Raw genomic sequence first — 144,179 nt, forward strand, 5'->3', positions numbered from 1 at the left:
TCTACTGTTTCAAGTGTGCTAGTCTGGAGGAAACATTTCAGAGTATACTCTAACTGTCCAGTACTCAACTACAACTGGACCGGGTGATGACCAACTGAGATCTTGTTTCCTAATCAGTGCTTGAGTAGGCATTGAACATTTGGGTTCATCAGTGTAGCATTTACTGACAGATGTTTGGACAGATTGCGTTTCTTCAGGTTTTATATAGTTAGGAGAACCTTTCTGTTTGTGTTTTGTAAAGAGGTGAAATTACTTTCACAATGACGTGCTTTTGATATCCATGAAATAGGGTAATCCTAGTGAGTTTACCTGTTGTAATTTCTTGCCCAGGCAGCTTTCTCTATTTTCTTGAATTACTGCAAACCATACGATACTGTTGGTTTATTTTTTACTTGGATTGCTGGATTATTTTGAATGTTCGTTTTTGGTCTGTTTCATTCCCATCAAACTTTTTTGCATAGGTGACCAACCTTTTGGCTTGCCTGGGCCATGCTGAGTGCAGTGTGACTGTCCTGGACTGCATACAAAATGTATTTTATAGGGTTTTCTTGCACTGCTATTCTTTGTCTTTTGTATGATTGAAAAATGGACTTGCAAAAACAAATGAGAAGAGAAATTCTTTTCCTTGAAAAATACGATAGTTAAATCGCTGCTGCAGTTCACCTACATGCCTGCATTTTTGGATGCTTTTGAAAATGTAAACAAATATAAAACTGGTCGTCAGTATTTCTTTAATCAAAGTAGTGTTAATTTTTATGTGACTGTAGCTTGAGCGTGAACAAAGATGCTGAGAGTCAGTTCAGTGGCAACAAGTTCTGATACAGATTTCTCCCCTAGGCTTTCTGGCCATGAAATATTTTTTCATAACACACAGTTCAGTTCTGTAGATCCTGACTTGTAAGGTCAAATTCTCATTCCACGTTGCTTCTCTTGTTTCCAGACTGGAGAAGAGTTATACCCCTATATTCTGCCATATTATGTCCTTACTGGAGTAAGAGTGGTGTCTTCTACCTAACTTTCAAATGGCAAAGTAAGCCTGACTATCAAATTACGCAGCTCTTGCATAGGTCTCTGCCCCAACAGCGTCATCAGTGTCTGCTGCATTTTATATTAGTGAATGAGAACTCTGATTTCCCTCTCATCAGCGCATGCTTGACACTGCCATCTTCTTTCTCACCTCTTCATTCAAATACAACATAGAATAAGCTGACCGTCTCTCAAATTTGGCTTTCCTTCCTAAGTGCAGATAAAAGCATTTGTCATGAAGTTTTGTTTAATGTTTTCATAGGCAGTTTTACACTTTGAGGTCCTTTGTCCTTATGTCCTGACCTTCTGTTTTCTTCCACCTGTGGTTTGGTTATCTGTCTAGACTGACCTTTTTCAGGGCTAGAGTTGACCTCTTTCAGGACTTGAGAACAGTGCATTGCTGATGACTCTTAGGTAGGTGATAGGTGAGCGTTTCCACATTTTAAACAAGTGTCATAGCTGGAGGCATAATAAATACACAAAGTGAAAGCCGTGGCACAGTCTTAAACAGTGGGCTGTACTTAGCATATTTCTTCTTTGCCTTTCCCAGAGTTTTGTCTGCTTTGTTCCACGTTCAGCACAAGTTCAACCAGCTGCTCATCTTGACCCCCATCTTGTTCTTCTGTATAGTTCAAGTTAGTTTTAGAACCCATCAATACGTGCCTGTTGAGCAGGATTGTTTCTCCCGTTGTGTAACCTTGCTCTTGCCTGCAGTGAGATTTACATTCCACACGCTGCTTTGAATGACTGTTTGATTGCTTGTCATTAAATCACCAAATAAGCTTTGAAGCCAAGAAAAATCTACAGGGTAAGTGCAGGATAGGAAGCATGTTGAATTTCTTGTGGTACGATTTCTTTGTTTTGATTGTTCTTTTCCCTATCAAATGTAAAATGTCATCGTTGCAAATATTTTCTTCCAGCTTTGGTGGGTGAAAATGTAGCAGCAGCTGTAACAGTGGGTTTTTCTTGTTGGGTTTTTGCTCCTTTCCATGAAAGGAGAACCGAATACTCTGGGGACTTTTCTTTGTAATAGGACAGCTTTAAGTAGACCTGCTAATACCTGAGCTTCCCTGGGGCTCGATTTGCGCTGTGGCAGAAGAAAAGTCCAGCTATAAACAAGAAGCGCGTATGTGGGTGAGCACGTGCGTCTGCATCCGTGCGGGCCAGCCGGCGCGGCGCCCGCACGATGGCGCTGAGGCCCTTCTGATCCCGAGTCAGCAGCCCTCCGTCTGCCAGCGGCGGGGAGCAGAAGTGCTTTGCTGCTTTCAAACGCACCCGCATCTCGGCACGCTTAGCCGAGCTTCGTAGAGCTGTGCAGAAGGAGAGTGGAGCTCCTTCAGCTCCTGCCTTTCCGCGTCACCTGTGGTGAGCATCTGTACTGCAGCGCACTCGGTGCCTCTCCCCTCTGTCCCTTCTGGAGTTACCCTTCACACCCCCGCCCCCCCCCCCCCCCTTACGAGATGTACAGCCTATGTGTCGTTTCAGAACGGTGCCCAGCACTTCTTGGACTTCTGCGCCATTTCCTGTGCTTGGAAAGGATTGAAAAGGACATAGCAAGCTCAGCTGAACCACGTGGGGTCAAAGGTTGGGCTGCCCTCTGCATGCTGGCACCCAGTGCCTGCATTGCTTGGAGTTTTTCCGGTTTTCTTGCATGGGTTCAGAAAATACAGCTGTTTGAGCAGACGTGCTCTAGTGAATATTGTTCGCTTTGCAAAGGCTACTTGTGCTTGTAAAGCTGGGTGTGCAAGCTGGAAAGCAGTCCAGAAGCAAAATTGTTGAACCTCTCACAAACATCTAGTGTTGTTCCTTAAGACATCCTCTTGAAAGCTCTCTGAACTGTGGAATTATTACCAAAAAAATGTATATTTACAGAAGTGGCATCAGTTTCGCCATTATGTTCTGTGAAGTTTATACAAATGTCCTTCACACAAAGAAAAGCCACATGCCCTGTTTGTCAGAAGCTCTCGGGAGGTGTTCTCATGGGCACATGAGCTAGGCCTTCGCCCTTTAGCCTTGTTTCAGCTGTGTAGTCTCACACACACACACCTTGCAAACAAAAACTACAGCAAAAGACTGCCAGAACACCAACTGCAAGGCGAGCCCTTCAGTTCCTTACTCATATCGAGCCTTAGCAGAGCGTTTGACTGGAGAACAAGGTATATTTTGTCTTTCCCATTGTTTTTATGTCAATTTTATCAACAGAATGCATAATTTATTGTGAACTCATTATACTTACAGATTATTCAGAAATTAAAGCTTCTTATCAGGACTGTGATGAAACAGTTCATACGTACCGATGCCAACTACAACTTGTTTGTCCGTTGCTGCTGTTTGACATCTCAGAGGAGCTTATGGGCCTTTATCTTACGTACTGGGGAAATTCCTGCTGACAAAATAATTAGGCAGAAATAGAGATCCTCTGAAGTTTAGGAGCAAGTGTGGGAGATCGCCTTTTCTAAGGAAGAGTTTGTTTTTGAAGTTGCTAAATTTAACATTCATAGATCCTCCTGTTATCTTCTTCCCAATTTTTCCCAGAAGCACTGATTCAAAACAAAAATGTGATTCTACTCTGGGGGCTTACAATGCATTTCTAGTAAGTGCTGTAATCTCTTATTATTTCTGAGTGATCTACAGTATTAAGATTTCTTCTTTTGAGAACCAAACCTTGGATGTTTTACGGTACAAAAATTCCAAATTGCACCTTTTCTGCTGGGTGCTGAAGACTTGTTGCACTCTGAGATTTATTGTTGAAGGAAGGTGCCGTTGTTTCAGGTGGGACGGAATTGTGTTGCTTCACAATGTCTAGGACCATACTATGTTTTGGCTCTATGAGAAAAACAATGCTGATAACACATTGATGTTTCTAATTGTTGCTGTGCTGCACTGAGCTGCGGACCCCTCAGTCTGTCCCACTGTGCTACTGATGAGGAGCAAGAGAAGGAGCTGAGAGGCACAGGTTGCCCAGGCAGCTGGCCAAGGCAATATTCCTTGCAGGACAGTTTTCAAAGGAGTGGGAGTTAATCTCTGGCTCTCTCTTCAACTGCTTGGAGACTTGCTGGGCACCAATTGGTGGGTGGTGAGCGATTGATTGCTTGTGCATCACGTGTTACATACTCATATATGTATGTCATAATTATTTTCCTGTTCTTTTTCTCAATCTTTGTAAATAGTTTTATTTTGACCCGTGAGTCCTACTTAGTTATTTTATTCTCTCCCCCATGCGACTGGGGATGGGTGAAGTGAATGACCAAATGCCGGTGTAGTGCTGAGCTACCTACTGGGTTAAGCTGCAATAGATGACTGCTTTGCGAGCAGCCATCGCTGCAAGTAGGTGAGGCGGCGGTTATGTGACGTACGGCCCCTTTGGCGGCGTCGGCGGTTTGTGGTTGCCTAGCGACCGGCGGGAGCGACCCTGCTCGGCGCGGGTCCGTTTCTTTCCCGTAGGACGGCGTTTGCTGAAGCTCGGGCGATATTCCAGAGCAGGCTTTCCCCTGCTTTCGGGGCAGCTGCCCGTCGTGCTCGACAGCCGTAGGCTAGAGAGAAGGGAACGCCTCGCCGCTTACCTTCCGCGTGGCTTTCGGCGATGTCTGCCTAGCCTTGTCCGACTCGGTCCCTGCGTTTTGCAGGTCGGGTAGGAAGGCTGAGCTGTGTGTTGACACGTCCCGGCTTCTTGTGCTGCTGGCGGAGAAGGGAACTTGACTGCGTGAGAGGCAGTGCTGTCAGCGAGCGAAGGGGCTGTGACCCAGCGCTGGTCCCGTCGGCGGCTTTAACCGCTGAAGTTTAACAAGCGTTTTCTATTGCTTATTGGCGCTGACGGACGCTGTGTGCGCACTGCTGGGGCTTGGCGTCAGGTGTAGCGTTGTAAGGCAGCCGAGCCGCTGTCCGAGCTGTAGGAAGCCGGGCAGCTCCGAAGCGTTAGAGTGCTTTTTGCCGTGCTGGATGAGTGGTATCCTGACAAGCTGTTTCAGAGTGCAAATGTAAACTGCAAAGATGGCACCTGTAGTGTCTCGGGGAGAAGCAGCAGGAGAATGAAGTGCGGACAAAATACGCAGGTATTCTTAAGTCAGACGTGCTTCCTAACGGCTAGTTTGGTGTCCCGCCTGTCCACTATTTGTAACGCTGAATCAATTCCACTTCCCTTTCTGTAGCAGACCTCTGCTGAGATGAGATACACTGAAGGAGTTAAATTGCGGATTTAAAAACCAACAGTTGTACTCTGGCATGAGGTTTTCTGATTTTTAGTGTCCTCTAAACAGCTGAAGCTACCTATTAGACTTCACAGTGCCTCCGAGTTCTGTGTAGTGTTAAGCTGCATCGGGTTGTCCTTTATAATACCCACGATTTAGTAGGTGCTACAGGGATGAGCCATTGCACTGCTTTATTTTGATAAGCTTTTATTCCAGATGGAGACTCTAGCTGCAAAATGAGATGATGGGAAAGGTTACGTGGAGCGGGACTGCTTTTATTCAATGATACCTGTGACTATTTCCATCAGCCATCGTGGCTCTGGCAAGGCTGTGCTACACGCAAAAGGCTTTTTCCTGATGGGCAGTTGTGGTGCAGTGAACCTGACAGGCAGCTCGGCACCACACGGTTTGCTCCTTGTAGTGAGATGGAGGGGAGAATAGGAAAAAGGTCGCACTTGTGGGTTTGAGATAAAGAAAGTTGAGTAGAACAGAAAAGGAAGAGGAAGCAAGAGTCAGTCCATGCACGCAAAGCAAACTGCAGATATCACTTAGTCTCGTAGTACCTGTGTGAGGTTAGGAACTCTACATCGTGTGTTGAAAGAGTGAAGAATTATTTCTTTTTGTATTATCTTGCAGGATGGAACCGAATTCAGACGAAGATAAACTTTTCAGACCATCCTATGTAGCTAGCGTGGAGCTACCTGAAAGAACAGGACTAGTAAACGTGGAAGATATTAAAACAAATCTCTCTGATGAGTTTAGTTCAGCTTCTTCAAGCTCAGACATGAGCCGGGTAAGAAAGCTTTAATATTAAAACTAATTGGATCTTTTCCAATAAACTTCATCAAATGAGTCTGTTACAACAGGCTGATGAAAAGAATGCTGTCTTAATGTGCTAATCATCAAACAGAGGATCTGGTCAGATTTCTAACTTCCAGCTCTTTCAATTTTAGCGGTCTAGTTTGGAGCCTAGGGCACACATACAAGTGTGCCTGCGTATTAAGCCCTTTACAGCGCTGGAAAGAGCAAATGGATCACAGGTATGGCGTTTACTTAATCTTAGAGAAAAAACAAACAAACAAACAACCATACAACAACTAAAAAAACCCTACCCTTAACGTATACTTGTTTTCTTTTCCCCATAAGATGGCCTTTTAAAACCCTCTTGATGCCTGCATTACTTGTGCTTCCTTTTAATAGGGGTGTGTTTCACTTGAGGACTCAACAAGCGTTATACTGAAACCCCCTAAGAGCTCCTTGAGTCGACTGCTTGAAAAAACTGCAGGACAGACGATACAGAAGTTCACCTTTTCACGAGTAAATGAATTATCTTTAAATGCTTTTAAGTTGTTTGTGGAAGAAGTTGCTTGTCTTCTGTTACTCAATATGAAACAAACAAGTTTCTCTTAAGAATTCTCTTTATAATTATAAACGTGTATCTGACTCCTACAAGTATGCAGGGATTGCTTTAACAAACTGAAGAGATTAACCAGCTTCTTGGTAACGTTCAGGTGTTTGGACCCGAAGCAACTCAAGAAGAATTCTTTGAAGGTACTATGAAGCAACCAGTGCAAGACTTCCTAGAAGGATGTAATCGTCTTGTTTTTACGTATGGCATTACAAATGCTGGGAAAACCTACACATTCCAAGGTAAGAGTAGAAATGTTTTTTCCTTGAATTAGTTTCTTAAAGTGGGATTTACTTCTAGAAGAGAGAGATGTTGTGACTTCTTACCCAGTGACTCAACAGGTGTTGTATGTTGCCTTCTTTTGAATATTAGTAGCCTTAAAAGTTTCCTTCCATGACATATATTATTAAAGTGACAACTGTAGTCACTACCCAAATCTGTGTATGCGTGCAGTGATAGTCCTCTGTAAGCCAGCAGGATTTTCAGAGAGATGTGTATGACTTCCTTGTCCAAGTACTCCAAATCTCAGGGGTGAGAGAAAGTTGTGGAAATAAACGGTCTGTAGATCAGTATGTGAGAAGGGTGTCAGTCAGTCCACACTAGAGTAACTTTGGTTTTGGTTCCTGCAATAACAGTATGCATCTTAAATACTGTTTTTTATTTGAAGAAAGTATGTCTGAGTTTGTTTGATTTATTGTAGGCAGAGATTAAACATTTTGAAACATTTGATCAGGCTATTTCCATTTTTTTTCAAATTTCTGGCCTTAGTAATAACAATATCATAGAAGATTGTCTTTTTTGAGCTCTAAGTAAAGGCAGCGGGGAAAGAAGTTGAGTTCCTTGAGCAATAGTTACAAGGCTCGTAGCTATTTGTTAGGAAGGTTTGTGGGATGAATACAGCATTGTAGCAGAGACATCTCTCTGGTTGTACGTCAGGATTGTTTCAGAGAGGAGAGGAAGCCTGGAAAACACCGTTCAAAATTTGCAGATTTGTTAAATGTGGGTTTTTGTTGCAGTTTTTTTTCCCCCTTCTCTTAAGGCTAAGCTTATGCAGAGTATCCCGGCTGTTTTCAAGTGATGCCCTGTAATGTCTAAGGAATGTGTTGTATTTCAGAAGCAGTCTAGTAACACTGCAAACATTGCTTCAGACTGTAACTGGCCTCTAAATTCTTTGTGTGTGCCTTGAGATTGGAATCAGTTATCTTTGTCTTCATTTATGTTTGTACTTTGCTCACGATAGTAACCGGGGCCTTTCTTTCGTGTATTGCTTACAGGGACAGACGATGATGTTGGTATTTTGCCAAGGACGATGGAGATGTTGTTTAAAACTATTGGAGGAAGGTTATATGCAAAAATGGATCTGAAACCTATTCGGTGGCGAGATCACATAAAACTGACTAAAGACCAAGTGAGAGAAGAAACTGCTCTGAAAAATTCATTGCTTCGTCTGACGAGAGGGGTAGGAGGCTACTTCATTAAGCAACGATGAGTGCATGCATCTTGAGAGAGCTCGATGTGATCCTGCCCGTTGTGTAATGAAAGAGGCTCGTGTGTTCACACCTAGTTGTTTATTCATCTTTCTGTTCCTGTCAGAAAAGAATGAAGCATCGTCTTAGTGGCATGCCACACCATACTGGGGTATTTTAGTTGTGGAGTTAGCTTGATCTTATCAATGAGGTAGTTAAGTTTGAGTCAAAGGCAGGTGGCAGTCAAATTATTTCTGAATAACTTTGAGAGCGCAGGCATGTGTTAAATCTGGCTCCAGTGATCTTTAAGTATGCCCGGGGAAGAACAACACCTGTCTTCTACGTGTGCATGAACCAAAGGTGTGTAAAACTGTTCTAGGTTTAGTGAGGATGTGGAAAGAAAATGCAGTGAACAGCTGTATGCCGATCTTAGCTCTCTAAGGGAGTAGGATGAGATGTGACCAGTGATAGAGGTGCCTCCTCTAGTTTTGAGAGCCATGTTCATAGGTAAAATACTTGAGCTTATAAACTGAGTAGCTGCAAGCTTTGCTGCCTTTAAAAGCCAGATCTGGGTGGGTGTTGTGTAGATGACAATGTCTCGGTTAAAACTTTTTCTTCTTAAGCATACTGTGTCTGGTAGGTGAGACTCCTCTTCTTCTCTTTGGTAGATGGGAACTTCTTTCTTCTGGGGTGCTTTTTAAAGAAACAACACTCAGAGTCTGAAGCCTGGGAACTGATTATACGTGTGTGAACGTCATAAGTTCTGGATGCTGGGAACTGTCTTATATTATTAAGAAGTTTGGACAAAGAAAATAGCTTAGACTGAATTTCAGTTGTGTAACACTTTGACAGCCTGTGTGAAGAAACAATAAGCTGCTTACCTATGTTAAGTGATCAAGTGTTCTACCTTAACTTTAGTTTCCGAGAGTTGACCTGGTAAGCCATAAGATATGGAAGTCCTGAATTATGAAAATGCCAATAAGAAAAATATTTCATGAGTCCTAGTTTCATGAAATCAAGGGTAATATGCAGACTACAACTGGGCTATTGAAAATCATTCTGTTAAGTAACTCTTTCCAGTTTGGGGTTCTCCTCCAATTTTTCTTCTTTCCCCCTGAATCAGCAAGCTGAAATATGTGATAGTAAAGGAATTGTCAGGAGTGAGTAGTAAGGTTAAAAACAGGACTTAAAGCAGGAGTGTATGAGTGCACTGAACCAGTCATAATGCATAGCCAGGATTTTGGTGTTGGCATATTGGACCTATGCTGTATTGCTTTCTGCGAGGGCATATGGCTGTATTTAAAAAAAAAAAAAAAAAAAAAAAAAAAAAAAAAAAAAAGAAGCAACTGGTGGTGTATCGGTGCTGTGCTTCAATAATAAATCCTAAAGTCTCTCTTTTCTTTTGTAGGTAGACCATCGCAATAGCACTAACGGCAAAGCACCGGCTGATTCTAAGGGTATGTTTTGTATTAAACAATACAGAAGCTTTTCTAACTGCTAAGGTCAAGGACTGACTTTTGGCTAATGTTAATAATAAAAGGATTATTTGGCTTTTATTTGTGATGGATTGGAATAACGGGCAGGACGTCTGGGCAGAAAACAGAAGGGATGAAATGGTTAGGAGACCACTTGGACATCTAGCATAAGCTGGTGTTTTGCATGAGGTGTAAGTAAAACAAAGGGAAAGGGTATGGCTTGTGATAAGATCCCTAGTGATATTCTGAGAGGCTTTTAGGGCATTTAAGAACTACCTAAACACTAAGTTTCCCTAAAAAGTCAGAACGAGGCGACCTTACCAGTTCAATTCTCTGCACTGTAAAGCCTTTGAAGGGTTCACAATATTTCTAACCCAACTAGACATGTTAGATGAGGTTTTGGGAGTGAAAAAGCAAGCTCTAAAGTGGATGTGTCTTTGCAAAGGTGTAGGGCAAGCATATGACTTCCAGATGCTCTCTGTGTGGGGGACGTCCGTGGTTCTTGTCCGGGAAAAGTTTTCTTTAATTAACAAGGCTGCTGTAATCTTAGTCGTTACTTATTTTTAAATGCAATTAGTTTTGCTGTCTCTAGGTTGACTTGTAATATTTTCTACTTTGCAGATGTAGGAAATAGCTCAAAAGGATCAGAACAAGCTAGCGGGTTATCTCTAGATGATTTCTCAAAGTTCTCTGTTTGGGTTTCATTTTTTGAGATTTACAATGAATGTTTTTATGACTTACTGGCTCCTATGTCAGATGACAAGAAAAAAAAGACGCTTCGCCTTGCTCAAGACATCAAGGGATATTCTTACGTAAAAGGTAACTGGAAAGCTTTGCAAACTGCCCAGCTTGCAAGTCATGGAAAAGTCTTATTTCTGTAATAATGTTTCTTCCGAGATAGAAAACTCTTAGATGTGTTCAGTTTAGCTCTGGAAATGTCTGCTTGAATGCAAAGGCGTACTATACCTTGCCCTTTTCCGTGGGAGGAAGAATCTTAGTCTTATCTCTCATCAGCGTATCGTGTGTCTGAAGCAGACTTAATCAAATCTTTTATTGTGTTGACTAAATGTATTATTGTTTGTTTGTATACATCATTTTCTTGTTCACTTTTCCTTTTGCTAATCAAGCTCACAAAACCGCTTTTCCTTCTTCTGAAAGGTCTGCAGTGGGTTCAGGTCTCTGATTCTAAAGAAGCTTTTAGACTTTTTAAACTGGGACAGAAACACCGGAGTTTTGCAAGCACAAAGCTGAATACTTGCTCCAGCCGAAGGTGGGAAGCTTTGACTGACGTTGGGTGGAAGATAGTGTGGGGAAGAGGGATAAATTAAAATATTGCCTATGGCTTTTGTGGGAGAAAAGGCTTTAAAAAGGCTTGGTATCGAGTGTTCAATTTGATATCCTGTGACAGAATGTGATTCTAGTACTTTAAACTAGAAGGATTAGTCTTTCAAGCAGATAAGCGTGTACAAAAGCCAATTGTTTTATCAAAAACTCTCAGCAGAATAACTAAGCCTTCTTCCACCTAACTATTGGTGGTCTGGGGATGGAACAAAGCAAAATAAGCCGAATAGAAATGTCTCTGTAAAAGGCTTAATGCATCTAGTAGAATTATGAAGTTAATTGAATCTCAAATAGATCCAGCAGCGTTTTGAAGAGATGTTGCAGATTTTAAAAAATATATGTATTTCAGTCTATTGATCTTGCTTCGTTTCTCCTCAGTGATTTTTAAATTTCTCCTTTTAGCCACAGTATATTTACCATTAAGTTACTAAAAATTGAAGACCTTGAAATGCCACGAGTGACACGAGTCAACGAGTAAGTTCAGAGCAGAGTTCCCTCCTTCTTCTGGGGTGAAATTGTCAGTTGTTTCCAGTGTTGGTGTATTGGTATTAGGCTACGTACACAACGTTCCCTGATAGAGCCTCCTGTTTGAGTGGTGGGTCCCCATTTCCTATCGTCATGCAGTACTAAACCATCAAGTTGCAGTGCTGTCCTGTATCTTGTGCCCTCTGTTCAGCACAATGTTCCTCTGTCCTGCTCCACTGAACTTCTGAACTAATGTAAGTCCTCTGAGAGAAGCGTGTGGCAGAAAAACGGAAGCTTTGTTGAAGAAGCGTTAGGCAGGAAGTAGTGTGCAACTTCACTAGGAAAGCAACATTAAAAAGCACGGGAGGGTTCAAGAAATTCTTCCTTTGGGAAGAGTGGTTGTATTAGAAATGAAAATAATCGGTGCACGTTCCAAGGCAGGGAAACTTAATTTTCCTTATGTGTCTTCAGATTATCCCTGTGTGATCTTGCTGGCTCAGAGAGGTATACCAAGACGCGCAATGAAGGTGATAGACTGAAAGAGAGTGGAAATATCAATATGTCTCTCCTGACTCTAAGCAAGTGTATCAGTGCACTCAAGATCAGTCAGCAGTCAAAGTAAGTCCTTGTCCAAACTGTAAACCAGTTACAGATTTCAGGTATTAAATGTGTGCAACGTTTAAGCTATTGTTAAAAATGCGGAGTACAAAACTAAGGCATGAGTGAAAACTATATGTAGACTTCTGCAGTTGTGGGAAGCCCTGTTGATCTAACAAAGAGGTCTATAAACTTGCCTGCTTTGTTTATTTTTGATTTTTGATTTTTTTTTTAAGTAAACCTTTCAAGTTCTAAATCTTTGAACGTGTTATTGTAGACTTAAGCAACTTAACATTGTTTCTTCTGGCCTTGCTTTCACAAAGAAATCCTGGGATAACTTATACAATTTCTCTTCACTATTTTCACTGTAAATGAGTGAAATTTTAGATCTTTGTGTCCTTTGTGAAGTAATTGTCTTTATAATTTAGTTCTGCAGTAACAGTTTTCCTCGGGGATATAGCTGTGCTTTGTCCTAGCCAATATAAAGTGGTTGGATTTTTTTTTTTTTTTTGGTCCAAATCTTGATGTGACTTCATCGTTCTTTCTGATCTGGCTAACAAAATGCAGACAGAAGAAAAGCCTACCTGCTACTTTTGCCTGCGGTTGGGCTCTAAATGAGTGCAGACAGAACTTTCTGTGTTTTAGACAGATGTAGTATTTATTTACAGTCACGGCTGGATGTTACTGCTCAGGAGCAGCTTTCTCTATAGGTTCTCATTTGACGATGTCTTTCTATCCCAAAGATTAAGTGTGCTCTGTGCTTGGGAAATGCCATCGCGTGCTTTAACAAATTCACTTGTTTCATAACACTGTGCCTGGTAGCCTACTCAAATTCTGTAGTGCTTAAAAGAAGATGAGAATAGGCCTAGCTAGCGGTTTAGTCTCTTATCTGTGTGTCCTTTCAAGGTAAGAAGGTTTAAAATTAGCTGCTTCTTGAAGAGCTTTGATGCATTCAGAACTGTTTTATTTTCTGGTCCTGCTCACTTGAAATTTTAACAGTACAGAAGAAATGTACTGAAGCTTCATCGCTTATAATATTGATAGATGGCTTTGATAGTCACTTTCTTAAAACGGCTCTTGTCTAGCAGTCCTGCAGTAGAGCTGCTTATGGGTCGTGTGTGTTGTGGCCGGAGTGTAACTGTGTGAAGCTTTCTCGCACTATTTGCAGAATTCAGTAGCTGTCAAGAGTCCAGCATGCAACCTCACCAGAGAGGTGAGGTTTTCTTACAAGTAGATACTGTTCTGTTTTCTTAGAAGGAGATAGGTCATTGTCACAAATGCGGTAAGGGAAAGAGAAAGGTAGAGAGAATGTTGAACGTACTTTTTGTTTTAAATATTCTCGTGGGTTGTCCAAGAAGATAATGGCTGCGCAGTAGCTGGAACAACTGTACAACCTTTCTGCATACTAGCAAAAACAGTGTGTGTGTGTATATATGTGTGTATGTGTATATATCTGTGTACGTGTATATATAAACGATTTGAAGACTACTGCAGTTCTTAATATGTTGTCTTCCACTTGGATAGCTCTTATTCTGTATTGAAGTCGTTATCTTCTGGTAATGGGATTTGTTGTGGTTTCTGTCTCCACAGGGTGCAGCAGCACATACCGTTTCGGGAGAGTAAGTTGACGCACTTTCTTCAGGGATTCTTCAGTGGAAAAGGGAAGATACACATGTTAGTAAACATCAGCCAGTGTGCTTCAGCCTGTGATGAAACATTCAACGTGCTCAGGTTCTCAGCTATTGCACAGAAAGTGAGTGTGTTGTAGTCTCCCTTGGGGTCATTGTGTTTCTTTGGGGTGTGAGGGCAGAAGCATCTTCTGAGGATCTCATTCCTAAAAGGTATTCAGCCCAACAAGAAGCAACTTGTTATACCAGGAGGAAATTCTCCACTATTTACTTGATTTTTGTCTCTTCTCAAAATACGATCTCACCTAGGAAAGCAAATCCAGCTACCCCATACGAATTGTAATTTTGAATCTTGTTCAGGTCAGGCGTTGACAATGTAACTGGAGCAGCAGGGAGTTTGAAAGGCTGTGTTACGGCCATAAGAGGCTTCAGTGGGAAGGTGGAGGTTAATCAGAATGGGTAGGAATGAGCGCCATGATATAACGCGGAAGAAGTTAAATTGTCAGATCAGTGCTACAGTCTTGATGGAAGTGTTTGAAGTGTTGGGGAATTTGTGTCTGAAGCGTGATTGGTGGATGTGTGCCCTTGGGTTGTGGCCGTATCTAAGGAGGTTAAGTGTGAAAGTAGAGGGACTACTTTCCCAGCAGGGTGATGTGGTTGTGCAAAAGAAAGAACTGAAAAGATGGCGTTCAATTGCATTGAATGCAACTGGAAACTGAAAGCAAAAGCAGAAACCTGTGGCTACATGAAGTGGAGTGGCAGTTCTTGTACGTTGTTGGGCTAGTGAAAGTCTTGAGATTAAGAGGAGGATTGGAGTCTGCAGTAACTCCTTTCTACATTCTTGAGAACTGGTTTAAGCAGTGACCAAACAAAGCGTAGGCCAAGGGAGTAGTAAGCTCCGTAGGGGAAATGACAGCAGGTCCCTCTTGGAAGTGCTAGTCAAGGTTGAAGGAATACTGATGGCTTTGTTCTTTTATTTCCTGGGTAGGTTATAGTTACGGATGCATCCGTTCCTCCTCGTGATGAGTCATTTGGCCAGAACTCAGCAAGCGTGTCATCAGTGTCTTGTTGCTCTAAGATGACCATCCCAAGGAGAAGCACTGGTTTTCTGTGGGACCGAACCCTAGAAGATGTAGTGGAAGATGATGACTATGAGATGGAGCAAGAACATAATAAGTCAGGAGAAGAAACAGTCCTGAAATATGCAGAAGATAAAGTCCTGATAGGAAAAGAAGAATATTCAGTAAGTGCCCGGACTGCTTTAAGAATTAGTGCATCCCTGAGGCTTACAACAACGTCCTTCTTTTCGTCCATCTCCCTCCTCTTCCCTCTGTGCACCCTTTCCGTCCGTAAATTCAATGTTAAGATCTATGTGGAATCACAGAATGGCCAGGGTTGGAAGGGACCTCAAGGATCATGAATCTCCAACCCCCCTGCCACGTGCAGAGCCACCAACCTCCACATTCAATACTAGACCAGGTTGCCCAGGGCCCCATCCAATCTGGCCTCGAACACCTCTAGGGACGGGGTACCCACAATCTCTCTGGGCAGCTTGTTCCAGCACCTCACCACTTTCTCTGTAAAGAACTTCCTCCTGACATCCAACTTAAATCTTCCCTCCCTCAACTTGAAACCATTTGCTCTTGTCCTGCTGTTATCTATCCTTTCCAAGAGTTAATTCCCCTCCTGTCTGTGGACGAATTTGGAATGGCTCTGACTTATAGTCTCGTGTGGGAAAGCTGTGTGAAATGTGTCCAAATTGAAATTGAGCAATGAGACATGTTGACTTGTCTTTATGTACTTCTGGTAAGCTGTGGTTAGTACATAGCAAGGATACAGATATTTTATTCTATTTTAGGACCTTGCTTCTTTTAAAAGTTACTTCTAGATAGGGCAAAGAGGCAGGAACAGAAGGCTAGAGAATATTTTGGTAGCATTTGATTAGTATTCTCTCTCCCACCACCCTCAAAAAAAAAAAAAGGGCATCTGCAAAGTGACAGCTGAATCCTATATAAACTACCTGCTTTAGATTTCTTGGCAAACGACTTCTGTGAGCAAGCTTGTAAGTTGTTGAGCTAGAATCAGACGAAGACTTCAATCTAATTGTGAAGGCTCCTGTTTATGAATAAGTTAATAAAAGAAGTGGGAGGTCACTTCAAATAGAGAGAAGGGAAAAAACTCAGTTGTAGGGAAACCACTGCTTTATGAGAAACTGAACAGCGCTGTTATCCTAGGCACTGCTGAATCTTGTAGAAGACTTGAAGAACAAACTTATTGCTGAGAAGAAGGACAAGTTACTGCTGGAACTGAAAATTCGTGATGAAGTGGCCCAAGAATTTACCCGATATTTTGCTGAGCAGGAAATGGAGTTCAAGTAAGTTAGCTTTAAATGTTGTTAAAGTTATTGGTTGAAAAAGAAAGGTGAGGGTATATTCCCGTGTTGCGGAGAGTTGGATTGGAGGAAAGAATAGTCTACTACTGTACTGGACTTGCTCTTTTACTCTGACTTGGTCTCTGTGAAGAAAGCAGTTTCTTCTTGGACTGTGAATTTTAGGAGGAATACAGTGGAGGCTGAGGAGAGGTGGGTATCTTTAGTTACTGCTCTCTTAGTGGCAAACAGAATTATTCTGGCTTGAGGAGCTCGGAAGGAAGTCTTCTAGTAAATGTTTGCATCTGTTGTCATCTGCTGCTGCTCTCCCCAACCTCCAGCAGATCTTGGGGAGTGGGGAGATACGTTTCGATGTCAGTGTAGCAGTGTAGCTATGTCTGTGTATTATTCTGTGGTGCCAAAACGGAGACACATCTTTGTTTACAGAAAGAAACTGTGCTAATAACGGTTAACTGTGCTAAAGAAGTGGTTGAGGTGGGTTGGCTTTTAGCTGACGTATCTTTTCTCGTTTGTTCTACAGAGAATGCCTTTCCCATGAGCGAGAACGGCTTGAAGAAAATTCTGAAAAGCGCCTTGAAATCTTCAAGGAACTTGTCAGTGGTTATGCTAACAGCCCAGACGACGGGCAGTTAAACAATCTGCCTTGCAGCGAACGAGCTGGACCCCTGGTATTTTCTGTTTTTGCTTTTTCTTAAATATTTTCCTTTTTACTATTTAAGTGGTATGGGCACGTCTTATGGAGATAAAAGGCTTGTTTCAAGGAAATGCAGGCTGTGTTGCTGTGTGATGAGCCAGATGCATCTATTCTTCATCTAGTAGGAATGGTTGATGAGCCTTTCAGAAAGCTTTGGCAATTTGACGGCTTTTCTGTATGTTTCTGCAACACAAAATGAAAAATTACCCTGTGTCCAAAAAAAAAAAGGGGAATCCTAGCTTATACGTTAAATTTGCAGGAGATGTATCTGCGGTAATATAAAAAAGGAGTGTGATAGTGGGTCGTCAAATTCTATAAGCTATAATAGCTGTTGCTAGATTGCCAGTTCATATCTTCCACCCCCCCTCCCCCCCCATACAAGTGTCTATTGAGTTGTATGTGAACTTGCAAGGTGGGCTTTGAAGCTGGAATTAAAAACTTTTTATGTGGTTGACTTCACAGTGGCTGTCCAAACTATCTGTAGAAGTAACAGCTGTTGCGTAGTGTAGCTGTTCACCAACTTTAACTGACAATAAATTACGTTTCAGGGTGGAGAACATAGCGTTTTGCCTGACACCTGTGTTGATCTTGAGGGCATTCTTGATTCTCTGCAGAATGATGTCATGGATATTAAAAAGCAAGCTGAGGCAGCACACAGTTTCATTGCATCCCTAGAGAACCCGCAGGAAGCTATCGGTCGGCTTGAGAAGCAGCTGGAAAAAACTAGCTTTGAACTAATGAAGACCAAAGAAGAGCTGACAGAGAAAAACGCCAAACTACTTAAAACCGAGGAAGAGCTGAGACAGAAGAACAAAGGTGAGTTGTGTGATGTGACAGGTAGAAGAAAGAAACAGCTCACTAATCTGGAGTAGAAATAACCAATTTGAGCCGGAAGTAGAGGAGACGTTCTGTGTTTGGAACCTTCGCCTGTATATTATATAAAGCCTGTATGTAGTATAAAATGATTGTTCTGTGCGTGTATTCAGGTTGAACAATTGCATAGTTCCTGGTTATTTCATTTTATTTTTTTTTTTTCCCCTTTCAACTGCAACTAGCAGGTTGAAGCTTTCAGAAGTGTGGGGTTAAGTGTCTCTATGTTGATTTTGCTGTTACACCGCAGTCCTGGCTGCTCTTTACATCTTGCTGATGCGACCTTTTCATTCCAACAAATACAGAGTGTTTCAAAAGTTGTCTGTATAAGTGCAGGCCACATGCAAATGAATTAATTTCTTCAAATCTACTCCAACATCAGGATATCTGGGAAAATGGGTTACTTAATAAACGACCTATTGGCTACTTATTAATGCAAGTTTTTCTGTGTGTTACAGACTTTGAAATGCAGGTGATTAAATTGGATGAATCTGTTGAGCAACTTAAAGAAGCAACCGAGGTAACTTTATCAAGAAAATCCTGTGTAAGATTATTTGTTTTAATACCAAGTTGTGGTAGCTCAGAATGCAATTCCAGTAGGCTCCAGTAGTAGCTTTCTTACCAAGCTTATCTGAGCTGAACTTGCTTTTCAAATGCATTGTGTAACTCAGCTACTTAACCCTACCTTAGAAGCTGATGACTGAATATTTTTTTTATTTCCCAGAGAATGAATGTGCAAAACGAAAGGATTCAAGTGCTAACAGACATTGTGGTGCAGAAAGATGCTGTTATTACAAAGCTACAAGACTTAAGATCTCATTTAGAAGAAAAAGTAAAAGACTATGTGAGTTTGACACATCTCAGTACCTTTACACTGACGGGAAAAAAACCCATCCCTAACCCTATGCTTGTAATCAATTCACTTGTGTAAAACTGTGAAACTGATTTTTTTGTATGTAGTTGGTACTTGTTTACAGTTTCAAACAATTCAAATTAATCTGAAGATAGTTGTTGTTAAGTCAAGCAACAAAAATATCGGTGTGTTCCACCAACTGCTACCTCACACTCCTACGTCAAAGGAAGAGCAGCAGTATGAGTATATTGAGCGGAGATTGAAGTATTGGTGGATGGCCAGGGTACCTCTACATTCTATGCGGTTGATAAAACTCTCCTGACTAACGTACTGCCAGCTCCTGAATATTGAAGACTAGCTTGACTAAGCGTGTGTGCATACCACCTCTGGTGACTTTTCTTCTTATTTTCTACCTTGATGTGTGGTAGCCTGAAGTAGCTCTGAAAACATTTATAATTAATTCTGTCACTCTGGTAAACTCCTCTTGATTGTGCACAAGTCTTGTATTTTGTAACTGCTAGGCTCTTGCTCTCCCTTGTGTACTGGACCGAGCATTGTGCTTGTCTTTATCTGAAGGTGTACCTGTTCCTGCCGTTACTGAGATTTGTAACTGATATCTTTAGGGTCACTGGATAAACGTTGTAGCTGTATAGTTTTGTGAAAATATTTGCCTACAGAAGTTTTCTGTGACTTAGGTGGTCCTTTTGTTAAGCTTCAATGTAACTGATCTTATATCAATACAGGAAAAGACTGTAACTACCGTTAAAACAAAACTGGCAGAAGAGAACTCTAATAAAGTAATTGAAAGCGGCCAATTCAAGGAGCGTGAGGAAAGTGAGTTGGAAGTGGGCAGAAAGCGCTGTTTTGAAGATAAGCCTACTGTGGAAGAGCCACCTCCAAAGAAAGGTACAGTTTCTTCCATCGCTGAACAAGGTGTCTTCCAAAAAACCAAATTGATTCCTATTCCGGAATGGAAGCAAAAGGTTGTGAAGCGCATACCTTATGGTATGAGGAGAAAATCCCGTGTTAAACTGTAAATAGAAGTAACTGTTATGTAAATATCCCTTTTGCAGAAGGTCCTACGCTGTTCATTTTTGAATGCTTAAAATAAAAGCTTTTTGCACTATTTATTTCCTTTTTGCTGCTCTTTCCTCATCTGCTGATGCACTTGTAGATTAGGTAATAGTTTTAAAGCAGTTTCTTTTGGATCGTTTCTGCTGCTGCTGCTGCTCTTCTGGATAGTAGCATCAGCTGTTCAAGTGCTTGGTTTAGTTTGTTTTTTTTTTTTTAATTTTTTCTGAAGCAAGCATCAAAACTGGTGATGATCTGCTAATTGCTCACTCTTGTGAAACAGTGCTTCTTTGTACATGTACTGGTGCTGTGAACCACCCGTGCTGGTCAAGGTGACACTGCTGGCAAAGAAAGAAAGTTTTCCATTTGAATAGGAATAGCCCATTTTAAATCCGTAGACAACATATTCTGCACAATTCTCGTCTTTACACTTCCAGTCCTCTTGCAGTGTTTCTTCTGAATTTCACTAGGGATGAAAAGGTACTGTTTCTTTTGTCAATTTCATTAAAGTACTAATCAAAAATATTGAGCTGTGTGGGCACGATTTGTGCAAAATGGTATTGATAAGCTCTGATGAATTTAACTGTGCTGCATTACTTTTCTTGTTTCGTGTATATATATATATATATATATATATATATATATATATATATATATATATATATATATATATATATATTTTATTTTCAGTTACTGTGAAGGGGAGAAAGAAAGAGAGCACTCTAGAGCAAAAGAGAATTGAATACATGAAACAGAAGTGCTCGGCGTACCATATGGAAATACTAGCACTGAGGGAAAGAACTGAAGCCTTGGAAAGTCACTTAGCTGTGCTTGAAGAACATTGCAGAAGAGAAAAAAATAAAAAAGAAAGTTTCAGTAAGCAGGTAACAAGTCTGCGTATTAAGCTCTCTTTTTCTGAAGAAACAGCTGCTGAGCTCTGTGAACAAATTCAGCAGTGTCAAGCTGAGTACCGGGAAATTGCTTCTGAACTTGATGAACAGAGATCCGTAAATATGGGGCTAGAAGAAAAAAACGTTCAACTGAATAACATCATAGAAGTTGCCAAACAAGACATAATTGATAAAGTGTCACAAGTAAAAGCAGTGCAGACCAAATTAGGTGAGTTATACAAACGCCACTTAGAGTCCTATGCTATCGACACTGACTTAGTCAATGTAAAGGATTCCTCAGGCTCTGAGGAAGATGAACAGGAGAGATCTCAAATTAGTTCTGCATGCATTCAGTCACAGACTGCTTCTATATCAGATCTCGCACAGGACCGCTCCTTTTACTACAGTCTCGAAAGGATTTGGGAAGTATGCGAAAGTCTTATTGATGTTTCCTCCCAAAAAAGTCAGCAGATCGAAGCACTGCTTCAAGATGTTGAAAGCCTAAAGAAGGGACTGAAAGATGCTGAAAATTATAATAATCGACTTGAAATGAAGCTGAGTGAGGTTGCAAATCCAGGGAGTCAGAAAGAAGATCTGATGAATCAGTTGCAAGAGCAAATAGAAAAGAAAACTCGGGACTTTGAAAAAAAGGCTGCAGAAGATCACAGAGTAATTGCACAATTTGAGGAGGAAGTTGCCAACTGTGAGGTAAAAATAAGAGAGCTTGAATGTCTCCTGGAGGCTTTCAGAACGAAGGAAGACAGTGTGACAAAACTCAAAGAGTTACTTAAGGAAAAGGAATCTATTATTGTAAATCTAGAAACAGTCACGGCAGCACTGCAAGAGAAGTCTGCTAATGCGGACAGAAAGGTTGAAGAGTTAAGTAACGAAGAAGCAAATCTGATGGAAGAAGTTACGCAGCTGAAAAACAGCTTGGAGCGGATGAAACACTCTCTTTGGGAAAAGGAAAAGAGTGAAAAGGAGAAAATGCAAACTGTTGAATCGTAAGTAACCCCTGAGATAACTTACAGCCCTTTGAGAATGAGCTAGAGTTAAAACTAGTTCTTGTGAACATCCCGTTGACGTAATGCTTGTGCACGTTTATCAGTAGCCAAGCTACTGCGTTAGGATGCTTTGCTACGCTACTTGAGTTCAAAGGAAAAACAGGAGCGTGCAAGGAAGCAAAGAATAATTTGGGGATTTCTGGTGGTTCTGTTGTATATCCCTCAGAATACAATCTGAAGTAGTTGTTGCTTCAGAATCCGATTATGAGAAGCAAGCTGAAATCTGAAAGTAATTGTTTAAGTCTTGTCACCGGTCTAGATAGATCTAAGATTCTGTTTACAAATAGAAACCAACAGGCAGGGCCTGGATTAAGCCATAAATGCTGTTTCCGTGTGATGCGTACAGTAATGTTCTTTGTCTCTTTACTTTTAACATAAGGCTAAAAAAGGTCCTTGCTGAGAGCTCTGTCCTTGTATGGAATTTGAAAAAAGATTTGCAGAGGAAAGAAGAGGAGTATGCAGACTTAAAAGACAAACTTTCTGATGCCAAGAAACAAATTCTGCAAGTACAAAGCGAGGTTTGTAGTCAAGTGAGATATTTCTTCTAGAAGAGTATACTTGGCTTTCCATCATTAGAACTTGTTTGCTCAGACCTTAACTGTGAAGCTTAAAAATGGAGGAGACCAGAAGTCAAAACATGGTTTCATATAGATAACAAACAGTGGAAAGTAAACTTTGTTGGTAGTCTTGAATAACGTTTGTGAAAAGAATGGCTAATCCGCTTCTGGAGGGGGACTTGTTATGATCTCTGTAGTAACAGTAGCCTTGCTTTTGGTATTTGTGCTAATTCCAAAACCTCAAGCCTAAGTCTTGTGAAAAGTGCTGTTAAGTGGGAAGAAAAATGGTATTTACCTGAAGAGAAATAGACTGATTTCCAGAGGCTCTTTAATATAAGACATATATTTTTTTTCTTTATTTTCATCTTCAGTGATGTTAATAATTAAAATTTAGTTATTAAGCAGGAAAATATCTTACAACCTATTCTACTGGAACTTTTTTTTTTTTTTCTTTTTTTTTTTTTTTTCTTTTAATGAATGATGCAAGTTTTCCAAGCAACAGGAAAAAGCTTACAGAAATTGGGGTAAAATGAAAGTAGCCAACTGAAATTAGTGGTAGACCATGAAAGGTGTTCAAATCATTTGTCACTGCAGAGCACTGGCAGATTGCTTTGAATACAATAATCTGCGTAGTAAATACATGTTTAATACCTGCATATAACCTGATTCTGTTGAGTGACATCTCAATTAAGTTAATTGAAATGTCTTAACTGTGTATGCTTTTCTTTCAACATGAAATATAGGAGCTGTTGAATAATGCAAGGTTGGAAGAAGTCTCCAGACAATATGAGAAAATACATGATGGTAAGCCATTATTTTTCTGTGTGTGTGTGTGTGTGGTATCCATGTCAATGTTGTCACACTGCTAATGACTTCGGTGAGTCTTATGCATTTATATTTTAAAACATGACTTGAGAAACTCCAAACTGGATGTTACAAAGTCAAGCACTGCTATTGATGTTATTGTATGACTCTTATCAAGTAAACTTGAAAGTAAAGCAACAGATTTGGAAGAAGTTTCCCAGAAAGTGTAGGTTTAGTGTGCTTTTAAAAAAGTCTGCTGCTTATGTGCTGTTTTAGTTGACCTTTTGAAGAAAACTCAACCACTGAAATGTCAAGTTCTACAATAACAGATTCTGTAGGTTGGATGAACTTAGAGCAGTTGAACTACATTATTTTCTCATGTAATAAACTCCATATTCTGATTGTCCCTAGCCCTAGAATTCTCACTTAAAGCAAGTTGGCAAGACTCACTTAAGAACTCTGTATGTATTTGTATGCAAATATTTCAATAGAGATGCTCTATTTCTTTCAAGAGAGCTTTTGGTTATGGGGGAAGCTTGATTTGGAAACTCTTTGGGGGAGAATACGGGAACTAAGAGGGAGTTCATCTGTAAATTTTCAAACCTTCAGATCTGTTTGCAAGAGAAAAAATAATTGAAGTTTTGCGGATGACATTAGAAGAACAAGAAGAGACTCAACATGAACAAGCCCAAGCGCTAGAAGCTCAATTAGAAGAGAATGAAAGATTAGTTTCAGGTAATTTTTCAGTGGAAAGGGGGTAGTGATGCATTAGATGGTGCTTTAGATGTACTGTGATAGCCACTTCCGTTTTCATTTGACTTAGGCATTAATGTTCCATAGTAAACAACAAATTTCTACTTGTTAAAGGCTTCTGTTATTTCTTTGTGTCTATAGCAGGTAAAACATAAGTGGCTTTAGTAAAAAGTCATTAATGTGGTATTTCAGATATACACTTGATACGATATGATGTCTAACCTCTTTTTGCATACTGAGTAGAACTGGAGACATGGAAACAGAGATACAGAGTACTGCAGAACCAGAGCAATATTGACCGTCAGCAAAAGGATAGGGAAAGGGAAAAGGCAAACATGAATGGAAACAATACAGAATTAATAAAGCTGCAAAAAGAGCTGAAGGTAACTTAACTTTAAGGTTGTAACTTCAACTTAGTAGACTACTTCTATCATGATAAAGTAAACTGTTATATTGATGAAGAAACTTCCTGTAAAACCTGCAGTGCAGTGTGCAGTAAGGACCAGGTACAGCTAGGAATACTAACTCAAAGCAGATTATAACTTAAGATATATTTGTCAAACCTTTTTTTCTAGTAGTTGCTTGGACAAGTCTTATAGCTATCAAAATATCAAAACCACCTAACTATATCGCCGGGAAGCCTTTTTTGTTGTGCTGAGGGTCTGATTTTAGTTTTCCTTGCTTAAAAGAATTTTTTTTCTTCCAAGCAGTTTCTCAGGTGCTCTATGCTATACATGAGTATGTCTGACAATAGGTTTGATTGCGATAGAAAAGGACACAAAGTTTTTGTGGATTGGAGTGACGTCCTTGAGTACACATTGAGTAAATTGTGTTAGGTTTCTTTGTCCTTCAACCCTAAAGGAGGTGCAAGTTTTCTATGTCTCCTGCAAGGCAGCATAAAATCTTAGACACTTTTAAGTTAAAATGCTTTTTCTTTCTGTGACTTTTGGTGTAAGTTCTATAACGCTTGTGAGAACATTTATAAAGAAAAAAAAATGTTCTATGGAGTCCCTCCGGTCTGAATGAGAAAGACTGAAAATTATTATTTTTAAATGGAAAAGAACTGAGGAGTACCCAGTACGTGCACTTGGGAATATTCTGTAGTAAGGACTGCTAATGTTTCTGTGATCTTGTAGAAACAAGTCTATTTAACGATGACCTGGCTTTTAAGACTTTCATTCCTTGATGACTTGGTATTTCATTTCTGGTTTCTTTGAAATAGGAAAGTGAGGCCAAGTATCAAACCGATAGAAAAAAGTGGCTGGAGGAAAAAGAAGGACTCCTAAATCAGGTAAAAGAAGCTGAGAATCTTCGCAACAGAGAAATGAAGAAATTTGCTGAGGACCGACAACGTCATGGAAAGCAACAAGCAGAAATTGTAAGTGACAAGGTCCTGGCAGAGTCATCCGGTGTCTGTGGCTGGGAGACAACTTCAAGCCCAGTACTAACAGTATGGGCACATAAGAGTAGCTTGTCCAAGTCCCCTTGCCTTCTTACGTGACGAAGCCCATATGAGAACTGCTTGTTTTGGAAAAGGAAGGAGTAGGAGGGTCACAAAAAGACGAAGCTTTCCTAAGTACATCATGAAATGTAACGTATGTGGGACTTAAATAAGAAAGCTGCAGTTGAAAAATGAATTACTGCTTAATTAGTCTAAGAAAACATTTTGAACAATAGGATTTGTTTGTTTTCTGCAAGCAGCAGAGAGGGATGTGAGGAGCTTAGTATTTTTGTCACTTTGCCTGCGACTTTATTTTCCTCAAGCTCGTTAGTAATCACTAATTGAGCAAACCGAAGAGGAGGTCCTCAAATAATACTAATAATAATCTTTCTCAAGGAGAGAAATAGAGATTGTCTAATAGAAGCATGGTTTTGCTTCTGTAGTTTGTAGTGCAATAGTTCTGGAGCTCCTGTGGATCTTGAAGAGATCATGCATTTACTAAGACTGTAAAACAGTGCTACCTACCAAACTGTTAGAACAGTTTGGTGTGTAGTAGTGCTGTTCATCGTTAATCTTTTCTTCGTTTAGGAAAGACTTGTTGCCCAGCTGGAGGAAAAGGACCGCAGTCTTCAGAAGTGGCGCGAAGAGAGAGATCAGTTAGTAGAAGCTTTGGAAGTGCAGCTCAAAACTTTGGCTGCTAATGCCATACAAAAAGAGAGAGAAATAGCAGAACTGAAACGATCTGCCTTAAAGGATTCAAGCAAGGTCAGCTCTCTCTTCTTCCTGCCTGATTTGCTACCCATAAATTCTGCAAAACGCTATGCCTGCTCTTTGTATGTTGGGTGTAGTCCTGTTCTTAAGCACTGTCGTATTGACATCGTGTGCCGCTAACCAGAACAGCACCAGATTTTACTTTTGTTCTTCAGAAACAGAATTTCTGTTAGTGACTAGAGTTTCAAAATTTTTAGTAGTTCAAATAAACAGACGTCAGTTTGATGCTTTTGATCCTAAGGTTAGACTGGACACCCGTAACTTTTTCCTATAATTCACAGCATTTCTTGATCCCAAGCTAGGCTCAATACTTGGTCGCATAGGAGTTGTGTCTCAGGTTTCTCACTTTCTTTGCCTTCTCTGAGCTAGTATCTATAATGGCATGAAAAGACAGAAGGGGATGTGAGGAGAGATGCAGGGAAGCATCAAAGGCAGAGGGGGGATGATCTCTGGAAGTTGCATTTTTATTTCACTGCCCAGCTTTAAATCAGGATAGCCAATCTAAGCAATAGCATGGAACTTCAGAAGCTAAACGGAAGACCAAATGAGTTGTGCTTTTTGAGAATGTTTGGATTCTCCTTCTCTGGGAAGAGAGCTGTGCTGGTAGCAAAACCTCCCCTACAACTGCTGACATTCTCACATTTCGGGGGTCTTCATGAACAAAGAAAAGCTCGGGTTCTTGTATCCTAAGAGGAAGGCTGAATCACAGGAGTAGAATAAAAGAGAAGAATCAATATATATTGTTTTACATTTTCCCAGGCAATTTTGTGACTACTGCACTTGTAACAGTGACCATACAAAACACTGAAATGTCATTGTTCTTGATTAGTTTACTGTCTTAGCCTGCAATTCTAAAACGGTTGCCACTACGTAATTGCAATGCTGCTTGTGTATGTTAATTCCTTTTGCCAATCCTGCAACTCAGCAATTTTTACTGTGTTTACTAGGATAATGAAAGTGTGATAGAAGAGTTAAGAAAAGAACTGGCTGACAAAGATGACTTTATAAAGGAATTAAAACAGTGCATTAACCGCGATAGCCCCCAGTCTTTGCCAGAAGTACCTTTACTTGAAGAAAGACACGGTAGAATGGATCATTCTGTAAATGAAAAGGTATGATTATATTTATAGAAAATATGTACTTAAAGTCTTGTTAACCCCTTTTGGTTCTGCTGTTTTCTTAGGAGAGACTGGAAATCTCCCAAGAGTTAGACTCATTTTTCTTAGCATAGACTCCTTTAACTACATATTCAGTGACGAGTACCTGTTGGTTCTTTCTGTCTTCCACTCAGGCATGTGCTCTCATGCTCTCAAAAATATTTTATTCACTAGAACACCATCTCTCTACATACAGGAGAACTGTATGGAACTTTCCCCTTCAATTTTCCGTGTATTCATATGTGTGGACACTGAAGATTAGGCAGAGGTTTAGCCTCTGGCATTCTAACATAGCAGCTGTGAGCGTGCAGAGAGTATGGGGGAAATAGATGACAAGATGACCAGCATTACAGATTTTGTCCCTAAATAACATCTGACTTGGTCTCTTTTGGAGGCAGAGTAGTGAATGAGACTGTTGGTGAGAGTCAGTAGGGTGAACCTGAAGATCACACGGTGAATGGATGTTACTGCCTTCACAGACTTGTGCTGTGCTTCAACTTACATGTTCACGTGGTGTCTGAGCTTGAGGTTTTACACTGTACCTTAAGAAAACTCAAAATATTTTGGAGGTCTGCTGCACAGCCTAATCTTTACTCATTTTAAACACTTACAGCCTATGAAAAAAGAAAGCAAGACTAAAAATGGAGATGAAGAAAGTATTCCAGTCGGACATGAAGCTAAAGGCAATTATTCATCATCTCGACGTCCTAGCAGTGTCACTTCATTAAATGAATGTGAGGTTAGTATGCAACTTCAAATCTGAAAATGTTGTAGTTGTTCTGATCGTGATCGGGAGTGGGTAGGAAAAGGTCTTGAGTTCTCTTAACAATTCTCAAGCTTTGTTTATCCTTTTCAAGGTGATCAGATCACCTGTTTTTATAGCCTTTGGTAGGAATAAGAGCTGTTGAAACAATTGTGTGATGAATTCCTTTTTTGCTGTTGAAAACTTTCCTCTTGGTGATGCTTATGATGTGGCTTAAATGATTAAATGAGTCACCTGGAAAACAGTGGATAGAGCCACTGAAATGGGCACAGCAAATTGAACTTGTTTTCTTCCCCTGCGGGATTTCTAACTTTGCTAACTTTTGTAAAGTAGCAGTTCTGTTCAACATCTGAACTCGCTTTCGATATGCTAGCTACTAGCTGAATTCCTGCCATAGAGAAGGAGGAGTCCAGGTGATCACAGCTCTGACTTTGTTGTTCCTGCCGAGAAAAACAGGGTTGGGTGGATCTCTGCAACTCTAGTGTAAAAGAGGAAGCGCAAACTGCCTAAAAGTAAGCTGGATGATAATAAAACACTTGAGTCAAAAGCTCCTGTTCCTGCCCAGTGCTGAAGCAGCAGAGTTGAGATGAAGAAAATCATGTCAGTTAATTGTATGACGAGAATGGTTGTCTGTGCCCTTGAGAAAAATGACTTGTAAAGCATCAGGCTCAATTTATCATGGACAGCTTTTTCTGTGACCGTAGATTGGAAACAATAATTTTAAATGTAACAGGTTCTAGGAATGAAGGGCTAAACTCTGCTGTAACTGAAATAGGCTGCTGCTTCTGTTAGAAGTTCTGTAAGCTAACAACTGGAAAATTGCATGTTTGCATATCCTTTTCCAGATGCATTACAGTTTTTTACTCTCGTGGCTACCTTAGCACTTGCACTTAAAATTTCTCTGTGCTCTCAGGAGCATTTGGAAACTGACCTCGACTCTTCTGAAGCGTCCACAGAAAATGGAAGATCTAGTCGGTTCCCAAAACCACAGGTGGAAATCCAACTGACACCTCTGCAACCTGATAAGATGGAGATAAAGCAGCACGGCAGCATGTCACCTGCCAGGGTGAAAATGCCTGAGACAAGAAAGAAGAGAAAAAGTGATGACATGGATGAGGTATGACCTAGACCAAACAGAAAACAGAATATCTGATGCCTCTCTACCATTTCTCATTTAAGCTTTAAAAAATGCTATTTCTATCTCAGGAAAGTAGTTGAAGCATTTAGTCGATAAACCTTGGTGTGGGGAGTCCAAGCTTTAATGAAACAAAACTAATAGCCAAGCTGGGTCATAATGATTTAAGAGAAGGGAAAGAATTTGTCTGAACTCCATTGTGTATTTTCTTTGAAAATCTCTAGACATAAGTCAGCTTTTTAGACTTCTTATACGTTCGCTTTCCATTTTGTCTGAAATATCTAAGTATTTCCTGTGAATTGTCAACACGCAGTTTTGCTTCATATGAGTCCTGGGGAGAAAAAAGTCCACTCTGTATGGAGATGGCATGGCATCACGGGATGTCTAATACTGATATCTTAATAATGCTACCAACCCGTTTGTGTAACTGAATGCTTATTTAGTATTTGATTCACACTGGAATAGTTACCACTAGCAAATACCTCCCTATTACTCAACGCATTGAAAGCGTTGAAAGAGTTTGCTTTTGTGATATAACTAATGGTTGTTCTTTCCAAAAGATTTGTGGCTAAAACTTGTCTTATTTTCCCAGGATTTTGTGAAAAGTGAGAACTCAAAAAATACAAAGTCTGCCGCGGCTTTTAATTCACCTTCTACAAGTGACAAGAAAATGGTTGGTTTTTGTTCTAGTCTGGAAGCTAGTTTGGGACTTTCTCTAATTGTGTGGCCATGGGAAAGGAGTAAACATTCTTATGCAGCAGTATTTTATCCTTGTCTGTATACCTGAATGGGAATCTTAAACTCTTATGACCTCTTCCTATTAAATTCCGTAGGCAAGTCAGTCTGTCCCAAGAGTGTATAATGGCTGGGCTGTACTGCTTCATTAGCAAACTTTAAGAAACTTCAAATAGCTGAGATTTTGACAACTCCCTAAAGGGTATAAAACTGTCTGTGTTACTTGCTGTTGTAGTATCATTAGCATAATAAACAGAGGTGTCAGTAGCAAAGCTCAAAATGTCAGCTTAAGATAACACTGAACTAAAATAATGCTGAAACATGCTCTTACTTCTTGTTCACGTGTCTATTAAACAGAAATCCAGAAAAAAGTACTTCCTAAGAAAGCGAGTACGTACTTCAGGTAGAAGATTGACTAGAACGAATGATGGAGCACTACAAAAAGTTGGAGATTTTCTTCAAAGCACTCCTCCTATTATTCACTCTAAAGGTTGGTGTCGAATAAGTAAGATTTATTCCTTGTTTTGTAGGCACTGTAGAATGGCTTGTTTCTGCTGTAGGCTATTAATGTATATGTTCTTAGAGAACTTGTCTGCCATGTTAAGTTGTTCTTCAATTTATGAAATAAATGATGCATTTATTCATCTCTTCTGAGATTGCTTACTACTTGAATAAAAATCTGCAAGTATACAGAGGAAGTTGACTCTACCTTGTGCTTCTGAGAGCACAGAAGTTAGGCCCGCTGTTCAACTCCTGCCAAAGTTCCTAACTTCCAGTGACTTCTGAGTCACATTTGTTTTTCATACTCAATTTGAATGTTTGCCTTAAGCATCCGTACCTGAAGCTATACACGGTTTCAGCTATAGAAGCAACAGAAAACCTTGATGGATAAATACAGTGTCTGAATATTTTAGTTTACATTTTATGTATCATTTATAAACCAAGTATATTATGAAATGGAATTTAATTATTCTGTCAGCAGCTATGGTGCTAAGAGTGTTCTTACTCTGTTGGGACTGCATCCGTTAATTCTTTTAGAGTCCTTTTCCTGTTCTGTTTAGTGATCATTTGCCCACACCATAATATACCACTGAATTTTCTGTTGATTTGATGGACGAGGGGGATAGAATCCCCTTTTTTGTTAGGGGATGTTTTTGGTTTTTGTTAGAGGATGAAGGAAATGAGATGATTTATTCTCTCATTGTAGTTCTGAGGACATGGATCTGAACAGAGATGTGAATTTCTGGGCAAGTCAAAGCTACAGGGGCTTAGGCTAAAAATGTTTTCTGAACACCTCATGTTTCACAAAATGTGCATTAGAATGCTCATTCGAAAATAAGTATTTTGAAGTGAAAGCTGCCCTCAGGTTTTCTTTGGATGTGGACATTTTTAGAAATAAACAGGATTTTGTACATTCTCCTTATTTGTTCCTTCTGATTAAGCTGCATTAAAACAGTCTCTGTATCCTATAGAATTCTGATTAAAAGATAATAAGCAAATGCCATTCTGAAATCCATTTGGGGAAAAAATATGTTTGCGTGGGTCAAGAAGAGCTTGTCAGTCTTGTGTAAAAAGACGAGTAACTTTTGAAATGTTTTCTTCAGGTTTTTGTGGAACAAAACAAGAAGGAAAGCGATCATCTAATCATCAAGCGACGACTACGATCAAAAACAGCTAAATAACCTCGAAGCATGTTTGTTCCCCATAGTCAGGACTTATTTCTATTATATTGTTATAACTGGTTGTTAATAAACGGTAACAGTTGCTTTGTTATGCTCTTAAGTTTGTATATAGGTGTATAGTGTTTTTCTGACGTTCCAAACTGACTCCTTTGAAGTTTAAATAAATACAAGCTTTCTTGAATTATGTGTTTGGATTTTATTTTGGTTTGGGTTTTTTTTATTTTGTTTGTTTGTTTGTTTTGCCTCCCTGTATAGGAATGATGTCTTTAGAAGTGTTTGTTATTATTTACCCATTGTGCAGTAATAACTATACTTGTTCAGGATGGCCTGAATTGCTTTTTTCATGTGACTGGTGTTCTTAGCAGAACTTTGCAGGAGAGGAATGGGATGAGTGCATGATAATGCTTATTTTTTGATTCTTTTTAAAGAATTTTCTTTGGAGAGAAGATAGTGCCAATTCCTCAGTGTGGAAGAAAGATGCTTTCCCTCACTTGTGTGACTTCAGCTTTAAGTTACTGAAAATTTAGAAACATAATCCTAATACATTTTGGAGGAATTCTAATGTCCATGAACGTTAATCTACTGTTTCAAGTGTGCTAGTCTGGAGGAAACATTTCAGAGTATACTCTAACTGTCCAGTACTCAACTACAACTGGACCGGGTGACGACCAACTGAGATCTTGTTTCCTAATCAGTGCTTGAGTAGGCATTGAACATTTGGGTTCATCAGTGTAGCATTTACTGACAGATGTTTGGACAGATTGCGTTTCTTCAGGTTTTATATAGTTAGGAGAACCTTTCTGTTTGTGTTTTGTAAAGAGGTGAAATTACTTTCACAATGACGTGCTTTTGATATCCATGAAATAGGGTAATCCTAGTGAGTTTACCTGTTGTAATTTCTTGCCCAGGCAGCTTTCTCTATTTTCTTGAATTACTGCAAACCATACGATACTGTTGGTTTATTTTTTACTTGGATTACTGGATTATTTTGAATGTTCGTTTTTGGTCTGTTTCATTCCCATCAAACTTTTTTGCATAGGTGACCAACCTTTTGGCTTGCCTGGGCCATGCTGAGTGCAGTGTGACTGTCCTGGACTGCATACAAAATGTATTTTATAGGGTTTTCTTGCACTGCTATTCTTTGTCTTTTGTATGATTGAAAAATCGACTTGCAAAAACAAATGAGAAATTCTTTTTTTTCCTTGAAAAATACGATAGTTAAATCGCTGCTGCAGTTCACCTACATGCCTGCATTTTTGGATGCTTTTGAAAATGTAAACAAATATAAAACTGGTCGTCAGTATTTCTTTAATCAAAGTTGTCACGGAATTAACTGGATCAGTTTATGCCTGTGACAGGGGGCAGTAGGCCCCTGCCCTCCCCACCCCCCACCTGGGCCCACAAAATGGGAAGGAAGGGGGAAAAGGAAAGAAACAGCGGCAACAATCTATGGAGGTAAACTTATTTTACTAACTATGATATCGGAATACAAAATAATACAATATAATACAATCTAATTGAAATTGAGACTAATGAATCAAATAAGATATGAGAGAGAGTTCCCGAGACCGAGTCAAACCTGAAAAAGCTTGGAACGGCTAGGAAAGCACCCTCCAGCACCCACTGCCAGGCAGTAAGAGACCGCCCCCCCCGGAAGGGTCAGATCCCGTGACTTCCGCAATGTATAGGGATAGGTACGTAGAGTTAGAGCATTAACACTTCCAGTACATGATGTTTTGATGTTGAATACTGAAAATCAAATAAGCAAAAACCAAAACCATGACAAAAGTAGTGTTAATTTTTATGTGACTGTAGCTTGAGCGTGAACAAAGATGCTGAGAGTCAGTTCAGTGGCAACAAGTTCTGATACAGATTTCTCCCCTAGGCTTTCTGGCCATGAAATATTTTTTCATAACACACAGTTCAGTTCTGTAGATCCTGACTTGTAAGGTCAAATTCTCATTCCACGTTGCTTCTCTTGTTTCCAGACTGGAGAAGAGTTATACCCCTATATTCTGCCATATTATGTCCTTACTGGAGTAAGAGTGGTGTCTTCTACCTAACTTTCAAATGGCAAAGTAAGCCTGACTATCAAATTACGCAGCTCTTGCATAGGTCTCTGCCCCAGCAGCGTCATCAGTGTCTGCTGCATTTTATATTAGTGAATGAGAACTCTGATTTCCGTCTCATCAGCTCGTGCTTGACACTGCCATCTTCTTTCTCGCCTCTTCATTCAAGTACAACAGAATAAGCTGACCGTCTCTCAAATTTGGCTTTCCTTCCTAAGTGCAGATAAAAGCATTTGTCATGAAGTTTTGTTTAATGTTTTCATAGGCAGTTTTACACTTTGAGGTCCTTTGTCCTTATGTCCTGACCTTCTGTTTTCTTCCACCTGTGGTTTGGTTATCTGTCTAGACTGACCTTTTTCAGGGCTAGAGTTGACCTCTTTCAGGACTTGAGAAGAGTGCATCGCTGATGACTCTTAGGTAGGTGATAGGTGAGCGTTTCCACATTTTAAACAAGTGTCATAGCTGGAGGCATAATAAATACACAAAGTGAAAGCCGTGGCACAGTCTTAAACAGTGGGCCGTACTTAGCATATTTCTTCTTTGCCTTTCCCAGAGTTTTGTCTGCTTTGTTCCACGTTCAGCACAAGTTCAACCAGCTGCTCATCTTGACCCCCATCTTGTTCTTCTGTATAGTTCAAGTTAGTTTTAGAACCCATCAATACGTGCCTGTTGAGCAGGATTGTTTCTCCCGTTGTGTAACCTTGCTCTTGCCTGCAGTGAGATTTACATTCCACACGCTGCTTTGAATGACTGTTTGATTGCTTGTCATTAAATCACCAAATAAGCTTTGAAACCAAGAAAAATCTACAGGGTAAGTGCAGGATAGGAAGCATGTTGAATTTCTTGTGGTACGATTTCTTTGTTTTGATTGTTCTTTTCCCTATCAAATGTAAAATGTCATCGTTGCAAATATTTTCTTCCAGCTTTGGTGGGTGAAAATGTAGCAGCAGCTGTAACAGTGGGTTTTCTTGTTGGGTTTTTGCTCCTTTCCATGAAAGGAGAACCGAATACTCTGGGGACTTTTCTTTGTAATAGGACAGCTTTAAGTAGACCTGCTAATACCTGAGCTTCCCTGGGGCTCGATTTGCGCTGTGGCAGAAGAAAAGTCCAGCTATAAACAAGAAGCGCGTATGTGGGTGAGCACGTGCGTCTGCATCCGTGCGGGCCAGCCGGCGCGGCGCCCGCACGATGGCGCTGAGGCCCTTCTGATCCCGAGTCAGCAGCCCTCCGTCTGCCAGCGGCGGGGAGCAGAAGTGCTTTGCTGCTTTCAAACGCACCCGCATCTCGGCACGCTTAGCCGAGCTTCGTAGAGCTGTGCTGAAGGAGAGTGGAGCTCCTTCAGCTCCTGCCTTTCCGCGTCACCTGTGGTGAGCATCTGTACTGCAGCGCACTCGGTGCCTCTCCCCTCTGTCCCTTCTGGAGTTACCCTTCACACACCCACCCCCCCCCCTTACGAGATGTACAGCCTATGTGTCGTTTCAGAACGGTGCCCAGCACTTCTTGGACTTCTGCGCCATTTCCTGTGCTTGGAAAGGATTGAAAAGGACATAGCAAGCTCAGCTGAACCACGTGGGGTCAAAGGTTGGGCTGACCTCTGCATGCTGGCACCCAGTGCCTGCATTGCTTGGAGTTTTTCCGGTTTTCTTGCATGGGTTCAGAAAATACAGCTGTTTGAGCAGACGTGCTCTAGTGAATACTGTACGCTTTGCAAAGGCTACTTGTGCTTGTAAAGCTGGGTGTGCAAGCTGGAAAGCAGTCCAGAAGCAAAATTGTTGAACCTCTCACAAACATCTAGTGTTGTTCCTTAAGACATCCTCTTGAAAGCTCTCTGAAGTGTGGAATTATTACCAAAAAATGTATATTTACAGAAGTGGCATCAGTTTCACCATTATGTTCTATGAAGTTTATACAAATGTCCTTCACACAAAGAAAAGCCACATGCCCTGTTTGTCAGAAGCTCTCGGGAGGTGTTCTCATGGGCACATAAGCTAGGCCTTCGCCCTTTAGCCTTGTTTCAGCTGTGTAGTCTCACACACACACACCTTGCAAACAAAAACTACAGCAAAAGACTGCCAGAACACCAACTGCAAGGCGAGCCCTTCAGTTCCTTACTCATATCGAGCCTTAGCAGAGCGTTTGACTGGAGAACAAGGTATATTTTGTCTTTCCCATTGTTTTTATGTCAATTTTATCAACAGAATGCATAATTTATTGTGAACTCATTATACTTACAGATTATTCAGAAATTAAAGCTTCTTATCAGGACTGTGATGAAACAGTTCATACGTACCGATGCCAACTACAACTTGTTTGTCCGTTGCTGCTGTTTGACATCTCAGAGGAGCTTATGGGCCTTTATCTTACGTACTGGGGAAATTCCTGCTGACAAAATAATTAGGCAGAAATAGAGATCCTCTGAAGTTTAGGAGCAAGTGTGGGAGATCGCCTTTTCTAAGGAAGAGTTTGTTTTTGAAGTTGCTAAATTTAACATTCATAGATCCTCCTGTTATCTTCTTCCCAATTTTTCCCAGAAGCACTGATTCAAAACAAAAATGTGATTCTACTCTGGGGGCTTACAATGCATTTCTAGTAAGTGCTGTAATCTCTTATTATTTCTGAGTGATCTACAGTATTAAGATTTCTTCTTTTGAGAACCAAACCTTGGATGTTTTACGGTACAAAAATTCCAAATTGCACCTTTTCTGCTGGGTGCTGAAGACTTGTTGCACTCTGAGATTTATTGTTGAAGGAAGGTGCCGTTGTTTCAGGTGGGACGGAATTGTGTTGCTTCACAATGTCTAGGACCATACTATGTTTTGGCTCTATGAGAAAAACAATGCTGATAACACATTGATGTTTCTAATTGTTGCTGTGCTGCACTGAGCTGCGGACCCCTCAGTCTGTCCCACTGTGCTACTGATGAGGAGCAAGAGAAGGAGCTGAGAGGCACAGGTTGCCCAGGCAGCTGGCCAAGGCAATATTCCTTGCAGGACAGTTTTCAAAGGAGTGGGAGTTAATCTCTGGCTCTCTCTTCAACTGCTTGGAGACTTGCTGGGCACCAATTGGTGGGTGGTGAGCGATTGATTGCTTGTGCATCACGTGTTACATACTCATATATGTATGTCATAATTATTTTCCTGTTCTTTTTCTCAATCTTTGTAAATAGTTTTATTTTGACCCGTGAGTCCTACTTAGTTATTTTATTCTCTCCCCCATGCGACTGGGGATGGGTGAAGTGAATGACCAAATGCCGGTGTAGTGCTGAGCTACCTACTGGGTTAAGCTGCAATAGATGACTGCTTTGCGAGCAGCCATCGCTGCAAGTAGGTGAGGCGGCGGTTATGTGACGTACGGCCCCTTTGGCGGCGTCGGCGGTTTGTGGTTGCCTAGCGACCGGCGGGAGCGACCCTGCTCGGCGCGGGTCCGTTTCTTTCCCGTAGGACGGCGTTTGCTGAAGCTCGGGCGATATTCCAGAGCAGGCTTTCCCCTGCTTTCGGGGCAGCTGCCCGTCGTGCTCGACAGCCGTAGGCTAGAGAGAAGGGAACGCCTCGCCGCTTACCTTCCGCGTGGCTTTCGGCGATGTCTGCCTAGCCTTGTCCGACTCGGTCCCTGCGTTTTGCAGGTCGGGTAGGAAGGCTGAGCTGTGTGTTGACACGTCCCGGCTTCTTGTGCTGCTGGCGGAGAAGGGAACTTGACTGCGTGAGAGGCAGTGCTGTCAGCGAGCGAAGGGGCTGTGACCCAGCGCTGGTCCCGTCGGCGGCTTTAACCGCTGAAGTTTAACAAGCGTTTTCTATTGCTTATTGGCGCTGACGGACGCTGTGTGCGCACTGCTGGGGCTTGGCGTCAGGTGTAGCGTTGTAAGGCAGCCGAGCCGCTGTCCGAGCTGTAGGAAGCCGGGCAGCTCCGAAGCGTTAGAGTGCTTTTTGCCGTGCTGGATGAGTGGTATCCTGACAAGCTGTTTCAGAGTGCAAATGTAAACTGCAAAGATGGCACCTGTAGTGTCTCGGGGAGAAGCAGCAGGAGAATGAAGTGCGGACAAAATACGCAGGTATTCTTAAGTCAGACGTGCTTCCTAACGGCTAGTTTGGTGTCCCGCCTGTCCACTATTTGTAACGCTGAATCAATTCCACTTCCCTTTCTGTAGCAGACCTCTGCTGAGATGAGATACACTGAAGGAGTTAAATTGCGGATTTAAAAACCAACAGTTGTACTCTGGCATGAGGTTTTCTGATTTTTAGTGTCCTCTAAACAGCTGAAGCTACCTATTAGACTTCACAGTGCCTCCGAGTTCTGTGTAGTGTTAAGCTGCATCGGGTTGTCCTTTATAATACCCACGATTTAGTAGGTGCTACAGGGATGAGCCATTGCACTGCTTTATTTTGATAAGCTTTTATTCCAAATGGAGACTCTAGCTGCAAAATGAGATGATGGGAAAGGTTACGTGGAGCGGGACTGCTTTTATTCAATGATACCTGTGACTATTTCCATCAGCCATCGTGGCTCTGGCAAGGCTGTGCTACACGCAAAAGGCTTTTTCCTGATGGGCAGTTGTGGTGCAGTGAACCTGACAGGCAGCTCGGCACCACACGGTTTGCTCCTTGTAGTGAGATGGAGGGGAGAATAGGAAAAAGGTCGCACTTGTGGGTTTGAGATAAAGAAAGTTGAGTAGAACAGAAAAGGAAGAGGAAGCAAGAGTCAGTCCATGCACGCAAAGCAAACTGCAGATATCACTTAGTCTCGTAGTACCTGTGTGAGGTTAGGAACTCTACATCGTGTGTTGAAAGAGTGAAGAATTATTTCTTTTTGTATTATCTTGCAGGATGGAACCGAATTCAGACGAAGATAAACTTTTCAGACCATCCTATGTAGCTAGCGTGGAGCTACCTGAAAGAACAGGACTAGTAAACGTGGAAGATATTAAAACAAATCTCTCTGATGAGTTTAGTTCAGCTTCTTCAAGCTCAGACATGAGCCGGGTAAGAAAGCTTTAATATTAAAACTAATTGGATCTTTTCCAATAAACTTCATCAAATGAGTCTGTTACAACAGGCTGATGAAAAGAATGCTGTCTTAATGTGCTAATCATCAAACAGAGGATCTGGTCAGATTTCTAACTTCCAGCTCTTTCAATTTTAGCGGTCTAGTTTGGAGCCTAGGGCACACATACAAGTGTGCCTGCGTATTAAGCCCTTTACAGCGCTGGAAAGAGCAAATGGATCACAGGTATGGCGTTTACTTAATCTTAGAGAAAAAACAAACAAACAAACAACCATACAACAACTAAAAAAACCCTACCCTTAACGTATACTTGTTTTCTTTTCCCCATAAGATGGCCTTTTAAAACCCTCTTGATGCCTGCATTACTTGTGCTTCCTTTTAATAGGGGTGTGTTTCACTTGAGGACTCAACAAGCGTTATACTGAAACCCCCTAAGAGCTCCTTGAGTCGACTGCTTGAAAAAACTGCAGGACAGACGATACAGAAGTTCACCTTTTCACGAGTAAATGAATTATCTTTAAATGCTTTTAAGTTGTTTGTGGAAGAAGTTGCTTGTCTTCTGTTACTCAATATGAAACAAACAAGTTTCTCTTAAGAATTCTCTTTATAATTATAAACGTGTATCTGACTCCTACAAGTATGCAGGGATTGCTTTAACAAACTGAAGAGATTAACCAGCTTCTTGGTAACGTTCAGGTGTTTGGACCCGAAGCAACTCAAGAAGAATTCTTTGAAGGTACTATGAAGCAACCAGTGCAAGACTTCCTAGAAGGATGTAATCGTCTTGTTTTTACGTATGGCATTACAAATGCTGGGAAAACCTACACATTCCAAGGTAAGAGTAGAAATGTTTTTTCCTTGAATTAGTTTCTTAAAGTGGGATTTACTTCTAGAAGAGAGAGATGTTGTGACTTCTTACCCAGTGACTCAACAGGTGTTGTATGTTGCCTTCTTTTGAATATTAGTAGCCTTAAAAGTTTCCTTCCATGACATATATTATTAAAGTGACAACTGTAGTCACTACCCAAATCTGTGTATGCGTGCAGTGATAGTCCTCTGTAAGCCAGCAGGATTTTCAGAGAGATGTGTATGACTTCCTTGTCCAAGTACTCCAAATCTCAGGGGTGAGAGAAAGTTGTGGAAATAAACGGTCTGTAGATCAGTATGTGAGAAGGGTGTCAGTCAGTCCACACTAGAGTAACTTTGGTTTTGGTTCCTGCAATAACAGTATGCATCTTAAATACTGTTTTTTATTTGAAGAAAGTATGTCTGAGTTTGTTTGATTTATTGTAGGCAGAGATTAAACATTTTGAAACATTTGATCAGGTTATTTCCATTTTTTTTCAAATTTCTGGCCTTAGTAATAACAATATCATAGAAGATTGTCTTTTTTGAGCTCTAAGTAAAGGCAGCGGGGAAAGAAGTTGAGTTCCTTGAGCAATAGTTACAAGGCTCGTAGCTATTTGTTAGGAAGGTTTGTGGGATGAATACAGCATTGTAGCAGAGACATCTCTCTGGTTGTACGTCAGGATTGTTTCAGAGAGGAGAGGAAGCCTGGAAAACACCGTTCAAAATTTGCAGATTTGTTAAATGTGGGTTTTTGTTGCAGTTTTTTTTCCCCCTTCTCTTAAGGCTAAGCTTATGCAGAGTATCCCGGCTGTTTTCAAGTGATGCCCTGTAATGTCTAAGGAATGTGTTGTATTTCAGAAGCAGTCTAGTAACACTGCAAACATTGCTTCAGACTGTAACTGGCCTCTAAATTCTTTGTGTGTGCCTTGAGATTGGAATCAGTTATCTTTGTCTTCATTTATGTTTGTACGTTGCTCACGATAGTAACCGGGGCCTTTCTTTCGTGTATTGCTTACAGGGACAGACGATGATGTTGGTATTTTGCCAAGGACGATGGAGATGTTGTTTAAAACTATTGGAGGAAGGTTATATGCAAAAATGGATCTGAAACCTATTCGGTGGCGAGATCACATAAAACTGACTAAAGACCAAGTGAGAGAAGAAACTGCTCTGAAAAATTCATTGCTTCGTCTGACGAGAGGGGTAGGAGGCTACTTCATTAAGCAACGATGAGTGCATGCATCTTGAGAGAGCTCGATGTGATCCTGCCCGTTGTGTAATGAAAGAGGCTCGTGTGTTCACACCTAGTTGTTTATTCATCTTTCTGTTCCTGTCAGAAAAGAATGAAGCATCGTCTTAGTGGCATGCCACACCATACTGGGGTATTTTAGTTGTGGAGTTAGCTTGATCTTATCAATGAGGTAGTTAAGTTTGAGTCAAAGGCAGGTGGCAGTCAAATTATTTCTGAATAACTTTGAGAGCGCAGGCATGTGTTAAATCTGGCTCCAGTGATCTTTAAGTATGCCCGGGGAAGAACAACACCTGTCTTCTACGTGTGCATGAACCAAAGGTGTGTAAAACTGTTCTAGGTTTAGTGAGGATGTGGAAAGAAAATGCAGTGAACAGCTGTATGCCGATCTTAGCTCTCTAAGGGAGTAGGATGAGATGTGACCAGTGATAGAGGTGCCTCCTCTAGTTTTGAGAGCCATGTTCATAGGTAAAATACTTGAGCTTATAAACTGAGTAGCTGCAAGCTTTGCTGCCTTTAAAAGCCAGATCTGGGTGGGTGTTGTGTAGATGACAATGTCTCGGTTAAAACTTTTTCTTCTTAAGCATACTGTGTCTGGTAGGTGAGACTCCTCTTCTTCTCTTTGGTAGATGGGAACTTCTTTCTTCTGGGGTGCTTTTTAAAGAAACAACACTCAGAGTCTGAAGCCTGGGAACTGATTATACGTGTGTGAACGTCATAAGTTCTGGATGCTGGGAACTGTCTTATATTATTAAGAAGTTTGGACAAAGAAAATAGCTTAGACTGAATTTCAGTTGTGTAACACTTTGACAGCCTGTGTGAAGAAACAATAAGCTGCTTACCTATGTTAAGTGATCAAGTGTTCTACCTTAACTTTAGTTTCCGAGAGTTGACCTGGTAAGCCATAAGATATGGAAGTCCTGAATTATGAAAATGCCAATAAGAAAAATATTTCATGAGTCCTAGTTTCATGAAATCAAGGGTAATATGCAGACTACAACTGGGCTATTGAAAATCATTCTGTTAAGTAACTCTTTCCAGTTTGGGGTTCTCCTCCAATTTTTCTTCTTTCCCCCTGAATCAGCAAGCTGAAATATGTGATAGTAAAGGAATTGTCAGGAGTGAGTAGTAAGGTTAAAAACAGGACTTAAAGCAGGAGTGTATGAGTGCACTGAACCAGTCATAATGCATAGCCAGGATTTTGGTGTTGGCATATTGGACCTATGCTGTATTGCTTTCTGCGAGGGCATATGGCTGTATTTAAAAAAAAAAAAAAAAAAAAAAAAAAAAAAAAAAAAAAGAAGCAACTGGTGGTGTATCGGTGCTGTGCTTCAATAATAAATCCTAAAGTCTCTCTTTTCTTTTGTAGGTAGACCATCGCAATAGCACTAACGGCAAAGCACCGGCTGATTCTAAGGGTATGTTTTGTATTAAACAATACAGAAGCTTTTCTAACTGCTAAGGTCAAGGACTGACTTTTGGCTAATGTTAATAATAAAAGGATTATTTGGCTTTTATTTGTGATGGATTGGAATAACGGGCAGGACGTCTGGGCAGAAAACAGAAGGGATGAAATGGTTAGGAGACCACTTGGACATCTAGCATAAGCTGGTGTTTTGCATGAGGTGTAAGTAAAACAAAGGGAAAGGGTATGGCTTGTGATAAGATCCCTAGTGATATTCTGAGAGGCTTTTAGGGCATTTAAGAACTACCTAAACACTAAGTTTCCCTAAAAAGTCAGAACGAGGCGACCTTACCAGTTCAATTCTCTGCACTGTAAAGCCTTTGAAGGGTTCACAATATTTCTAACCCAACTAGACATGTTAGATGAGGTTTTGGGAGTGAAAAAGCAAGCTCTAAAGTGGATGTGTCTTTGCAAAGGTGTAGGGCAAGCATATGACTTCCAGATGCTCTCTGTGTGGGGGACGTCCGTGGTTCTTGTCCGGGAAAAGTTTTCTTTAATTAACAAGGCTGCTGTAATCTTAGTCGTTACTTATTTTTAAATGCAATTAGTTTTGCTGTCTCTAGGTTGACTTGTAATATTTTCTACTTTGCAGATGTAGGAAATAGCTCAAAAGGATCAGAACAAGCTAGCGGGTTATCTCTAGATGATTTCTCAAAGTTCTCTGTTTGGGTTTCATTTTTTGAGATTTACAATGAATGTTTTTATGACTTACTGGCTCCTATGTCAGATGACAAGAAAAAAAAGACGCTTCGCCTTGCTCAAGACATCAAGGGATATTCTTACGTAAAAGGTAACTGGAAAGCTTTGCAAACTGCCCAGCTTGCAAGTCATGGAAAAGTCTTATTTCTGTAATAATGTTTCTTCCGAGATAGAAAACTCTTAGATGTGTTCAGTTTAGCTCTGGAAATGTCTGCTTGAATGCAAAGGCGTACTATACCTTGCCCTTTTCCGTGGGAGGAAGAATCTTAGTCTTATCTCTCATCAGCGTATCGTGTGTCTGAAGCAGACTTAATCAAATCTTTTATTGTGTTGACTAAATGTATTATTGTTTGTTTGTATACATCATTTTCTTGTTCACTTTTCCTTTTGCTAATCAAGCTCACAAAACCGCTTTTCCTTCTTCTGAAAGGTCTGCAGTGGGTTCAGGTCTCTGATTCTAAAGAAGCTTTTAGACTTTTTAAACTGGGACAGAAACACCGGAGTTTTGCAAGCACAAAGCTGAATACTTGCTCCAGCCGAAGGTGGGAAGCTTTGACTGACGTTGGGTGGAAGATAGTGTGGGGAAGAGGGATAAATTAAAATATTGCCTATGGCTTTTGTGGGAGAAAAGGCTTTAAAAAGGCTTGGTATCGAGTGTTCAATTTGATATCCTGTGACAGAATGTGATTCTAGTACTTTAAACTAGAAGGATTAGTCTTTCAAGCAGATAAGCGTGTACAAAAGCCAATTGTTTTATCAAAAACTCTCAGCAGAATAACTAAGCCTTCTTCCACCTAACTATTGGTGGTCTGGGGATGGAACAAAGCAAAATAAGCCGAATAGAAATGTCTCTGTAAAAGGCTTAATGCATCTAGTAGAATTATGAAGTTAATTGAATCTCAAATAGATCCAGCAGCGTTTTGAAGAGATGTTGCAGATTTTAAAAAATATATGTATTTCAGTCTATTGATCTTGCTTCGTTTCTCCTCAGTGATTTTTAAATTTCTCCTTTTAGCCACAGTATATTTACCATTAAGTTACTAAAAATTGAAGACCTTGAAATGCCACGAGTGACACGAGTCAACGAGTAAGTTCAGAGCAGAGTTCCCTCCTTCTTCTGGGGTGAAATTGTCAGTTGTTTCCAGTGTTGGTGTATTGGTATTAGGCTACGTACACAACGTTCCCTGATAGAGCCTCCTGTTTGAGTGGTGGGTCCCCATTTCCTATCGTCATGCAGTACTAAACCATCAAGTTGCAGTGCTGTCCTGTATCTTGTGCCCTCTGTTCAGCACAATGTTCCTCTGTCCTGCTCCACTGAACTTCTGAACTAATGTAAGTCCTCTGAGAGAAGCGTGTGGCAGAAAAACGGAAGCTTTGTTGAAGAAGCGTTAGGCAGGAAGTAGTGTGCAACTTCACTAGGAAAGCAACATTAAAAAGCACGGGAGGGTTCAAGAAATTCTTCCTTTGGGAAGAGTGGTTGTATTAGAAATGAAAATAATCGGTGCACGTTCCAAGGCAGGGAAACTTAATTTTCCTTATGTGTCTTCAGATTATCCCTGTGTGATCTTGCTGGCTCAGAGAGGTATACCAAGACGCGCAATGAAGGTGATAGACTGAAAGAGAGTGGAAATATCAATATGTCTCTCCTGACTCTAAGCAAGTGTATCAGTGCACTCAAGATCAGTCAGCAGTCAAAGTAAGTCCTTGTCCAAACTGTAAACCAGTTACAGATTTCAGGTATTAAATGTGTGCAACGTTTAAGCTATTGTTAAAAATGCGGAGTACAAAACTAAGGCATGAGTGAAAACTATATGTAGACTTCTGCAGTTGTGGGAAGCCCTGTTGATCTAACAAAGAGGTCTATAAACTTGCCTGCTTTGTTTATTTTTGATTTTTGATTTTTTTTTTAAGTAAACCTTTCAAGTTCTAAATCTTTGAACGTGTTATTGTAGACTTAAGCAACTTAACATTGTTTCTTCTGGCCTTGCTTTCACAAAGAAATCCTGGGATAACTTATACAATTTCTCTTCACTATTTTCACTGTAAATGAGTGAAATTTTAGATCTTTGTGTCCTTTGTGAAGTAATTGTCTTTATAATTTAGTTCTGCAGTAACAGTTTTCCTCGGGGATATAGCTGTGCTTTGTCCTAGCCAATATAAAGTGGTTGGATTTTTTTTTTTTTTTTGGTCCAAATCTTGATGTGACTTCATCGTTCTTTCTGATCTGGCTAACAAAATGCAGACAGAAGAAAAGCCTACCTGCTACTTTTGCCTGCGGTTGGGCTCTAAATGAGTGCAGACAGAACTTTCTGTGTTTTAGACAGATGTAGTATTTATTTACAGTCACGGCTGGATGTTACTGCTCAGGAGCAGCTTTCTCTATAGGTTCTCATTTGACGATGTCTTTCTATCCCAAAGATTAAGTGTGCTCTGTGCTTGGGAAATGCCATCGCGTGCTTTAACAAATTCACTTGTTTCATAACACTGTGCCTGGTAGCCTACTCAAATTCTGTAGTGCTTAAAAGAAGATGAGAATAGGCCTAGCTAGCGGTTTAGTCTCTTATCTGTGTGTCCTTTCAAGGTAAGAAGGTTTAAAATTAGCTGCTTCTTGAAGAGCTTTGATGCATTCAGAACTGTTTTATTTTCTGGTCCTGCTCACTTGAAATTTTAACAGTACAGAAGAAATGTACTGAAGCTTCATCGCTTATAATATTGATAGATGGCTTTGATAGTCACTTTCTTAAAACGGCTCTTGTCTAGCAGTCCTGCAGTAGAGCTGCTTATGGGTCGTGTGTGTTGTGGCCGGAGTGTAACTGTGTGAAGCTTTCTCGCACTATTTGCAGAATTCAGTAGCTGTCAAGAGTCCAGCATGCAACCTCACCAGAGAGGTGAGGTTTTCTTACAAGTAGATACTGTTCTGTTTTCTTAGAAGGAGATAGGTCATTGTCACAAATGCGGTAAGGGAAAGAGAAAGGTAGAGAGAATGTTGAACGTACTTTTTGTTTTAAATATTCTCGTGGGTTGTCCAAGAAGATAATGGCTGCGCAGTAGCTGGAACAACTGTACAACCTTTCTGCATACTAGCAAAAACAGTGTGTGTGTGTATATATGTGTGTATGTGTATATATCTGTGTACGTGTATATATAAACGATTTGAAGACTACTGCAGTTCTTAATATGTTGTCTTCCACTTGGATAGCTCTTATTCTGTATTGAAGTCGTTATCTTCTGGTAATGGGATTTGTTGTGGTTTCTGTCTCCACAGGGTGCAGCAGCACATACCGTTTCGGGAGAGTAAGTTGACGCACTTTCTTCAGGGATTCTTCAGTGGAAAAGGGAAGATACACATGTTAGTAAACATCAGCCAGTGTGCTTCAGCCTGTGATGAAACATTCAACGTGCTCAGGTTCTCAGCTATTGCACAGAAAGTGAGTGTGTTGTAGTCTCCCTTGGGGTCATTGTGTTTCTTTGGGGTGTGAGGGCAGAAGCATCTTCTGAGGATCTCATTCCTAAAAGGTATTCAGCCCAACAAGAAGCAACTTGTTATACCAGGAGGAAATTCTCCACTATTTACTTGATTTTTGTCTCTTCTCAAAATACGATCTCACCTAGGAAAGCAAATCCAGCTACCCCATACGAATTGTAATTTTGAATCTTGTTCAGGTCAGGCGTTGACAATGTAACTGGAGCAGCAGGGAGTTTGAAAGGCTGTGTTACGGCCATAAGAGGCTTCAGTGGGAAGGTGGAGGTTAATCAGAATGGGTAGGAATGAGCGCCATGATATAACGCGGAAGAAGTTAAATTGTCAGATCAGTGCTACAGTCTTGATGGAAGTGTTTGAAGTGTTGGGGAATTTGTGTCTGAAGCGTGATTGGTGGATGTGTGCCCTTGGGTTGTGGCCGTATCTAAGGAGGTTAAGTGTGAAAGTAGAGGGACTACTTTCCCAGCAGGGTGATGTGGTTGTGCAAAAGAAAGAACTGAAAAGATGGCGTTCAATTGCATTGAATGCAACTGGAAACTGAAAGCAAAAGCAGAAACCTGTGGCTACATGAAGTGGAGTGGCAGTTCTTGTACGTTGTTGGGCTAGTGAAAGTCTTGAGATTAAGAGGAGGATTGGAGTCTGCAGTAACTCCTTTCTACATTCTTGAGAACTGGTTTAAGCAGTGACCAAACAAAGCGTAGGCCAAGGGAGTAGTAAGCTCCGTAGGGGAAATGACAGCAGGTCCCTCTTGGAAGTGCTAGTCAAGGTTGAAGGAATACTGATGGCTTTGTTCTTTTATTTCCTGGGTAGGTTATAGTTACGGATGCATCCGTTCCTCCTCGTGATGAGTCATTTGGCCAGAACTCAGCAAGCGTGTCATCAGTGTCTTGTTGCTCTAAGATGACCATCCCAAGGAGAAGCACTGGTTTTCTGTGGGACCGAACCCTAGAAGATGTAGTGGAAGATGATGACTATGAGATGGAGCAAGAACATAATAAGTCAGGAGAAGAAACAGTCCTGAAATATGCAGAAGATAAAGTCCTGATAGGAAAAGAAGAATATTCAGTAAGTGCCCGGACTGCTTTAAGAATTAGTGCATCCCTGAGGCTTACAACAACGTCCTTCTTTTCGTCCATCTCCCTCCTCTTCCCTCTGTGCACCCTTTCCGTCCGTAAATTCAATGTTAAGATCTATGTGGAATCACAGAATGGCCAGGGTTGGAAGGGACCTCAAGGATCATGAATCTCCAACCCCCCTGCCACGTGCAGAGCCACCAACCTCCACATTCAATACTAGACCAGGTTGCCCAGGGCCCCATCCAATCTGGCCTCGAACACCTCTAGGGACGGGGTACCCACAATCTCTCTGGGCAGCTTGTTCCAGCACCTCACCACTTTCTCTGTAAAGAACTTCCTCCTGACATCCAACTTAAATCTTCCCTCCCTCAACTTGAAACCATTTGCTCTTGTCCTGCTGTTATCTATCCTTTCCAAGAGTTAATTCCCCTCCTGTCTGTGGACGAATTTGGAATGGCTCTGACTTATAGTCTCGTGTGGGAAAGCTGTGTGAAATGTGTCCAAATTGAAATTGAGCAATGAGACATGTTGACTTGTCTTTATGTACTTCTGGTAAGCTGTGGTTAGTACATAGCAAGGATACAGATATTTTATTCTATTTTAGGACCTTGCTTCTTTTAAAAGTTACTTCTAGATAGGGCAAAGAGGCAGGAACAGAAGGCTAGAGAATATTTTGGTAGCATTTGATTAGTATTCTCTCTCCCACCACCCTCAAAAAAAAAAAAAGGGCATCTGCAAAGTGACAGCTGAATCCTATATAAACTACCTGCTTTAGATTTCTTGGCAAACGACTTCTGTGAGCAAGCTTGTAAGTTGTTGAGCTAGAATCAGACGAAGACTTCAATCTAATTGTGAAGGCTCCTGTTTATGAATAAGTTAATAAAAGAAGTGGGAGGTCACTTCAAATAGAGAGAAGGGAAAAAACTCAGTTGTAGGGAAACCACTGCTTTATGAGAAACTGAACAGCGCTGTTATCCTAGGCACTGCTGAATCTTGTAGAAGACTTGAAGAACAAACTTATTGCTGAGAAGAAGGACAAGTTACTGCTGGAACTGAAAATTCGTGATGAAGTGGCCCAAGAATTTACCCGATATTTTGCTGAGCAGGAAATGGAGTTCAAGTAAGTTAGCTTTAAATGTTGTTAAAGTTATTGGTTGAAAAAGAAAGGTGAGGGTATATTCCCGTGTTGCGGAGAGTTGGATTGGAGGAAAGAATAGTCTACTACTGTACTGGACTTGCTCTTTTACTCTGACTTGGTCTCTGTGAAGAAAGCAGTTTCTTCTTGGACTGTGAATTTTAGGAGGAATACAGTGGAGGCTGAGGAGAGGTGGGTATCTTTAGTTACTGCTCTCTTAGTGGCAAACAGAATTATTCTGGCTTGAGGAGCTCGGAAGGAAGTCTTCTAGTAAATGTTTGCATCTGTTGTCATCTGCTGCTGCTCTCCCCAACCTCCAGCAGATCTTGGGGAGTGGGGAGATACGTTTCGATGTCAGTGTAGCAGTGTAGCTATGTCTGTGTATTATTCTGTGGTGCCAAAACGGAGACACATCTTTGTTTACAGAAAGAAACTGTGCTAATAACGGTTAACTGTGCTAAAGAAGTGGTTGAGGTGGGTTGGCTTTTAGCTGACGTATCTTTTCTCGTTTGTTCTACAGAGAATGCCTTTCCCATGAGCGAGAACGGCTTGAAGAAAATTCTGAAAAGCGCCTTGAAATCTTCAAGGAACTTGTCAGTGGTTATGCTAACAGCCCAGACGACGGGCAGTTAAACAGTCTGCCTTGCAGCGAACGAGCTGGACCCCTGGTATTTTCTGTTTTTGCTTTTTCTTAAATATTTTCCTTTTTACTATTTAAGTGGTATGGGCACGTCTTATGGAGATAAAAGGCTTGTTTCAAGGAAATGCAGGCTGTGTTGCTGTGTGATGAGCCAGATGCATCTATTCTTCATCTAGTAGGAATGGTTGATGAGCCTTTCAGAAAGCTTTGGCAATTTGACGGCTTTTCTGTATGTTTCTGCAACACAAAATGAAAAATTACCCTGTGTCCAAAAAAAAAAAGGGGAATCCTAGCTTATACGTTAAATTTGCAGGAGATGTATCTGCGGTAATATAAAAAAGGAGTGTGATAGTGGGTCGTCAAATTCTATAAGCTATAATAGCTGTTGCTAGATTGCCAGTTCATATCTTCCACCCCCCCTCCCCCCCCATACAAGTGTCTATTGAGTTGTATGTGAACTTGCAAGGTGGGCTTTGAAGCTGGAATTAAAAACTTTTTATGTGGTTGACTTCACAGTGGCTGTCCAAACTATCTGTAGAAGTAACAGCTGTTGCGTAGTGTAGCTGTTCACCAACTTTAACTGACAATAAATTACGTTTCAGGGTGGAGAACATAGCGTTTTGCCTGACACCTGTGTTGATCTTGAGGGCATTCTTGATTCTCTGCAGAATGATGTCATGGATATTAAAAAGCAAGCTGAGGCAGCACACAGTTTCATTGCATCCCTAGAGAACCCGCAGGAAGCTATCGGTCGGCTTGAGAAGCAGCTGGAAAAAACTAGCTTTGAACTAATGAAGACCAAAGAAGAGCTGACAGAGAAAAACGCCAAACTACTTAAAACCGAGGAAGAGCTGAGACAGAAGAACAAAGGTGAGTTGTGTGATGTGACAGGTAGAAGAAAGAAACAGCTCACTAATCTGGAGTAGAAATAACCAATTTGAGCCGGAAGTAGAGGAGACGTTCTGTGTTTGGAACCTTCGCCTGTATATTATATAAAGCCTGTATGTAGTATAAAATGATTGTTCTGTGCGTGTATTCAGGTTGAACAATTGCATAGTTCCTGGTTATTTCATTTTATTTTTTTTTTTTCCCCTTTCAACTGCAACTAGCAGGTTGAAGCTTTCAGAAGTGTGGGGTTAAGTGTCTCTATGTTGATTTTGCTGTTACACCGCAGTCCTGGCTGCTCTTTACATCTTGCTGATGCGACCTTTTCATTCCAACAAATACAGAGTGTTTCAAAAGTTGTCTGTATAAGTGCAGGCCACATGCAAATGAATTAATTTCTTCAAATCTACTCCAACATCAGGATATCTGGGAAAATGGGTTACTTAATAAACGACCTATTGGCTACTTATTAATGCAAGTTTTTCTGTGTGTTACAGACTTTGAAATGCAGGTGATTAAATTGGATGAATCTGTTGAGCAACTTAAAGAAGCAACCGAGGTAACTTTATCAAGAAAATCCTGTGTAAGATTATTTGTTTTAATACCAAGTTGTGGTAGCTCAGAATGCAATTCCAGTAGGCTCCAGTAGTAGCTTTCTTACCAAGCTTATCTGAGCTGAACTTGCTTTTCAAATGCATTGTGTAACTCAGCTACTTAACCCTACCTTAGAAGCTGATGACTGAATATTTTTTTTATTTCCCAGAGAATGAATGTGCAAAACGAAAGGATTCAAGTGCTAACAGACATTGTGGTGCAGAAAGATGCTGTTATTACAAAGCTACAAGACTTAAGATCTCATTTAGAAGAAAAAGTAAAAGACTATGTGAGTTTGACACATCTCAGTACCTTTACACTGACGGGAAAAAAACCCATCCCTAACCCTATGCTTGTAATCAATTCACTTGTGTAAAACTGTGAAACTGATTTTTTTGTATGTAGTTGGTACTTGTTTACAGTTTCAAACAATTCAAATTAATCTGAAGATAGTTGTTGTTAAGTCAAGCAACAAAAATATCGGTGTGTTCCACCAACTGCTACCTCACACTCCTACGTCAAAGGAAGAGCAGCAGTATGAGTATATTGAGCGGAGATTGAAGTATTGGTGGATGGCCAGGGTACCTCTACATTCTATGCGGTTGATAAAACTCTCCTGACTAACGTACTGCCAGCTCCTGAATATTGAAGACTAGCTTGACTAAGCGTGTGTGCATACCACCTCTGGTGACTTTTCTTCTTATTTTCTACCTTGATGTGTGGTAGCCTGAAGTAGCTCTGAAAACATTTATAATTAATTCTGTCACTCTGGTGAACTCCTCTTGATTGTGCACAAGTCTTGTATTTTGTAACTGCTAGGCTCTTGCTCTCCCTTGTGTACTGGACCGAGCATTGTGCTTGTCTTTATCTGAAGGTGTACCTGTTCCTGCCGTTACTGAGATTTGTAACTGATATCTTTAGGGTCACTGGATAAACGTTGTAGCTGTATAGTTTTGTGAAAATATTTGCCTACAGAAGTTTTCTGTGACTTAGGTGGTCCTTTTGTTAAGCTTCAATGTAACTGATCTTATATCAATACAGGAAAAGACTGTAACTACCGTTAAAACAAAACTGGCAGAAGAGAACTCTAATAAAGTAATTGAAAGCGGCCAATTCAAGGAGCGTGAGGAAAGTGAGTTGGAAGTGGGCAGAAAGCGCTGTTTTGAAGATAAGCCTACTGTGGAAGAGCCACCTCCAAAGAAAGGTACAGTTTCTTCCATCGCTGAACAAGGTGTCTTCCAAAAAACCAAATTGATTCCTATTCCGGAATGGAAGCAAAAGTTTGTGAAGCGCATACCTTATGGTATGAGGAGAAAATCCCGTGTTAAACTGTAAATAGAAGTAACTGTTATGTAAATATCCCTTTTGCAGAAGGTCCTACGCTGTTCATTTTTGAATGCTTAAAATAAAAGCTTTTTGCACTATTTATTTCCTTTTTGCTGCTCTTTCCTCATCTGCTGATGCACTTGTAGATTAGGTAATAGTTTTAAAGCAGTTTCTTTTGGATCGTTTCTGCTGCTGCTGCTGCTCTTCTGGATAGTAGCATCAGCTGTTCAAGTGCTTGGTTTAGTTTGTTTGTTTTTTTTTTAATTTTTTCTGAAGCAAGCATCAAAACTGGTGATGATCTGCTAATTGCTCACTCCTGTGAAACACTGCTTCTTTGTACATGTACTGGTGCTGTGAACCACCCGTGCTGGTCAAGGTGACACTGCTGGCAAAGAAAGAAAGTTTTCCATTTGAATAGGAATAGCCCTTTTTAAATCCGTAGACAACATATTCTGCACAATTCTTGTCTTTACACTTCCAGTCCTCTTGCAGTGTTTCTTCTGAATTTCACTAGGGATGAAAAGGTACTGTTTCTTTTGTCAATTTCATTAAAGTACTAATCAAAAATATTGAGCTGTGTGGGCACGATTTGTGCAAAATGGTATTGATAAGCTCTGATGAATTTAACTGTGCTGCATTACTTTTCTTGTTTCGTGTATATATATATATATATATATATATATATATATATATATATATATATATATATATATATATATATTTTATTTTCAGTTACTGTGAAGGGGAGAAAGAAAGAGAGCACTCTAGAGCAAAAGAGAATTGAATACATGAAACAGAAGTGCTCGGCGTACCATATGGAAGTACTAGCACTGAGGGAAAGAACTGAAGCCTTGGAAAGTCACTTAGCTGTGCTTGAAGAACATTGCAGAAGAGAAAAAAATAAAAAAGAAAGTTTCAGTAAGCAGGTAACAAGTCTGCGTATTAAGCTCTCTTTTTCCGAAGAAACAGCTGCTGAGCTCTGTGAACAAATTCAGCAGTGTCAAGCTGAGTACCGGGAAATTGCTTCTGAACTTGATGAACAGAGATCCGTAAATATGGGGCTAGAAGAAAAAAACGTTCAACTGAATAACATTATAGAAGTTGCCAAACAAGACATAATTGATAAAGTGTCACAAGTAAAAGCAGTGCAGACCAAATTAGGTGAGTTATACAAACGCCACTTAGAGTCCTATGCTATCGACACTGACTTAGTCAATGTAAAGGATTCCTCAGGCTCTGAGGAAGATGAACAGGAGAGATCTCAAATTAGTTCTGCATGCATTCAGTCACAGACTGCTTCTATATCAGATCTCGCACAGGACCGCTCCTTTTACTACAGTCTCGAAAGGATTTGGGAAGTATGCGAAAGTCTTATTGATGTTTCCTCCCAAAAAAGTCAGCAGATCGAAGCACTGCTTCAAGATGTTGAAAGCCTAAAGAAGGGACTGAAAGATGCTGAAAATTATAATAATCGACTTGAAATGAAGCTGAGTGAGGTTGCAAATCCAGGGAGTCAGAAAGAAGATCTGATGAATCAGTTGCAAGAGCAAATAGAAAAGAAAACTCGGGACTTTGAAAAAAAGGCTGCAGAAGATCACAGAGTAATTGCACAATTTGAGGAGGAAGTTGCCAACTGTGAGGTAAAAATAAGAGAGCTTGAATGTCTCCTGGAGGCTTTCAGAACAAAGGAAGACAGCGTGACAAAACTCAAAGAGTTACTTAAGGAAAAGGAATCTATTATTGTAAATCTAGAAACAGTCACGGCAGCACTGCAAGAGAAGTCTGCTAACGCGGACAGAAAGGTTGAAGAGTTAAGTAACGAAGAAGCAAATCTGATGGAAGAAGTTACGCAGCTGAAAAACAGCTTGGAGCGGATGAAACACTCTCTTTGGGAAAAGGAAAAGAGTGAAAAGGAGAAAATGCAAACTGTTGAATCGTAAGTAACCCCTGAGATAACTTACAGCCCTTTGAGAATGAGCTAGAGTTAAAACTAGTTCTTGTGAACATCCCGTTGACGTAATGCTTGTGCACGTTTATCAGTAGCCAAGCTACTGCGTTAGGATGCTTTGCTACGCTACTTGAGTTCAAAGGAAAAACAGGAGCGTGCAAGGAAGCAAAGAATAATTTGGGGATTTCTGGTGGTTCTGTTGTATATCCCTCAGAATACAATCTGAAGTAGTTGTTGCTTCAGAATCCGATTATGAGAAGCAAGCTGAAATCTGAAAGTAATTGTTTAAGTCTTGTCACCGGTCTAGATAGATCTAAGATTCTGTTTACAAATAGAAACCAACAGGCAGGGCCTGGATTAAGCCATAAATGCTGTTTCCGTGTGATGCGTACAGTAATGTTCTTTGTCTCTTTACTTTTAACATAAGGCTAAAAAAGGTCCTTGCTGAGAGCTCTGTCCTTGTATGGAATTTGAAAAAAGATTTGCAGAGGAAAGAAGAGGAGTATGCAGACTTAAAAGACAAACTTCCGGATGCCAAGAAACAAATTCTGCAAGTACAAAGCGAGGTTTGTAGTCAAGTGAGATATTTCTTCTATAAGAGTATACTTGGCTTTCCATCATTAGAACTTGTTTGCTCAGACCTTAACTGTGAAGCTTAAAAATGGAGGAGACCAGAAGTCAAAACATGGTTTCATATAGATAACAAACAGTGGAAAGTAAACTTTGTTGGTAGTCTTGAATAACGTTTGTGAAAAGAATGGCTAATCCGCTTCTGGAGGGGGACTTGTTATGATCTCTGTAGTAACAGTAGCCTTGCTTTTGGTATTTGTGCTAATTCCAAAACCTCAAGCCTAAGTCTTGTGAAAAGTGCTGTTAAGTGGGAAGAAAAATGGTATTTACCTGAAGAGAAATAGACTGATTTCCAGAGGCTCTTTAATATAAGACATATATATTTTTTTCTTTATTTTCATCTTCAGTGATGTTAATAATTAAAATTTAGTTATTAAGCAGGAAAATATCTTACAACCTATTCTACTGGAACTTTTTTTTTTTTTCTTTTTTTTTTTTTTTTCTTTTAATGAATGATGCAAGTTTTCCAAGCAACAGGAAAAAGCTTACAGAAATTGGGGTAAAATGAAAGTAGCCAACTGAAATTAGTGGTAGACCATGAAAGGTGTTCAAATCATTTGTCACTGCAGAGCACTGGCAGATTGCTTTGAATACAATAATCTGCGTAGTAAATACATGTTTAATACCTGCATATAACCTGATTCTGTTGAGTGACATCTCAATTAAGTTAATTGAAATGTCTTAACTGTGTATGCTTTTCTTTCAACATGAAATATAGGAGCTGTTGAATAATGCAAGGTTGGAAGAAGTCTCCAGACAATATGAGAAAATACATGATGGTAAGCCATTATTTTTCTGTGTGTGTGTGTGGTATCCATGTCAATGTTGTCACACTGCTAATGACTTCGGTGAGTCTTATGCATTTATATTTTAAAACATGACTTGAGAAACTCCAAACTGGATGTTACAAAGTCAAGCACTGCTATTGATGTTATTGTATGACTCTTATCAAGTAAACTTGAAAGTAAAGCAACAGATTTGGAAGAAGTTTCCCAGAAAGTGTAGGTTTAGTGTGCTTTTAAAAAAGTCTGCTGCTTATGTGCTGTTTTAGTTGACCTTTTGAAGAAAACTCAACCACTGAAATGTCAAGTTCTACAATAACAGATTCTGTAGGTTGGATGAACTTAGAGCAGTTGAACTACATTATTTTCTCATGTAATAAACTCCATATTCTGATTGTCCCTAGCCCTAGAATTCTCACTTAAAGCAAGTTGGCAAGACTCACTTAAGAACTCTGTATGTATTTGTATGCAAATATTTCAATAGAGATGCTCTATTTCTTTCAAGAGAGCTTTTGGTTATGGGGGAAGCTTGATTTGGAAACTCTTTGGGGGAGAATACGGGAACTAAGAGGGAGTTCATCTGTAAATTTTCAAACCTTCAGATCTGTTTGCAAGAGAAAAAATAATTGAAGTTTTGCGGATGACATTAGAAGAACAAGAAGAGACTCAACATGAACAAGCCCAAGCGCTAGAAGCTCAATTAGAAGAGAATGAAAGATTAGTTTCAGGTAATTTTTCAGTGGAAAGGGGGTAGTGATGCATTAGATGGTGCTTTAGATGTACTGTGATAGCCACTTCCGTTTTCATTTGACTTAGGCATTAATGTTCCATAGTAAACAACAAATTTCTACTTGTTAAAGGCTTCTGTTATTTCTTTGTGTCTATAGCAGGTAAAACATAAGTGGCTTTAGTAAAAAGTCATTAATATGGTATTTCAGATATACACTTGATACGATATGATGTCTAACCTCTTTTTGCATACTGAGTAGAACTGGAGACATGGAAACAGAGATACAGAGTACTGCAGAACCAGAGCAATATTGACCGTCAGCAAAAGGATAGGGAAAGGGAAAAGGCAAACATGAATGGAAACAATACAGAATTAATAAAGCTGCAAAAAGAGCTGAAGGTAACTTAACTTTAAGGTTGTAACTTCAACTTAGTAGACTACTTCTATCATGATAAAGTAAACTGTTATATTGATGAAGAAACTTCCTGTAAAACCTGCAGTGCAGTGTGCAGTAAGGACCAGGTACAGCTAGGAATACTAACTCAAAGCAGATTATAACTTAAGATATATTTGTCAAACCTTTTTTTCTAGTAGTTGCTTGGACAAGTCTTATAGCTATCAAAATATCAAAACCACCTAACTATATCGCCGGGAAGCCTTTTTTGTTGTGCTGAGGGTCTAATTTTAGTTTTCCTTGCTTAAAAGAATTTTTTTTCTTCCAAGCAGTTTCTCAGGTGCTCTATGCTATACATGAGTATGTCTGACAATAGGTTTGATTGCGATAGAAAAGGACACAAAGTTGTTGTGGATTGGAGTGACGTCCTTGAGTACACATTGAGTATTCCTACAGCATAAATTGTGTTAGGTTTCTTTGTCCTTCAACCCTAAAGGAGGTGCAAGTTTTCTATGTCTCCTGCAAGGCAGCATAAAATCTTAGACACTTTTAAGTTAAAATGGTTTTTCTTTCTGTGACTTTTGGTGTAAGTTCTATAACGCTTGTGAGAACATTTATAAAGAAAAAAAAAAAATGTTCTATGGAGTCCCTCCGGTCTGAATGAGAAAGACTGAAAATTATTATTTTTAAATGGAAAAGAACTGAGGAGTACCCAGTACATGCACTTGGGAATATTCTGTAGTAAGGACTGCTAATGCTTCTGTGATCTTGTAGAAACAAGTCTATTTAACGATGACCTGGCTTTTAAGACTTTCATTCCTTGATGACTTGGTATTTCATTTCTGGTTTCTTTGAAATAGGAAAGTGAGGCCAAGTATCAAACCGATAGAAAAAAGTGGCTGGAGGAAAAAGAAGGACTCCTAAATCAGGTAAAAGAAGCTGAGAATCTTCGCAACAGAGAAATGAAGAAATTTGCTGAGGACCGACAACGTCATGGAAAGCAACAAGCAGAAATTGTAAGTGACAAGGTCCTGGCAGAGTCATCCGGTGTCTGTGGCTGGGAGACAACTTCAAGCCCAGTACTAACAGTATGGGCACGTAAGAGTAGCTTGTCCAAGTCCCCTTGCCTTCTTACGTGACGAAGCCCATATGAGAACTGCTTGTTTTGGAAAAGGAAGGAGTAGGAGGGTCACAAAAAGACAAAGCTTTCCTAAGTACATCATGAAATGTAACGTATGTGGGACTTAAATAAGAAAGCTGCAGTTGAAAAATGAATTACTGCTTAATTAGTCTAAGAAAACATTTTGAACAATAGGATTTGTTTGTTTTCTGCAAGCAGCAGAGAGGGATGTGAGCTTAGTATTTTTGTCACTTTGCCTGCGACTTTATTTTCCTCAAGCTCGTTAGTAATCACTAATTGAGGAAACCGAAGAGGAGGTCCTCAAATAATACTAATAATAATCTTTCTCAAGGAGAGAAATAGAGATTGTCTAACAGAAGCATGGTTTTGCTTCTGTAGTTTGTAGTGCAATAGTTCTGGAGCTCCTGTGGATCTTGAAGAGATCATGCATTTACTAAGACTGTAAAACAGTGCTACCTACCAAACTGTTAGAACAGTTTGGTGTGTAGTAGTGCTGTTCATCGTTAATCTTTTCTTCGTTTAGGAAAGACTTGTTGCCCAGCTGGAGGAAAAGGACCGCAGTCTTCAGAAGTGGCGCGAAGAGAGAGATCAGTTAGTAGAAGCTTTGGAAGTGCAGCTCAAAACTTTGGCTGCTAATGCCATACAAAAAGAGAGAGAAATAGCAGAACTGAAACGATCTGCCTTAAAGGATTCAAGCAAGGTCAGCTCTCTCTTCTTCCTGCCTGATTTGCTACCCATAAATTCTGCAAAACGCTATGCCTGCTCTTTGTATGTTGGGTGTAGTCCTGTTCTTAAGCACTGTCGTATTGACATCGTGTGCCGCTAACCAGAACAGCACCAGATTTTACTTTTGTTCTTCAGAAACAGAATTTCTGTTAGTGACTAGAGTTTCAAAATTTTTAGTAGTTCAAATAAACAGACGTCAGTTTGATGCTTTTGATCCTAAGGTTAGACTGGACACCCGTAACTTTTTCCTATAATTCACAGCATTTCTTGATCCCAAGCTAGGCTCAATACTTGGTCGCATAGGAGTTGTGTCTCAGGTTTCTCACTTTCTTTGCCTTCTCTGAGCTAGTATCTATAATGGCATGAAAAGACAGAAGGGGATGTGAGGAGAGATGCAGGGAAGCATCAAAGGCAGAGGGGGGATGATCTCTGGAAGTTGCATTTTTATTTCACTGCCCAGCTTTAAATCAGGATAGCCAATCTAAGCAATAGCATGGAACTTCAGAAGCTAAACGGAAGACCAAATGAGTTGTGCTTTTTGAGAATGTTTGGATTCTCCTTCTCTGGGAAGAGAGCTGTGCTGGTAGCAAAACCTCCCCTACAACTGCTGACATTCTCACATTTCGGGGGTCTTCATGAACAAAGAAAAGCTCGGGTTCTTGTATCCTAAGAGGAAGGCTGAATCACAGGAGTAGAATAAAAGAGAAGAATCAATATATATTGTTTTACATTTTCCCAGGCAATTTTGTGACTACTGCACTTGTAACAGTGACCATACAAAACACTGAAATGTCATTGTTCTTGATTAGTTTACTGTCTTAGCCTGCAATTCTAAAACGGTTGCCACTACGTAATTGCAATGCTGCTTGTGTATGTTAATTCCTTTTGCCAATCCTGCAACTCAGCAATTTTTACTGTGTTTACTAGGATAATGAAAGTGTGATAGAAGAGTTAAGAAAAGAACTGGCTGACAAAGATGACTTTATAAAGGAATTAAAACAGTGCATTAACCGCGATAGCCCCCAGTCTTTGCCAGAAGTACCTTTACTTGAAGAAAGACACGGTAGAATGGATCATTCTGTAAATGAAAAGGTATGATTATATTTATAGAAAATATGTACTTAAAGTCTTGTTAACCCCTTTTGGTTCTGCTGTTTTCTTAGGAGAGACTGGAAATCTCCCAAGAGTTAGACTCATTTTTCTTAGCATAGACTCCTTTAACTACATATTCAGTGACGAGTACCTGTTGGTTCTTTCTGTCTTCCACTCAGGCATGTGCTCTCATGCTCTCAAAAATATTTTATTCACTAGAACACCATCTCTCTACATACAGGAGAACTGTATGGAACTTTCCCCTTCAATTTTCCGTGTATTCATATGTGTGGACACTGAAGATTAGGCAGAGGTTTAGCCTCTGGCATTCTAACATAGCAGCTGTGAGCGTGCAGAGAGTATGGGGGAAATAGATGACAAGATGACCAGCATTACAGATTTTGTCCCTAAATAACATCTGACTTGGTCTCTTTTGGAGGCAGAGTAGTGAATGAGACTGTTGGTGAGAGTCAGTAGGGTGAACCTGAAGATCACACGGTGAATGGATGTTACTGCCTTCACAGACTTGTGCTGTGCTTCAACTTACATGTTCACGTGGTGTCTGAGCTTGAGGTTTTACACTGTACCTTAAGAAAACTCAAAATATTTTGGAGGTCTGCTGCACAGCCTAATCTTTACTCATTTTAAACACTTACAGCCTATGAAAAAAGAAAGCAAGACTAAAAATGGAGATGAAGAAAGTATTCCAGTCGGACATGAAGCTAAAGGCAATTATTCATCATCTCGACGTCCTAGCAGTGTCACTTCATTAAATGAATGTGAGGTTAGTATGCAACTTCAAATCTGAAAATGTTGTAGTTGTTCTGATCGTGATCGGGAGTGGGTAGGAAAAGGTCTTGAGTTCTCTTAACAATTCTCAAGCTTTGTTTATCCTTTTCAAGGTGATCAGATCACCTGTTTTTATAGCCTTTGGTAGGAATAAGAGCTGTTGAAACAATTGTGTGATGAATTCCTTTTTTGCTGTTGAAAACTTTCCTCTTGGTGATGCTTATGATGTGGCTTAAATGATTAAATGAGTCACCTGGAAAACAGTGGATAGAGCCACTGAAATGGGCACAGCAAATTGAACTTGTTTTCTTCCCCTGCGGGATTTCTAACTTTGCTAACTTTTGTAAAGTAGCAGTTCTGTTCAACATCTGAACTCGCTTTCGATATGCTAGCTACTAGCTGAATTCCTGCCATAGAGAAGGAGGAGTCCAGGTGATCACAGCTCTGACTTTGTTGTTCCTGCCGAGAAAAACAGGGTTGGGTGGATCTCTGCAACTCTAGTGTAAAAGAGGAAGCGCAAACTGCCTAAAAGTAAGCTGGATGATAATAAAACACTTGAGTCAAAAGCTCCTGTTCCTGCCCACTGCTGAAGCAGCAGAGTTGAGATGAAGAAAATCATGTCAGTTAATTGTATGACGAGAATGGTTGTCTGTGCCCTTGAGAAAAATGACTTGTAAAGCATCAGGCTCAATTTATCATGGACAGTTTTTTCTGTGACCGTAGATTGGAAACAATAATTTTAAATGTAACAGGTTCTAGGAATGAAGGGCTAAACTCTGCTGTAACTGAAATAGGCTGCTGCTTCTGTTAGAAGTTCTGTAAGCTAACAACTGGAAAATTGCATGTTTGCATATCCTTTTCCAGATGCATTACAGTTTTTTACTCTCGTGGCTACCTTAGCACTTGCACTTAAAATTTCTCTGTGCTCTCAGGAGCATTTGGAAACTGACCTCGACTCTTCTGAAGCGTCCACAGAAAATGGAAGATCTAGTCGGTTCCCAAAACCACAGGTGGAAATCCAACTGACACCTCTGCAACCTGATAAGATGGAGATAAAGCAGCACGGCAGCATGTCACCTGCCAGGGTGAAAATGCCTGAGACAAGAAAGAAGAGAAAAAGTGATGACATGGATGAGGTATGACCTAGACCAAACAGAAAACAGAATATCTGATGCCTCTCTACCATTTCTCATTTAAGCTTTAAAAAATGCTATTTCTATCTCAGGAAAGTAGTTGAAGCATTTAGTCGATAAACCTTGGTGTGGGGAGTCCAAGCTTTAATGAAACAAAACTAATAGCCAAGCTGGGTCATAATGATTTAAGAGAAGGGAAAGAATTTGTCTGAACTCCATTGTGTATTTTCTTTGAAAATCTCTAGACATAAGTCAGCTTTTTAGACTTCTTATACGTTCGCTTTCCATTTTGTCTGAAATATCTAAGTATTTCCTGTGAATTGTCAACACGCAGTTTTGCTTCATATGAGTCCTGGGGAGAAAAAAGTCCACTCTGTATGGAGATGGCATGGCATCACGGGATGTCTAATACTGATATCTTAATAATGCTACCAACCCGTTTGTGTAACTGAATGCTTATTTAGTATTTGATTCACACTGGAATAGTTACCACTAGCAAATACCTCCCTATTACTCAACACATTGAAAGCGTTGAAAGAGTTTGCTTTTGTGATATAACTAATGGTTGTTCTTTCCAAAAGATTTGTGGCTAAAACTTGTCTTATTTTCCCAGGATTTTGTGAAAAGTGAGAACTCAAAAAATACAAAGTCTGCCGCGGCTTTTAATTCACCTTCTACAAGTGACAAGAAAATGGTTGGTTTTTGTTCTAGTCTGGAAGCTAGTTTGGGACTTTCTCTAATTGTGTGGCCATGGGAAAGGAGTAAACATTCTTATGCAGCAGTATTTTATCCTTGTCTGTATACCTGAATGGGAATCTTAAACTCTTATGACCTCTTCCTATTAAATTCCGTAGGCAAGTCAGTCTGTCCCAAGAGTGTATAATGGCTGGGCTGTACTGCTTCATTAGCAAACTTTAAGAAACTTCAAATAGCTGAGATTTTGACAACTCCCTAAAGGGTATAAAACTGTCTGTGTTACTTGCTGTTGTAGTATCATTAGCATAATAAACAGAGGTGTCAGTAGCAAAGCTCAAAATGTCAGCTTAAGATAACACTGAACTAAAATAATGCTGAAACATGCTCTTACTTCTTGTTCACGTGTCTATTAAACAGAAATCCAGAAAAAAGTACTTCCTAAGAAAGCGAGTACGTACTTCAGGTAGAAGATTGACTAGAACGAATGATGGAGCACTACAAAAAGTTGGAGATTTTCTTCAAAGCACTCCTTCTATTATTCACTCTAAAGGTTGGTGTCGAATAAGTAAGATTTATTCCTTGTTTTGTAGGCACTGTAGAATGGCTTGTTTCTGCTGTAGGCTATTAATGTATATGTTCTTAGAGAACTTGTCTGCCATGTTAAGTTGTTCTTCAATTTATGAAATAAATGATGCATTTATTCATCTCTTCTGAGATTGCTTACTACTTGAATAAAAATCTGCAAGTATACAGAGGAAGTTGACTCTACCTTGTGCTTCTGAGAGCACAGAAGTTAGGCCCGCTGTTCAACTCCTGCCAAAGTTCCTAACTTCCAGTGACTTCTGAGTCACATTTGTTTTTCATACTCAATTTGAATGTTTGCCTTAAGCATCCGTACCTGAAGCTATACACGGTTTCAGCTATAGAAGCAACAGAAAACCTTGATGGATAAATACAGTGTCTGAATATTTTAGTTTACATTTTATGTATCATTTATAAACCAAGTATATTATGAAATGGAATTTAATTATTCTGTCAGCAGCTATGGTGCTAAGAGTGTTCTTACTCTGTTGGGACTGCATCCGTTAATTCTGTTAGAGTCCTTTTCCTGTTCTGTTTAGTGATCATTTGCCCACACCATAATATACCACTGAATTTTCTGTTGATTTGATGGACGAGGGGGATAGAATCCCCTTTTTTGTTAGGGGATGTTTTTGGTTTTTGTTAGAGGATGAAGGAAATGAGATGATTTATTCTCTCATTGTAGTTCTGAGGACATGGATCTGAACAGAGATGTGAATTTCTGGGCAAGTCAAAGCTACAGGGGCTTAGGCTAAAAATGTTTTCTGAACACCTCATGTTTCACAAAATGTGCATTAGAATGCTCATTCGAAAATAAGTATTTTGAAGTGAAAGCTGCCCTCAGGTTTTCTTTGGATGTGGACATTTTTAGAAATAAACAGGATTTTGTACATTCTCCTTATTTGTTCCTTCTGATTAAGCTGCATTAAAACAGTCTCTGTATCCTATAGAATTCTGATTAAAAGATAATAAGCAAATGCCATTCTGAAATCCATTTGGGGAAAAAATATGTTTGCATGGGTCAAGAAGAGCTTGTCAGTCTTGTGTAAAAAGACGAGTAACTTTTGAAATGTTTTCTTCAGGTTTTTGTGGAACAAAACAAGAAGGAAAGCGATCATCTAATCATCAAGCGACGACTACGATCAAAAACAGCTAAATAACCTCGAAGCATGTTTGTTCCCCATAGTCAGGACTTATTTCTATTATATTGTTATAACTGGTTGTTAATAAACGGTAACAGTTGCTTTGTTATGCTCTTAAGTTTGTATATAGGTGTATAGTGTTTTTCTGACGTTCCAAACTGACTCCTTTGAAGTTTAAATAAATACAAGCTTTCTTGAATTATGTGTTTGGATTTTATTTTGGTTTGGGTTTTTTTTTATTTTGTTTGTTTGTTTGTTTTGCCTCCCTGTATAGGAATGATGTCTTTAGAAGTGTTTGTTATTATTTACCCATTGTGCAGTAATAACTATACTTGTTCAGGATGGCCTGAATTGCTTTCTTCATGTGACTGGTGTTCTTAGCAGAACTTTGCAGGAGAGGAATGGGATGAGTGCATGATAATGCTTATTTTTTGATTCTTTTTAAAGAATTTTCTTTGGAGAGAAGATAGTGCCAATTCCTCAGTGTGGAAGAAAGATGCTTTCCCTCACTTGTGTGACTTCAGCTTTAAGTTACTGAAAATTTAGAAACATAATCCTAATACATTTTGGAGGAATTCTAATATCCATGAACGTTAATCTACTGTTTCAAGTGTGCTAGTCTGGAGGAAACATTTCAGAGTATACTCTAACTGTCCAGTACTCAACTACAACTGGACCGGGTGACGACCAACTGAGATCTTGTTTCCTAATCAGTGCTTGAGTAGGCATTGAACATTTGGGTTCATCAGTGTAGCATTTACTGACAGATGTTTGGACAGATTGCGTTTCTTCAGGTTTTATATAGTTAGGAGAACCTTTCTGTTTGTGTTTTGTAAAGAGGTGAAATTACTTTCACAATGACGTGCTTTTGATATCCATGAAATAGGGTAATCCTAGTGAGTTTACCTGTTGTAATTTCTTGCCCAGGCAGCTTTCTCTATTTTCTTGAATTACTGCAAACCATACGATACTGTTGGTTTATTTTTTACTTGGATTACTGGATTATTTTGAATGTTCGTTTTTGGTCTGTTTCATTCCCATCAAACTTTTTTGCATAGGTGACCAACCTTTTGGCTTGCCTGGGCCATGCTGAGTGCAGTGTGACTGTCCTGGACTGCATACAAAATGTATTTTATAGGGTTTTCTTGCACTGCTATTCTTTGTCTTTTGTATGATTGAAAAATCGACTTGCAAAAACAAATGAGAAATTCTTTTTTTTCCTTGAAAAATACGATAGTTAAATCGCTGCTGCAGTTCACCTACATGCCTGCATTTTTGGATGCTTTTGAAAATGTAAACAAATATAAAACTGGTCGTCAGTATTTCTTTAATCAAAGTTGTCACGGAATTAACTGGATCAGTTTATGCCTGTGACAGGGGGCAGTAGGCCCCTGCCCTCCCCACCCCCCACCTGGGCCCACAAAATGGGAAGGAAGGGGGAAAAGGAAAGAAACAGCGGCAACAATCTATGGAGGTAAACTTATTTTACTAACTATGATATCGGAATACAAAATAATACAATATAATACAATCTAATTGAAATTGAGACTAATGAATCAAATAAGATATGAGAGAGAGTTCCCGAGACCGAGTCAAACCTGAAAAAGCTTGGAACGGCTAGGAAAGCACCCTCCAGCACCCACTGCCAGGCAGTAAGAGACCGCCCCCCCCGGAAGGGTCAGATCCCGTGACTTCCGCAATGTATAGGGATAGGTACGTAGAGTTAGAGCATTAACACTTCCAGTACATGATGTTTTGATGTTGAATACTGAAAATCAAATAAGCAAAAACCAAAACCATGACAAAAGTAGTGTTAATTTTTATGTGACTGTAGCTTGAGCGTGAACAAAGATGCTGAGAGTCAGTTCAGTGGCAACAAGTTCTGATACAGATTTCTCCCCTAGGCTTTCTGGCCATGAAATATTTTTTCATAACACACAGTTCAGTTCTGTAGATCCTGACTTGTATGGTCAAATTCTCATTCCACGTTGCTTCTCTTGTTTCCAGACTGGAGAAGAGTTATACCCCTATATTCTGCCATATTATGTCCTTACTGGAGTAAGAGTGGTGTCTTCTACCTAACTTTCAAATGGCAAAGTAAGCCTGACTATCAAATTACGCAGCTCTTGCATAGGTCTCTGCCCCAGCAGCGTCATCAGTGTCTGCTGCATTTTATATTAGTGAATGAGAACTCTGATTTCCGTCTCATCAGCTCGTGCTTGACACTGCCATCTTCTTTCTCGCCTCTTCATTCAAGTACAACAGAATAAGCTGACCGTCTCTCAAATTTGGCTTTCCTTCCTAAGTGCAGATAAAAGCATTTGTCATGAAGTTTTGTTTAATGTTTTCATAGGCAGTTTTACACTTTGAGGTCCTTTGTCCTTCTGTCCTGACCTTCTGTTTTCTTCCACCTGTGGTTTGGTTATCTGTCTAGACTGACCTTTTTCAGGGCTAGAGTTGACCTCTTTCAGGACTTGAGAAGAGTGCATCGCTGATGACTCTTAGGTAGGTGATAGGTGAGCGTTTCCACATTTTAAACAAGTGTCATAGCTGGAGGCATAATAAATACACAAAGTGAAAGCCGTGGCACAGTCTTAAACAGTGGGCTGTACTTAGCATATTTCTTCTTTGCCTTTCCCAGAGTTTTGTCTGCTTTGTTCCACGTTCAGCACAAGTTCAACCAGCTGCTCATCTTGACCCCCATCTTGTTCTTCTGTATAGTTCAAGTTAGTTTTAGAACCCATCAATACGTGCCTGTTGAGCAGGATTGTTTCTCCCGTTGTGTAACCTTGCTCTTGCCTGCAGTGAGATTTACATTCCACACGCTGCTTTGAATGACGGTTTGATTGCTTGTCATTAAATCACCAAATAAGCTTTGAAACCAAGAAAAATCTACAGGGTAAGTGCAGGATAGGAAGCATGTTGAATTTCTTGTGGTACGATTTCTTTGTTTTGATTGTTCTTTTCCCTATCAAATGTAAAATGTCATCGTTGCAAATATTTTCTTCCAGCTTTGGTGGGTGAAAATGTAGCAGCAGCTGTAACAGTGGGTTTTTCTTGTTGGGTTTTTGCTCCTTTCCATGAAAGGAGAACCGAATACTCTGGGGACTTTTTTTGTAATAGGACAGCTTTAAGTAGACCTGCTAATACCTGAGCTTCCCTGGGGCTCGATTTGCGCTGTGGCAGAAGAAAAGTCCAGCTATAAACAAGAAGCGCGTATGTGGGTGAGCACGTGCGTCTGCATCCGTGCGGGCCAGCCGGCGCGGCGCCCGCACGATGGCGCTGAGGCCCTTCTGATCCCGAGTCAGCAGCCCTCCGTCTGCCAGCGGCGGGGAGCAGAAGTGCTTTGCTGCTTTCAAACGCACCCGCATCTCGGCACGCTTAGCCGAGCTTCGTAGAGCTGTGCTGAAGGAGAGTGGAGCTCCTTCAGCTCCTGCCTTTCCGCGTCACCTGTGGTGAGCATCTGTACTGCAGCGCACTCGGTGCCTCTCCCCTCTGTCCCTTCTGGAGTTACCCTTCACACACCCACCCCCCCCCCTTACGAGATGTACAGCCTATGTGTCGTTTCAGAACGGTGCCCAGCACTTCTTGGACTTCTGCGCCATTTCCTGTGCTTGGAAAGGATTGAAAAGGACATAGCAAGCTCAGCTGAACCACGTGGGGTCAAAGGTTGGGCTGCCCTCTGCATGCTGGCACCCAGTGCCTGCATTGCTTGGAGTTTTTCCGGTTTTCTTGCATGGGTTCAGAAAATACAGCTGTTTGAGCAGACGTGCTCTAGTGAATACTGTACGCTTTGCAAAGGCTACTAGTGCTTGTAAAGCTGGGTGTGCAAGCTGGAAAGCAGTCCAGAAGCAAAATTGTTGAACCTCTCACAAACATCTAGTGTTGTTCCTTAAGACATCCTCTTGAAAGCTCTCTGAAGTGTGGAATTATTACCAAAAAATGTATATTTACAGAAGTGGCATCAGTTTCACCATTATGTTCTATGAAGTTTATACAAATGTCCTTCACACAAAGAAAAGCCACATGCCCTGTTTGTCAGAAGCTCTCGGGAGGTGTTCTCATGGGCACATAAGCTAGGCCTTCGCCCTTTAGCCTTGTTTCAGCTGTGTAGTCTCACACACACACTTTGCAAGCAAAAACTGTAGCAAAAGACCCCCTCCTTCAGCTTTTTAGAGCTTCTCTGATGCTTTTTTTTTTTTTTTTTTTTTTTTTTCCTGTGGTTTGGAGCTTCTATCGTTTTACTGCTGCCAACTGCTTGGTGACAGACTGGGCACCTGTTGGTGGGTAGTGCAAGATTGATTGCTTGTGTATAATGTGTTACATACACATACATGTATGTCATAATTATTTTCCTGTTCTTTTTCTCAATCTTCATAAATAATTTCATTTTGACCTGTGAGTTCTACTTAGTTTTTTTTTTCTATTTCTCCCCCATCCTACCTGGGGGAGGTGAGTTGGGGAGCGAATGAATAGAATGAACAATCACCTGTGTAGTGCTGAGCTACCTACTGGTTTAAGCTGCAATAGATAACTTCTGAAATTCCAACATTCCAGCTGCTTAAAGTGTGTTCTGCATAATCTTTTTCATCGTTAATGTGATGTCTGATTGTCACTTCGTGCCAGATGGGGGAGAATGAAAACACTGGGAAAAAAGTGGAAAAGGACAGGTGTGCTATCCATTAAGGTAAAGTATTGTACCTCATGAGCAGGTTCAGCTTGGAGATCTCATTAATGTGGGTAATTTTGACCATATCTGGAGAAAGCTGTTCAGTAATGCTTTCATGTGCATGTGGTTAACCAAGAAAAGATGCAGGCATTTTTGTCAGCTGAAGCTGCCAGTCTTAAACTAGTATTTCTATTTGGATGTTGGCTGCAAAGCAATACTAAAATACAGGTTCTATGCAACATCCCAAATACTGTTCCTCCCCTTTGGGTGCTTTGAGCCTTTGGATGCAGTTGGAAGAGTTAAGCTGAAAGGTTTTCAGCTGGCAGTTTGTCCTTATGTCATCTCCAAGTCCAACAGTTCCTATAGATTCAATCACTCGGGGTAGAAACATGGATGAAAGCTGACTTAAGTGAATATTTGAGAGTTTGATGGGAGTGAATTGCCGTAAAAGCAGCTGACAATAGAAAAATATACTTCTAGTGTTTGAAAAAAACCCAATCATATTATTTGTTGCTGTGCAAATAAGCTTTTTCCTTGCTTTTAGGCTTGTGAGATCCAGGTTTGCGATTTTGAAGGAAATGATTTGTGAAAGATCATGGGAATCATGTGGTTTTATGCTTAGCAACCTCATTAAAAACTTGAACTGACCTTTAGCAGCTTTTCTCCATGGTGTTAGCTGGACAGATCTGCAAGTGGATGTCAGCATGGAGGTTTGTATTGATCTTGAGTAGAAAACAGCATTCATACCTACCAGGTGAGGCAGGCAGCTATAGCACAGGTACACAGAAGAAACTGATGGAAGCATGAGTACTTTAAATCAGCCTCCTTCCCATTTATTAACCTGCGTATGTGAATGCCTCTCATGAATGCCTCATTCCCAGATGACAAAATGAAACACTGCTGCCTGTAGTGATTGGAGACATCATGGAAAATAATTCTGACTAGCTGCAATTTGCAAACTATTTGCAAATATTTCATTTCCAGAAGAATGCAAGTTATTGACCATGTAACATTGGAGGCAAAGTCATAGTGGGAGGTGAAAGTGAACTACTTGTTCCAGAAGCTGTTAACAGAGCTCTCACTGGTACTGGGCACTTCATGATATGCACTTAATTACACCACAGAAGTGCTACTTTTAAAATGGTATTTTTATTGTGAATACAGCCTCATTGCTGCCTTCTGCTGCACGGGAGATGTAGTTGCACGCTTGGTGTAATCTTATGTGGTTCTCTACTGCAAAACTGACCTTTTACAAAATGTCACATGTTTGGTGTTTAGTGAGTCTCAGACTTATTTCTGTGTGTTTTCATAAGGAACAGCAAGTGCAGAAAACAAGTTGCTTTGTTTAGGAAAAAAAAAAAAACAACCACAAATGTTTAACAGCAGTTCTATCAGTTTCACAATCCCTGGTGCTTAACCACTGTGTCTTAAAGTATCTCAAAAAGCTGTTGACTTTTGAAGGCTCTGTTATCACCAGGCTCCATTTGAGCTTAGGCTTTGCTGAGTGGCAAGGGCAAGAGGCACTGTTACTGCATCACATTTCAGTACAAATCTTTTGCTGCTCAGAATTCCTAACCAGATAGATGGTGGTGGCCCTTCTCTATCTGCAGCTTTCGAGTGCTGTCATCTGAAGCCTGGCCATGGGCCTGCTCAGTTATTGGGAAAGAAACAGACTTCTTGGCTCATTTCTTCTGCAGTCTGAGCTCTCCGTTGTACAGTGATAAGATGAATAAAATAACTAGCATTGGCTTCCAGCTCCTCTGGCAATCTTTTGGGAGAAAGTGTAGTGCAGGCACTGCCCAAGTTCTTCAGGAGACTGCTTCACAAAGACACCTGTGCTCGCAGGTATTTGAAAAAGACATGTAATCCTCCATTGGTGGGGATGGATCTCACTAGTCCTGGTCTGCTATCATGAAATGTGAGGCTGAGTCAGGTAGTTAAACATGATGTGTTCTTCTCAGGAGTATAAAACCCCCCGAAAGAAACCAACTCCCCACAAACAGAAAACCACAACAGGAACTTCTCAGGAACGTTCCACTGATACATTCTGTCATCTCTCCAGTTAAGGAATTTCTGTCTTTGCTGAAATGTGGTGGGAGGTCAGGAGAAAGTTGAAGATTTTCTCCTAAAATGCGTAAATCCCCTGGAGTGCAGCTTTCCAAGCACTTAGCCCTTTGCAGCTGCTGAGAAGCTGAAAGTCTTGGTTTGCTTTCAGCAGTTCAATGAATAATTCTGAAAAGAGATTGCTTTGTATGCAGGATTCTCTGGATGTGTGCAGGGTTCTCTGGATGTCAAAATTTCCAAGTAGTTAAGCCAGCAGAGGCACATTATCCAAATAATATATTTGAGTAATCTTTGTTTTTTTGAAGTTATTTTCAAACAAATTCTGGAGGAAAGGCATTGAGCTCAATTCATGTCATCTTCTTAAGCACATGATAAACACGCAGAATGATGACGATAGAGGAAAATTTTCTTATATGCAGACAGTGCCAGGAGACAAAGTACTTCATAAGTCAAACACTTCAGTGTTGTGGGAGGTACACATCTGCATTCCAGCATGAGGTATATATCCTTCATGCAAGCTGTATTTCCTAAACTTTTGTGACTTATGTAAAATGAAGTATTCTTCTCTATTCAAAAATGTTATAGTGTATAATTCCCAAATAATTTTGAAATATCTAGTTTACTTCAGGAGAAAGGTTTGGCAACCTATACAAAAAATGACCTTTCTCATCTCTGCTGTTGTACTGTTTCAGCTATTATGGAAAATACTTTATTTAAAAGTTAATATTCTACTGATAAAAATTGAGGTGGACCCTAACTGCTATGGTTATGCGTTCCCTGACTGACAAACAAGATGAAGTTATAGCAAAAAGTTATCTCTATAATTAGGGAGTTTTCCAACGCTGTAAAGCTTACATGTTGCATCGAATTATATCTGTGACTTTATTGAGTGCATTTAAGTATTGATTAGTTCTGATTTTTACTGTTGCCTCACTGCCTTTCATTATTTTGACTTTTTGTTCTTCCTGTTGTGCATTGTTTGTCTGCCCCATACAATACTGGGACTTAAAATATATTTTTAATGTCTATCATTCAATTTGTTCTCCCTTTCATAGAGATTAATGCTGTACTGTGTGCTGGTTTCACGTAATTTTACTCTCACTTTCTTTCTCATAACCCTTACATCTGAGCAACAACTATGCACAGTTCCAAGAGTCTGTTACCTGATTCAGTCCAGACACTTCAAAAGTTGTTACCAGCACTGTAAGATAAGACAAAACTGCTTGGAATTAGTAGATGATAGAGGATGTGATATTTGACAGAACTTTGAATCACATGCAGTCAATACAATTATGTCTAAGCACTGCCAATAAAGGCTTGTTGCTTGCATTAAGACATGAAAGAAGTGGGCTGCAGTGGCATGATTGCCACGTGGAGGGAGGACTGTCCTTCCACCTTGCAGCCTCCATGACAGCAGTCAGCACTGTGACACGGTGTCCAGGACATCACTGTCACCAAGTGTGGGGAGAGGGGAAAGATGGAGCTCTGCAGGTGCTCTGTCATCCCTTGGCACTTGTCCACTTCTCAGCTTTCCTGGGAAACTGTTGTAGTGGTGGGGTCAAGAGGAACCCTCCTATACACTGATTATACATCACAGTCAGCAGGATGTACAGTGTCTGTTGGTTTGCCCTTTAATATCCTGTTTTCTAATGTACCACAACTTCCAAAAAAAAAAAAAAAAAAAAAAGAGGCAATCGTGTTCCACTCTCCTTCTGTTCTCTTGTAGAGACCTGTGCTCTTTGTGAGTATTTTGTAGCTCAAAAGCAGAACCTCATCTGAGTGTTCCATTTGCTACAATGGAAATGGGCTGATGACTCTTAGATCTCTCTATAATCAGTGTTAATTCATCTCCTTTCTTCCAAAAAATCAGTATTAACTTTGATTTTTATTTTTACTTTTATTGACAGACCTCACTGCTAGAGAAAACACAGTGACACTTTTCACTTTTTGTTAATACATAGTTTTTTCAGTTTTTGTAAACAGTTTAAAAAAATCTTATCATTTAAACCAAAATCAGAGAATTGTATGCAATGAATCACTAAATAAAGTGAGTTTTTTTGCTTGTTAGTCTCAGATGATTGAAACTGAATTAACTTATTACCACCTGGAAAAGAGTGAATTAAATTTAAACATGGGTGGCGGAATTCAAAATTACTTTTTACATTACTTCCTTTTGACATGTTTTTCTCTTATTTACTGACATTTTTCCTTTCATAACCCAAAGCATGAGTCTATGTAAGTGGGACTAGTTGGTAGTGTTTTGGAACAGTTATCATAGAAGCAGTGATGGACAGGAAAACAAAAAGAAAACAAAAGTATGTTCAGAACTATGGCATGGTAGGACATGGTGTACTTGGCTTTTGGACTAGCACAGCAGTGCTGTAGAGCATACTAATATGACATGTACCAGTATTTAGATTTTAGGTAATGAAATTTTTCTTTACAGCTTTACTTTTCAAGACTGATTCAAAGACATGCACGCTAAAGGCTAAAACAGCAAGTGGAGACTCGTCATTGTTGCGAGCTCACGTACCATTTTAATAGAGTATCCTATCCTGGCTTGGAAAGTAATCTAATTTGCAAATTGAATTGGAACGAATTGGCCATGTGATAAATCAAATTTCTGTATTAGCTGCCCTATTGTTCAAGTTGCCCTGACTGACTGTTAACTGGAACGTGCCAGAACTTGTTCTTAAAGGCATTCCTATCTGATTGTGTTGGCTTCCGTGGAAATTTGCTTGCTAGCAGCACTTAACTCTGTGGCTTCCTGAGCCTGTATTCTGAAGCAAACACCTCAGAAGATAATGATCTGTGAGTTCTGAATGAAAAGTGAGAAATCTGCGGCTTGGAGTCTGCCAAAGCAACAAAAAAAATTGCTGTTTCACGAGCATTGATCAAACAAAGCACTGAATTAATGGCTGCTGATATCAGAGATTCATTTTATTGAGAGGAGGAGCTGAAGAAGCTCTCAGTAGCTATTACTAAAAGTGAGACCTCCTAGCAGAAGCGTAAGATTGAATTACCTCAGGTGTTTGAGCTACTTTTTCATCAAGGGCTGCTGAGTCTCTTTGGTGCTTCCTCAGGGCACTTCAAACAACAAAGGGCTTAAAAACGCATGAATAAAACTGCAACGTTTCTAGCCTGCTGCCTTTAGAGAACAATGCCATTTTCTTGCCAAAAAGCACCTCTACAAGTCTGCCTGCACATGTTCACGTCAACTTCCTCCTGTTCTCAGTAAGGCGTCAGCAACTCCTGGAGCTCCCCCAGTGCCCAGGGAGAGAAAACCAGCCTGGTGGAATCTGTGCTCCTTTTCCTTCCAGCTCTCATCTGTGTTCTGCCAAAGCTGCCATTTGAAAGCTGCGAGCTTGAATGAAGGAACAAGAAAATGGATGAACTTGAAAAGTCCGAGGTGGTATTATTTTGATTGCCCATCAGCAAAAAGATTTTCTAACATCAATGTTGCCTGCTTCCTGAAAGAGGAATAAGCTGCTTTTTCAGGCTGTTCAGGTGTGATGCCTGTCAGAGAGGTTACAGTGAAAGCATAGAAGAGTAACACACCTCCAGGAAGGATGAAGCTAATTTTTAACTTCAACAGTACCCGCAGTCAACCTTTGCAGCAACTAACCTTCCAAAAGTGCCCAGTGTTATCTGTCTCTCTGAAAGTTTTTTCTCTCAAACAACACAAACTACAGAAAATATCTGGATGTAGGTAGCTGTCATGGAGTTATCTAGATCTATATCTATCCATGACAGGGGAAAAGCAGGCCCGCAAGCCCACCAGCCCAGAAAAGGGGAAAAGAGGAAGGATGGGGAGCTGGGTGCTGGGTCTAAAAATAGAACAGCAGCAATGATCTGAGGAGGAAAATTGACTTACTAAATATGATAACACAGTATAATATGATATATAATTGGAATTGAGGCTAATAAGTCAAATAAAATGAAGGAGAGATTGTCAAAAACCGAAGGCCTTACTCTGAGCTGAAGGCAAAATAGCTGGGGAGCACACCCACACACTGCCAGACAGTGAGAGAGTCCTGTGACTTGTCGGCTTTATCTTCCCCTCTGAGTACAAAGTCCTCCAGAGTATGTAGTTCTGCTCTTCTGAGAGACAGGTATTCAGAAAATCAGCAGTCCATTGTAGTGGGGCATTAACTCTTTAACTCCCGGTGCTTTACTTGATGTTATGATGTGGAATACTGATAGCAAAAATTATAAAACCATGACAGCAGCACACATCTGTTTGATCTCACTGACTTCAAATGCCTTTCATGCGTTTATTGTATTTTGAGTTTCAGCAAATCTAACAAAATGAAACTGAGGAGTAAATTAGGTGGAATATCTCCATTAAAAGCTAAGGAAAAGACTACAGTGCAGAGTCAAAATGGCCTGAAGTGCAGCAGAATGCAGAGCTGAAAATAAGAGGGAAAAGGAAAGCTATTGGAATAAACTACTGGAGGAGGGTTATGTGGGACATTCCTGGCAGATGATAATCCAGTCCAGTATCAAAGCCGTCCAGAGTCAGGAATCCAAACCTTTCTGGACATCTAGAGCTCCTTCTCTTTATCCTTAGGTTTTCCTGCTTTCTACATCTCCTTGCTGCAAGCTCCTTATTCCTTCTTCTGTCCTAATAGGATATAACATCTTCATAACTACTTTTGCACATTTGAAGACAGGCTTTTATGACCTCTGATTTTCAGCCTTTCTTGTTGTGTTCTCTCTGTGCTCTCACTTGGTGATCACTGTTTGGGAAAAGGGGCCTTTCTCTCTCCCAGTCACTATCTTGCTCCAGCCCCACCTGCTTTGGGTTTCCACAGAATGTTATCTTCTTGTGGATCTACAGCTTGTGCTAGAACATGTTGATGGACTAAAGACAGAATAACATCTGGAAATACAGATAATGCCTTTTAGATTTTTTAGGCTGATGGATATTTCTGAGGAGATTGAATGAGTTTGTGCTCACCTAGACTCTTCAGGCTCAGTTATTGCTTCATACAGCAAAATTTGTTATCTTCTGTGCTCTGGTGAATTTGCAGTTGCCTTGTGGTCTAAGGACATGATCGTGCTTGAGTAAATACAACCACATATGAACATAAAAATTCTCTTGATCAAGAGGTGTAAATCTGAGCATAATTTTAGTCTCTTCAGAGAAAAAAAATGAAGAACTGTTGCAAGATGTACTTCAGCCAAAGTCTTCCAAAAATAGGAGGTAAAATTTTAGGTAATTTTTTCCTTAGAAAGGTCAGTTCTTGGTAAATACTGATGGTACTCTTCGGTGTCACCAGCTTTTTTCTTTGCAGGCACCAGGCATAGTAGGAGATGGTGGAAAGAACGCTGCCTTGGATAATTGCTGTATGATCTGCCTAGAGAACTGCCCCTTTTTACCAGGCAAGACTTAATTTCCATCTTGTGATTTTTTTTTCCATCTAGAAGTCTGTATTGGCTCATAGCAGTGGAATTTCAGTAATGGTTTCATATTAAGGTAAAAACAATTAAAATTTTCCTCTTTATTTCTTAGTGGTCAATAGCTACTTGTGCCCTTAATGTTCCATGAGTTTTGGGGAGATGATTGGAATCATGGATGAGAGTTCTAACTGCCTGCTTAGTCTTCCTGAACTCTAAAACTTGTTACTTGCCTCAGAAGTTATGTGGGTTGAACTCAGATTCGCCTCAGACACCCTATTGAGTTTATCTGCACATTTCTGTAGCAATACAGCAAGCAGTCAACAGGTGAGCCTTGGAATACTCATGAATGCCTAAAGCACATTCTTCCTAACTGCTCTCTTCAGCATTTGGCAGAGTTTTTGGTATCCTAGACAAATTAAATTGTGTGCAGTCCATCAAAGCCCCCTTATTTGATTCAAACTGACTATAAATCAAGAGCTGTCTGCTGAGCTGCCTTCTAACAAGCATGTGGAAGGAGGGAGAATTTGTATTCAACTCTGAAAAGAAATAGAATTCTTTAAAATGCAGTCTTTGCTTTAGTTGTAAAACACTTAAAAAGAAAATAGAAGCAATGCTTGCTCACACTTGACAGAGTGGCTGCTCTGTTATGGTGTTTGGGGATGAAGTAGGTACATCCCTTGTACTTGGTTTTTCTTTGGCCGAACCAACAGGCAGCTGCAGCAGCTGAAAGGACAATGATAAATTAAGGGTTTGTGTGGATCTGAGATGGATCTAACAACTGTTCCTAATTGGGTCTTTGTTCACTTACCTTAACTTTGCAAGTAAGGTAAGGGATTGAAGGCCTTGACTTCATGTAAGCCAGTTTGATCTCCCTTTTAAACCTTGTACTAACTGATAAACCAATAAAACTAAAGTAACACACTGGTAAAGAGATTGCAGCTTAGTTTATCTTTATCTTTATATGGATCTATATATGACACATTTTTTTTTGCTTAGTTTCCCTTACTGACTGATGTGTCCTGAGGTATGCACCTCAACAAACATTTTTCCCTTGGAAAACTTGTAAGTAATATAGAAAGAAAATCTATCTCTGAGTCAGAAAATGAAGTGTGGCACAGCATCATTTGTCTTCTTTGACACTATTTGTAAATATTTTAACTGTATTAATTAAAATTCCTAGAAAAACTACTAGGCTACTTTGAAAAATCTTACGGTGTCCCAGCTATCAGCTCAGTTTTCTTCTTCACAGACCTTGGTTTTCTGATTTCTGTTAATGAGCGGAAAGAATTCTTGCACGATGTTCATATATTACAAGGAGTTGATCTGAAGCAGTTTATGGGTAGAATTTCTGCAGTCTTCTTTTACTTCAGATTATATGGAATTCTCATTTGCCTTTCAGGCTGTTTCAGTCTCAAAGAGGGCAAATAAATTTAAGTGTGTGTGTGCATTTGGGGAAGAACAGGACTTTTAAACTCTGAAATCTGTTATGACAGGCAGACCTCTGCTCTGCCTGGTTACCATAATTTTACAGCTGTTCTCAGTTAAGCCAATTGTTCACAACCCTTTTAGCAACCCAGTGTCAGGGAGCAGAGATTGAGCTTTGTTTAATTATAACTGCTGTTATATTTTAATTATAACTGTTATTATATTTTGCTGTTTAATACTGAATTTGAGAATTGTCGGAGTGGGTGACCTTTAGTCAACAATTCCAGGTATAAATGATTATTTCCACGGAAAATAACAGGATTTGAACCTTCCACAGAAGTGTTAAGTCCTGAGAAAGGGAGGGGGTGAAGTTCTGTGTATTGATATTCCTTAGACAGGCTTCAGCTGACCTCAGTGTCTGAAGTATTGGTGCTCTCCTGTGGTGCTCTAGGTGGCCAAATCTGATTGCAAAGGAGTCTTGAATGCCTTGTCAGTGTGATATGTGTACATAAGCTGAGAAAGAAAAAACATTCCTCATCCATTCAGCCTAAGATGCTCTATTGCAAACTGAATTTTTGCTGCCCATGTTGTCTACCCCTCTGGTGAGATCCTGGTGCTGTTGGAAATGAAGGTCAGAGAATTAAATGATGTTTCTCTTGGATGCAGTTCAAACGAGAAAAGTGCAATTCAAACTAAAACTGCAAGGAACAGTAGACAGATTTAAAAAATAAATAGAGTAGCTGTTTGGAGGAACAAGCACTGCATGATTTGTCTCCATAACATGAAATTGGTTTTGCTACTGCTTCTTCAACTGGTCCCTTGAGTGCTTTTGGATTCATAGCAGGCCTATTCTGCTGGTTTTGCTCTTTATTTTCTGCATTGTTCCCTTGAGGATTTAGCCTATTTCCGTGCACTTTTCTCAGAAGGGTGAAGGAAATGTGTGTAATATCTCCTGCCACTCAGTGAAGGCCTGGAGGGGCCATCAGTTTGCACTTCACTCCACGCTTCTTGGTGGGGAGGAGGCTATGCAGCAGCTCCATCACGGTCTGCTCAGGGTGCAGGTGCAGAACTCTGTTACTTTCCAGCTCAGTTTTGAGAACTGAAGGATTTTCCAGTATTTTGGAGGAGTATCCATTCTCTAAACCATATTCACACTGTAATCAATCAAACATGGGGGAATTTACAGAAGTGTTCCACACCTTTGGTCTGATGTCATCTGCTACAGGATTGCCAGGCAAGCTCTCCTGGTCGAGGAAAAATGGCACTCAAATTCACTCCCTGAGTCACTTAACAGTTTCTCTTTGCAATTGAAAGTCTCATGAAACCTAAATTATCATCAGGTAAAAAGTCCTCTGTCAGAGTGCCTGTAGGATTCCCAGGACAACTGCAGTTCTAAGCCATTTGTGTGGCAGCAGCATGCAGCAGCAGGACATTGCTGAATGTTTTAAGGAGGGAGTTTATAGGTATTTGACTACATGACACACTCCTCTGGGAGAGAACACCCTGAGAAGACTTTCTCCTGTGAATTATAAATAGAGCTAGAGGTGTTATTCAGTAATGTGTCTCAAAGGCGTCCCAACAACTGCTAAATATCCTCTCCCATCCTCTACATGGCAACAAAAAATGCCCTGGAGAATTGGCGTGAGGACTGGCAAATCCCCCAAAGTGGCTGTTAGAGGATCACTGAACAGCAGTTCCCATGGAATGGCAGTAAGTAGCTGTAGGTCTGGTACAAATCAGGGCTTTTTATGAATGATGAGGAAAGGAAATGAGAAATTATCTACCATCTTTTCCCCTTAAAAGGATTAAGTTTTTCTAAAATATCACTCTGGAAATGGGAGAACTCCTCATCGCATGACATCCTCAGGCCTTTCTGGAAAAGAAGTGTTAGCCAAACACAATGGGTTTCGGTTAAGGGATGCTTCTATGGCTTATTTTAAACCTTTTCAGAGAAACCTGAGACTGAGGAGGGGCTGACCAGTCACATCCTCAAATCCCCACAAGGATCCTTTGGCATCCATTTTCTTTAACCTGATGCGGGGGAGCAGCCAAATGTATTTAAGTGAAGGCTGTTTGCAGTTGTGTCCTGGCTATTTGCAATGTCACTGCAGGGCAGCAGTGATGCCACCATAGGTACTACAGGGGAGGAGGCAGAAGTTCGCAGAAGATAAACTTCTGTGATATTAATCCTGAACTCACAGTTTCTGAGCAGTAGTGCATTCCACACGTCTCCTCTGCCCAATCCAATCTCCTGTTTCTCCAAGGCTTTTCAGGCTCTCCTATATATAAATCAGAAACTGGTTTTAACTGCCAAGGTTTGCAGCCATTATTTGTACATATAATTTATTCTGGCTAGAAAACAAAGCCTTGACTGCATTAACAAATACAATAAACGTGAGGTGATGAGGTTCTTAGTGACATTATCCTATATTAAGAATTCTCTGAATTGTAGTTTGAGTGAAAGATGTCTTCTGAAGTGCCTGAAATAGCAGCTATTATTGAATAGGTGACAATGTTTTGGGAAGTTTGTGATCTCACAGCCAGGAAGATGGTAGGCATCTGTTCCCTGCTGCCATCAAGATACGGCCAGGGATAATGTTCACAGTGACTGAATCCTATAACAAATCCAACAATTTGGGGAACTGCTACTAAAAGAGGTTAGTTCTCATGAAAATCAGTTTGCTTCCTGTGCCAGTGAATGTGCTATAATCTTTTTAGGTAAAGTTTTCCCTATTTAAGAAAATGTGCATAACAAATTAGCATAACTCTCAAAGAATTCAGTTCAAAGGCTTTTGTGGCTCTCAGTTATAAATAGTTTTACTTCTAGGAAAAGAAAGAATATATGGTTGCATTCTACCTTCTTTCCTATGGCTTGTCCCTGTTATTCCTAAACCAGTTCTGAAGATCATTCTATTTTTTTCCACGTAGCCAGCTATTGCACCATGGTTGATAGTATAATGTAGTTATTAATGAGATGATGATGTGGCAGCCAAACTGGAGTAAAAACCCTTAATATAAATGTAGGTTCAGCTAAGGTGAAATTCGAGTTGATTCTGAAATAAATGAGTTATGCTGCATAGAACAAAACATTTTGCCAGATGCAAAGCAGAAGATTTTGACTTGAGAGCATTTGCCAATGAAACAGAAGGCTGGAATTGTAGAACAAGGCATCAGTGGTGATTCCTTGCCTTGGTGGACCTCGGTTAACATTATACCAGTGGGCATGGGTTCACTTCTTTTCCCCATTTCAAAACCCAGATCTAACCACCTTCTCAGTTTGTGCCATTGACTTTTTTCCCCCATTTTGCCAGGATATCTCAAGTGCTCACTGTGAGGGGTGGAGGTGAGAAGGATCAGGCAGATGGACAGACAGCCACGGATGACGGCTAAGGTAGTCCCCAGATTACATAGGTCATCTCCAGATCTTCATGTAGATCTTACATGTCCAACTCACTAGTTTTGTTATCATTGCCCTCTCTTTATGTTTCAATTGTATATATATAAAGTTTTGTTACTCATACACATTAACTGTATTATATATTTTATTAGTCCAAGACAATTCCTCTTCACTCAGCATGGCCCAGGCAAGACTGAAGGTCAGACAACCAAGATGTAGATCACTGCTGTGAATCACAATAAGAATATATTTTAGCCAACCACTCCTGTTCCCTGAGCTTGTGGGTGAAATTGCATCAGTGGTTTCTCCCTCTGTTTTTTTTTTCTCCTTTCAAAGTCAGTACATTAGAAATGAACATTCAGGAAGTGTTTAAACCACGGTGGGGCTTCCCCATCAAAGAATGCAATTTTAAGGGAATAAATGTGTTGACAAACAGCATATTTGTAACTGGGATTTAGTTACATTCCAAGCATAATAAACATAATTGTTGCAAATTAATATTAAAAAGTTTCCAAGACAGAGGACAACACGCAATTACCTAGTAATCATTTTCTGTAAATTTGTATCTTTTCCCACTGAAATCTTCATCCTTACTCATCCGGTAAGTATGAGCTTGCAGGCAAGCATTCTAACATTTCAAGGTGCTGTTACAGTAGGACCTTTCATGTCATTAAATGTATTTCAAAATCAGTTGAAAGGGTGTCTAAAGAAGGCCTAGGTATAGGAATGTTAGAGTTAGAAAAACGAAGCCAGCTATCCTTATGGCATTACTGCTCTCAGGGGTCAGGGTAGTCGTGTTCTTTGGGGAGATGCCTATAGAAGGTAGCTGTCACATGATGTTAACAAAACTGAAAGCACAGTTGTGTTTCTGCAAACTGAAACCCTCTGACTTATATTGTGGCCTGGTGCAAGCTGATGGTTGGACTAGATGATCTCTAGTAGGTCTTTTCCAACCTTGGTGTTTCTGTGATTTTGCGATAATAAACTTATATGTCCTTCCCTTCAATTAACATCATTTTGAGCAAAGCATGGTGGCTTTCTCCCATCTGCCTCTATTGGGGTGTGGTGAGGGCTGGAGAGCACAGCCCATCCCACAGCAAGGTGTGGGAGGTTGGGAGGGGTTGGCCAGAGTAATGCCAGAGAGCTCATTTAAGCAAGGACCCAGCATTATTCTACCAGATAAACAAAAAGAGAACTAGGCTTCAGCACTTCAGGAAATGGTGAAGCACATGGGTGGAAAAGTCCATGTTTCTTTATTTCATCTGATTCTGATTTCCTTTGAGAAGTTTTTGTGCAGTTAGGAGGCTGAACTTTTATTCTGGCTGATAACAGCTTAACTGAGTACAACGTATCTGTGTGTATCTCTTCCTGAAAAAGAACTGAGATTTTTAATAGGTTTCTAGGATGTATCTGACTATAAACATTTAGTGCCTCTTTCTTTGGCTTTAGATGCATCTTTCTGATTTTGGTATTTGGATTGCCTACCTTTGTTATCTGTTTCTCTGAAAGATATGCAATGGATTGTAAGGCTTCACAAATAACTATCTGTTCTGGAAAGGGCCATCTGAGTCAGTGACGACTGCAGAGATTGCCAAATCACTGAAACATCCCATGTCTCTCTACATCTCACCAAAGAAACTGCAACAGAAAATAACAAGGGTTTTTTTTGTGTTTTTTTTTAATTGTTTTTATTTTGTTTGTTTTTACATAAAGACACAGAGAGGAAGGAAAAAGAAGTCATAAGGGAAGTTTCATTAGAAGAATTCCAGTCAGAATGGGACAAAATCAGTCTTTTTTTAGATGATGAAAAAGTTAGTCTACTCCTTATTTGCTACAAGTCTACATCAGTAATACTGATTGTATTTGGCAAATGGCTTTCACTGATAATGAAATAAACTAAAGAAAGAAAGAAATGCAGGTTTGCAGTTAGTGTGAGCTGTTTTAAGAGCCTCTCAATTCTGAGGCTCTGCCTTCAGATTTTGATTGAATCACATGTTAAAAGAAAATGCCTCCATCTCCATGCTGCTGTTTCTCACAACATGAGCCACAATGGAATATTTGCTTCCAGAGATAGTGGGGTTGTGACTGGGGATTTAAGACAACATCTGGATGCACTGAAGGAGAAGAAGGCAGTGCTTCCAGCAAGCCTGCCCAAACAGCTCCACCAACGCCTGAAACTGCTGGAATTTCCTGAACATGAATATTAATCATAAGATATATTTTTTCATAACAAGTTCTTTCTCTCTGCATTTGTCTGAAAACTTAGTTTGCCTTTTGCTTCATAAATATTTTTAGAATATTTTCTTCAGAAGGAATAACTGTGTAAGAAAATCAGGCATCAACATTTCTTACACTGTATGAAGAAAACCTAATTGTTTTCTCCAGTGGTCAAAGTTGGCTGTGGTAAAAACACTCAGTATTTGCAAGGTAATATGAATAGGTCTGTGTTATCTTGTGATGTCTAAGAACTTATTGTACCTTGGCAGTATAGCTAGAGCACTGAGCCAGTGACTACTTGTGGCCTTTCTTCTTTTTAGGGTTCTCAAAAGACACAGCTTATACCATCATAGCATCTAAATGTGTCCACATCTTAACTCTTAAATCCATTGGCCAGCTTCAGCCAGATTTAGAGACAGGCAGCCAAATCATTGTCACTACATCTCTACAGATTTCTTGACAACAGGCATCTGGATAGGGGAGAGAGAAGGCCATAGAATGATCTCATTCCTGACCAGATAATCAAATTCATGCAGTCACTGTACAGGAAATCAAGTGAATCTTAACACTGCAATTAATAAAACTCTAATAAAAAGTATCTTGGTAACAAGATAACTATAAAAAGGTTTGTGGTGGTGGTGGTGATGATGTTCTTGGTTGTCCTTCCCTTCCCCTCCCTTTCCCCCCTTCCCTTCCGTTCTTGAAGCATTTTTGGTGTACATCAGATATTTGGACTCTACTATCAAAACTGTTTCTGCGACTTTGTTGAATATAATTCTATCAGCAATTGTTCTGAGCTCTTTCACATACCTTGCCCAGGGCTGTGAGAAATGCGGCAAAAGGATTTTTGATCTGTTTGCTGAGAATCAACAGCAGGAGGTGATTTGGGGACTGCCAGGATACCCTCAATGTTCTAGAGAAGGCGTTGGATGGTTTCTGAATAGTTAACTGTGGAGTAGTGCAATTCAATGGCAAGTAGACACAAATGAACTGTTCTTTAATTTTTAATACCAATCTTTTGCTGAAGGCTGAGAATGCAATCCCTATAAATCAAAATGACTACTCACTATTCATGCAGGTTTGTTTGTTTTCAGCTGAAATGTAAGAAAGAAAGATAGGCAAGCTTTTGCAATAGGAATTGACTAATAACTGGCACACCACCACTTAAAGTGTCTAGCATGTGTTAAAACTAGAAGAATTTGGCAAATTCCATGGATAAATTTTTTTAGGACCATGTGCTGAACCTCCAGCATACATGAATTGCAGCTGGCTGGAGGTTTTTGCATTTGGAACACCAAACACTGAAAGTAAATACAATGTTTGTGGAAGAATTGCACTTATTACAATGCCTATTTGCCAATTAGGTCTTTAGTTTTCTATAAAGTAGAAATCGAAACTCTTCTGAGGGATGGTTGGGAAAATCCACGCTTTAAATGAAAGTGTAATATATGTATTTTAAACAATACTTGAAGAGCTACAGAGATTGTTCTTTGCTAACGCATTGGAAGAACATAGGGCAAAGTTTGGTTGAGGGACAAGTACAGTTTCATATGGCTTTTCAGCTTCAGTTGTTTGCCCAGACTTCCAGGGCAAGGTTGATTATGAGATTTGGTAAGTAAAAATGAAGTTGTATGAAGAAAAAAATGGTTTCATAGTAGACTGAGTAAGGCTTTGGATATGCAGATAATTTTAATTGATGTGAGGCTAGCAGACTTTGCATTGTTGTCTTAGATGAATCTTCTCTGCCATGTGATCTGTGTGGGCTTTTTCACTCCTGAAAGACAATGCCTTTTCAAAGCCCTTAACAAAAATTAACAATGTGAGTCACGTTGGGAAGCCAGTGCAGGTCCTTTGTTAACTGTTGTGAACTTTAAAGATCTTCACAAAGAACCAATGGGATTTCCAGAAGGATAACTCTTTTGGAAGTTCTTTTCAAATCAGTCTCACTGATCATCAGGTTCATTGCTATTGTAATTCTGTAAGAAATGGTAAATCCAATGAGGGTGTTTCTCTGGCTTGGAAATTGGTTGTAGTAAAAAAGCGCAGACAGAAACAGCAAAATAACATAATTTGCTTCTAAGTTTGTGTTTTTATGCAGTATAGAAATGAGTGAGCACACGTTGTTCCATACAACATGGCAGGAGAGGATATGCCAAGACCAAAACCCCATAACATCAAACACACTACGTTCCTGCCTCATAAACCCTACTGCAATATTGTCAATAAACATCAAGAGAAGTTTTCTGCTTGAAGTCAGTAACTTGTTATAAGGTAAATATGTAACACAAATATGTCACTAATTATTTGACAAAGAAAAAATGAGGCATATATTGGTAGATACAATTTACTCAATTGATCTTGTATGGAAGAACTACCTTCCTTTTTCTTTTTCCAATTTGCAAAATTCTGCATCAAGAAATGGAAAGATAATTATTTATTTCTAAACAGCATCATTTCTTTAAAACGTAGGTTATTTAGAGAGTAACATGGGGCTATTGGAATCTTGTTTTCAGATACTTTAAAATGCAAAAACTTATATAAGTTGAAAACGTCATCTTTCACTCCTAAAACTGCCTTGATTTTATCCTCAATTTTCTAGAGATTGCCTGCATCTACTAGAGGCCTCTCCAGAATACAGCAAAGGAACCAGGCACTGCTAATCCTCCACTGCCTACAGAATTATGTACTGAGCTAAGTTGATTAAAGGTATTAGTGTTGCTGCAGGTGTAATCTGAGGCAGTGAGGTTGTAGAGGTGTTAATGATGATGACTGAGCTGATGGAGATTGGTGACAGCTGAAGCCAGAAACTAAATAGGTCTTCTGCTGCTAGAGAGGTGTATGGTGTGAGGGTATGTTGTTGTGTTTGCTTTGTGTGGTCGTGAGGGATAGAGGAAGATTTTGGGGAGCAGCTGCTGGTGAGGGCAAATCTGGGGCTCTGACTGCTGGAGGCGTTGCTGGAACTAGTGCAGATCCATTCCTCTGCAAAGTAAGTACTTGGTCAGCATTTAATTTATCATTGCTATGATAATTTTCTTCTTTATTTCTAATTACATCTTCTTTTTCTCAAGAGGTTATTATTTTGCCTTATGCTCAGGATCCTCATTTGTGAAATGTTTTGCTGCTTGTCTGGGAGGTTGTTGAAGTGACTTGTGTTGTAGGCTTTATTTTCTGTGGTGCAGAGAGAGATAAGAATACCAGATGTATTTTTCAGGTTCTCTGATCTTTCCTTAGCCTGCATTTTGTAAAGTTGTTTTTTTTTTTCTTTTTTTTTTTTTCCTCATTTCAAAGAGTGTTCTGCTTCTATAAGAACTGAAATAAGCACTTTCAAATAACAGCTATTTCTGCAACAGATGAGGGGACTGAATACTTCTTCTATTTTGCTGTGCTGCATGTTTGGTGCCATGGGAGGGATTACTTGACCAAGAATTCCCTGTAGTTTGTATTGATCTTTGGGCTTTCATGAGAACAATATATTTCTTGTCAGTGTTTTAGGAAGCAGTTTTTTAAATATGTTTGCAGGTAAATGTTGTAAGAGGATCTGAATTTAGCTGACTATTAAACAACGTTCTTTGTTGTTCTCTCTTAATTGTAAGTAAAAAAAATCTTCTATGTAGTCGTTCAAAAAATACTGAAGCACCTCTGTAGTATAATGTGAGAAATATAACATTTTTGCCACCTCACTCTCAAGCTGTTCGGTTGTTTTGCCCTCTTATTTTTAAATGTTGTCTATGAAGGTGAAAAACAAGTTATTTTGTTTAAGTGAGTACTGAAACCTGTTCTGAATTTGTTTAGCTTTCTTCTATGACATCAGGGAGAAGATAGTTATGAAAACTTGAACACAAATTTAATTATGACAACCAAATCTTTGAGAGCATTGATTTTATGTTATATGAGTTCTTGAAACTAAAAAACTCAATAAGTACAACCAGAAGGTATTACATCCCTTTATTTAAATACACCAATTCTTAGTTCTTCAGCTTTAACAACTAATTCTATACAATGGTATCTTTTGTTTATTGTTAGCCCTATATAACAGATTCAGTGCTTCACTCTTTTTTAATTTATTTCTCTTTACTATACACATTTCTGTTCTCATCTGTAGTACTGCTGGTAAAGGGAAAGCATCAAGAAATAATGGGGAGCCTTTTCTATAGTTTGTTGTGCTTATGATCCTGTGGGCTCAAATACAGGATCTAGATTCTTCAGTTACTCTGTGATTTAATACTTGAGGAGTCATGAAATACAAAGGTATCTGTGGTACACGCAAGAAAAAATTGGGTAGTTGCTGACATGCAGAGGGAGGAATTTGGATCAGTTTGTCTATGTTGCTACTCTATGTGGACATGCTGCAATAATCTAACCCTGATTTTTAAAAATAAAAAAATCAGTAAGTGGAAACCTTTTCCTAAGCGTTGTGAGTGTTGTTAATAACACTACTTCTTAGGTAGTATGTTTTTTTTGTTGGTTTTTTTTTTGTTTTTTTTTTTGAAGTGCTGTTTGCTTTGCAGGTTGAATGGAGTGTGAGTAGGCAGTGTCAAAAAGGGCACAGATCTGATGTATTTATGTAGGAAGTGAGCTGTCACTGTTTCAGTGTTGCAACAGTTTCTTCTGATTAGGTGCCCTGGGTTTCGGTCTCATGCAGGTAAATGTTGCTATGGATGTGTGCTAGTGGGTCAATATATAAACTACTTTATACACATACTGAAACCTGGTGCAAAGTATGCTGAATCTGTCATAAGTCACCATGTATTAACCGTGAGTTGTAGACTGGTTGCTGGATGCAAACATGAGCTGTGGGGCAGTCTGTCTACAAAAGAGTTCTCCTGAAATTCTTTCCAGTCAGCACAGAAGGCAGTGCTGGACAAGCCATGCTTTGCACAGATAGATATCTGTATTTCAGATTAAAGTGATTTTGGCATGAAATCTGCTGGCTGTCTCTGTCATCAGGTGTGCCCTAAAGTAGGGGAATACCTGTTTGTTTATTAGTGTTAATGTAATGGAGCTGCTGCTTAAAGTTTAGGCCATCTGAGGAAGAAATTTCTTGCCTGGTCAATTTAAAGATGGTGAACAGCACTGGGCTGGGTAAAGCAGCTGTGTGCTGAAGCTGAAGAGACCTTTCCAGTTCCATGTCTCCTCACACCTGAGACTGGATCACAGAATGTGGTGTTAGGGCTTGTGAGGAGAGGGCAGTCCTGCCAGGTCATGTCACATAGGTGATAGACATGGCTGCATGCTGGGTCTGAGTGCATACAAATGACCTTGAGGCTGAGTGAAGATAGCTGCAGAGAGTCTGAGCAGATGAGTGACTTAATGTGGTTACCAGTTTAGAACAAGAAAATGCAGAAATGGATATGAAATCAATGCTTTGCTCTGGGGGAAATGTGCTTGAACAACTCCATGAAGTGTAAATGAGGTGGGAATTGGAGGATCCATGGGCGAGATGGGGAGTGGCTTTCTGTTGTGATCTGTGTCTAACCTGTTAATTTTGTAATTCCTTTGCAAGCAGCCTGTGAAAGAAATAACAACAATTTTCCAATGTGACATCCTGAAATCCGAAGTTGTTAGTTGAGACACATGATTTGCATGAAAGGTGTAATTCCTTGGCCACTTCTCTCACTAAAATGTTACCGGAACTTAATTGCTAAATAACAACTATGGGCTAGGAATAATAAAAAAATGCAGGGGTGGGGGAAGGATGGTTCCATCTATAAATCATTTATATTCAATAAATAGCAATTTCTATCAGTAGATCTGTTTCCTATTACTATGAGAACAAAGTCAGTTGTCTGTTTGATCTCTAAACTTAATTAACTGTTGCCACTCTGGATGGTTCTTCTAGCAGCATGGAGGTACTCTTGGGTGCCACTTAAGGACACCAGCACTAAAAGAGGGAAATATTTCTTCTTGAGTAACCATCCTGAACTCAGGATCATGGTACAGTACTAAACATCACCTGGCAGCCTTAATTTGCAGTTAATTCAGCTGTTTAGATAAATTTTTCAGGGGATGGATTGGAGAGCACTTTTACTTAAAAGTTCTTATGGATTAGAAAATATATCCTGTAAATCATGGCTGTGTATGAAACCAAGTGCAGATGTGTGGTGCTGTAACCTTGCTCTAGCACAGTCTTGTTGGACTGGGTCTGAAGCCTCCTGCTAGGCCCATGCATTTAAATGAAGCTGCTAACAACACTCCTCTTCTGTATTCTGGCAAATACAGAATGTGAGTGTTACACCAAACTGTAGCTGAAGTTACACCTTGGCAGCAGGTCTCAATACTGCCAGCTCATTCTCAAGGGTAGGAGAATTTTATATGCAGGCACTGGGTATTTTAGGAGCAGCTGTGATTCAGGGGCTGAGTGCCTGATCTCTATAGATACAACTTGCATCTCTGAAATGTCAATGGATGGCTTGAGTTGCAATGTTGAATTTTCTTTAGAACCTGCTTGTTTGATGGAACTCTTCAAGGCAACAGTGGTTTAGTTTTAGCAGGAGAATGAAGCTGAGAAAATGAACATGAGGAGGTCACTCTTCCAACTGTTCAACTTCAGATCTTACTGTGCTTGCAGTTGTCAGGTGATCAGGTGGTACACCTGGCTGTTGGAGAGCAGATAGGTACCTTCACAAACCTGGCTCATCCTTACTTGTGTGTGTCTGGTCATAGAACTAGGAAAGTTGCTCCTCCCTACTTTAATTACTCAGCTTGCCCCTCCAGAACTCTCCCCTTCCCTCCGATACACGATAAAACATGTGCTGAAGCCACCACGTTTTTCTCAAGCAGAACTGTTTCTGCTCTGGCTTGCTGTATTTTAAGCATTGAATACTGGTATAACAAATAACACTTTAAGATCTCTCAAGGAAAATGAACAGAATCAGGTAAGGAAAGACTTCTTAAATGCTTATTTAAAAGCAGTAGTAACAAAATCTGGAGAAGTCATTGGTCAGTGAATAGCAAACCATGGAATGGCACTACTGGAAAATGCTTACCACTCAATTTTGAAAGGCTAATTTGCATTTGGGTAACAGCAAATGATACTACTTTTTGAAAGAGATAGGACAGGTGTGTAATTATTTCATTTCTTATTAAAAATGAAGCAAGTTCATAATGATTGGGTGGAGAATTTTAATAGTCTCTAATTTGAATGTTTTGAAAAATTAAGGTATAAAAGTACATCAATTGTTCAGGATCTAGCATATGTACAGTACATGCCAAGCTTTTAATACGTTTTTAGCAGAAGTAGAACTAGATGCTCCTGTTTTCCTCATAATTAGGGAGATTGTTTTTCTATAAACTTATGTAATCAAATCCTTTCTTTCGCCTTGCTCCAAAAGTACATGTGATGTCCTGTATTTATGTCCTTCTAGTTCCAATTTTACTCTTCAAGACCAGCTTGGACAGAGATAAAAATAAATAAATAAATAAATTAACAAGTGACTGATTTACCTTCCATGACAAGGCAGCTGTGTTCACTGGCTTTTACTAGCAAATTCACCACGCTTCCTGAAAAACCATTTCCTCAGTGTATTCTGTGATCCAAATAGCTGTCACTCACTTCTTGAGAAAATTATTGTCCAACTTCTTTTTTTCTGGATGTTTTACATGTAATTTAACATCTTGTAGAGATTAATGCCTCAGGAATGTCATTTAGTCCTTTGCTCCAATCTGATAATTGTTTTTTTGATTTGCAGCAAGAATGTATTAGTGAATTTCAATACAGTAATCTGTCTTTCTAGATACAAATTTGCTTTTTGCCTGATATATGCCAAAAGATTTTAACAATGGTAAATATTACCACTTAAGGAAAACAAATTCCATAATATAATCTTTTCAGCTATGGTACTACATTAAACAAGTCACCAGAGGTAGTTTATTGAGCTGTTCCATTAACTCCAAAACCTCTCAGTGCAGGACCCAATGGACTTTGAAAATGAATAGGTCTTGCCAGTCTGGTGCTCTCAGATGAACTTAAACTCTCGTGATGCAATAATTTTATTGCTTGGCTTGGGTTTTCTTTGTTTTCTGAGGTGCTGAGATGAACTTATATATGAACTGGTTTAGTTATTGCAGGCACAATTAATTAGAATGTAAATTATGGTATTAAAATTTTGGCAGGTAATTTGGCTTAGGCATTTAATTTCACTGTTTAAAGTATTTTGGCATTCATTCATGAAATTTAATTATTGGAAATGCACATTTTTAATGTATAGAATGACATGTGTCCACTAAAACAATGCTTTCAGAATGTTCCATTGCTTCAGTTAGAGACCCAAAACATTTCTGAAAGCCTTCAGTTGAGTTTTCTGTCTCTTCATGTAGACTAAAACCTACACAGAGAAGCAGATGTTGCCAAGGTAACTGTAATATTCATAACTCACAATCTAAGTAATATTTCACCCTACTATTGCTATTTATTTACACTTCTAAATTACTTTTAAGATTAGCTTTTTCTAAAAACAGAACAAAAAGCTATCAAGCTTAACATGATCTCTCCGGTTATGTTCTCTTCTGTTCTCCTCACCTGAATACCTGTATATATATATGTGAGAAACTTCATATGATGTGGGTGCTGATATGACTGACAGGATTAAAAGATTAAATGTACTGGTGATGTTTAAGTGGAAATCTTCACTTACCTTTCTGATTTTCACATACCAGTGTATGCATTTATTACACTGAGTTTTACTCAGGTTTGTTAATAAGGGTTTTAAGCAGATGCTCTTCTAGATTTATTTATTAAACAAAATGAATCTAAACACATTTTGGAAATGGGCATTGTATTTCCTATTGGGATAAGATTACATGAGGTTCACATGAGAAACCCGTTCTTGGCTTTCCTTCTATGAATGCATATTGCATAAGAACAAACACTGCATCTTGAGCAGTAGAACTGCTGTTGGCTATATGACTAGAGAACAAGCTCTAAAACTTCAGCTGTGTGATGTACAGACAGCTAGAGGAAGTGTGAGCAACAGCCAGGCAGCAAAAATCTGAAGTGATCAAGTCTGAAATTCCTTAATTGAGACAAAATACTTAATGTGCAGTTATGGGGGACTTAGAGGGCTTCCTTGTTTCTAATTCTTTTGTCTTGATGGTACTTGCTTGTCCTCTGGCATACCAGGGAAGGTGGTATATGTGCATTAGCCCGTTGAAGATGTTGAAGGATTGTGAGGTAAGGGAAGCTAGCTTTCTATAGAGGGCTGGAAGTTCTACTCTAATACCTGTGTGTAGGCAGGATGGGTGCTGGGTATGGGAGGGCTGGAGTGCTGCTGTGTTTTGTAGTTATTTTGACTATTCCATCAGAATTCCCATGTCATCACATCAGCAGATTTGCACAGAGCAAGCAAGTGAACGCATTCTGAAGAGTTTCACTGGAGGTGAAAATACAAAGAAAGAGCCTCCTATAGAGGGTGTATATATATTGGTAGTCAAGTTCTAGAACGCAAGTATATAACTCAGCAGAAGCTGTCTCATTTGTGCTTGAAATGTGTATTTTTATATTGCATGCTCTCGGAATACTGCTTATACAAATGCACTGATTGTGTGTGATTCCTTTGATTACATCCTGTAAATTGCTTATTTAGAACCATTCAGCTCTGCTTTGTCACTAAAGAACTTCCATCACCTGTATTATGTCTATGTGTGTCGTAGCTAATAGTGGGGAAAACATAATCTATCATTTGCAGCAATGCTGCATCTTCAATGAGTATGAGATTTCAACCACTACAGAACAGCAGAGGATCCACAAGTGTGATTCTCTGCCTGCAGCACTACTGTGCCCTTCTGTTGATGGATGAGGGTTGCTATCCTTTCAGGTGCTCTAGCTCCATAATACTGTATGAAAATATTCCTGTTGCACACTTGTCTTTTAAAATAACACTTTTAAAAATAGGCAAGTGTTTTTATTAGTTAACGTGCTCCTGGTCTGCAGGTCAGGCATCAACTTAGCTTTCCCTTGTGCTGTTTTCATACTAAGTAGTGTTGTGCTGCCTAGTGAATTCTGCGTAAGCAGTACTGCTGAACCACACGTTATTTAATCTTATGTAATATAAATAATGTGAAATGAAACTTACTCCGTATATACGATCTCGGCTTAATAATGAAAAGCAATAACTTGGAGTCGTTCATCAATAACTTCTGAGGTTAAAAGAAAATAATGAGGAGCATAACTATATAGTTACCAGTTTTGCACAGGAGGAGCTTATAAAATGCTTTCTCTGATGTTAGTCACCTCTGAAACTTCAGTGGAGTCTTATTTGGGAAGACTTTTGTTTTGGTGAAATAAATGCCATTTTGGTCTTATTCTAGTAAGTGAGGAAACAAGATCTTTCCTTTGTACTGAATGGCATAAATAGTTCCATGCCTCTATCCTCAGTGACTTCTGCTTAAGATTTCCTATGTAAGGGCTGCTCCAGTAATAATGTCTCTTATTTGAGTATGTTGACCACCACATCCAAGGCAGATCTTGGTGGTATGGCAGTAAAGGATGAACCTTCCTACCAATATTCTGTCACATTTTGATGTTGTGTGACAGATGGCAGCAGAGGGGCATGTGTCTGACATGAAAATGTATCTGAAGCAAAGGTGTCACTGAATTTTTCCATGCAGAAAAAATTTCACTATTGACATTCATTGATGCTTGCTGAATGTTTGCAGAGCACAAACAGTGGATGTGAGCACAGTGAGGAAGTGGATGGTACATTTCAGCAGTGGAGATAATGATGTGAAAGACAAAACATCCTGTGTGCTGTCACACCACAAAATGAAAAGTCTTGACCAGCTCATCTATGTGAATTGGTGGTCACAGTGGTGACTGGAAAAAGTGTTTTTTTAGCTGAGAATTTGCTCTATCAACTAGTGTTACTGTGTCCTGTATCTGTTATACTTTTCTCGGAACAGGAGGCATTACTTTTGGAGCACCCTATGTCTGAAAAGAGAAAGTAATGAGAATTGAAGGTTTGGACTTGTATAGCTAGGTAAAATGATGACCTCGTAGCTCATATTGAAGTCCAGAACTTGTTTCCTTAGTTGTCTCCTGTATCGTGCCTTGATATTTTCAGGCATTCTTACACTTGGGTCCTTGGCACATAAGACAAAATGCTGCTTTCTGCCAGTCGCATGCGTGAGCTGTAGACTTAAAGGCCTTTGGGTGCTAGAGATCTCATATGCGAGGACTCTACAGTGGTAGTCATCTCTGCTTCTTGGGGAGGGTGCTTTGTATAATTGTGTAATATATTATGTTACCTTACATGCCAGTTAAGTGATTTACTATCATAATTCTGGATTTTAGCCCTGATAAGTAAATGCATCTCTTCAGCCAAGTAGTATCTATTTATGATGTGATGGTTCAATTTTCTCTTGGCTCAGACTATTTTATCATCTCCAATTTATATCCAGTCCGTGCTGTGTTGCACATTCCTCACAATCCTATATTTAATCAATCTGAAACTAACCTTCAGAGTTCACTGCTTCATTGTCGTGAGAAAAGATAGGAATGTTAGTCCCAGAGAGTAGATAGTTACTTATTGCTGTATCTCAAGTCTTTTTGACAGAAGTACAGGTTGAATATCAATTGCTTTAGAAATGATGAGGATCGCATGCCGGAAAGGCAAAGGCAGTGAGAAAACATAGAGTTTGAGTAGATTAGGGATCTTGCTAGAAGCAGAGCAAACACTCCTCTGTAAAGGATGCTCTCCCTGCAGCAAGCAGTAATTCTTACACCCTTCCTTAAGATAAGTGTTGGTTTCCCAGTGCTCTCTCTCAAGCTGTTTTCCATTCCCACTGCATAAATGATGATTTATTGCTCGTTTACATAAACTTCACACTATTTTGTTGTGAAACTTAAATAGGAAATGAAACAATTTGTACTGCAGTAAGATGGAATACTGAGAGGCAGTCTCTTATTATTCCTGTAATGACTTCTGCATTTGTCATAAAAAAAAAAAAGTTACTCCTCTTGCTCTGCAAGATCCACATGCAACACTACTAATATAGTTCTGACTCAAATGTAGCCTGTGGATTTGTGTCCTTTCTGGGAAGACTGGCTTGTTTCTGTTCTTGCTGAGCTTTGTTTTCTACTCTTCTGAGAAATAAATGAGTGAAAATAGAACTAAGAATATCCATCAAATCTTTTCCCTAAGAGTTATTCTGTCTACCACAATGCTTCACTTCAATGTTCTCCCATGTTACTAATGCACTCTTAAGGGATTGTGGCAATATGATGCTGTTGTTGCCAGAATTGGTCTTTAGCAGGCAGAAACTTCATTATTTTGCCACTTTGTCAGTATTTTATTATCTTTAATAGGAATTTCTACCTCCTCTGCTTCATTTCTATGTAAGGAATAATGACTTGAAGAGCTGATATGCATAATGATTGTCACCATATGTGAATGTTTTATTGTTTTTTTTAGTTTATTCTGAAGTACTTTTTAAGGAGGCTTCTGACTCAAAATTCATGGAAACACCACAATACAAAAGATGTTTTGTACATATCTATAAGAGATGGCATTAAAAATGATTTGTTGTCTAGTACCTGTTTTAATTAAGTTATAAAATATCAGTTACAAGAAGATCTAAGGCATTTGTCATGCTGCTGTTCCAGATTCCCTTTCTCTTTAGCTTCCTCCTACAGATTTCGTTATTTAAAATCTCAAATCCTTGTAAGTTAACTCTTTGGTATGACTCCCACTTTAAGGAAAAACAACTGCAGGCAGTACAGAAAATGGAGCTGACTGCAAAATGATTCTGTAGGAGAATACTATTAATGACAAGTAAAGTCCTAGCACCAAAACTTATGTACATGTCATCACTCTGAGGTGACAGGAAGTTATAGTGGATTTTTTTTTTTTGTCTAGGCAAATACAGTGCCTGGTAGCTTTGTCTTGTTGAACAAAGCTATGAACAGATTATAAGCCAGTGGTTTAATGAAAGAAAACCTTTCTGGTGTTTGTTGTCTACTGTATCATTGCCCTCACCCCTTATGCTTCTGCAAGCTGCTTCTGGGGAAGGATAATATTTCTGTCAAGGACAAAATGGATAAGCTTTTCCAAGTGGAGATAGTAGCGTAAAGTCTCTTGCTAAACTTTTCTAGCTCAGGAGGCAGTTTAAAAGAATACTTATCACTTGGTAGATGGGAAAGTTAATTGTGGAAAAGAAAATATTCAACTACTGTACATCCATATCGAACAAGCAGTACTGTATGTGTCAACAGTTTACCTTATAATGAAGGACTTGCTTATTCTCTTTACTGTATTCATCTGTCTCCTTACAGTAAATTCACTATTTTGGTAAATCTTGTGGATGATGTAAATAGTCATACAGTCTTTGCTGGAGCAGCACTTGAAAAGAGGTAAAATGGCCACATTTTCCTTGTCCAACTTCTAAATACTAGAGGAATGACTCAAGGGACAGTTGTTTGGAAGAAAACTCATAGCTATTGCATTGTCTAAAAACCTTTTAAAATAAAGTGTCCTAATTGCTGAGGTTTTTGGACCACATTCCTAAGCATCCGTCTTGTCTTACTGGGATTGTCTACAATTACAAATTATTATGCTCTGCTCACATGCAGCTACTTGACTGCATAATAAAGATGGCTATGAAACTCATGTCTGTGCTTTGGGTTGCAGTTGTGAAGATCTGCATAGGCACAACAGGACATCTTTTTGCTAATGTCTGTTAGTGTGGTTAGTCATGTGCAGGTCAGATCAAGTTGCTGCAGAAGCCATGTAGAAATGAACAAATCTGTAAACTGTCTTTGTATCCAGTAACTTACAATTGTGTCTTCACTGATACTCCAAAACATACTCTGGTTGTAGTCACTTCCCACTCTTACATCTGCCACTTCTTCCTATCTTTAGTTTTCATATGTCTGTTTTCTTGTCTACCAGAATGACTTTGGTCTGCCCTCTTCTTTCATTTCTGTGACTTCCATAGTTTTCACCCTGAGTCATTAAATCATTTCTTCAGCCTTTCAGTTGTTGGTTCCTCCTGTCTTTTCCTCTCCTTCCTCTTTGTCTCAACACAGTTGTTACAGCTTTGTGGTTCTTTTATTGCATGGGACAAAACAAACTGCCTTTATTTTTCAGCTTTCATTACTACTAGTTCTTCTTTACTGTGCTTGGGTAGCTTTGAGATAGAGATTATTAACCTGGATAACTGATGTTTCCTTGGAAATAATAGTTGAAAATTCATGGAAAAAAAAAAATTACCATCTCATTGTCTCATCATTTCAAAGTATTTTTTCAGAAGGCAGTGAGAGGAAAATGACTTTCACTCTAATCCTTTCCTGCTTTCTCCCAGTTTTCATTGACTTCAGTAATTAATAGCTCAGTAATCAGAATATGCTCTGAAGAAACCACTGAAGATGTGTCACCAGAAACAGTGAGCCTTTCTCTAAAGCTTTTACTAGCTTTTTTCTCCATAGTGTGTCTCCTGTTCTTTTGTTTTGTTTTCTCACACCAAGTGCCTCATGAATAGTGGGTGATGCCATTCATCCTCTATGAGCTAGAGATGAGTGGGCCTGCCATCAACAGATACTGTGTGCATCTCCAATAGTTCTGGTTTCTGCTGTTCCATGCCATGCAGACTTGGTCAGTGTGAGTGTGTTCTGCCATTGGTGGCAGCAGCAAGAAGAGCTCTCTGAGCTTCTTCTCATTCTCTTCTGCCAGTGAACTACTGGCTATTGAAGACCAGTGTTTGTCAGCACTGAAAGGAAAAAGCATGCAGCTTTATATGTGTACATCTCTAGTTTGTTTTTTAGGACTGTTAACAGCTGTTTTGAATCCTTTTTGACTGTTTTTACTTTAGCTGATGACTTCTTGAAACGATAGATCCTGAAATACAGTGACATATTTGGTCCCTCTTAGTGTCTGACTACTAAAATAATCAGAAAAATGTCAAGATGCACTCTGATTAAACTTAATGACTGAGAATGTTTCAACATATAAAGTCCCTACTTGAGAAGGGAATGGGAAATGTACTTAGGATTTTCATTATTTTTGACATCAGATGAGAGCTTTAATGCTCAAGAGTCAGGAGGTGGAAAAAGATCAAGTAATGTCTGTCATTGTCTTGACAAATATCCCAATATACCTTGCCAAACATTTCTCCTCTTTTTATCTGGGGATGTGAAGACAAATACAGAATATTTGTGTAGCTGAAAATAACCGTTGAAATATGATAGATTTGTGCAGCTGAGCTGGACAAATGGCTTGGCAACTGTATCCCTTCCAACTATGCAGAAAAAAAATGGTTCAGGAACATATTGGGAAAAATCAGTCAAATCTATATGAAGAATTTGTAAAAATAGAATTATAACCTACAGATTTGAGTCTTCACTTGCTGATGCTCAGAAAGCCCAGTTTTCTGTGGTGGCATATTTTTTGCCTTTGCATGTGAAAAGTAATATACCTTCTTGACACTCCTTTTTCCTTTAAACATTAAAAAAAAAATCTCTACAGTACTGTATACTGATGTCAATGAAAGAACTGACTTAAATAGAGCTGGTTGTCACCTTTACGCTTTGTGTGTTGGAGGAGAAAGATGTTTTGTGATTACTGTGGTTTACAGTTCACAGTATGAAAATATGAAAAAGCAGTATCAGGCTTCCATCAAAGCAACTGTAAGGATGGACTCGAACACAGAATCACAGGGGTTGGAAGGGACCTCCAGAGATTGAGTCCAACCCCCCTGCCAAAGCAGGTTCCCCACACCAGGTTGCACAAGTAGGTGTCCAGGCGGGTCTTGAATATCTCCAGAGAAGGAGACTCCACAACCTCCCTGGGCAGCCTGTTCCAACGCTCCGTCACCCTCACCATAAAGAAGTTATGCACATTTGTGCAGAACTTCCTATGCTGCATTTCTGGCTGTTTCCCCTTATCCTGTCTCCACACACTACTGAAAACAGTCTGGCCTCACCACTCTGCCTCCCCCACACCTTAGATATTTATAGACCTGGATCAGGTTCCCTCTCAGTCTTGTTTTCTCAAGGCTAAACAGACCCAGTTCACTTAGCCTTTCTTCATAGGGGAGATGCTTCTGGCCCTTCACCATCTGTGGCCCTCTGCTGACACCATAACATTTAATGTAAAAATGAAAAATAATATTCTCTATCAGCAAAAAAAGCAACACTGCTTGTATGTAAACTGTCATAGTATTGTATAACTTAATTTATAGTTCTGGATGGTAATCAAATTCTAAACATTTAACAAGTAATGTGTCTGTGGCCAGACAAATGTATGAAAAACTGGAAAATGGCTGAAAGTTTTCTTAAGACTACAAGGAGTAACATGAAAAACTTTTCATAAGTAAAAAATAGAATGAATTGTTTTGACTTCAGAGTCAACCTTTTTATTCATACAGTACTAAAAGAATAACGACACTTTCCCTGTGCTTGCAATAAGCCTCACATTCATTCAAATAAAGAATCATAAATGATGATGGATTATCTCTGAATGGAGCTGAGGAACGAATGGTCTTGGGAGATTAACTTAGTAATTGAAGTTAATCAAATGTAGGCAACACAGATTAACTTATTCCAAGTTATTTTCTGCTCTGTTGGGATTTTCTCTTAGGAGACAGAACTGCATGATCAGCAAGCACCACCTGGTATCATGCTTGGATGTCCACTCTGGTCTGAACATGCACTGTTCCATACAGCTCCCAGGAAAACCTTTTCTGGTTCAGATGCACTTATTCTTTGTCTCAGTAAAATTATTGATGACCTCAAGCTCTCTTATATAGCGTTATTATTGAGCAGCTCTATCAATTACCAGATAAAACTGAAACATTTGAAACACTGCTGTTCCTTACATTTCTTTATTGTAAAGAAGTAGACATTTTGTTGCTGTAATCTTGGATGACTGTGTGGACAAGGATCTCTGACACTTTATAGATACTTAAGTGCATGTATTAAAAATGATAACAAAATGCAAATCAGTTAAGAAAAAACACAACCCAATACCAAGCCAAACAGCAAAACAAGTGAACTAGAAGGGCTTGAGTAGAGTTTGTGAACCTTAATAAGATACCCCTGGTAGAATCATTTTCTTAAAAGCAGGAGAGGTAACCTTAGAGTTAGCCTTTGCAAATCATATGAGGTGTGGAGCTCAATGCAGGAACAACTGTATAAAATGCTATGGCATCTCCTTTCCAAACAGATTAGACATGGTGACTAATGACTTTTCTTCAGTGCCTGCATCTCTTTTGTGCAGAACACTAGAATAATGCAGTGGTTCCCTTCCGCATTATGTCTTTAGAAGACTGGAAGTTTTTGTGACTTGCAGGAGAGGGCTAAGGTGCAATAAACACAGGCTGCACAACTGAAGGGGAGACGCAAAAAGCAAGGTTGACGGTTGCATTCACTTTGTCCTGTCAAGGTATAAATATTGGTGTGTTTCCCGTTATTTGATTTCTATTCCATCCTGAGCTTTCCCTGCAGGACAGTGATACAACCTTAGCCCTTTTCTCAGCTGTGCTCATACATATGAAGAGCAGTTAAATGTGAAAAGGCTGTCACACTTCCCTCCTTTGAAAGAAAGTGTTGCAATGAAGCCCATAGCATCAAACAAAAGGAAGGGTGTGTGGTTCATTTCTAGTAAGGAAACAAGTCTTCATGAGGAAAAGCTTGTGAGAACTGCAGCATAAATTGCTAGAGTGGCTTTTAAATTCTTCAAACTACAATTATTTGAAAACTGAGCTGCTTGTGCAATTGTGGTGCTATGAGAGTGATTTATTAGCAGATCTCACTGGGAGCTGAACAGAGGTAGAGTCCTGCACACATGGAAGGAAGTGAGGTTGGCAGGAACCGGGATAACTGATGCTTAGCATCTGTATGTTAACAGGATTTATAATCATGATTTGCAGTTTACAGCTCATATGTTTGAGCTCCAGAACTGACAAGAAGTGACACTTCACCTTGGCTTCACTTTGTTTCCTTCTCCTTACACTCAGTTGCATTCACTCCTAATGACTCTACTGCTGTTTCCTAGCCCTGAGCAAGCTGTAGTTCTGCATGTGTTGCTTTTCATTGTGGTTTGCTTGTCTACATTCCTTTCCTTGCATTGAATTTTTCCATATACTTGCACTGGGAACTTTTGAACTATCTGTCATTCTGTCTATGATGCCTAGCACAAGGTAGTGTCATTTGTGGTTGATGCCTAGTTGTGTTTAGAATAAAAACAAAGACAGTAAAGAGGCAGCAAAAATGTAAGCTATTACTTATTCAAGTTAAGTAGAGTATTGGAGACAATGTAAATCAGGTGAAATGGGGGGGATGAGGTGCATCAAATGTACGTTTATTTCTGCTGACTTCAGTTCCTCTCCCCAGGCTAATGCAGAATATGCCAAAATCTTTGAAATAAAAAGAGTGTACTTAGCTGTGAAAAGAACTTAAAATAATTCTATAACTATGCTTGATAGGGAGATATTTTCTCGTGAGTTTTCAAGGTTTTCAATATGTTGTTTTTTGAGAATACATAGGTTGCTGCAAAAGTAATACCTCCTTTTTTTTTCCCATGGATGTTGCAAGAGATACAAAGAGCACAATAACACTATTTGACAGCAAATTCACAGCTACAAAACGCTCTTTTTCAACGTAGTCACCACTATTAGCTATGTATTTTCACCAGTCAACATCATCACCAATGGATGTGATCCACTGTCATGGCTGTTGAAATGCATCACCCTCCACCTCATTGTTTCAACTCTGTAAATGTTCAGCAAACATCCATGAATTGCAGAATTTCAGGGTTTGGTAGGGACTTCTAGAGATCATTGATTCCAACTCCCTGCTAAAGCAGGTTCCTTACAATAGGATGCACAGGTCCAGATGAGTTTTGAGTATCTCCAGAGAAGGAGACTCCAGAACCTTTCTGGGCAGCCTGTTTCAGTGTTCTGACATGCTGACTGTAAAGAAGTTCTTCTGCATATTTGAATGGAACTTCCTGTGCTCCAGTTTTTGGCCATTTGTTCTCTGTCCTATCACTACATACCATTGAAGAGAGTCTGTCCTCATCTAGCTGACTCCTATGCTTTAGATAGTTATCAACAGCAATCAGAACCACCAGTCTTCTATAGGTCAAACAGATCCAGATCTGTTAGCCTTTCCTCATGTGGAAGATGCTTCAGGCCTTATAATCTTTGTGGCCTTCTCTTGGACTTCTTCTAGGAGATCCCTAACTTTTTAGAACTGTGGAGCCCAGAACTGCACATGGTACTCCAGATGTGTCTTCACCAGGGCAGAGTGGGGGGAGGAATCATCTTCCTCTACCTGCTGGCCACAATCTTTTTAAGGCACCCCAGTTTGAATGTCGGTGGGTGCCATTGGCACTTGTAGGTATTCAGTGCCCCACTTTCATTTCATCTTTATTTCTATGTCAGATGCCATTGTGTCAGATTGTCCCTCTGCTGTCACTTGTCACATGGCAACAAAATGTAACAGAATATTGGTGGGGAGGTTCAGTCTCTACAACCCTACTACCAATATCTGTCTCTGACATAATGTGCCAACAGAATAAATTAGGAGTTACAACTTCTGGAGCAGCCCCCGTATATTCTATGTAAGCATGAACTGATCTGCAAATGCCCCTTGCTGAAATTAGAAAACAGCCTCCCCATGAGTTACTGCTTTCTAAGTTTTGGACTTAGGTCTAATGTAAACATAACTGAACGTTATTCATACCATTTGCAGTGAAAGTTTTATTTCTGTTCTTCTACCCCAACTATGCAGTGCTTTGCACGTCTTCAAGGCTGAACCTCTAAAATGTGTGCATTCAACCTGGAGAAAGTCTGCTGAGAGCAAGGGTAACAGCAGCTGTGGCAAGATAAGAAATGCTCATGGCTGTGTGTACCCTTTGCTTGTGTTATTTTTATTTTAAACAACACTGACCTCAGTTCTTCAGGGCAACATTTGCCAAGCAGTAGTGTCAGCCTGTAGACCAATGGCATTAGTCCTGATTTTTTATAATTCACTGCTTTCGGGGGAAGACAAGGAGGATGGCTGATTATGAATATGCATGCTTCCCCTTATCCCTACATGCCCCATGAAGGGAGAGCTGTAAGAGAAAGCACAACAGAAAAGGAAGACAGCCAGCTGGCCTTCACCACTGTCCCAGACAAATTCAGCCTGGCCTTGAATCCTGAAATAACCTGTCTGCCTATTACTGTTAGACTGGAGCTCAGGCATGCATATCTTTATTAAAAGTAGGTCAAGATAATAACAGAGTGAAGACAAAAGAGAGCAGGTCTGCTCATTCTGTGAAGCTAATGAACAGGTTATATTTCTGCTAAAATAATTCTGAAGGTATTAATCCATGTTATGAAAATCTTATTCATATCTGAGACTTGATGAATGGATTTTTTATTGCTTCTGTCATCAATCATAGTGTTCCTGGTCATTGTGTGGGCACCTGTTACATAAATGATGACATGCAAGTCCACTGTATTTCAGGCAAGGTAGATGGATAAGGTTGTAGTAATTTCTATTTGTAACAGGTATATCTAGACTTGACAATGACCTAGAACTTGCTTGGTTCTTCCCTGTTTTCTATCTGGAGATTATGGTATAATTATTATTGTGCACAGGGTATGTTATTGCTGCCAGTGAGGCAGGAATCCTGAATAGGGCAGAATACTGCTGATTATATTTTTGTATTTTTAGGGTAGAATTGCAAGGCAGAGTAACATCCCGGTGTTTTTCAAGACATCTTGCTTCAGTCAAGATCATAACAATTTTCCTCTCTCTATACAGAGAGCGCTTTCTTGGGTGGTAGGATAGACCCAAAGGGGCTGGTAACATGCTGTGTTTTTTTTTTTCTTACTAAATAAGGTGAAATCCTTGGTATACTATTAGCAGTTTAGTTTAGTTTGTCAGCTGAGTCATCGCTGGTATGCTTTTCTTATCAGAGGTGACTGCACCTTCACTGCTTTAAGAAGTGATCGTTGGAGAATGTTCAAAGCTGACCCATAGGGAAAACTGCACTTGTGGCTGAGAGGAGGCAATGTGAAGCTCTTTACCCTTGCAGAAAAAGAGTGCTGTGGCGCCGTGGTTTTATCTTTACTTCTTTCAGACTTCAAGTAATATATCCTTCTGTCCATGCTTTATTACGGCTGTTTTATACAGGACCGTAAATGTCTTCATGATGGCAAATCTTAAGACTGAGGGTGTGAAGTTTAGAAACACTTTAAAAGTAGCTGAAACCATTTTCTGACCATTTCAAGCTTCCCTCTCCTTTTGCTGCAGGCCCATGATTTTAGTGAGGAAAATACCTGCTGTGTCTGGAGCAATTTTCTTCTGTAAATGCCTGTAAAATGTATTTTAATTACAGCTTTTCTGATGAGAATAGAGGTAACAAATATAAGTGTTCTCTCTATGCTTCAATTGCAAACTATAATATTTTTGAATTCTTATTGAGATTTATGTGATATTTCTACTTTTGAAATTAGTTTCACTGTTTTTTTTAATCTTTGTCCTTTTAAAAACTTCTGTATTTTGTGTGGAAAAAGTCTTTGTGCTAATGGAGTTATGTGGGCTATGAAAGAAGAACTTGATGGTCTTAGTACAGGTAGAATGGCAGCACCTTCCTGAAACCACCTCGCTTTCCTTTTTTTCTTAACAAACAATCACTAGCTTGATTTGATATTTGCTACAAGCATAAGGATACATATACTAAACAAAACCTCTTATGAAGTATATCACAGCTAGGTATTTTCAATTAGACTTTTAGAAATACATTTACTCATAATGTAAAATATATTCTGTTAATTTACAGGAAATGTTTTTCTCCTAAGACTTTACACGAAAAATGAGTAGGTGGGAGGTAACTTATCTCTTTCATTATAATCTCCACTAGCAGATGAGAGCTATAAATACTACTTCTCCTTAACAAATAGAAATTTGGACAAGTTATCAAGAACTGTTGCGCAGCAACTTAAGATCTGGTAGGTGTGTGCGCTCATTTTCTTCTGGTGCTGGAGATGAATTGGGCTAGAAGAAGAGCTTCTTGAAATGCAAATGGTCTGTCATCCTCCAAATGAGTGTACGCGGTGGAATATTCCTTTGAAACTGTACTGATTCTAGAGGCAAATCAGCTCCTGAAAAGACATACCAGGATGCTGCCTGAGCATTGGAAGCCTGCTTTTACTCTTTTCTGTTTGCTGTCTCTCACAGAAGTAGTGACTTCCTACTAATTTTGAAGAACTGAGTATTCAAACATAAGTGAAATCACCAAACCAGCTTCTGTGCAGTTCAGAGGCCTATATATGATAGGAAGACCATTGGGAGGACTACATTTCTGCTGCATCAGCTTTCAAGGGGAAGTTTGACTTTTACAGCAACTCAGTATGCTCTTTGAGACTTTGAGATAATAAAAAGGTGTCTCTGAGAACTGTCAGGCTGGAAACTCTGGACCTGCAGAAACTGATTTTGCTTTAAGAGGGATGATTTTGGCATTAACTACTATCCAGAAACTTCTGATGTGGATGTTCACACTATGACAGTCCTGTAAGCAAGGAAAGCAACCTGAGGAGTGAAATGGATTCTGGGGATGAAATTTTGCTTGTACTTGGAAATGTGCCAAAAAAACCTTTCTCAGTAATTATAGTTTCAACAAAACTATTCTGAGAAACTGCCAAGTATAGACAAGCATTTATAGACACAGGTCTATCAATTTGCTCACCCAAGCTGTAATTCTACAATTAGCATTCCATTTGCCTTCTTGGTGGCTTTGCTTTTTGCATTGCTACAGTTTATCAGTCTAAAAGGCCTTTTGTGGTAACTTCAAGACCTGCCATGCAAAGGTCATAGAAACTTTCTTCAATTCTTGCAAATACACAGCTTTAAATCAATTATGAGGCTACAACAACCAAAGCAAGACCTTCAATCCTGTTATCATCTAAATATAGTGTGTATGCTATTAAAAAAGTGTCTATAGTTTGATGTGGCAAAACGGGTCTGGAAGGAAGGATTTCTCCAACTTCAGCAGTGATACAATGAGAGCATGTGGTTGAACATGTTTTTAAAAGTTCTCAACCAGAAATGCTTATCTTTTAGATCCCTAATTTGTTCAGTGTCACGTTATTTCAAATTGTCAAAAACAGAAGATTTTGCTATTTTCGTAATTTTTACCTATTTAGCTTTTGTTTTCATGCATGTTTTCCCTTTTTGAATAGTCTCCTGGAATATGTTGTTGAATTGTTTTATTCCCTAAGTGATAGTGTGAGAGGAAAGCTGGGTATATTCCTCATATTCTGCTCAGAGAGAATGTTCTCTCTCTGAAAGCATCTTACTTCCAGTGCTGCTTTTTCCTGTTCTTCTTTCCACCTATCTTGTGTGTCATGGGTGTGCTCAGCCCTACTCTGGCATGGATTGGTTTGTTTGTAATCTGGGTGATAAAGAGGGGAAAAGGAATCTGTGTGTTGCCTTTGTGCTTTGCACAAATGTGGAAAAAATCATGTTCCCTCTCTGAGGAAAATCAGTTCATATCTGTTATGACTGGTACAGTTTTCTCTGCCATTTGCAGAGTGGTGTTGCAGTCAGCTTGGTGCATGTTGCTTGGTATGCTGTGCTGACTGGCACAACAGAAGCTTTTCTCAAAGAGATGACCAATATGCATAGGTCACACTGATGTAATCCTTCCTATTTATTTCCACTGAAGTTACAACAGATACAACACTTTTTCAACATAGTCATCACCATTAGCTATGTGTTTTCACCAGCAATGAACAAGAGCTCCATGCTGCACTTTTCAAAATCTTCTCTGCTGAAACACCACCCACTGCCTTATTGTGCTCACATCTTCTGTTCGGTCTCTGTAGATGTTCAGCAAGCATCAATGAGTGTCAGCGTGTGACATTTCTTTCTGCATGGAAGAATTCAGTGACAGGCCTTTGCTTCAGATGCGCTTCTATGTCAGATACCACTGTGTCAGACCGCCCCTATGCTGTCATCTGTCACACAGCAGCAACATGCAATGGAATACAGGTGGGAAGGTTCAACCTCTACAGCCATACCAGCAACATCTACTTCTGACATCATGGGCCAATTTAATAAAATAGGAGGCATAACTTTCAGAGCAGTCTTAATAAACATCAGGAAGCATTATATAAATCAGCAAGAGCACATTTCTCAGAGCTGCTTAGCTCTTCAACATTGGCTGTTTTTGGATTTCCTGATGCTTAGAGCTAGTGGAATCTTTCATTTTATTTTCTTTGTACTTAAAACAGTTGTCATTCTATATGCCACATCTTCAAAGATATTGCTTTTTAAGAAAGAGAGAAGGTCATCTGAGAACAGGACTGCTGAGAACAGGACTCCTTTTCTGACAATAGCTAAGTGTGTAGATCTTGGAAATGGACTCTGAACAGAAACAAACATGAAGTGGAAAATCGCTCTTAAAATCTTTCAGATGCTTTTCAAACTGTGAATGTTGCTGGAGCTGCCAGCATAAATATGACTATGTTTAATTTTAAATACAATCAAATAAAATCTTTTACTAATCTTGGACAACGCTTTTATTTTTAACTTTATTGAGAGAAAAGAAAAAAAACAACTCAGCAATTCCAAAAGAAAAATCTTGAGAATCTTTGTCATTTTAGCTAAATGTATAGATAAACTTAAATGGAGGAGGCTGGCAAAGCTGAATGCCAATGAAGACAGTAATCACATCTAGAGAACTCTGTTCAGGAAGCTGATTAGTGAATCAAAATGCAAATGATTTGCAATCTGCATAATATCTTGAACTATGTGATTTAAGGGAACTCTGCTGAAAGTATCCATAAAACATTCACTGTGTTTGCATTTTGAAAGCGTGTGGTTTGTAAAAGGATTAGTGAACCAAAGCAGAGTGATGTGATGTCTCTGGTAGAGGGCAAGCTGTTTCTGTGAGCCTTTGTGTAGGCTCTGTGTGGATACAAGTTTGACTTCACAGGCCTGTGCCTGTTCTCTCACATAAAATTGAATTCAGTGTACTCGGAGTCCTTGGCTCACAGCTCTCCTGAGAGACCTCAGCAGACCCAAGAGGTTTTGTTTCATTAGAGAAATCTGTTCAGGTCTTGTAAGTTGGGTTATGGGAATAAATGTCTTCATTTCCCCCCCTCCTCTTACCCCAATCATCCCTATGCCTTTTGTAGAGTGAATTACAGCAAGCAAGGATTGTCTTCTCAAGATTATTCAAAGCTTACTTGTCCGTGGAGTAAGTGAATTATCATTCTAATCCTTAATATAAGGTTTTCCCTATTTGCTGTCTCTTACTGATGTACGTGAAGCTCGCTTCAGCATTGACCCCGAGTATTGTGACTCTGGGATGGGTGCAACTCTACATCCAACTCTGCCATGGTTTTCTCCATGTCTGAAAGTCAAGGCTGCCCACCTTGTTTGTCTCTTGTTCATGGTTGCAACATGTGCATCTTAGCAGTAGGCTTGTGGGAAGAGATTGGTTTTATCAAGAAGTGTGGACTGGATTAAAGCCCTTATTTACCTTTCTAAAGTGCATATTGAAACTTGTAAAATTGGAGTTGAATTCTTTTTAATCTTTGACTGCTGATTAGTGGGCATATTAGTAATTATAACACCCGAATCCCCTGTTATTTTATGCTTTGCAAGTTAAAAGTCAAAAAGAAAAATCAAGATGACATACTTAACAATACTCTCAGCCCACCTCCATTGGTCACTATCTCCTCTTCAACGTTATCTCAAGTCCTTTTTGTAGGCACCAAATGCTGTCCTTTTTGTCAGCTGTATCACTCACTAGGCAAGAATAAGTACACATACGTAGATGTATACGAAATGTATAGAAAAGATGAATTTCTTCTTCAAAAATACTTTTAGCACATTAACTAATTTCAGGCTTCTCAGAAGTGCCAGTTCTTCTTTATTCAGCCCCATTGAACAGACGTCTGCTGGAAGTCTTTTGAAAATTGACACTCTGGTCATTCATTTACTACTGTGCTGTCTCATCTATTACTAAAGATAGTCTCTAAAATCCTGAGCAGTACTGCCAGTAAAGTACTTGGAATGTCTGCCTTCTTATACTGGAGAAGGAAGTGATCAAATTTAGCTGTATTCTGGGCAAGTTTAATAATATTCTTTCTTTGAATATTGTAAAAATCCGTATTTGTGTTTTAACGTAGTGGGAAGAGACTAAAAGAAGCCAAAGGTGGAAGAAGCTTACATAATCCTAACAATGAATTCTGTCATTGTGAGTTAAACTCTGGCTCTGCCAAAGTCACCTGGGAATTTTGCCATAGAGACTGCCAGGTTAGATTTTCTGTCAATACACAAAACTGGATGAGATTTGTTCTAGCCTTTATTTGTTTATTTTAACAAAAAAAATCTTATTAAAAATTCTTCTCATTAAGGTTGACAATTACTGTTCTGAATATAACTAATTTCTTAAACAAATAGAAATCTCAGCTAAATGAGCATGAATATTATCATTTATTTGGAAAATGCTACCTAGCCTTGGGACCAAGAGCCATGCGGTTTCCTGCCACTGTCTCTAAAGCAGTCAGTAGTGGGTACATTGGGCAGAGCACTCTACAGTCATCAGCTTGCTTTCAGCCTCCTGTAGAGCCTGGGATATGTTTATATAGGAGAGAAGGGAGACCTGAAAAGGAACTGCTCATGAGATGGAGTACTTGCCTTTCACCCTGGTAAATATTACTGTGCTTACAGATCTCCTAAGGAAGCTGCAGGGATGTAAATTAAACTGTGCTGTTAAACCATAGCTTGGTTTCTTTTGGGTGGTAGGACTGTGCAAAGCACAGCTCTGCTTGTTCATTTGAACTCCTCTTGGTTTAATATTTCCTGTGCCAGTAAAGAGCTCCTGCTGTAATGAGATACTGACCTGCATGGTTCTGAAATCTCACTTTGATGGATATTTAACTTATAGCAATAGTTCCTGGTATTTAACTGAGCTGTACAGACCGAGCTGAGATCTGCAAGTTTCTGGAAGAGGTCACAATTTTTTCTGAATGCTGGGGAGAACTGGTTGTCTGGTAAAATTGGAAAAGCTCAGAGTAGCTTGACTGATATGGTAAGCAGTCTGGGTGGAAGACCTGTCGCATATAAGTGTTTTAGAAGTACAGATTGTACTTAGTACAGACAGTCAGTGGCTTAAGTTATAGGAGAAAATGACTGTGGCTTGAACAGAGGTACTGTGACTCCCAGATCATCACATGTGTATTCAAGACACTTCAGTGATCAAAAAGGAGATCGTTCTGATCAAGTGGCATTGTTTGTTACACAGGAGATTTTCTCTAGCTTCTGCTTGTCCATCTCCTGGACTAGGTACACTCACATAAACTAATAAAATGAGTTATGCTGTTGGTTGTTTTCTGTTGTTTTTCTTCTGTTTGTTTTGTTTTTAGAATTAGGGGTAACTTAAGGCTGAAAGAAACATTTTCTTCATGCTTGGCAGAATTTGCTGGTTAAAAGCTATTCACATGGGGAACTTGTTGACAGTCTTATGAAGAGCTTTAAGTAGGAGGCTGAACAAAAAAGCTTACTGTACCAGCTGAAGCACATACAGAGAAATCAAGTTATTTTATTAGAACATGTATAACAGCTGATTCTGCAGAGCATGTGGGTTCCACAGAGACCTCATCGCATCAGTTGACAAATTCTAAATGTGATTTTGTATTTTTAGTTACTAATTGATTTATCCTACTGGGAAGTACGTTATGATCATTTTTCACATATTTATTAAAAATAATACAAAAATGTCAAACTGACTTACAGAAGGATTACAAGCTTGTTAAAAACAAAGAATTAAAGCCTACTGCCATTAAGATTGCAAAGCCGGAGAGGTGTTTGGGGTTTCTGCCTCATTGGGATGCAGGAGGAGGCAGGAACAGGGCAGGGCAGCAGTTATCTGTAGTTGGATGGCTGTGCTTGGGTTGCTGTTAGAGCCTCTGGGGTACTTGGAAGAAAGCTAGAATCTGTGGAACTTACATAAGGTGATGTATCTGCAAGTTTGTCTGCAAAGGTGGTGTTCTTGAATTCTGAAGTCTGGTTTAACTGAAGTGTAACAGTTTAGGTGTACTATTATTTCCTTGACCTGTTCTTGAAGAAGAGCATAATTATCCAGAATATATAAACATGCTGTATGCTCTGTTCCAATTATAAAAGCAGCTTCTGCTCTGAAGTTACGCAGATCCTTTTGAAAACCTTCCTTTCCATCAGGAATACCAGAAGAATAGCAATGCATAAGGTCTTCCTTAGAGGCAAATTCTGATCGTTCCAGATGAGAAGAGACAAAAAGTGTCTGGAATAAAGAATGCTCATGAATAATTCTTTTTTTTTTTTTGGTTTAAATAAGTGAACATTCATGGTTACATTTTAATTGATGAAATTTCAATTTTCAATACAAGGCACTATGAATGGCTTCACAAAATCTATTTGCTCATATAATGCAGTGGAAGCAAGATGCACAATTGAAGCTCTGCTTCCTACTGGATCCCAGGTGACTGTGCTGTCAGCTGGCTCTCCAGATGGCACAGATCTCGAGATGACGACAGACTGGTTTATGGAGTGGAAAGTGTAATTACTATGTTAACAATGCATAATGTTGAATTTGTTGGTACTAAAGTTAGAGCAGTTGAATCATGCATTAGTAAAACTTCTTCCAAGCAAAAACAAAACAAAACAAAAAACAAAACCAAACCCTTAAATGTTTTAAGAATATCTTCAATGGAACAGAAAAAAAAAATCAGGTTCTCAAAAAACTAAAGAGTTTTTTTTCTCCTTCCTATCTTTGTATATCAGAAATAACAAGCTATGAACAGAAAAAAAGATTCCCATCCAATTCCCAACTTTTTCTATAAATTTAATTTTGGACACACCCATCTGAAGAGACTCTGAAAGAATTAAAATGGCAAAAGAGTAGAAAGCAAAACCATATTTAAGACACCTGTACCACCCCCTTAAAGTATTAATTTTGAGGTACTGACAGAATGGGTCTTTCATGACTCAGGACTGCAAATACAACCTGTGATACTATAATTTACTTGTCACCCAAGGAAATTCTTAATGCTTTTCTAATCTCTTCAGCCCTTTTGAAATTGTAAACCTACAATGAAGCGATTTTTCACGAAGACAGTAACAAATATGATTTCCCAACAGTGTGTATGTGATGTGGATACTTTAAAATATTAATTTTGATTTGTGGGATTGAGTGTGAACTCAGCATGTCCAGGGTAATCTAACAAGGGCAAGCCAAAATGTTGGAAGAACATTGACTAGTTTGAACTTTGAACATGTTCTGTATGTGAAAGAAAGCATTTTCTCTTCTTGTTGCTACTCCTCTTTTTTCTTGTGGTCTTGAGCTCTCTGTTATTTGAAGTTACGGATTTCTTCACTGGCTTATGTCACTGAAATACAATTGGTGAAATATTTGATAGCTCAAAACCACTTTATAATCTCTTATGGCTGAAAAAGCAAATTTACATTGATCTATCTGAGACTCTTTTCTGCTTCCCTAAAGAAAAAATAATTAGGGGATGCACTTGAAAGGAAGCTTGAAATGATAACACATACTTGTCCTTTAAGTGCTACCTTAATTGTGTTTTCAGGGCAGGATATTGAATTTGGAATCTCCATGTACATATGTGTATGGTTTGTCCTTGGGGTATGACAGATGCTGCCTTATGAAGCACGTATGGAATACATACGGCAGAAGGTGCTGGTAAGCATAGTTCTCTCAGATGCCACACAGCTTGAGGGATTAATAACAATAATACAAAGCTGAAACTGTGTTTAATGAAAGAGAAGTTCTGTAGCTTTCACATAACCTTCAGCACAGTTTTTAGCTCAATGAGAACATGCAAGCAACAAATTGTAATCGCCTGTCTCACTGCTCCTCTTAGAGCAGTTCAGGGCTTTGGCTAAACAAAAGGCAACGGGCAGTGAGGGCTTCCTCTTTTTAATCCCTTTTCTACTTTGAGCAGCATCTGACAGAATATCTGTCCTGATACAGGCCTATAAAATAGGAAGACATAAGGATCACTTTTCCTTGACTAGAAAAAAAGATCTAATTAGAATGTTCCTCCTTTGTGTCTGAGTGTTAAGACTAATTTGCAAAAGCATTTTTTGTTACAAAAGTGTCCCAGTGTAACTAAGCAAAATGTATTCTCTCCCTTGTCCTTTTATTTCAGTATCTTCAGTAGTACTGGTTTGCACAAAACTCCTTTCAGATCAGGCTGCTGATCAATTCAATGTAACGCAGCATGTTTTTCACACACTGAAAAACAACGGTTTTGTATTTGGAATTGAATTTTTGTCTGTGAGCATATGCGTATTTCCCCAGCTGCTGCTTTGCTTTCTTTAAACATTTTGATTTATGACAGTTTCATTCTTATAATTGCTCTGGCTTTGCTACAGAAAAGAGGATGCTGTTTACTTTCATCATAGATTTTTTTTTTTTTTTTTTTTTACTTTTATTGGAATAAATATACATGGGGACTCTGGGTGACAAAGGAAAATCACTGAAGCGATGGTCTGATATCTGCTTGTGAAGTGTGCAAACAGCAAATGCCAGTGACCCCAGTAATTGCCCTTGTAGCTGACAAACAGACTTAGCCACAGGGAAACTGAACATCCCCATATCCTCTTAAATGTAATAATAATATGCACTGCCAGTGGGCATGCAATGAGGTCTAGCTCAGAGGCCTTGTTGGTCTCCAAAGTGATAGTGGCAGGCAAATTGTTTTGATAAAGACTGTATCTTTTTATGATTTTCTTATATGCAAAATGCCATAAATGCCAAATGTCTCTCGTGGTATCTGAAGGAGTATGAAGTTAGCAGGGTGCTGCAACAATAGCTGTGCCCTTGCTGTATGTGATACTTCCTTCTCTGCACTGACCAGAGCAGTGTGCCATGCAAGCAGTACCAATTTAACCATCTTTTGATATACGTATTTTTTTCCTTAGAAAATATAGCTTCACCTTAAATGCTCAGAGAGTTTAATTATAGTAAAAAGCATGAATTTAGCAAGCTGTGTGGCTTCCAATGGGTGCCATTGTAATCTGGAACTTCATAGAAAGCAAACTGCTCTCAGTGTTTCGGAGCATAAAAAGCAGCAGTCACAGAAGTGCATATTTAAAGCTCAAGATGTGCAGAAAGTGACATTTTTTTGTCTTGAAGCAGCTAGAGAGATTTTTTTTTTTCAGAAGGCGTTTCACTCACTGGAATTTCTTTGAAGAACTTTAAGGCAGCATCACTTTGAGCAAATGGCCACTATGCAGCATTTTACAGAAAAGCTGGTCCTGTAGGTTGCATGTTGGTTTGTCTCAGGTGACAGTTCCCTTCTGAACTGACCTGTAAGCTTTCTCAACCAAGTGGTTTCAACCCTCTCAGTACCAATTCTGTAGAAGGAAGTGATGCTTCCACTCTTCATCCAGAGAAGTCAAATGCTTGTGACAGGTGCTCAGCAGGTTGGCACAGAACTGTTGTCTTTCACAGGTAAAATGCTTTTGCAATTCATCTCCTTACCTGCTGATTGCGATGGGTTATATAGCAATGTATGACGAATGACACTGATTAAACTGCTAACCCTTCTGGAAAGGGAGTAAAACATGCTTGGATGTTGGCAGGGTATTGATCTGTGTATCCACTCAAAAAGAGCCTTAATCCATGGAAAGGGGAAGATCTTTGTGGCACAGGTGGTATGTTAACATTGTTTTTTTAATAATTACAAGAAAATATTCTAAGTTTAGTAGCATGTACTAATGTAGGAAATTGTATTTTGTACGTATTTCTGGAAACAAGAAGAAATGTTGTCATGAGTATGTTTGGTATGTAGATGATTCTTTGACACCAGGGTTGCCTGCTGCCATTGCATGTGTAAACTGCCTAATAGTCAGCAATAAGACTTTCTGGATCAGGCCAGCTCATGAATCCAGTTCTTCACATCCAGAGCTACATTCCTGTCTTAGTGTCTTCTAAACAGACCAACCATTACATTGATCTGAGCACCAATGCTTTTAGTCACACCACTAAGGGATGGTTGATTCTCTATGAAACCATGGAGCTTTTCACCAAATCAAAAGGATATATATCCCTTCTCCAAACTAAGGCAAATTTAAGGTTTCTTAGTTATTTGCACTGTGTGGCTAAAGACTTTGCTTCTGAAATGTGTGTAGAGAAATTCAAGAGAGATGGCAGAGCACCTGGGGATACCTGCATGGCAAGAAGGTTCTCAAGTCCATGTGAACATTGCAGAGCAGAATCCTGTGGGACAGGTGCTTGTGCCTGCAAATAAGGGAGCTGTATTTGGTCTGGCCCTTGCTTTAAAGGCAGCACAGCCTCATGCAGTTTAGTTCTTTTTCTTTTCAGAGAAAGAGGAAGTTTGATCCCACAAGTCTGTCTTCATCCTATGGACACAGAAGGAACTGACCTGAGTGCTGGTTGCTCAAGTCAAAGGGATAATGCTACTGTGCAAGTCAGAATAATACTGAATGCATGAAAAAGTGGAAAAAAACTAATACTGCTTTTAAATAGGCCTGCCCTATAGAAAATCAAGCAGGGGAGTTAAAAACCAAGAAAAATGGAGATAAACTGCAGAAATTCAGTGATTCTGTGTAACTCATGTATATTTGTGACTTGCTGGAAAGAGACCAGGAGAAAGAAATATGATTTTATCAAAATGCAGATTACATCTTGTTTCTAGATTTCCTTCATTAGCTGATCTTTGTCACAAATCTTAAACTAACAGTGTGAACACTAACTGTTGCATGATTATGTTTCTAAATGTTCTGTTAAGATACAAAGATGGAAACTGAATGAGATTTCTACCAGGCATACTCCTTGAAAGGTTGAGTGTTAGCTGCTGCATTGCTCTGTGTAAAGAATAGCCCTTAGCTGAGTTGGTGATACCTTTTTTCCAGAAAGCTGCTTCTACTATTTCGAAGCGTTACCTTTTTCTTGATGCTGGTTCTGTTTGCAAACATCTCAATTAGTTTTGAGGAGTGCTGCTCTAGGACAGATAAACTCAAATATGGTATTGGGAACTACCATTACTGGGGAACTGCCTTTAGACTCATTCTGCTAGCTCTTTCCTGTTTAAAAACTACTTATGTGTTAACCTAAAATGAAAAAAAGTGAGTGAAATAAAGTGAAATAAAGTGAGGAAGATGAATACACTGGACTAAAGTGGGATGTCCCTGCTGGCCCCTATTCATTGCACTGAGGAAGGCAGCAGTGCTCTGAAGCAACAGTTCTGTCATAATTCGTCCTCTCTACAGAGGCTGTTAACAGTGTAAATGTGCAGAGTTCCTATTATCCCCTTTTGTGAATTATACAAACAGGACTATATTTTCTTTGCTGGGAGAAGTTAGAGAACTGTTTATGTGTGAAATGATGAATGTCTCAGCTTAGGGATGGGGTTTAGCTGTTCTGGGAGCATTAGCATGGTGAATGAAAGCAAAAACAATATGCAGTTGGGAAGAGTAGCAGCTGCACAATCATTTTCAAATCATTATAGTAGAATAATGCTGGATTCAAACATTTTAAGGCTACGAAACAATAAAAAAAAAAAAGGTTTAAAAATTGCTTTTGGGCTACATGTGGTTTTCAGGAGTAGTAAAGGGAGCAAGAGGGAGAAGCGTGGGACACAAGGAGCTGTTACGGCATCTTGGGACTGCTGTTTTCTCCAAGGCTCAAACCTGAACCTGAGAGAAAGGGAGCGGGTAAGATGTGCTGGGGTGTGGAGGCAGCCATGCTGGATTTCACCCTGCAGGAAGTTTGTGTTTGCTGTCCTCTGAGAGGAATGAATTTGCATTCCCAAAGCTTAGAGCAGTGAGACTGTGCTAGCTGAGCACTGTGTTTATTAGCTGTGACCTAATGTTGCCTTGAAAACACACAGCTGCTTTTTTAGTCTATGGGATGTTCAAAAGTGTCCTTTGAGTGCCCCATGTTACAGATGCCTTAAAACAAAGCTGTGGCTCCTGTACCTAAGCAGATCTGTACTAACAGGCATCTAGAGGCTGCAGTTAACACGTTATGATATACAGGATCCAGGTTTTTCCTTCTTCCTGCATTTCCTTTTCGTTTCCATGGGCTCTTTGCCTCTTTCCCTTTTTCCTTCCTTTCCTGTCCTGTTATCACCGAGAGGACAGGAAGAGAACAAGAAACCTTGTTCTTCTCAGACCACTGCAAATGTTTTCCTGGCTCTCATCCTCCTATTCTGAACCCTTTTTTGTCTCGTCCCTCAGTTCAGGGTGTGATTGTTTCTGGTATAATGTTTTCAATAATGATTTCTTAATCCTCATTAGGACTGAGTGTTGCCAACACATAAACAATAGCAGATTTATGATATTTAGAAGACTATGAGAGGTTGCTGTTAAAGAAACAATTGCAAAAAAAAGAAGCTCATTTGCCATTAATTAGTAGGCTTGATTGGTCTTTTCTTTAGGCTTTATTTCCTCCTAGTGAATTTCTCAGTCCAGTCAGTAGTGCTGGAAATGTGCTCACAATATTCTCTGCCTGATGAACTTATAAATGATCTCCTGTGCTTGTGCCCCTTCATCAACCTAATGAGACCCAGTTTATCCCATAAGTTATTGCCACTGCTTAAAGAACTGTTATCTTGGATTAACAATTAAAAATGTATGGCTCAAGATTTAAGAGATGATAATGCTAGGAGCAGGCTAGTAGATAGCAGTGGCATGCTCATGTAAGTGGGTTCATAAATGCAGTGACATGGAGACACTAAGCCAGGTGCTCCACAGTGGAATTCTGAATTCAGTCAAGATTCTGGAAGGTAATAGCAGGTGCTGTTGAGAAAAATTATCATTTGTGAACTGTGCCTTAATGCTGTTTTCATTAGTAATTTGAGGAAACGGGTGTGATAGCTGGGCTGCATTTGTGAAATGACTTTTACTGATATGCCTCCCTTTTGCGTGATCACAGTTCAAGAAATATCTTGGGGTGAAAATTTAATTTCTGATAACTCAGATGTAATTGTTGGCAAATCAGGTATAAGCTCTTCAGTACATTAAGGCTGAGCAAAAGTTTGATTTGCGTTCAGTAGACTTTCAAAATGGTTTAAAGTTGTAGCAAAGCAATCTGTACTCATCAGCTTAAATTTGGTGTAGAATTAGTGAGCCTGATGGCATGTGTGGTGAGGCTCTTGAGCCTTCTGGTCTTCAGGCTGGACATTTTATATTTTAATGTGTCCCACATGGTTTCTGCCTGTTTGCCTGCTGCAATTGGTGAGAGAGTTATTACAGCAGAACACATGTAATACTAGTGGAAGTTGGAACAACATATTGTAGCATAAAGCAGCATCCCAAGTATAGCTAAAAATACTATTTCCACTCCCCCACCCCTCCCCCCCTAATTTTGGTCCCGAAAGAGCCATTTTTGTTAAAAGAAGAACTGTTTTATATTTTATATTTCAATTTAATTTATAATTCAATTTGCCAATGGAAGAAACCAAAGAAGCCTCCAGACATTACAAGGAAAATATTTATGGTGTTTTAGCCTATAATACAGCCAGCTGCACACAACCAGCCAAGGTCAGAGATTTGTCAGTGGTATTAATGTTGTCTGTGAGTCAGAGTCCAGATGCCTCCCATCATTTCCATGACGTTCAGAACACCATGCTGCATAGAACCCACTGTGGGACTGAGCCTGCTACTTCTCACCTTTTGCTACTCCTCCGTTTCAGCTGCATGAATGGATGCATCCTTAGGGTGTGTTTCACATCGCCTTCAGGGTCCTCTGTTCTCTTTGGCAGTTTAGCCAGCTTACAGAAGTTGGTGTAAGGAGAGTTTTCTTTATGTATCCTTGTGCTTCTTAAGACCTCTTCACACATTAAGTATGATACCATACTTTTTTGTTGACTCTTTGTGTATTACTTTTGGGCAGATTGCCAACTGTGCTCCAGCTTCGCCAGCAAACTTTTGCTCTCTTTCTTGCAACACAGAGAACAAAAGGTGTCTATTTATTAATTTTTATACAAAAATGTATTTTTAATCCTGACTTCCAACTGAGCTCATGCTCTGCCCCACCTGTCTTCCTGCCTCATCCTTTATGCCAGAGCTAAGTCACACTGCCGAGCACTACTTCCTTCCTGGGAGCTATTTCATTAGCTTTCTCTATATCATTAGGCTGTTTAGTTTGGATGTTTTCAACTTGACTTAAGATCAGAGAGAGAAGACAGTGTTGAATAGAGATTAGGTGCGGGCATACTGATTAGAAGTATTCTTTAATAATTATTATTAATGAAGATGTTTTTTTTCTGATCTGATAATGCTTCAGATGGGGTCTGTATCTCATATGGGTGGATAAGGCAAGGACTAAACACAGAGGTCAATGGGGAATATGCATGAGAACCAACACCTCTAACAAATATCCTCTGAGGACAGGCTGTTGATGGATGAATTTGTCTGAAGCCAGCACTGTCTTTTTGTTGTTACTGTTTTCAGAGTAGTGAGAGGTAAGAAGAATGAAACTCATCCCTCTCTGTGACACACTTAATGAGCAGGGTGCATAAATTGCAGAAAGAGAGGTTTATTAGACATCTAGAAAGTTCTGAGGAACAACAGCACAGCACTGCAATAACCTACCAAGGGAGACGCCTGCCACACGTCCTTGAAGATCTGCACCAGACATCCAGCTGGGATGGCCCCTTTATGAAGGAGACAGAATTAGCTTCTCCTTCCTGAAGAAGTGGTCAGGGTTCCAGCACTACTGAATTGAAACTGCAATTGGCTACCAGACAGCTGGCTGCTGGGATGCTGAAGAGGATGTGGTCTCATACATTCTGATGCGGAGCAGCAGCAATTAGAGTGTTATAGCACAGTGCTATGAAAAAATCCCTCAAGCACGTGTACTTAGCAGCAGTCACAACAAGAGCTGGCCTAAAGAGCTGGAAGGTTATTAATATAATGGTGATTGCTGCAGGACAAAGGTGAGAGTTTGAGCCAAACTGCAAATGTCTTGAAAAGGCTCAGATTCAAAGAGCAGAGGGAATTGTGGCAGTTACTGTAACACGTTTGCTGCATGATGTCCTTGCTGATCACATCACTATGAAATGAGATTTTCAGTCTTACTGCAACATTAACAAAATGTTTTTAGTGGGTTATGTTACATTCATTTCCTTTTGTTCTTGCACGTAGATTGTTCTGAGGTTTCAGTTTGTGTCTGGTCCCTTCTCAGGAAAAAAAAGGATTTTCAGAGAATGAAACAAAGGTAGGGAGGGAGGCAGTCTCCACATCCGGTTGGCCTGAACCACCTGCCATTCCTGCTTTGAGTGCAGAGTTTTCTGCATTGTTCTTCAGAACAATCGCAAAGATATTAAATATAGAGCTATTACAGTTAACCTTAGAGGAAAAATAGAACGACAAAACCAAACCACACAGTATGTAATGGAAGGTGTCCTATGGAATAAGCATGCATGTGCGTAACATGTGCACACAGTATAGCTGAGCTCTGGGCACCTCATCTATGGGTTTGCTTTGAAGGGGGGGATGCTTGCTTTTACTGACAGCAGGAGCTCTAGTCTTCTGCATGCACACAGACTGAATTGGGATAGCCAATAGCATGTACGTATCCTACATATATATATATACACACATGGGATTAGATATGAGTATATATATGTATGTCCTGTTGCTGAAAAGCTACATAAGAATGTAAGAGATTTACAGAGAACACTGCAGGAGTTTCTGTAAGGCTCCTAATTTGTTCTTTAACTAGAAGTGATTACTAGTTTTTGGAACAAGTGCCTTTCTATAGGTTCTATGTAGCTGGTTTGTTTTACACGTCTAATGTCAAAGAGCAATGGAATAATCTTGCCATAGAATAAATAGGCTTCTCAACTTCTTCTCAATAAACTTAATGCAAAAGATGGATTTACCATAAGTGTCAAAGAACAGTCTGTTTTCTGTTTTCTATCCCATGTTGGAGAGCTCAGTCCATTAGAGGAGATCCAAGAGACTGCTGTGGATTTTTTGATAGAAAACAGAGTAGCAGTAAACAGGAATTTCTTCTGTGTTGTAGGGTTCAGCTATTGGCTTATTTGGATGACTTGAAGTTACTGAAGTTACAATCTGTAACAAAGGAAGAATTGAAACATTCAGATATTGCACAGAACATCTTCCAAAAATGTAGTTCTTACAAGATGATTGCTTTATGATGCATGTTTACATAAATATTTTACAAACATGCAACTACATCAATGATGGACTTTGCTTTGAAATTCAGCCTCTGCTAATAAACATATTTTTCCTTTTGCTTGTTTATCTTAAGGAATATCAGTGGTTTCGTGCACATAGTTTTAAAGAGATTAACAATCTACTCATAAAACACAACTGATAAATGGATTCTAGTCTGATCTATTTTCAAACATGTGATAAACATTTTCCTTTCCTTTGAGGAAACTGTCTAAGTATTGCATTCCAAAGGATGAACTATAATGTAAATAGCTTGAGGGGATTGCAGCTGATGATATTTGAGAGAAGAAAAGCCAACCAGAGTATTGGACTTGATAAAGAATATTTGGAATGAACTTGGAAGAAAACCTAATGCTGTTTCTGCTTGGTTAGGCGGTTAGAATCATAGAGCAGTTTGGATTGGAAGAGACCTTTAAGATCATCTTGTTCCAACCCCCTGCTGTAGGCAGGGACACTCCCCTCTAAACCAGATTGCTCAAAGCCCCATTCAGCCTGGCCTTGAATGCTTCCAGGGAGGGGACATCCACAATTTCACTGGGCAAACCTGTTCCGGTGTCTCACTACCCATATAGTAAAGAATTTCTTCCTAATGTCTAAGAGCACCTGTGCCCATTTAGAACTGTATTCATTATGTATTTATAACTGAAATAATGTAATCAAACTTTGTTTTTTGTGGCTGTTGATTTTTTTTTGTTGTTTGTTTGCTTTATTTGTTTGAATACTTTAAACCAGGTTCAGCCAAGTAAAATTGCATATAGACTTCAGTTCACATTTTACTCATCATTTAACTAAATTAAAAATGATGTTGATTGGGAAAACTGTATAACAGTCTAATTAAAAAGAAATTACAACTATTTTTAAAACTGTATTGAACACATTATGAACAATTTTAATTAAGGTGTTACAACATCTTGTATTAAAAGTATTTCTCATGCAGCTGTAAACTCAGTATGAAGTGAAGAATAGTAGCCATCCAAGGGCTGGGATGCCCAGAGCTGTGGTGAGGGAAAGATGCAAGAAGGTCACAGCCTATCTCACAGTGCTGCACTGATGAAAAGCAAAAGCCCTGAGCAACTCCTGTGGTTTTCTACCATGAGGACTTTATTTATGGTTCAGATGTGCTTCAGTTATCTCTGCAATGGCCTGACAACATCGCCTGCTCTGCTTGCTGCAGCAGGAGAGGGGCAGCTGGGAGCAGTCTGAGGTTGTGGAGTAGTGTGCTTGGTGTGACATGGGTAACTTAGAGTCAGAAACTTTTTGTCCTCTTGATAATTTCTGTGACTCTTGTCCTTAGTCAAGAAATTAAAGAACAGAAGTGCTATGTGCCTACGTGCAAGTAATAAGAATATATAAAATGGCTTTTGAAAATGATTTTTCTGGAGACAGAGTACTTCAGTTGTTATTTAAACCAGACAACAAAAGCTACTGTGGCTTAATAGTTGCTCTTTTCAGTAGTTATTTCTTCTCATACATTCAGTACTCGATATTTCCATATAGTAAAGCAAGGAGAAAATGCATGCAAATCCCCAGTGATAATTTGAAAACCAGTAACAAAATCTTGCATTTGGGAAAAAATCACTATAAGAACAAAGTGGTAATTACTGTAGGCAATCCAGAAATACTTGTGATTGATGGGCACTCTGATTTGTGAGAGCTGATTTGCTATGTATATTTGCTATATACATTACAGCTACAGTAACTTCTTGAAACTGCTTTGTCATCATAATTGCACCTTGTGCCAGCAGTTCTAAGCAAAACTTGCTATTAGCTTAATTGAAGGAAGAAATGAGGAGAAAACAGATCTGATCTAATGGCCCAAAGCTACAACAGGTGCATAGGAAGCCAAGAAATAGTCTCTCTGGATTACACAGAGGTGAATTCCTGACCCTGGAGCATGAACACAGCCAATTCCTCAAAAGGTACTTCAGGAATAGATGCATTGAGTGCTTTTGTCTGTTTTGTAACAGGTCTTAGATAGAAATCAGCCACATATTTCTGTATCTTTTATCAAGTAGTTGCCTGCTGGGTGAACCGCCACATTAAAGTCTGTGCAGTGAATTAATATAAAAGGGGAGAAGAATTTTCTTGGTGTTGTGATTTATAGAAACTCTGGGATCTGAAGTTCTGCTTTTCAAATTCATCCTTGTCATAGCACAGCTGTTATATAGTTAATATAATATTATATAGCTAACATTTTTTATTTGTAAGGAGGAAAGTGTATTCAAAGAAAAAGTTTGAAGGCTGAAAAATTCACATGATTTCAGCAAAAACTGAATTCAAGATTGTTTCCAGCAACTTTAATTAGAGTATATTTCAATAGCATTTAAGACATTTTGCTAGTTTCTTGAACTAAACTGGCAAAATGAGAGCTTAGATTCTTTTTACTGCATGGCTCATATGGCACTGTGTAATACTTGCAGTATCTGTTTTCTTAATAGAAAGCAACCAGAGCTTGCTTTTGATCCTTTCTTCTGGTGGCACTGCTGAAATGCTTAAAGAACAAAATGCTTGCACCATCCAACGGGCTTTGCAATAAAGTCTGGGAGAAGGTCTGCCTCACAGTGTGTGGCTGTCTCTGACAATGCTGCACGATGAGTAAAATTGTTTGCGCTGTAAATGTGAAATTAAGTTGCCTAAAGTAGCAGATATCTGCTTGTTCCCTCAGTATTTTTGGATGGTGAATAATCACGTGAAGACATCAGTTTAGTTTTTTGACTGAAGGGCAGCATCCTTTCAGAGGCACTGCAAAAGTCCATCAAAGAATTCAAAATTCAAATGCTCTGTGGGTTATTTCATGGAAGTGGAACTGCATTGTTTGTACTGAGGTGTCTTCAGGAGAGAATTTAACTTAAAATCCATTATTTATGGGTGTTTATCCTTCACAGGTATATATCTTAATTAAGTGACTTTCTCATTGTTTCATACCTTTTCTTGCTTTGAGATTTACCTGGAGGCCCAAAAGAAAGCAATACTTCAAGAGAATATTAAAAAAAGAAAGTGTAACTTGCTCTGTAACTGCTAGCACAAAGTTATGAATGTGAAGAAAAGTATTTGACTGATATATTATATGTAAATTAGTTCAAAGGAAATTTTTCTGATTTGTCAACAGTGCTTAAAATAATGTTGTAGTTCAACAAACTCATTGATTCTGGAGCTAAATGGTTAAGGTCCCTGGAGTCTTTAGGCATCTCTAAGAACTAATGATCTACAGATATATGCCTTGAAGTACCCAAGGCATATATTTTATTTTCCTTTATTTTCTTTTCCTTTATTTCCTTCTTTTTTTCTTTAAAAACAAATAATAAAAAGAAGAAAAACAAATAGTGAATGAAAGCATTCCTTAAAATTGCCATTAATCTTTCATATTTGTGTAAAGTAATTCAGTTGTTTAGGAACATCAAATGATGCTGTCTTGCAAAAAAGCACTGACCTTTTATGGATGCTAATTCCCACTGAAAAAATCAACCTTAACATTATCAAGAACTTCATCCAAAATGCTTTGGCTAATTGCTAACACTGAAGCATGTCTCTTGTAATCTTGAATAGCAGTATACAGTACTAATTATTTCCTACCTTGAATACCAAACTGCTAACTCTTTGAGCATTTATTTTCAAATGCTGTAATGAGATTTCTGTAATTGTCAAAAATAACAACAGCTAATAAATACTGGGTCTAGAAACAAACAATATTTTGGGCACTAGAACTAGCTGCTAATTGTTGACAGGTGTACAAGTTTAAAGTTTGCATAAAACATCACGTTAACAGACAATCTCCTCGGGAAAGGTTTTAGCACTTAATTAGAATGGAAGTATAATAACAAGCCTGGGACTTGATTGCCTTTTATTCCTGCTTGTTTGATTGTTCTGGTGTTACCCTCCTCTGTTTTTATTAGTCGATGTCAATGAGCAATCTAATCCAGCAGCATTGAGAAGGATAGCTCACACGGAGCAGAATCTGGAGAGTCTGAGGCCTGGACTCAGGTCTTCAAACGTGTGCAGCTCTTGTTTCCTAGCATGTGTGTTTTAAATATTCTTTATGAAAGGATTTCATATGGACATTACTGAGAACTTCTCACTTTGGACTGTAGAACAGTCAACAATAAAATAAAAAGTTCAAATCTATTTTATGCTATGCTAATATTTAAAATATCTATATATAGCTGGAGAAGAGCAGCTGAGGTCATGTTTTTGAGCAGAAGTCAGCAGCTGTTAATGATGGTGCCGCATCTCTGAGATGTTTCTTTTTATGGAGAGCAATACAGGCATGATGGTGCATCAGTGCCAGAGTTCCTTATATCTACCACCTGTGGCTGTGGTAGGAAAAGGGAGGAGCAAACCAATTTTCAGCAGCAGAAAACAAACGTTCCTGGGGCTCACCTGAAAATTATTACAAGAGCTTCAGCTTTAGCTACTAAAACATTCTTGCAGTTATAGACTTACCTCCCATCAGGAGACTGTCAGCTGTTGTCTTCAGTAACCACAGTACCTGGATTCACAGCCATTCACACGAGATTAATAATGATCTGTTTGAGCAATGGTGTAATCATGCATGTGACTTGCTTTTACACAGTTTGCTGGCTGAGTGGCATCACAACAAGCAGCTGGGGCTAGTACTTTAACTGAACGTAGCAATGCTACTGACAAGGGGTTAATGATGAGATCTGGCCTCAGTAAAAGCTCTGCCTTGCTGCCTTGTCTTGCTGCTGTCAGAACTGTGGTGCTGGTAAAAATAATTCTGAGTTAATGGTTGTTCTGCAGCTTACATACTGGCTGGTATGCAATCGATAGGTGCGAGTGATGTTTATAGCAGACTGATGTTCATATCTGCAGAATTACTACGTATAGTAATAGTGTCCACCGTCAGCAGAACTGAGCTGCATAGTTCCAGCCCTCTGTTTATCTGACTTAAAAGCATGTTTGAGAACTCGTGTGAATAGATTGACTTGAATAATTTACTTTTTTAATGCTCTAGATAGACCTGCAGTTATTGCATGCAAATCACAGTGCAGATTCTGAAAAAGGTTTCAGAGCTGCACAGCCCATGCCTGCCCCAAGGCAGCAGCTGCTGAGTCTGTATCACTTCTGTTTGTCCAGGCTGGTCTTAGGCTCCAAAGTAGCTTCTGTCTGTATTTAGTTACAGCTAGACATCTAGTCTTCTCTTACCTGATTTAGTAGGTGCTGCTCGTGCAAATGTCTTTCCTGGACCGTGGGATCAGCAACACTGATTGCTGTTGCCTTTCTGTTTCTGGTTCAAATATTTCCCAAAAAGGTGTGCTTGAAACTCAAAAAATGCTTCTACTGAAGCCTTGTAAAGCACGGGTAAAGAAAGATTAACTTCACATCGGGGGGGGGGCGGGGGAAGAGGGATCTGTCTCTCATGCCATAGGTATTATTTGCTTTCCCCTTTTTCATATTCAGCTTGTTTTCTGCAGAAATGTACAACATATTTCATATTCTGAATTGCTGTTTATGGCTTGGACAATTTAGTATTTGTAATCTGCCAGCCATGACATGGTTACCTAATCACAAGAGTTTTTTGGGGTTTGGTTTTTTTTTCTTCTTTCTTTCCTGCCTCATAGAAATAGCTGGCCTACAACTTAGAAGCATCATGAATCACTTCATGCATTTGTGTGTGTGTGTGATGGAACAATATCACTATTTCCACGATTTTTAAGCATGTTACTGGCATTTCCACAGACTCTGCTATTCTCTCATAGTAGCAGACCTTCAAATCCAATTTGGATAGCCAGAATAGGCAACTGTGGTTTCTGATGGCTGGGAAGCCTGGGTTGTATTTTTGCTACTTCAATTTTTTTTGCAACACATTATCTTTAAGATGATATAGATGCATTTCCAGGCTTTGAAATGTTTTGCAAATTCAAGGCTTTTGTGCAAATATTTTGAGTTGATTGGTATTGAAGATATTTTATTTAATTAAATATTTATCTTATATCTTTATTATAAAACAAGCTATGGTGTACTATAAAGTACCAATACCAACATCAGCTATTTGTTGGTTTTTTTACCAAGATGTTACGATAGGGATTTTTCTCATCCCGTGTATCAGCAAAAAAGCTGTGGTGGATCATATGGCAATTCTGTGCTTTTTAATAGATTCAGGTTGGTCACCAGTAATCTCAGGTTGATATAACCCTACCAAATTACTAATTAAAAGAATATTGGTCAAGGATGCAGCATCCAAATTGGGACTGAAATTTTTTGGATCTTCATTTTAGGAAGTAGCCATGAAAAAACCTTCTGATGGTTTTTCCTTAAGGAAGAATTGCAGAAAATTGCAGAATCTTGAAAATGGAGGTGGTTAAATAAGTTTTAACAAATTAATTAAAGGCAATTAACTAGTGGAACATAGCATGATAACTGGGCAGTATCTGGATTTGAAGTTATGTGAAGTTAATTATTTGATAAGGAATGTAAGGAATTTATTTTTCTTCTTTGAATGACCAAAAAACAACATATGCATATTAGTACATAAGTATGTAAAAGTGTGGATGACTTAGATTGGGGTTTTGCTTGTTTGCTTTGGTGAGAACCACTAAACTAGGATAAAACCTGAAGGCAGAGATTCATGAACATAAATATCTCTTTTCCTCTCTGTACAGATAAAAGTAGTCCTGGCAAAGTTAAAGAGAAAAATTGTCTGCTGTGTCAGTGACATTTCTACTGAACGCATTGGTTTACTGCAAAGTTAACACTTTAATGCTTCCCAGACTTAGTAAATGGAAGCACACATCAAATATTTTTCATAAGCAATTTAAGTTAGTTAAATTTTTGAAGCTGTGGAATAGCAGTACTGTGAAAATATATGCAGCGGTTCACCTCATTTTCATAGTTCCTTTTTAGTAGTTGTTGTAGATTATTATTTTCCCAGTAGCTTTCCACATGTGCATCATATGTAATGTAAAGGCTGGTATTTTGTATGAATTCTTCCGTATTACTCGTTTTTGGCATACTGCTTCAGATTCCCCTGTTCTGATTTCAGTGACACAAACCCGTAAATTAAACTGGGAAAAAGAACATGCCTGTTTGGGAGCGGGTGGGAGGGAATGTGCTACTTTTTGCAAGACTTGTTGCACAAATTTAAAAGATTAATTTCACACCCCCAAAATTTGACACGGTTGATATGTATTTATCCATTGGCCAACACAGTTGAGCTAGTTCTTTTACTTCGAGCTCCTCTCGATTCCCTGTTATCTCAGGGTTTGAGTTGGCAGTGGTAGTGTGGGATTTGGGGTTCTGTTTATGAAATCATGATCTGCTTTACTTCTGTTCATCCTGGGTTGTATATTTTCATTTGGCCACCTTAATGAATCTGTTTGAATGTATTTTTGGAAGATAATCCAAGATGTTAGTGACATTAGCTTGCCATGTTTGCACACTCCAAAGAGATAGTATGATAAGCTGTTAAAATATTTGCCAGTTAGTGTTTCCTCTTCCTTCTATGCAGCATAAGTGTTTCCAGTTTTACAACATAAGGAATAGATTGTCTGTTTGCTGAGTAGAGAAGGTGCCTGCAATAATAGCAATCCTCTGTCCCCTGCTCAGTACCCTTCCAGATGGAGAGGTGTAGCAGCAATGACACGTCACCCAGAGCGAGCTCAGAGATTGACTCAATTATTATCATCTATCCAGCTGTCTAACCTCTTCTGAACAGCCTCTTTGTTACCTGGGTTGGGTTTGGCCCTGCTGTAGGCAGAGAAACAGAGTAAGTCCTGTGTTTGGCTGCTTAGGTGAGCACCTAGCACTGCTGACCTGGTGCTGCCCATGTGATGCCAAGAGGCTTGGACATGTGCTGGGCACAGCTGTTGGAATATGGCAAGGTTTGTAACCACCCTCCAGTTCTGGGGATGTTTATGGTCTCACAGTGGCCCTGAGCTTTTTTTTCCACTGCACGGAGAACAGCTCTACTCTTAGTTTGGAAAACACGTGTGTTAGGGGAGCCACAAGTGGCTATCACAGCACTCATCTTGGAGCTTTGCTACACCTATTAAGGTCATGTTCACTGCTTGGGGAACAGTGGTATAAAACCTGTGGAGAGGGGAAACTAACAGAATAATTTTGGTTTAAAATTTGGTTTAAAATACCTCTATAGCAGCTGTAAGAAAATTTAATCCATCAATTTCAGTGCTTTTGTTTTCTTTTCCCCATACATTTTTCCATAAACATAATGCGAACTTTATTTCATTTGATTCCATTTGGTTTCATCAAGTTTTGGCATATCCAGAGGTGGTGAAGCCACACTTCTTGTCTCTATCTTTTTATCCTCCAGCTGAATGAATACACTGCTAAGCTCTTGATGCTCCACAGTGCATACTGACCCTGTGCAAGGTACCTTCTTTGCTGCTGCAAATACATCATTCAAAGCACAGTTTTTGTCTGGAGGTTTGCCAAGAAATTCCTTGTTCTTCTGTTAAGCCCATTGATAATTCCCAGTCAAAATATTAAATATTTACCTCTGAAATTTTAATTGCTAAATGAGAAAATAAACCTTTCTATCTGCTGATTAATACTTGCTGATGCTGTCAGTTTGCAGAAAGTCTTCTAGAACTAGAACAGATTTAGTAAAAGCTTTAAATAGAATCTAAATTGAAGTTAGATGAAATTAAAATTATGTGCATGCATTTTTTTTTGCCAAGGTCCTAACTTTCATCAATTTTTCTAAAACAATTTTATTTGTATTGATGAATGCAGTCATAATGATGAAATCTTATGCAGATTAATTTTGTTGGCTCTGAAAATCTTGTTGCGAAAACATTTGCAGTCTATAATAAACACTCAGTACTTCTATCTCCCTGTAACACAGGCATCACTGGTGCTTTGGTTTGATGGATGAGAACACTTCTACTTTAACAGAAAGCCTATTGAGCTCATGGTATGATGGTGTGTGGGATCGATGTGTAGTTGTGCAATATATAACCATTATGTAGCTAAAAGTCATTTTAAGTTTCTTGATGTAAACACACAGTTATGAGCTTCAGAGTTAAAGTTCATGTATATGTCGCTATTAAGTATGGCAAATCTTATTTTTTTAGTAGTGTTTAGTAGTGTTGGGGAGTAGGCGCAAACATCAAATTACACCACTCCCTCTTAACATTGCTGCAGGAAACAGGATTATGCAGTAGCTGCTGTGAATGTCTTCCTGCAATCTCATTCTCTTCCCTTTGTTTACCAATCCCATGTGGCACCAATACACATTGTAGTTTGGCCATGTTCAGGCTGCAGTTACCTGGCAGCTGTAAACTTGTGGTACCCAGCTAGCAGTGATGGCTCCCGGAGCTCTCTCAGACCCAATGTGCCAGCAGTACTGGGAGCATTCCATGTGGGGATGGGGCACCTGCACCTACTGCAGGATTATGTCTCAGCTCCCACTGTACCTTGCAAAATAATCAAGGAAATTATGATTCTCAATGTGCTCTGCAGTGCAGTTGGAACTTCTTTTTTGTAGGACTTCTGAACAAGGAAACTTGAAGTGAGTGGTCACCTGGATGTTCTCTTATTTCTGTATAAGACTGAGCACCATGGTTTGCTGTGGAGTGTGTCTGCCAAAATGTAGACCTTTCTGGTAATGTTGTTTGTTCTCTGTGATTAATGTCACAGCCAAACAAATGTTAGTGTTAGTACTAAGAGTGGTCATTCCTGGCAGTTAGCAGTGATGGGCATATTATCTGTGTCAAAGGGGTTCTGCATGCTTTCTCCCATCTCATTCCTTAAAATACTTCTTTGATTTGAGAAGTGCTCTGTGGCATTGCCAAGTTCTTTAGCAGAGGGGTTTCAGAAACCTAGATTATTTGTGCCTGGGTGGGTCAGTGCTCTGTGCTCCCAGGAAGACATGCTGAATCGTGCCACGTACAAATTAGACATCAAACTATTTTCTGTGGGCACCAAACTTACCTTTCTTCCACGCATTTTAGAGTCTTGATCTTAGATACCTGTTTTACTCCACTTTAAATATTCCTCTGCAAAAGGAAGGTAGTAACATATGTCACTTAAAGCAGCTGGAAAATTCAAAGGTCTGTGTACTTGGCTTTGAATATTTTTGTGTCACTCTTGGAAGAACCTTTTATTTTCTTCTTGCTCAGTTGCTCCCTGGGGGAAAGAAATTTTAATATGTTCAAAATTTTCCATTTTAACTTTGCGGTATCATTTCATTGCTGGTCAGCTTATCAGCAGTTGTCTTCGATCATATTCTGTTCTGAGATATTTCCAGTAGCTTTACTACATAATATCCGTAATATTTTTATTTCAAGCATCAGTTATTTAACTGGAGCAAGTGGGGATCTCCTTTAGAGTAACTGACAAGCTTGAGCAAAATCATACTTCAGTGCAATAAATTGTTCCAAACTGTGGGTTTTAAGAAATCTGGACTGAAAAAAATAAGCCAGTTCTTGTACCAGTATTTTAAATAAGTAGCACTTAAGGTAGTGGCTGTGCTCTCATAAGCTGCTGGTTTGTGGGTGAAGAAAGGAAGTAGTGAGACTGACCAAGCTTAGAAGGAAAAAATATAATCCAATTTCTAGATAAAAATATCAGATTGTAATGACTTTGGCAGGTACTGATTCTGTTTAAGTGAATCTTCTGCATTCTGAAAGCTTCACAGAACTAGGTCACTTGAGTTATATAATCAGGCATTGAGAACAGCTATGTTGTTTTAGGTGTTTGTTTATTCCTGCCTGTGAGGATTCTCTGTTATATTGGTGTAGTAATATTTGATTCACTGTCATGGCAACACACAGACCATTAATCACAAAGAGGATACTTCATTAGGCTGATGTGACTATCTAATAAACAAAGAAAGTGCAATTTAGATGAAGTCCTTGAATATTATACCTGTTTGACATTAAGGTGTACAATTAATTTTTCTACTGAATGATTTAAAAAAGAAGTCTGAAAGTTCTTCAGTAGTCTCAAATATGATGAAACAAATGTCATATAAGATCACTTTACTGGATTCTAAAGAGTATAAAACCTGTAAATTCCTATGTGCATTACTGGGTTCTGTACTCTTTTATTTTTTACATCCACACAGTAACAGTATATGATGTGCTGGAAGTCAAGTATTTCCCTGCTTGGCTTTGTGGTTATATTCAGCATCACTAACAAGCTACTCTACCTCCCTCAGTTTGCATTGCTCCTGCTTTCTTTTTAGATTTCCTCCTTTGCTTCTCAAATGACTCACTACATTCTATCACCTGGTCCTCAAACTCTTTTTAATCCACTTAGCTTACATGGGCCTGACTTAAAACTGTGTTCAGCCAAGACTAGACAGGAGCTGATCTTTGCCAGACCACTCTGAGAAAAGAGAATTTGCAAGGTGTATCTTTTGGCTGCAGAGGCTTTGATGTGTGCATTACTGAGGTTTTTCCAGGACTGTGATTATCCTTGTGTTTGGATGTGAAACAGCAAGAGATGTGAAGTTCTGCAGAAGTCTCTGCACTGAAATTGGCATCCTGCCTGCCACTTGCATGTCATGGCCTGAGTACTCTTTCTTCCACTAAAAAGTTTCTCACTGTGAGTTGATTTTCAGGCTGTATTAGACACAATTTCTTACTTGTATTTTTTTTGTCTGTTTTCTACAGAAAGTGAGGGATGAATGATAGTCTGTGTATACAACAAAGTTCTTTCCCCTGCAAAGATTAGCCCTGATGGTAGAAATCCAATGGATTATCAGAGGTGTTTGATCATCTGAATAGTTCTTAGGACATGTATACATTTTGCACCAGCCTCAGGCTTGGTTTTTTGATCTTCACAATTAGGAATGTATTGTGTAAGAATGTCATTATTTATCAAACCAAAGGTCCACACAGGCCCATGTCTTGTTTCCAAGTGCAGCCAGCACCAGATCAGTGGGCAGTAAAGAGCAGGACAAGCATTTAGTGATACTTGTACAGTAATTCTTCTTCAGTACACTCGGTAAATTCAGGCATGTATGGAACTGCGTCTTCTGCATGACAGAAGAAGCATCATTATGGTGTTATCAATCTTCTGGAGCTGGAGAAATATAAAGGCTAATATTTTTGTCCTTAAGTGTCCTGTCCTCAAAATCACATGTACATGATATGTTGCAGATTCAGAAATAATACCCAAATCAGACCAGCCTCCAGTATCAGTAAAATATTTTTTTCTCACTCTTCTTGCCTAATAATTACTTTCTTTTGCTATGACTTAATTTGCATCCTAGTAATGTACACATCACTGTTTCATAGATCAAGCAGGTCAAAAGTACTGTGGTAAATGTGTAGGTCTCTGAAAGTAATGCCTCCTATTTATTTCCATTATAGCAGAGAGGTACAAAGTGCACAATAACACTATTTGTTAGGGCAAATTCTCAGCTACAAATTGCTTTTTCAACATAGTCCCCACCCTTAGCTATACATTTTCACCCGTGATGTAGAACAGGCTGCATGCTGTGCTTTTATACATCTGTACCAACAGAGCTGATCAGCCATTTCCATAGCAGCCATGATGGCATCATTGCTAGGAAACTTTCATTGTGCTTGTATTCACTGTTGGTGTCCACTCACCAGCTGTCTATGAATGTCAGTGGGTGCCATTTTTTCCACGTGGTGGAATTCATTGAGACAGCTTTTCTTCATATGGACTTCCATGTCAGATACCATTGTGTCAGACTGCCCCTCTGCTGCCTCAGTCACACAGCAACAAAACATAGTGAGATACTGGTAGAATAGTTTAACACCTTTTGCCATACTATCAATGTCTGCCTCTGATGTTGAGAGCTAACACAATAAAACTGGAGGCATAACTTTCAGAACAGGCCTCATAAATACTGCAAAACCGAATCTTTAGAACTAGCTGCAATTAGTTCTGCATCTACCACAAACAGTAGCTTGTTCATACTTCAGCATAAGATAGAACTCATTAGAAAAAATAATGGAATACTTCACCTCTCATTACTCGTCCCACTAAAGGCAGTAGACAGTCAGTAGATTACAAATACAGTTTTAAAATACATAAATCTGGTTGAAGAACTGAGGCTCTAGAATACAAAGCCCTTTTTTTCTCTTCACAAAGCTGTTTCTGCCTTATTTCAAGCTAAATGAAAACAGCTGCCTATCTCATAAATTATGCATTCCAAGAAGATTCTGACATTATAGTCTTCAAAACACAGTTAATTTTAATCTTTCTCACACAAAATTTATGACAAAAAAGGTGGATGGTGCTTTGTTTCATCCTCTTTTTGCTGTAATTTTGATAGTGAAATATCAGAGGATATTGGATTAAGTAGTCTTTTAGACATATTTTTTTAAGGCAGGTAACACAACAAACTATGACTAGAGAAAACATAGCCCAACTATTTCACATGCAATATCTCACAAAGCAAATACAGAATGTGGCATACACCTGAAAGAAGAGAGGAAGGTGTCAGACATAGCATGGCAGTATGATTCTCTTTCAATGGGAGGTATTTAGATATCTGTCCATTACTGCAGTCCAGTTACTTAGGGAGTAACAGCTTAATTTAGACATTGGTAATATGTACAAAGCCTTTCTCATTCGGAAATGCACTGATTATCTCTAAAAAACAGGTAACTCATCCATAGAGTGTACAGTAGGAAGTATGTTGAAGAGCCATCCCAGCAGCAGATTCTCAGCATTTTAATTATATTCTTGAAAATAATGTAGGTACATACCATGGAAAAAAGTCCTCAAAGCAGCTTTTGTGAACAAATTATTCCTACTTATTTTGTAAATGCGGTGCTTGTCATTGTGCCCAGAAAAATTTGTTCAAGTTTCCTCAAGTTCCTGAACTTAAGAGTAATGCTATAGATCTACAGACCTCTACCTAGGAAATCTTCTGAGGGGAGGTGGATATTGGGTCTCAGGGACAGGAGAGCAAGGAAGATGGTCTTTGTGAGCCTCAGCAAAGTAGTGAACAATCAGAAGATCCTATCTCTCAAACGACTGGAGGAAGAATGTGCTGCAAGACATACACAGGGTCTGCAGGGGAAAATTACCCTCCAGTCAGAGCTCATTACAGCTTCACAGCCCGTAGGTTACTCCTATTCTACTTTTATCTCTGAGGCTTTCTTGACTCGATTAAACAATTCCCCAAAATTTCCCTGAGGTTTTCTGGATACCTCTGTGAACTGAGCTCTCTTTCCACTCTCCACAGAGTTGCTGTTTGGCATTTTGAAAGCTTTCTCACCCCAAGACTGTTATTCATCTTTGTTCCTACTTGCTCTATGACTTTTAGTCACTGGAGTTTGCAGCTCTTTTTTCCTCTAGGTTGATAAACTGAAATTATAAGCTTCCAAGCAAGCAATCTGAAATGTTCATACATACAGACAGTGCATAGCCTAGAAAGCTCTGCTGAGTAATGCTACCTAGGTATGGGAGAAGCCAAACCTCTATTTCATTTTTTATGTTGTAAAAGCATGGTCTTATCAAAAAGGAAAAGGTATCTTCTCCAAGAAAATTCCTATATCATATATGAGGCAAGGGCAGAAAAATATTTGTTGTTTTGCCCTTCATCATGACTCTGTGAACACAGTTCTAAGCAGTATCATGGCTTCCTATGAGTATAAGTAAAACTAGAACAAGAAGGGTTTAACAGCAGGCTGAACTCACTTCGAGCATAAAATGTATTTACTGTACACCACTCACATCATAATCCCACTTTTGTCACTCTGTGAAGAATCAAGTGTTTTGCAATGCAAATCTGTTCCTTTTGCAGCAAGCTCTTTCTCTAAAACATTTCTTCTTTGTTCTCTTGCTATGAATTCCGATAAAATACTATTATCTGAGTCATTTGAAGACTGGTTTTCTAGCTATTTTTGCTTTCTATTTCAGCTTCTTCAGTCAGGGAACTAAAATCAGAAAATGGAGATGAATTACATCCAGCATTACCAAAATTTATTTTAGATGAAAAACCTAACACATTTGTAAGTCTGAAGGCGTAGTTTTCCTCCTGATTGTAAGGGTCTTAAGTTTTCTGCCTTGCTGAGCTAACAGTGAGGTAGGCAGTATGTAGGGCAAGAATGAGTATACAGCAAGTTGCATGTCCTTTGCTTCCATTCCCATTTTTCTCCATGTTTGCTGATTCTGTTTTCTTTGCTGCTGGATTCTCCACACTGTGCTTCTTTTCTCATTCATTCCTTCAATTTAAACAGATTTACATTTTCTAGATAATAATTTTTTTGTAAACATATCCCTCAGGATGTCAGCCATAAGTAGTACAGTGGCACATGGTTGTTTTTATTCTACTTTCTTGTGAAGCTAGAGGAAGTTACCAGAATTAGATGGCTGGATAGCCATGGCAGAAGATGTGAAACCTACCTTTCTTTTAATGTTGTCTGAGTCCAATAGCATAGAAGAAATTCAACAGCATATGAAGCATTTGGGGAAAATGAAATTGTATATCAGCAATGCTGTTTATTAGTCAAGATACTTCTTGTTTGTCCTACTTGTTTACAGTTCAAATGAAACACAATACAATTTGCAATTAATTTTCTTTATTTTATGTACATGAGAAATGACTTATGGTGTGGGAATACAGCTAGTAAAGAGATCTCAAGATAAGAATTATCAGCTCCTGTTTTCTAAGAGAAGTTATCTTCACACTCTTTTAGTGACATTAAAGTGAGTTCTAATTTACAGTAATGTAAGTGGTCACTTTGTAATATTTTCAGGATATTTTTTATTGTAATTTTGTAAGCTAGTTCTATATCTTAAGAGCCAAGTTGTAATTCTTGGTATTTGAAATTGCATCTCCACAGGTACAATGAGTGTCTTAGATCTAAAATGACTGACTGCCATCGTAGAGAAGAAAGATGCTGGGCAATATCTATTTTGTGTAGGATTTTTAAACACTTTTATAACACGTGCTGAATACAAAATTAATGATTCCTTTTCTTGGGTTTGGTATAACCCACAAAGGTTCTGCATTATGCAGAATTACTTGAAGGAATACCTCTATCAAATGACTTTCCCAATTCAGCCACATTTTGAGTTGTGTGAATAACTGGCATTTGGTTTTGTTTGCAAAACCAGTTCATTTCAGGCAGTCCCAGAAACTTTGCCAGGAGGTGGAATAGTGGGTGGAGGACACTGTTTACAAATTCAGTGAGTAAATATTCACTCTCTGACTACAGTCAATCAGTTTTCATATCGAAGCTTGCTATGCTGCTGTGTACATCCTGAACCTCAGTTGAAATCCACGTGCAGCTTAAAGCCCTTATCTCATCTTCAGTCTTTTGGTTTTTTTTCTTTCAGTTCTTACCTTTGCTCAAATTTATACCTTTAAATAATGCTTATGAAACTGAGCAAATGCACATTGTCTTTGTACAAGTTACAGAATATATCCTACTGCTTTCTTTTTCTACAGACTTATTTTTAGTCACATAAAGTTTAGCACATTTGCACTTTTTGATTTGTTGAGTATATCCCGGTTTCTTAACCTTTTGTCCAAAGCATTGCAGGACACTGAAAAACTCTCTGCAGTCTTCAGTGAAATCGAAGTTCTTTGTCATAGGAATTGCCTCTCCTGAGTTGAAAATTGTTTTTCTCTCCCTGTTTTTATCAAAACCCACATGATGCTATTGTTTGTTGTAGAAGTTTACAGTACCAGATGATCACGGATGTGTTTGGGCAATTTTATTTTCCACATGGGCTTAGAAACTGAGTGGTGTGTGGAAGACTATGTATATACATATATGCTTTAAGAAAAATATCTCTCTATCAAACTATTTCAGTTATATCATGCAGCTGTTTTTTCCTGTGTTGATCTGTCAATAAAATGCAGAAAGAAATTACCACAAAGTAGTTAGCAAAGTACTTCTTCCTTCCTGCAGCTCCTGCAAATTTTATCTTGCAATAAGGACTTTTAGAAGGAAAAAAAGTTCAGAATAAATGACTGTGCATTTTGGTGTAGGATTTATCACAAAATTTGAATCAAGTTAATGATTATTCTTATCAGTAATTCTATATGGTACAGGAGGAAAACATCTAGGGAGAGCTAGAATTAGGATGCTATTCTTGGAACCAGAAAATGATAATGTAATAAAGTAGAATAGAAAGTTATTGTAAATATTTATACTATTTAAAAGTTATCAGCAGTCACTAACTCATTCTGATAGAAACATTTAATCTTCCGGATCTATTTATGCTGCAATTAAATGCTTTGACACTTAATTTCTGCACTACAAGCTGTAAAGTTATATGGAAATACTAATGCAAGTTTAATATCCAGAGGCAGTCTAATTGTGGCAGAATAGCTATTCAGCACAGGCTGTTTCTCCACTGAAGAAATTTTCATCTCAATGTGAATTCACGCTGTGAACTGCTGGAGTTACTGGGACTCTGGTTCACAAGATGTAATTAAAGTAAACTTCAGTCAGTGTTTCTCCTGTTTTCCAAAACTTTTCTTTTCATTCTAGAAATAAGATTTTGCATTGTTGGACTCCCAGAAATGCTAAGAAGAGATGGAAGAGTTTCTCAGTAATCCAATCTCTTCTCTAGGCTCCGCAGTGTTGTTCATGTTGCATCAAGTCAATGAGAAGTGCAGTGTCTTTGACTGATGTTGCTGCACTGGCCAAGGGATTGCATGTCAGATTTCACTGGTGGGAGCACTAGGGGACAGCTATCCATCAAGGACATATGGTGTGGTTTTCTGTACTGCTGAATCTATTCCGATATTTTCAAGTGTAACTGGAGGCAGATTTTATTACAGGTTATTTTTATAGTTCTTTCCCATATAAGGTCAGAAAAAGAACCTGCTGAAGCTGTAGCTGGGAAATTACAGCTTACTTAAGAAAATCCAGGTTTCAGGGGAAGAAAAAAATATTAAGAACTTAACAAAATTAGCTTCTACGAAGAGAAGCTTGGCATAAATGTCTAGATTGACAGCATAGATATGATGCAAAGAAACTGGTCTTCTCTGGAGACATTTGTAAAGGGAATCTGTGAGGATGTTTTTGCCCTAATACCAGGGCATAAAATGTGGTATATTTTTAAGATTTAAGATTTCTCTCAGTTGAATTCATCGAGAGCAAGTCTAAAAATGATACTACTTCTGCCACATTGCAGAGAAGTGATTCATGTATTCAGGCTTCTGCTGGCAGTATGAGCAACTAAACCAGAGAAAAATGTGCGTATAAAAGAAGTTGTATGTACAAGATGTTACACTTTTTGCATCAGATCTGAATTTCTATGTAGAACATAGGGAAAACAAAAAATCTTAAAGCACTTACAGACAACAGTCTGTACATTCCTGGCACTTTCACTGCTTATAAACACTATGGTTTTGGAAAATATTCTTGGGGATGTGTGTGAGGGATCCTGAAGTGGTTTGTTCTGTCTATGTGGAGCTGGTTTTAGTCTTTCCTGGAGAAAATCTTGTATTTTGCTGGAGGAAAAGAAATGTAGGAAGGAAATGGACAATACAAAATTATTTTGAGACCTAGGTCATTCCACTAACCCAGTGGAATAAAATAAGCAAGCTGTAAGTAACATTGCTAAGCCAGATTTTTGGAGCTTGCTACTTGTGTAAAAAACATGCTAGCACTCTGAAAATCCCTCAGTTACTTGTCTACATCTTTAGGCAGCTAATGAGCCCTCTTAAATCAGTGCTTTTTCCTTGCATCCTTCTAGGAGAAATATCACATAAGTCAGCACATGGAAAGTGCTTTAAATGGAATTTGTCTGGAATAAGTTGCCTGAGAACAATTCCACATGAGCAACACTAGCATGATGCTTTCTGTTCAAACCCTTATTTAAAATGATTTAGTGAGAGCTTTGTTTTAATATGGATAATAAGGTGCATATGTATCATGCATAACTTCAGAAGTATAGTCTGTTATAACTGTGTGTAGTAAACAGTTCAATGCAGTTGTCTGCTTTTTGTGTAATCCATTTTGAAAAGTGGTGAGAAAACCAAGAACTACATGCTTCCCATGAGTTCCTGCTATCATAAAAAAAACTTAATGCTATCTACTCTGCAGTGTTCTATCTGTCCTGTATCTTAGTATCTGTAACACTCGAATTTATCCCTAATCAAGTAATTTTTCTCACTGAATTTATGTTCTGAACTAATATTACTGTATAATTTTAGCATACTTAATATCTATGTGTGCGACAGAATGATCTTCCTTTAATTCATCCCTTTGAGATTTTCAGTATTATAATTAATGTTTTAAAATCCTGCCCAGGCCTTGAGTACTGTATAGAGTAGCAAAATTTGTCTTATTCAGTAGGAAAAAAAAAGTAACTATAGAAGGACTTCTATTACAGCATAAAACACAAATATTCATCTGCAAATATGCTGTGACCATTTCCAGAATGAAAATAACCTGTGATAGCTATAAGTAGTTTTAGTCACATCTTCTATGTTTTTAATTTTTGTTTTCTTATGGACAGTTAGGGAATGTAGAATCACAGAATCATTAAGGTTGATTGGCAAAGACTGCTAAGATCACCTACTCCAACCACCAACCCATCCCCCACCATGCCCACTAGCCATGTCCCTTAGTGTCACATCTCCACAGATCTTGAACACCTCCACTACCTCCCTGGGTGGACTCTGCCAATGCCTCAGAACAATTTTGAGAAGAAACGACCCCTAATATCCCACCTGAACCTCCCCTGGCACAACTTAAGGCCATTACCTCTTGTCTTATCACTGTTACTTGGGAGAAGAAGCCGACCCCCACTTCACTGCACCCTCCTTTGAGGAAGCTGTAGAGAGCAATAAGGCACCAAGCTTAGATTACTAGATAGAGTCTGTGTTGTTGACCAGTGGCTGTAAAGAGAGCAGTACTGTCAAAAGTTAAAATATCCATTTACTTTGTTAGCTAGATTTTTGATGCTTAGTCTCTTTTACAGTGGTTGACCAATGATTGGTATTTATGCAGTGTTTACTCATAAGTAAGCTCATAAGATTTAGATACACTAGAACTCCTTTTGAAGTGTTGCACCAAGAGCTATGGAGAAAGCAGAAATTGCAAGACAGAAGTTTGATTTTGCTTTTTTTTTCAGTACGTTAATTTTGAAACTGCATTTTGGAAAACAAAGTTTGACCTCAGAAAGGAGCCTCCACAGCTCATCATAAAGAGGATGAGAAGGCCTATTAGCTGGGCAACAGAGGAAAGGAACACAGCTCTTTGGGTGACAGGACCTCTCTGCATATCACAGTCTCTTTGAACTTTAGGTTCCATCCGTAGGCAAAATCACAGGGGTATTTCTACTCAGGTTCAACCTTCAGTTCAGCGGAATAGCACAGTCATGGTATTCACGCTTCTCAAAATATCTTTTAAAATGTAGACTCTTAATGTTCTCACTGAACTAAACTACCTTTCTGCAGCTGTAATAACCATTTTCATAGCAGAGCTGCCAAGAAGTTCAAAGTTAACCTCAGTTTAAAGATAGAGACTTCAGTATAGCTTTTTTGCATGAATTTAATATAGTGTTTCTGCAGACTTTAACCTTTGCTGCAGGGCTAAGTTTTTGCTTAGCAGCACTCTAAACTTCTTGGAAAGGCACAGACATTAATGGAGCATAGAAATGGCTGAAATGAGCCGGAGAATCAATTGTTGAGTGTTGCTGGACAGGATGTACAGCCAATTTAACAGAAAGTTTTTCTGATTTGTGTTTACCAATGTTTTAGAATCTGCTTACATTACTTCTGCAGTTATTTCAAGTTCTGATTTTAAATTGCTAAATTAAGTGAAATTTGACCTGGAAAAGCCTCAGTTTTGCTGATACAAGTCTTCATTTATCCAGCCGAATGACTACGTATGATACATCTTGCAGATGGAACGCTTCTGTTTCATTCAACCTAAGTTTTATCTTTTAACTTATTTCACCTTTTATCTTGTAGTTCTTTCTTTGATTCTTTTCTTGGCTCTCTCCTGCATGTGTAGTTTGTCCCCCCACCTCTATATCTTGTTCAGCTACCCAAACACACCTGAAGAATTCAGGTTAATAGAGCAGTAAAAATAGCAGTTTTTGGAAATGGCCTATTCTTTTAATATGCCTTTTGGAACTGAGAAATTACAGATAAAATGAAGGCTTTCAAATATGCTAATGTTAGAGCTGTTTACTAAAGGCTGCACAACGTTTATAGTTCCTAACTCTTGTAAGAACACTGATCTGATTTTTTGCTTCTATTTTCATCTGTGGGTTTGATAGGACTGCTTTTATCACTTTCTCCTTCCTTTGATGTGACTGCTGTCCAGGCAACACTCTCTGCTTGCCATATTCCAACTCAGTTTATTTTCTGCTTTTATTTCCAGTCCTTCCAGGTCAAATTACTTTCCCTGATGATAACCTTACCCAACCTTACTTATCAGCTTTTTTATTAACACTTACTCAACACTTCCCAGCTGCCAAGGTAAAGCCTCACTAAAATTGTTTCCTGGTTATCGTGAATTGGTATTCATTAATACTTTCTAGATTGATTTTTTTTTTTTTTTTTTTAACTATGACTTCTCTGTTTATTTTTGATTCATTAGTATGAATTCCTGAAGAAAATAAAGCTTATTTTAAGAGTAAGAGTTCATTATATACTAGGAAATATGTAGGTGCTCCTGAAGTAATGCCTCCTATTTATTTCCATGGATACCATTACAGACACAAAGTGCAATAGCACTATTTGATGGAGCAAATTCTCAGCCACAAAAAAAAAAAAAACAACCTTTTAATGCATTTTCACTAGCAATGAACAAGAGCTTTCATGCCATGCTTGTATCAACTTGCAACAGCTTAGGTGACCCACTGATGCTGTCACCACTGCCTTACTGTGCTCACATCCACTGTTTGGGCACCATAAATGTTCGGAAAGAATTGACGAATGACAGTGGGTGCCATTTTTTCCACATGGGGGGATTCAATGAGACACCTTGCTGCATATGCACTTACATGTCATCTCTGCTGCCATTCCACTAACGTCCACCTCCAATGTCATGGCCAACTGAATAAAACAGGAGGCATTTCTTTTGAAGCATCCCTCATATATGTATAGCAGTTGGGAATTCTTGGTGTAAGATCAGAACAAGATCTGCTACGTGGCGTTGTAAGCCACACTTACACCTCCTGCACTCTGCAATGAGAAGGAATGGCTGCCTTTAACTTGGTGGGAAAAAAAAAGTCTCATGGAAATACTCTGATATTTTTAGGGCAAGGCCAAAAAAAAAAACACCAAACAACACTTTTTGTTAGCTCTCACCTTTATCCCTGATGGATTCCCTAGGCTATTTCTACCTCCTTTACAGCTTTTCAAATTACTGGAGTAGTATCAAAGCAAATGGACAAAGCAGGGAATTGTTCCTGCTGTAACAAGTGCTTGACTAGAATTTAGATACATTTACCTTATTCATCTCTGCTTCCCTCCAACTCCCCTGGTTCTCCTTGAAGAATGATTTGATTTGTTTGGAGGATTTTTTATTTTTCTTAAATGATGATTCCATCATGATCTTATCAAGAATTTCTGATTCTCTTAATTTTTTATTCCACATTTACTAGAACAAAACTAAAAGTTTGAACTGATGTATTTGTGGTTTTTTTTAATTTTTTAGTATTTTTATTTTTAAAGCTGGTATGTTATTCATTCCCTTGCTTTTAAGTACCTGATGTTTTTCCATTCTTTTATTTTTAAAAAATGTTCTAACAGCAGTCTTGTAAATCATTTCCTTTGATATGCTAAATGTTTTCTTCAGTCTCAGCTGCTTGCATAAATTATGTTTAGCATCCTCGTGTTTTTATAATTTTTTCTTAGATTTTGTATTTTTGCTGTTTCATTTATGATAAAGGTACTGTAGCAAAGTTCTAATAATTCAGTGATTTTTAGCATATTCACTGTCATCTTTTTTATTACCAAAGATGCTTTCCCCATCTATTTTTCCCTGGCTCATTTTGGATGTCATTTTACATCTCTTAATCCTTGTTTTCTTGAAGCTTTCCATGCCTTCCTGATACTGGGCCTATTCCATGAGTTAATATATTTTTTTTGTTTATAAATTCCAGCTGGTATTCAACTAAAATTTTCCTGATGCAAATTTAATTCCCCCTGAGTGATATATTTCAGATATTTTTGACTCATCTGGAATTTATACAGTATACTTCATACAACTGAATCTGCATCAATGCATATATTCTTCTGTAAAATTAATTTTTAGGGATGTACGTGCTAATGAGAAACAGTAGAACTATTTTCATGTTTGAAAGCTAAGCTGTGTTCATCTTTTCTTTCATTTCATTCTACATATAAAACTCTAAAATTATTACTAAAACTGAAAATGACCAAATAAGCCCCAAATTCCTCAGTTTTTCTTCATGTGATATTTACTGACCTCTCTGATATCATTATGTGTTATGTACTATCATGTTAATACCAGG

At 39.2% G+C, this 144,179-nt stretch overlaps 2 protein-coding genes across 4 annotated transcripts; both read left to right on the forward strand.

Moving 5' to 3' along the window:
• The first annotated feature begins 4,430 nt into the window (after positions 1–4,430).
• On the forward strand, positions 4,431–31,397 carry LOC116243121 (kinesin-like protein KIF20B). 3 transcript variants are annotated; one of them, XM_090145203.1, is made up of 32 exons: positions 4,431–5,078; positions 5,850–6,006; positions 6,167–6,253; positions 6,414–6,530; positions 6,725–6,863; positions 7,896–8,080; positions 9,496–9,544; positions 10,184–10,381; positions 10,721–10,832; positions 11,306–11,377; positions 11,840–11,986; positions 13,556–13,718; positions 14,582–14,836; positions 15,828–15,967; positions 16,503–16,650; positions 17,225–17,492; positions 18,005–18,066; positions 18,271–18,390; positions 19,143–19,305; positions 20,161–21,364; positions 21,804–21,942; positions 22,725–22,785; positions 23,395–23,520; positions 23,782–23,921; positions 24,761–24,916; positions 25,568–25,744; positions 26,698–26,862; positions 27,521–27,646; positions 28,584–28,787; positions 29,398–29,478; positions 29,898–30,030; positions 31,145–31,397. In XM_090145203.1, the coding sequence occupies exons 2-32, from the start codon at positions 5,851–5,853 to the stop codon at positions 31,216–31,218; spliced, it is 5,367 nt and encodes a 1,788-aa protein (XP_090001329.1). In that variant the 5' UTR covers positions 4,431–5,078; position 5,850; the 3' UTR covers positions 31,219–31,397. The 3 variants fall into 3 exon arrangements, with proteins under 3 accessions (XP_090001329.1, XP_090001331.1, XP_090001330.1); XM_090145205.1 differs by having other exon boundaries at positions 17,291–17,492; XM_090145204.1 differs by having other exon boundaries at positions 4,431–4,652.
• Positions 31,398–36,688: 5,291 nt separating this feature from the next.
• LOC116241186 (kinesin-like protein KIF20B) lies at positions 36,689–63,663 on the forward strand. Its single transcript, XM_090144645.1, has 32 exons — positions 36,689–37,339; positions 38,111–38,267; positions 38,428–38,514; positions 38,675–38,791; positions 38,986–39,124; positions 40,157–40,341; positions 41,757–41,805; positions 42,445–42,642; positions 42,982–43,093; positions 43,567–43,638; positions 44,101–44,247; positions 45,817–45,979; positions 46,843–47,097; positions 48,089–48,228; positions 48,764–48,911; positions 49,486–49,753; positions 50,266–50,327; positions 50,532–50,651; positions 51,404–51,566; positions 52,421–53,624; positions 54,064–54,202; positions 54,985–55,045; positions 55,651–55,776; positions 56,038–56,177; positions 57,033–57,188; positions 57,837–58,013; positions 58,967–59,131; positions 59,790–59,915; positions 60,853–61,056; positions 61,667–61,747; positions 62,167–62,303; positions 63,419–63,663. Exons 2-32 carry the CDS (start codon positions 38,112–38,114, stop codon positions 63,489–63,491), a joined length of 5,370 nt encoding a protein of 1,789 aa, XP_090000771.1. The 5' UTR covers positions 36,689–37,339; position 38,111; the 3' UTR covers positions 63,492–63,663.
• The last annotated feature ends 80,516 nt before the right edge of the window (positions 63,664–144,179 follow it).

Source organism: Phasianus colchicus, chromosome 8, assembly GCF_987193195.1.
Source record: "Phasianus colchicus chromosome 8, bPhaCol1.hap1.1, whole genome shotgun sequence".
In the NCBI taxonomy this organism is placed as follows: domain Eukaryota; kingdom Metazoa; phylum Chordata; class Aves; order Galliformes; family Phasianidae; genus Phasianus; species Phasianus colchicus.

Coding starts and splice junctions, on each gene's coding strand:
- LOC116243121 (XM_090145203.1), top strand. CDS start 5,851: ATGGAACCGAATTCAGACGAAGATAAACTTTTCAGACCATCCTATGTA. Junction 21,943..22,724: donor TTCTGCAAGTACAAAGCGAG/GTTTGTAGTCAA, acceptor CATGAAATATAG/GAGCTGTTGAATAATGCAAG. Junction 27,647..28,583: donor CTTCATTAAATGAATGTGAG/GTTAGTATGCAA, acceptor CTGTGCTCTCAG/GAGCATTTGGAAACTGACCT.
- LOC116241186 (XM_090144645.1), top strand. CDS start 38,112: ATGGAACCGAATTCAGACGAAGATAAACTTTTCAGACCATCCTATGTA. Junction 40,342..41,756: donor TGCTTCGTCTGACGAGAGGG/GTAGGAGGCTAC, acceptor TTTCTTTTGTAG/GTAGACCATCGCAATAGCAC. Junction 48,229..48,763: donor GAGCAGGAAATGGAGTTCAA/GTAAGTTAGCTT, acceptor TTTGTTCTACAG/AGAATGCCTTTCCCATGAGC.